At 47.9% G+C, this 144,179-nt stretch overlaps 1 protein-coding gene across 3 annotated transcripts; it reads left to right on the top strand.

The window, feature by feature from the left end:
* The first annotated feature begins 30,062 nt into the window (after positions 1–30,062).
* LOC138480721 (zinc finger protein 729-like) lies at positions 30,063–109,480 on the top strand. Of its 3 annotated transcripts, XM_069612427.1 has the most exons (3): positions 30,063–30,195; positions 96,390–96,449; positions 101,250–109,480. In XM_069612427.1, exon 3 carries the CDS (start codon positions 102,829–102,831, stop codon positions 105,472–105,474), a length of 2,646 nt encoding a protein of 881 aa, XP_069468528.1. In that variant the 5' UTR covers positions 30,063–30,195; positions 96,390–96,449; positions 101,250–102,828; the 3' UTR covers positions 105,475–109,480. The 3 variants fall into 3 exon arrangements, 2 of the variants coding, with proteins under 2 accessions (XP_069468528.1, XP_069468527.1); XR_011274120.1 differs by lacking the exons at positions 96,390–96,449; positions 101,250–109,480 and adding an exon at positions 44,837–46,906; XM_069612426.1 differs by lacking the exon at positions 96,390–96,449.
* Positions 109,481–144,179: the final 34,699 nt, after the last annotated feature.

Genomic DNA, 144,179 nt, shown 5'->3' with positions numbered 1-144,179 from the left:
ATCGCCAACAAGATGGCCGCCGAGCTATCCTGAGGCTCGGGTTCCGGCTGCACTGGACGGGAGGGCTGTTCATCCTCGTCGTCCTCATCCTCCTCGATTACGTCCAGGGGATCCTCCTCACGGGATCGAACCTTCTCGAAGCGAGCTTCGAGGTTTTTCACGACCTCAGTCAGTTCCTCCTCCGAGGCTGATTCCGAGCTCGAGATGTCCACCGTGCCCCCCCCTTTTTTGTCACGGGGGTCTTGACAACGGGTTGAAAAAAGGATTCCCTCCTTGACGGCAGGGAAACTCTAGTTCCGGAGGTGGCCTCCGTCGGCGGGGTCTCTGCCGGCACGGCCAGAGTCGCCGCAATCGCCTCGATAGAGGCCTTAGCTTGGTGGGTAGGGGCCTTGACCGCCCTAGGCGCGACTGGGGCCTTCTCCTTGGGGGGGACGGTCAACGCCTCGAACCCCCTCATCCGAGCTCGGACGGGGCTTCTCCCGAAGCTTACCCGGAGCATCAGACTTTCTCTTCCCCGAACCAGAACGCTGACTCGTGGTTGACGGTACCGGGGAGGAAGCGCCCTGCTTGGCGACCAAAGAGCCCGACCTTTCGGCGCTCCCGGAGCTCGCGGACTTGCGGTGCTTGGCCTGGTGTTGGGCCCCCGTCGCCGGGGCGCCCGCACAGGACTTAGAAGCCCGCTCGGACCCTTTCTTCTTCTCTCCAGCCTTCTCCAACCAGCTGGCAAGGCGGGATCGACGGTCTTTCATGGTCCGCTCCGACATGTTCTTACAGAACTCACAGTCCTTCTCTACATGCGTCTTATCCCTGTGGAGGCAGTAGAGGCACCTTGAATGTTCGTCTTCTTTAAAGACATTTTGCAACCCGCATCCAGGGCAGTTCCGAAACAGCTTCGATCCGGGCAAAGAACCCTTGTCCTGGGCCATGTCCAAGTAGGCCACAAGTCTTCTGGAATGTTCCAAGAAGTAGATTCGATGAAGTCTTCACCCTTGAGGGGCGTAGAAGTTCCGAAACGGATCCCCGTTAACGGAAGAATGAAACGGTGGAGCTTGAGGCTCGAACCGGAAAAAATGAGACAAGTCTCTTGAAAAAGCGCGAAAAAGTAGCTAAAAAGCTCGAGAGCTATGCACGAGGACTCCCAACACAAGAACGTGCGGTAAAAATCTGAGGATGGCTGCCAGAGGCGGGGCTTAGGGAGAGGGCAGTCATTGGCTGTGGTCAGTATGACACAGAGATCAGTGATTAGTTATTACTACGAAAGACATATCAGAAACGAAACTGATACTGGTTTTTTCTTTACCGAGGATTCCCAGCCTGACGACAGGGAATATTCATGAGCATGTGAATCCATGCCAGACCCCATGCTGGAGAAGTAACTTGTTCCTTCTCCAGCATGGGGTCTGCCATGGTTTCACATGCTCATGAATACAAGAATACATAGCAGTACACACATGCACAACCACGGGAGGTGGCAAGGCTCAACATTAAGCATTTCAACAACTCAACATTAAGCATCTCTTACCTCTTCACCAGGCTCACCTTCAAGCGAACAGGTTGCGCAATCCCGGTCGACGCAGTAGATTCTCGTGAAGGTGTGCCTCGACCTCCACGTAGCAGCCCTGCAGATGTACAGCAGGGGCACACCAGACGGGAAAGCCGTGGTAGCAGCGATCGCTCTGGTTGAATGGGCTCTCGGACGGCCGCGCAACGGTCGGTTTGCCAACTGGTGACAGTGCATGATGCAGCCAGAGAGCCATCTGGAAATGGAAGCCTTCAAGAGGGCCTTCCCTTGGTTCACAGGGCCAAAGTTCACAAACAGCTGTGACGTCTTCCAAAGACTCTTCGTGCGGTCCACGTAGAACTTCAGCGCTCTAGACAGATCCAGCGAGTGCAAAGTCCTCTCAGCCGGCGACGAAGGCGACGGGAATAAAACAGGTAACACCAAGGGCTCGTTGAGATGGAAGTCTGACGGCACCTTGGGCATGAAGGAGGGGTGCGTCCTCAGCACTACCCTAGTCTCGTGGAATGTCAGATATGGAGGTTTACAGGAGAGGGCCTGGATCTCTCCCACTCGTCGTACGGAGGTGATGGCCACAAGAAACGCTGTCTTCCACGATAGGAACTTCAACGGTGCCGAATGCAAAGGCTCGAACGGCAGACCCATGAGCCTGGTCAGCACCACGTTGAATTTCCACACCGGGGTCAGAGCCTTCACCGGCCGGAACAAGCGGAACAGTCCTTTCATGAACTCCTTCACCAGGCGATGAGACCACAGCGACGACAACCCCAGAGTTCTGGTGTAGCGGGAGATCGCCGCTAGATGGATTTTGATGGAGGCACGAGCCAGCCCTGCCTTGGCCAGCGACAGCAAGTACGGCAGCACTTGAGGGGCCATAATCCGCAGAGGGTTGATCTTCTGTGCACGGCACCAGACAGAGAACCTCTTCCATTTATGTCCATAGCACGTAAGAGTCGAGGACGCCGTGGCCTTTGCAAGCACCTCCTTGCAGTCCGCCGGGATATCGTACCCTCAGAACTCTAGTGCTGCAGGAGACAGGCCTGCAGGTTCAGCGATACTGGGTCGTGATGTCGAATGGCGCATCCTTCCCTGGCGAGAAGATCCGCATCCGTCGGCAGTTTGACTGGGGGGGGGGGGGACGCTGACATGTCCAGAAGGTCCGGGAACCAAATCTGCATCGGCCACGCCGGTGCGACGAGGGTCATCCTGCACCAGGACCGTCTGAATTGACTGATGAATCGCAGCAGCAACGGCAATGGTGGGAACGCATACAGGAACAGGCCGTCCCAGGGAAATGAGAAGGCATCGCCCATGCTCCCCGGCCGGGGAAACCTGCTGGCGAACATCTGGCACTTGGTGTTCGTCGCCTTCGCAAATAGATCGATCTGGGGACCATCGTCGGAATAGGAGATCCACTTGATCCTGCCGAAGCTCCCACTCGTGGCACGAGCGCAGCTCCCTGCTGAGTGAGTCGGCGATGGTGTTCTTTATTCCTGCCAGATGGAAGGGTACCAGGAACATCCCTTGGGCAACGGTCCAGTGCCACAGATCCTGCGCTTCCTTGGATAGGGTCGGGGATCTGGTGCCCCCCTGCTTCCTGATGTAGAACATCATGGTGGTGTTGTCGGTGAAGACCCTTACCACTTTGCCCTTGGGGGACGGAAGGAACGACCTGAGGGCCCAGAACACGGCTCGGAGCTCCAGGATGGTGATGTATAGTGACCTCTCCTCCGGGAGCCAAAGGCATCTCTGGTGTGCGCTCCCCATCCTTATAGGGAGGCGTCCGTCGTCACAGTTTCCTGATGTGCCGGGGTCTAGAAGTTCATGCCCGCTGCTAGATGCGCGCAGTTGCCCCACCACCGGATCGCTTGGAGGAAAGTCTCATTGAGGGAGATCCTGTCTTCGAAGCTGCCCGCCGCTTGCATCCAACGGGCGTCGAGGAACTCCTGCAGTGGCCGCATCCGCAACTTGCACAGACGCACGTGGTAGATGCACAACGACATCATGCCGAACAGGGACTTGATGGACCTCACCCTGGCCACTTCCATGGTCAACAGTCGTTGTACCTTGCCCATGATGGCTTTCGTCCTCTCCTCCGACGGTGAAGCCAACCGTGCCACTGTGTCGAGTCTGGCTCCCAGGAACAGGGCGTCTTGCGACGGTACCAAGTGGGACTTTGCAAAGTTGATCGAGAATCCCAGTTCTGTGAGCAGGCGGACGGTCTTCGCTGTGTGATCGAGTTCTCTTGACTTTGCTCGGATGAGCCAATCGTCCAGATAGAGGTATACGTGGATCCCCTGCAGCCGCGCCGCCACCGGTCAGGCACTTAGTGAAGACCCTTGGCGCCGACTTCAACCCGAAGGGCAGGGCCTTGAACTGGTAGTGCCGCACTTAAGAACTTTCGATGTCCTTTTCGTATGGGGATGTGGAAGTAAGCATCCTCCAAGTCCAGCGATGACAGGAAGTCGCCTTCCTCCAATTGTCCCAGCACGTGCTGAAGGATGACCATCCAGAACTTCTGGGACTTGATGTATTTGTTGAGGCGGCGCAGGTCTAGGAAGGGCCGCCAGCCGCCGGTCTTCTTTCAGACAAGGAAGTACCGCGAGTATACTCCGGAGCCCCGGAGCCTCTTTGGGAAGAGTTCTATTGCGCCCTTTCTCAGCATTACTCGTACCTCCAGAAGCAGCTGTGGCACATGGTTTTCCTTCTTGGCCACAGGTGGGAAACGGGGACACTTTCTTTGGAACTCCAGGGAGTGCCTGTTGGCCAGCACCCAACGGTCGGTGGAGATGGACTCCCACACGCTGATGAATTTCGCCAGCCGGCCTCTCACCGGGGTGCTCGGGTGGGGGCCCGGCATCACGGCCGGTTCAGTCTTGTTTCGCCGAGGCCTTGCCACCTTTGCCTCCTTGGCGACGACGACGGTCCTCCTGTCTTGTTGCGGCATCTGTAGGCTTCCTGCGAGGAGGAGTGGGCTGCCTGGCGGTACGACGAGGCATTGCCGCCGAATCCTTTGGAGGCACCTCGAGACTTGCCACCGGAGGTCCGAAAGGACTGCCGTCGCTGATGGAGAGAACCCAGGGCCCGTGCCGTCTCGGAGTCCACCTTGATGGCCTGCAGCGACTCGTCCACTGCCTTACCGAACAGGTTGTTCCCGTCGAAAGGCATGTCCAGTATCCTGGTCTGCACGTCCTGACGGAAATCAGTGGCCCTGAGCCAACCGCACCAGTGATGGCCAACGCTGTTGTCCATCTGGCGAAAGCCGGTGTCAGCGATGTCTGTGGCCACCGTGATGGCGTGGTCCGATGCCACCTGCACCCTCCTGCAGGATTTCAAGGGCTTCTGCCCTCTTGTCATCTGGGAGGAAGTCCAGGATGGGAGCGATCTTGAACCACAGCTCCCTGATCGCGAGGGCGTTGGCTGCCTTGATGGTCGTCGCTGCCGACGAGATGACCCCTCGTCTCATGGCATCCAGCTTCTTCCCCTTGGCGTCCGGCGGGGAAGTGGAAGTTGATGCCGTCGCCCGTGCCGATTTCTTCTTGGCCTCGAATACACGCTGATTTCTTCCGCAGCTTGTATATTTCTGGCCGGTCTGATTTTTGATTCTGTTTTTCGCCCAAATGTTCCCCACTCATTTGTCGCTCCAGAGGGATGGTTTTCCCCTCAGGGTTTACAAGAATAGCAGGCTATTTTACAGGATGTTTGTCGGCGGTTGCGAGAGCTCGGAGACTCACGTCTTCATCACTCTGCTGCTAGCCACGCCCTTCCAACACTAGCACGCAGTTTAGTCTTCACACCAGGTAGACAGAGTAATGACAAGCTAGCCCAAAGACGCTGCAATCCCTTTAGTGAGCCCAATGAGTTGCTTGTTCCCCTGGGCATAGAGTAAGAGCCCAGGAGTGTGTGAGGGCCAGGAGGTGAGAACCTGACCTCAGCCAGAAGAAACAGAACACAAACAAAGCAACAGCATTAACAGTGACATTCAATCAGTGGAAGAACTAATTGTATATCACTTACAATGCCAATTATCCTAAAAGGGGATTTTAACATAGCATGGGACCCCTCTAAGGACAGAACCAAAATAGCACAGGGGGCACAAGGGAAACCCTGGCCTTGGTAGACGCGTGGAGGGCGTTTGAAGGGATACCAGGAGGGGTACACCTTCTACTGGCATGCTCACCACAAGCACTCGAGGATAGATTATGTGTGGCTCTCCAGAAGTCTGCTGGGCCACACTACAGGGATCTCGGTCGAGACTATCATGCACTCAGATCACGCACCCATAACCCCAAACCTGAAAAGAAACCGACGACCTGCTGCCAAATCGGTCGAACAACTGTATCAAGCAAATTATCCGCCCCTCCTAGAAAGGATCAGAACGAAAATTATGGGGGCCCCTACCCATAACACTGCTATGTCAAATAAATGTTATAAAAATGGTCATCCTACCCCAACTGTTATACTACTTCTGAGCCCTCCCTATCCAGGTACCGCCCGCCCTATTCAGGTCTCTGCAAAAAAATGACGAGTAGATTCCTATGGAACAATAGAGTACCGAGAGTGGCTGCTAGAGTCATGGAAATGCCTACTTGTAAAGGCAGGTTGGGGGAAACGGACCTTAAAGTCTACTATCTGGCAGCCCAGATGAGAGTTATCCGGGATCGGCAGAATGAAGATAGGGGAAAGAGATGGAGGCCAATGGACCGATCAGTAGCAGGGGAAAACTTGGAAGAGATACTATGGAAACCCAAACCAGATAAACCACCCCGAATGTACTGTAGCAAGATTCTGGCTCTAGTGGGCGACACGTAGGATGAAGCAATGAAGAGGGGACACATCACCCCTCACCCATCACCGTTCACGCCGTTATTGGACAATCCACAATTGACCCCGGGACACAAAACCGCTGCATTCACCAAATGGCAGCAGGGGGGGATGCCAAAAGATCAGAGATATGTTTGCGCGGAACCAGGTCAAACAATTCGACCAATATATGGCAGACTTCGAACTGGGGGAGAGGGAGAGATTTCGCTATGCACAACTAAGGCACTGGTTATTCCAACCCTCCATGAAACAAGCAGGGACATGCTAGCTAACGCCCTTTGAAAAATACCTGAATATAGATCCCGGCGACAGGCGGGTGGTCACCTCCATCTACGTGCACCTAAAAGTGGTTGAAGATCCCCCTCCGAGGCCAATAGAAAAGAGCGAATGGTCGAAACTATGGGTGAGCATTCCCAAGCTCACGAGATCCCTCCAAATTCGGGAAATCTGGGTAAAACTGCTTTTCCATTGGCACCCAACGCCCTAAAGACTCCACAAAATTGACCTGGGGGAATCGAAATTCTGTTGGAGGGAATGTGGAAGGGAGGGAACGTGGCGCCACATAGGTGGGACTGCCCCAAAATAGAGAGATATTGTGAGAGCATACAAGAGGGTTCTGCACAGACTGGTCAAGGTTATTGGAGTTCCTACAGGAAGGATCGAGGGGTGCTTGGTGTCCAAGGAACATGCGCCTCTTGGGTATAGCAGGATAGCCTCTGATCGAGCTACTACAGGGGAGGTGCCCCGAGGACTGAACAGAAGCACGCAGTGCAGCACTGACTCATGACACCAAGGATAACGAAGCCCGGAGATGGCACTTTAGCACTATGGACTACCGTCAAACCAAAGGGGGTGAGGGGGCGTACACATTTACGGTTGAATGTCCATTTTGGGATGCCCAGGCCCTGTCATTGGAATCAGTGGTTTCCTGTTAGGAAACAAGATGGCCCCGGTGGCCTCTTGCTTTCTATCGCCTGTTACCTTACTTTTCCCAAAGTCACAGGAAGCCCCGACTCTGTCCCTTCTCCCCGACTGGCTGTTGGGTGGAAGTTCCATATATGGTATTGTGGGGGAAGTCCAGGCCAGACTGGCTGGAGCCTTCCCAATCACTGTATGTTGTGGGTACGCCCTTGGGGTGGGACCTAGGTGAATGGAGTGTGTGACGAATACGCACTCTGTGTTATGGGTGTCTAGTATCTGGCGTTTGACACAATGGCTGAGACAGCCCTGCCAAAACTGGTATGGATGCAGTGTGTAGTGCTGAATGGCATGGTACTTGGCCGAATCCACATTCTGTGTTGTGAGTGTCTGGATGGAGAAGAATGGCCTGAATGCACTGTGCGCCTGATTGGCTGCCTGACTGTCCTTCTGAGTGATTGGTTGCCTGAGTGTGACCCAGCAGAATGAATGGGAGATCAACAGTATATCTGGGGGCCTTTCACTACTAGAAATCGCTCAGAAGCTGAAGTAGAAACTGACATCGAAACTGACGCAGTTCAGAAGCTGAAGTTGAAACCGATGCTTACCTTTGAAGCCCACTGGAAGAAGAACTGCTGCTGCTGTCCTTCGCTAATCTGAAAGCTGCTGTGCCTTCAAGGAACTGATCCAAGAGAGGGCCTGGCTAGGAGATCTCTTCCCGAGCTACAAGGGGCCATTGTGCACAAGCCGATCTTTGCCAAAGCTCCCTGGTAGACAGACCTACGAAAGGCTGCCGACCGGAGAAGGGGACTGCCGAGGAGATCAAAGAGAAACACCGGACAGCCATCCGCCGTCGCCGACCTGAGCCACAGAGCTCCCTTTGCCTAAGAACATTTGATCCAAGGACTGGGACTAGAAATTGGTATGCTTCAGTCTGGTCTTCTGGGTGTATTGCTGTCCATGTAGAGATCTTTCTTGTATGGCCGTCGGTGTGGTTGCTGTGGTAAAATCATTGGACTTGCTTTTTTGGTGTGGTTTTGCATACTGCATCAGTAATGCTTAGAACGTCAATCTCTGCGGTTCACTATCCTGTTCAGGAAAGCATGGTAGCCTACTAACCCTTGATTTGCCAGCTTCTTCAGACTGTTGAATGCCCTTTGCCCTAGTGGGCTCATATTGTTGGATCTGTCCACAATATATGAGCTGGTTGGAAAATTGGCAAAGTTCTTTGCTTCAACTGGCTGCTTTTTTGTTCTGGATTTCTATTCACCGGGTGTACGCTGATTATGCCCTAAATTTTGTTGAAGCACTTATGGAGCAACAGGTGTTTCTTCAGGGAGTGTGCAAAGCGGTCTCCTATGTTACCCAGGATTTACTCTGCATCGCAAACTTTGTGTGGTGTACTGACTGTTGGATTATGATCAGATGACGGATGGGCCAATTTATAGTTTTGTTCCCTGCCCCACTCTTCAGAGGGTTGCCCTTCATCATGCTGGATGCTTGTGGGCAGGGGCTGGGGGGGGCTTGCAATTTGTAAGCAAATGACAGATCATTGACCAGTGCTTGTCTGCAGGACTTTGAATGTTAAGCTACATCCTTTTTGCGTGCCTTATTGCAATTTATCCAGCATTCTGCTTTGCAGGTAGTGAATAATGCATACGTGGTACCTCCAGCATTTGCTTTAAAATTGTGATTTTTCCCTTTTATAGTCTGTGTGTGTCTGTGTGTGTGTGAAGCTCAGATTCCTATTAAGGATGCAGGTGCTATCTTATACCTGTTGCTCATTCCTGGTCTGATTGGAATCAGGGGTGTTGGCGGAGGTCCTGGCCCACGCGCCACAATCCGATCAGGCATTCCCCTTCAGAAAGATGTCCTTTCGTGGCTAAAAAGTTCTGTGAGAAGCCCCAGGCCAAAGCCCAGATGAACAAGAAATTGGACAGCCGCTTTAGGCTACTGGATGGGGAACCAGTCCTCCTGGCCTCCCACCCTCAACCACACTCTTCAGTTGTGGCGGCAGCCTCTTTGTATTCCAAGCCATCCTCGTTGTCGTCCACAGCAGGGGCCGCCTCTACCTGTCTATCCAAGGAGGACAGGGCCCTCGAGTCTATTCGGCAGGAGATGTTGTTATCTCAACGCTGGGCTGCACTTGCGACAGGCCAACGCTGATACCCTTCTAGCCACGGTGAACTAGAAGCTGTGGCGAGAGATCGGGGGAGTTCCTGCCCAACATACACCCGGAGAGACAGGCCTCTATTAAAGCCAGGCTGACAGAGACCTGCGCAGTTGCGCAGGACCTCATGGGGTCTTTGGTCTCGCACATCGACACAGCCAGTAGATGCCTCTGCCTGGGGGTCTAGAGGAGGTGGACGGCGTAGATGCTTGCCACAAGGTTCTCCTTAGATGTAAAGGAGAGGAGTCTAGACCTTCAGTTCGAAGGGACGGACCTCTTTCATTCGACCACCGATGACAAGCTGACAGTAAAGAAGACCTCAACGCAAACTGCCAAGTCCCTGGCCATCCTGACCAAACCTGGGCAGAAGTCCTTCCCTCAAACCCAGGGCAGGTCCGACTTCAAACCCTGCTCCTTCAGCAGCTTGAAGGGGTTCAGGGACCATGATACGCTGCAGCCTGACTGATCCCCCAGCGACCACAGGAGGAAGCAGCAGAGGACTTTGCACCACTTTTTCCGCTCCTCCTCCTCCGTTCCTACCTCGGACGCCAAGAAGCAATAACGTGACGGTCAGGTAACACAGCTCGCTGGTGGGGGCCGGCTGGCTCTCTTCGCAGCTGCACTGGCTTCTGTCTTCCTCTTCTTTTTCCTCTACCCTCTTCTCCTCTGCTTCAGAGAGGGTCCCCGGCACTGTTGCGGGAGATTCTTCTTCTTTTGGACATGCAGGTGTTGGAGCCGGTTCCTCAGTCAGATATGGGCTCCGACCTCTACTACAGGATTTTTGCATTACCCAAGAACAACCAGGCTTGTTTGAGGGTAGTGTAAGGAACTCATGGTGTCAACAGTAAAGACAGACAAGTGCTCACAGTTCAAGGGTGTTTATTAAACTGTATGCAGGTTGGAAAAACATCTAATCTAAACCTAAATCTACAATGGGAGTAAGCGTCGACCATCAAATGAAAATAGGCAGTCCTAATGGCGTTGTGTCAAATAAAAAGGGCCTGGGCGGCGCTGTTGCGCTCGGTGAAGATGACCACCTAAGTGAAGGCTCTGTGCTGGGAGGCATTATTCTTGTGGAAATCAGCGTTGGTGCACCGTAGTCTACCGAGGGGACATCAACAGATTACTCCCATGCACCCTGTCTAATTATCAGCCGGGTCTGGAGACGAGAGCCGGCTCCGTTACGGAGCTTTGGGCGGCTGTTGGTGGACTGGGAGTCGGCATCGGCCTGATCCGACTGACGCTTCCGTGGGAGTGTCTGCTAGGGCCGGGCATCTGCGGCCTGCTGTGGGGGAGGCGCTCTGTGCCCGCCTGATTGGATTCCCCAGCACTGATCAAGCCGGATCCTCTGCGCCCAGGGGTGGGGGGGTGTATAGAGCTTCCCTAGGGGCTGCTACGGTTGCAGCGACATCGAACCCCGACCCTTGGAACCTGCGGCTTCTGGTGTGCAGCGTGGACTGCTGCCGCACTCGACCCTTCTGGCGCTGAGCGGGTCTGCTCTGCCGCTGCTCCGGGCCGGGGTGTGCTGGTGGGGGGGCGCCTGCCACAGCCTTCCTAACATCTACACACTTGGTGGGGTGCCCCCCCCCTCCTGCGGCCCTGGACGGGTGGAGCCCGGAGCCCACGACACAGACGGTGAGTCCCTGGGGGCGGGTGGGCCTGGATCTGGCAACCACAGCTGAGGCTTCGTTTTCCCTGAGCTGGCCCCCCCCCACCTGGGGACACTGCGAGCCTCGCTGCGGCCTGTCCTGCCCCTGCCGGGGGTGCTGCTGTGCGGCGGGGGTGCTCATTCACTCCCCCACAATCTGTGTTTCTCCCGCAGCTGCACAGGAGTTCGAGCTCCACGAGCCGCCAACTTGGGCCATAGGGGGCACAACTGAATGGTCATTGGCCTCTGGGTGCGCTGATGGTGGGCGGCCCTATACTTACTCAACATTGAAGATCACACCCTGCTCAGGCGCTGATCAAGCCTCAACAACCCCATCCCAGTTCATGCTGCTGCGACAGTGAAGGCTCCCATCCCTCTGCAATAGCCCAGAAATAGGTGGCTCTGATAGAGCTTGTTGATAGAGGGCTCTGGATCCCTGGGCTTCTCCACCCTCGCCCACCTGCAGAATTCCTGCCTTGCGAACCTCAACAGGGGGGGCCACTCGGATGCAGTGTGTGTGGAGTCTGGCCAGGTTGCACAAAGCTTAAACTATCTACACCACCCACTCGCCCTACAACCCGGTGTTACGCTCACCTGGCTCCAACAGAGGCGTCGATCTGGACTGGACTGCTGTGACCTCCACCAATTTGACGCGTAGGGCCGAGATGACGGACTGGACTGGCCCATTTAGCTTTGTTTGCTTGGCCCGTAGGAATATTCTTCTGCAAATGGAGAAAGGGAATTAAACACCCGTGGAGTGGAGCGTAAATCCCCCCACCCCGCTGTTCTCCCCACTGATCACCTTGGATGTCCCCTCTTATAGTCTCGCCTGATGATTTAAAAAGATGAGCTCTCCATCCTGCATTGAGCGCAGGGGCGCGTAGATAACCAGTTATTTCACTGGCTCGAAGGAATTGGTGAATTCCAGGACAATATTGATTCCGATATTCCTAGCAAGACGCCGTAAGTATGTAGTTCGTAAGAGTTCAAATGCCTGACTTTCACTCTTGTCCGATTCCTTGCAGGTTGCAGCTTGACCCTACTGAAGAGTTCCTCGTGGCAACCGGTAATGTTCTGGTAAGGATTTGTATTATCCAACACAGTTCGAAAAAATTGTGTCCATATGTAACCTGTTGCTTTCTCCCTTATTCAGGCGCTGAGAGAAAGTATGAAGTCTCGGGGAATAATGCCTCCGGCAGTAAAATCAGGTAAGTCTTTTGTGGTGAGGAGGGTTTCCCTTGTTAGTCCCTTGTTTCACCTTGCTGTCCTTTTGTTTCCCCTTAGGGGCCGGGGTTCGGCTAGGATGCAGTGGAAGCTGCGCCGACCTGTGAAGAAGAATAATACCCGCGGTGGTAAAATAAGGGGTAAGTCTATAGGGGGTATTCCTCTGTGTATTCCCTTGGCTCACCTTGCTGTTCTTGTCTTCTCCTTAGGTGCCGGAGTGCGGCGGGAACATGCAGGAGGATGCGGTGAAATGTGAAGATGCAGCGAAGGCCGGTGAGTTCAGCGCGGCACTGCAGCAGGCGAGGCAGCGCGCATAAAACAACTTCTTTCTTCCAGCTCGAAGGCGCGATGGATCGGGAATTCAGGTAAGGATCAAAGGTATTGCTCTTGTTCTAACCTTTTCTCCTTCTTTCTCCCTTTTTCTAGGAGCTCCAAACTCCAGGCGGGCGTGGCAGAAGACTGGATGCAGACTTGCAGGCACGGTGAGCGTTACGCTGCTGGATGCAGAATAACACGAAGCGTGTGCTGTTCTTCGAACGTGGTTTAAATAGCCTCCAAAGTAGTCCCAGGTAAGTATTCCTCCTCAGCCCCACCCGAGTAAAAAATAGTCCCTAGGTAAAATCGTCCCTTCCAAGCCTCGTTTGGCTTGGAGCTCAGGCAGCATGGTCTGCATCAGGTAAGTTTGCAGCATGGTCTGCATCAGGTAAGTTTTAATCTATGAGCCTGGCGCCTATGGCGCCAGGACTGACTCCATATGAGCCTGGCGCCATAGGCGCCAGGACTGCACCCAAATAGCCCCTAGCGGGGGTTGTTGGGCTTGCTTGGGGGTAACTTGATGCCTGCTTCCGGGGTTGCTGGACATGGTCTGAGTCCCCGGGGGTAGGCATCATGACACCCGGGGAACGGTCGCTGGTGTGGCCGAGCCACGCATACTGAGAGCTCCCACCGACCAGCAACTGTGATGCTCTAACTGAGCTCCAGAAAGTCCTCTTCACCCTAGCCACCCAGCGACCCCTTTCCCACCTCGATCACCTGACGTCTCACAGTTGCTTACTGGGCAACCTCCCTGATACGCCAGAGACCACAAACTCCTTGGACCATAGCGCTCCCTTGTCTACTGAGGTCCCCAGGATCTGCGCTCTAACTTGGAACATCACTGGTTGGTTCCGCCTGGGCATTCCTGTCACCGGGCTCCCTGTGCATCTACATACTTGCCAACTGGCCTGGCGACTCGGGCCGCCGACCATGCCCGTCGCTGTATACTCTGGACACCCACAAGCTAATAAGGGGTCAAGCTCCTTCAGACCAACTGCGACCGGCTAGGCCCTATTCAGTCACCCTCACTCACCCTTGCGATCACTCTCTCCACATACTGGTCTCCCAAGTCTGCAGACTCTCCCCCAGTCCACATCATGACTAAGGGCGCAGGGAAAAAACAGAGCTCCATCAACATGTTTACTAAAACACTGTCTAAACAGGCAGAGGAGGCACCGGAGCCGGAACCCACCACTTCAACTCCTCCAGACTCCATAGAATCACAGAAAATGCTGGAATACGTTTGCGAAGGGTTCACCACTTTGCACTCCAAACTGGATGACATGAATGGCTCCATATCCTCGATCACAGCGCACATTGAAAAAACCGACAACCGAGTTGCTGAAATTGAAACGAGGGTGGGCGCTACGGAGGACGACTTGGGCTCTCTCTGGGCGTAAGTCTCCTCATTATCTAGACGCGTGCTGGAGGTAGCCAAAAAAAATGAGGACCTCGAATCGCGCTCTAGACGCAATCACCTCCGCATAATTGGGGTCCCCGAGGACGGCATCAAGGAACCCATGGAAGACTACGTAGAGCGCACTCTACTCACACTTCTTGATTCTCCCGGGCTCTCGACACAGTTCGCAATTGAAAGAGCCCATCAAGCTTTATCAGCAAAACCCAGACCTGGCGCGCTCCCGTGCATCATCATAGCCAGGATGCTTAACTTTCGGGATCGTGACGCCTTCCTTAGGGTAGCGAGTGCCAAATGGGATCTTTTCTTGGGGTCCTCTAGGATCCACTTATACCCAGACTTCTCAGTGGCGGTTCAACAGGAACGCAAAACCTTCCTGGCAGTCAAGAAGAGGCTGCGTGACCTGGAGGTTAAATATTCCATGCTGTATCCCACCAAGCTACGAAATGAACACTATAACCAGGTTTTCTTTTTCACAATCCCGGAAGAAGCCTCCAAATTCATACACAATCACTTTCCAGGTTGAAAGTTCATGGCCTCATCACTTTGTTGACTTTTAATCACCTATCGGGAGGGGCGCCCCCGTCCCATGGGCGCAGGAGATCCATCCTTCTGTCATGTGTCTACAGTTCACTCTGGCTCTACGATGTCTTGATCTCCCCGTCATTAGTAACCTCTTAAACTACATGTTAACGGTTTTTGATGCACCTCTCTATCCTTCATGAGCCCCCAGCCCAGGGTATCGCCGCCAGGCCAGCACACAGGCCCCCAGGCGTTGATGCCATTGGTTTGGATTTGGTTATGGGGTTGTCATTCCTCTGATTGGGGGAGGGATGTGGGTGGGGGTCGGTTGGGATGGGTGTTATGGTAAAAAAAGGCTTGATGTTCATGAAGAAGGCGGAGTGCTGGCCAATGCCAGGTCAGTCGCGTACTGAGAGGGGGCTCGCTCATCTAGCCCAGCCTTCAGGCCCTAGGTTATCACCTCTCCGAACTTCAAAACCTATGCAGTGCTCTTATTCCAATGGGCGACAATAATGTGATACTCATGAGTTGGAATGTGCGGGGGCTGGGGAATTATAGGAAAATGCGACAGTTACAATTGCACGCCATGAAGTGAAAATCCTTCTTTTACAAGGAACACACGCATATGCTGAACACTGTGGAAAATTCTCCAAAGGTTGGGGTCCCCAAAGATATTACAACAACTATTCTGCCCAGAGTCGGGGGGTTATGACACTGATCTATAAAAGCCTCAAATTTACTGGTAAATCTTAGCAGGTCGACCCACTGGGTAGATATGTATTGCTTCATGGTGTCCTACAAAATAAAGAACTGGTGTTATTGAACATCTATGGTCCCAATGTAGACGACCCCGAAATTTTACCTCCACTTAGCCTCCCTGATAGGCAGCTTCCCTATGGTCCCGATACTGTGGGGGCGACTTCAATACAATACTAGACGTGGACCTGGACAGATCGGGCTCCAGACCCCGCCAACTCTCAAAAGCAGCCTACACCATTCTATCATCGCTTCCCCGACTGGCTATAGTAGACGTATGGAGACTTATACCCTGACTCCCAAACATACTCCTTCTATTCCCCGGTTCACGACTCACATTCTAGGATTGACAGATGGCTGATATCAGACATGCTGATAAGAAACGTTTCACAGCAATCGATTCTCCCTAGAACTCTTTCCGACCACTCCCCGGTGACTCTCTCTCCCTCTCTGCTGGGGTCCAGACTACGATGGAACTCGGCAGTGGAAAATGAAACCACACTCCTTGCTCGATACAGCCTTTAGCTCAGAGCTAGAGACTGCCATTGAAGACTTTTTGAAAAAAACACTAATTCGGTCACTACACAATCCACCCTTTGGGAGCCATTTAAAGCCTACATCAGGGGTATCGCCATCTCCAAGGAAAGTGGTATTCTGAAAGCGATCTGAGTAGATATCCGGAAAAGTGAGTCGGCCCTCGCGTCCCTCGAGTCCCAATACGCTCTCCTTCCATCTCCTGAGATCCTCGCGTCTTTAGGTACGGAACTTGATGTGTCTCATACTCATGCGGAACGCAAGGTGAAATTCCTCGACAACCCCGAGCTCGTGAGAAAATACGGGGAGGGCGAACGGCCAAGCCGACTCTTAGCCAGACTCATCCGTCGAGAGTTTGGATCCCCCAACATCCCCGCTATCGAGAGAGCAGACGGCACTCTAGCCACACTCCCACAGGATATTAACACTGAGTTCCTGGTATTCTATGAAGCCCTTTAGTCAGAGGATGAGAGCGTCCCAACAGCGGAGATCGATGCTTACCTAGACGGCCTTCCCCTTTCAGTCCTCTCCTCTGAAACTAATAGCTCTCTCGAGAGGCCGTTTACTGCGGAGGAGCTCTCAGATGCCATCGATTCGCTGTCATCTGGTAAATCCCTGGGCTCGGACAGCCTTCCAGTAGATTTTTACAAACACTTCAAATCCCTCCCAATACCTCACTAGATGGCCCTATGGGAAGAAGCATGCGTAGTGGGTAGGCTCCCCCCTTCTCTCCGGGAAGCCATAATAACGGTTCTACTTAAACCTAGCAAGGCCCCCACCCCTGTGGCTCGTACCGTCCCCTCTCACTAATCAACTGCGATGTCAACATTTTTGCCAAATTGCTAGCCTTACGCTTGGCCCCCTTCATGTCACACATCATTCACCCCGATAAAGCAGGATTTATTCCAGGGCGCTCCACCTCTCTGAACTTGATATTATTAGTAGAATTAACCCGAACGTGCAAGCTGTAGTTGCTACACTGGACATGCAAAAAGCATTCGACTCCGTGTTCTGGAAGTACCTTTGGCGGGTCCTCGGAAAATGTAAAATTGGGCCCAGTTTTCGTTCATGGGTCGGGCTACTTTACTCAGATCCGGTGGCTAGGGTCCGTACTGAGGACAGATGCTCATCCCTATTTCGAATCGCCAGAGGTACGAAGCAGGGCTGCCCCTTTTCCCCCTTAATCTTTGCTATAGCTATGGAACCGTTCGCTGATAAGATGCGCCAGTGGCACCCTCGCAGAGGGTTACGAACAGCAGGCCAAGCGGATATCATCTCTTTATATGCAGACGATGCCCAGCTCTATATCCGGTCTCCCGCTATCAACCTTGCCCCGACACTGGAAGACGTTGTCCACTTTGGGCGTGTTTCTGGACTCAAAGTAAACTGCTCCAAATCCACCCTGTTCCCACTCACTGAATGCACACGTTCCCCTCCCGATCTTATGGGGTTCACTTGGTCCCAATCGAAATTTACTTACCTCGGTATAGAGGTGACTCGCCGTCCTGAGACATTTCTCCAGGAGAACTATCAGTAACTCACGAAACTCTCTGAAAAGGCTTCTGGCTGGGTGAGAGTTCCAATTTCCCTGGCAGGTCGAATTGGGGGGTTCTAAAGATGGTCGTACTCCAACTTTTATATAAGTTAATCAATCTGCCCCTGTTGCCGGGGAGACTGCTTTTTCCAAGCGTTGACCCGCACTATTAACACTTATCTGTGGCATTCTGGGGCAGTCCGACTAAAACTTGCAACATTGTCCACCCCCATGTAAAGCGGCGGATTCAGTGCCCCAGATTTTCTCAAATACTGGCTGGTGGCGCAGGCCCACTTCGCCTCGCACTGGTTTAACACACAGGATCCCCCTCCGCATGTTAGACTCGAGAGAATGGCAGCCAGTGGCCGAGACGTCCACTCCTTGATTCTCTCCCCATTGCCGATCATGTTAGAGTCACTAGACCCGGTTAGTTTCCAGATTTTAGAGTGGGCTAGGAATGTGCTATCAGGCACATCCTATCCATTCCACGGCGATCTACCACTGTGGAATTTCCTCCCAGGGGTCCCATACTTACCATCATCCATCATACAACGGTGGGCTGAAACAGGCTACGAGGCAATCCGGGACATCTTTGAGAGTGGTGGTTTTGTTGAGTGGTCGGATCTTCCAACCATCCTTAGACAGAAACCATCCGCGTGGCTCCAATACTCCTCCCTCCGCAGAGTTCTTAAAATCACATACCCTGACTTCCCTGCGCTACCTCCCAACGACCCAGTAGTTGCGGAGCTATGCAGCTTCAACTCCTTTAGGGGGAAGGTATCCAGACTATATGCCCTCTACAGGCCAGATAGACCCCCCCCGCGACAAACTGAAACATAAATGGGCAGAGGACTTGGGGGGGTGATGTCCGACCAACGCTGGAATCTCATGTGTGCGCGCACCCACAATGTGTCCTTTAACTCCTGATTCAAATTAATCCAGTTCAAAGTCCTGCACAGGTATCACCTCACTCCGATTCAGTTGCACCGCATGTCCAAGGACCACTCCCCCAGATGCCCCAGGTGCGGAACCGACAGCGCCACATACATACACATGATCTGGTCCTGTCCTAAACTAGCGCAGTACTGGGAGGAAATATGTACTACTATGACTGTCATTTTGGACTGCACAGTCGCTCCATCCCCTGCATTGCGTCTCTTTCATGACTTCCCGGACTTGAGTCGTGACTCCAAAAAGCTGGCGGGCCTCTGTATGTTACTCACTGTCCACTGCATCTTACTATGCTGGCTCCGCCCTGGTCCACCCTCACACTCACAATGGCTTAGGGCAGTCACCTGGGCAATTGACAAGGAAGAGGTCTGGGCTAATCAACAGCCGACGCATTCCAGGCCCAGGAACATATGGCTGAGATTCTGCTCTTATATGGCCTCCATAGCTACAGACTCTGATGGTGCATCTCTTACTTCATCTTCTTCCACCTCCACCATGGCCTGAACTTTTGATTACCCAAATTGCTCCTGTGTTGTTGCGCCCCTCTGCTCATACCCGCAAAGCAATGTACAATGTTGAAATCGGACTGTATCACTGCAATTGTCACGTCTGCCTCTGTTGGGATTCTGCCTCTTCTGTGTTGTCAAGCTAAATAAAGTTTAATAAAATAAAAAGGGCCTATACTAAGAAACCTATTGCCAAACCTCACAACTAATACAAAAAGGGTGTGGGATAGTTCTCAAGAAAAGAAAGAAGTGCAATGTGGCAGTGGGAGCCCCATTCACCCAGCCAGAGCCCACTCTGGTAGTGACAGATTCCTCCCTCTCGGGCTGGGGGGCTACCCTAGATGGCCATTTGATTCATGGCGCATGGTCCAGAATGGAGGCCCTCCTGCATATCAATCTGCTGCATCTCAAAGTGGTAGGCCTGGCTTTTCTACTCGTCATCAGGGGCGACGCGGTTCTGGTCAGGACCGACAATTCCACGACGATGTTCTACTTGAACAAGCAGGGCGTCACCCCCTCTCCCCTCCTGTGCATGGAGGCAGTGTCAATCTGGGAGGGACCCAGTTGGAGGGGACATGGATATCTGCGGTCCATCCCCCGGGGGACAACAATGTGGAAGCTGAACATCTCCGCCGCCTCGGGCTAAACACCTACGAATGGGAATTACACATCAACTGTTTGTTGCCCCTATTCCAGAAATGGAGGTTCCCAGATCTGGACTTATTTGCATCTCCTCTGAATTCCAAGTGCCCCCTCTTCGCTTCATGGGCGGGGTGGGGCCAGGGGTCTCTGGGCGACACGTTCCAACTCTGCTGGCAGTTGCTATCCGTTTCCTCCTCCATTGCTCCAGCGGACCCTCTGCACATTTTGAGCCTCAGTAGACTGCAGCCTCCTCCTAATCGCCCCCCCCCCCCTCACTGGCTGTCGAGGGCTTGGTTCTCCGACCTGCTGCAGTTGCGCCCCCAGGGGCCTGTCCATTTCCCACACCCCTGCAGGGGCTTCCTGACGCAGCAGGGCGTTGGGAGCACCCGGACCCAGCCAGCTGGCCTGCTTGGCCTGGCTCCTGATAAGCGTAGACTGCCCCACTCCCAGTTTTCGTACGACAACTGGGAAATCATCCAGGAGGCCCTCCACGTGTTCTCAGTACAAGAGTAGGTGGACCATGTTCTGCCACTGGGCTCACGACAAGGGGCTGGACCCCACTCACCTGCACCCTGGACGACATACTGGCCTTTTCTACACATCTGGCTCGCTATGGAGACCAGGTTGATACCTGTCGCACCTATTTGGTGGCCATTGGGGCCTACAAGAACTCCCCAGAGCGCATTTTTTTGGCGGCCACCCCTGTGCTTAAGGCTCACCTCAAGGGGTTGTCCAGACGGTTTCCTCTGGTTCATGGGCACACACCCGGTCTGGGACCTCAGCGTGGTTCTGGCGGCTTTACAGCGTAAATCTTTCAAGCCAATCGCCTTGGTCAACATCAGGCTGGTGACGCTCAAGGCAATACTGTTGGTAGCGCTCACTTCTGCAAGCAGAGTCGGCGAGCTGCAGGCTCTGTCGTGCAAGCCCTTCACCACCTTCCACAATGACAAGGTAATCTTGGGCACTCATCCAAACTTCTTGGCCAAGGTGGTCTCTCCGTTCCATTTGAACCAGGAAATCTGCCGGCCAGCGTTCTTTCCAAACCCGCCGTCGGTGCTGAAAGGGTATTGCATTACTTAGACTTGGAGAGCGCTGAAGATGTATCCCTCCCGGACGAGGTCTTTCCAGAAGTCATTAGCAAGGCGGCTACTTGAGCCACTTCGTCTGCTTTCTGTAAGCACTATTCCCTTGATACCAGTTCCAGGTGGGATGCAGCGTTCGGTCAGGCGGTTCTGGTGAACATTCTTGCTTCTTCTTAATCTTGAGGCAGGTTGTCACAGCACCACCCGGTTGTCTTGATCGGTGGAATCACCCACAAGGATGGAGGAAAGGGGACAGGACATATGAGTAATTCAAGTTACTCTACTTAGTGACTGGGTGTCAGGTTTCTTGGTCTTGGGCGAAGGTAGCACGTACACCTGCCTCCCCGTTGGATCTTGGTGCCTGGATTGTACACAATCTCAGTCCCCCGTGACCCGCCGCGGAAAGAGGGTTAGGGTCTGCTGGATTGGATAGGTAGGGGTGATTATGGAAACTGGATAGAGGATCAGGAAGAGGTAATGGATGGGTAAGGGGATTCAGGGAAAAGGTTTGACTTGTTGCCCCCCTACCGGGGTTCCTGAAATCGCTGATGCTCCACCCACCCACTCCTGCACACTAGCACACTATGCCCCCCAAAGCCCTGCCTAGTCTGTCCTTCTCCGGCCCTAGTAATTCTGCTTTGATACCTGGCACATTATATTTTAGGATTCTCTGGTGCGTTACTGGTACGCACTCACATTGTGCTGATTGTTTGAACTCACAACCGGCACACCTTAAACAGGTTCACTAGTACATTGCAATCATATACCCACTGGTTACATGCAATGCGTTGGTTGTTGGAACTCACAACCAACACACATTAACTAAAGAAACAAGATGGCACTTAGCTTTGTGTCGAGCAGCGGGGTACGTCAGCCATGAGCTGCGGTCCCAATGTTCAAGCCGTTTTGATCCAGCGGAGCGCCGCTACAAAGAAATCAAAAGCACGTGTGAGCTTGTGTTGCGGAACAGTATAACAGAACACTTGACAAGCTACCAAAACTGCCCACTGGCGGTCTACAGCATGCAAATGCAGTCGATTTGTGGTGCCGGTTCTCCGCCACTCATGCTACTGTGCATCGGAAGTTGCTATCAGCTGTGAGCACCTCTGTACTCCATACACTTCCCAATGCCTTTAAGAGTTACATTGCCCAAACACTGCTTGCGTTCTATTCAGTTACTCCCCGAACACAATGCTCCTCCCGAGAGCGCTGCCTTGCCCAAACGCTGCTTGCGTTCTATCCAAATAAACACTCCGGAATTAACCAATAGTCTGACTTGTTAGATAAAAGCTCTTATCTGTTGCTGAATGCAGGGCCTGTAGTATTCGCAGGCGGGGAATGGCCCTGCGGTTCGCAGCCTGCAGGAGCCCTCCGAACACATGTACTCTCTCTCTCTCTCGTGTGCTGGTATATATAATACAATGTCCCCATTTTATATAAGCCTATACTTAATCATGAGAGAGGGTAGGGGGGGGAATGTGAAAACACTTCAGCAGCAGCAGTCCCGTGGAAATGATCAATGACTCACTGGTGCCTGCAGTCTAGCACAAAAAAACCATTGTCACAAGCTAACAACACCAGGGAAAGAAACTAAAATACATGCAGACATGAAACAGGAGGAAAGGAAAACAAACACGAGCAGTAGACAAATGCAATAGGCTCCCCCAGGCCCCACTTGACTCCATAAGGAAAGCCTGAGTCAACATATGCATAGAAAGTATGAAATCCCCACAGATTGTGTTGCAGATGGCGATTCTGTGCACATGTTGAAGCAGTGCTTTCTTTCATCCCTTCGTGCGGTAGCTGCACTAACATTCTCCAGAATCTCTAAATGTGAACATAGAGCAGCCCAATGTTTACTGAGGGCTGATGCCCCTTTTCACTTAGCTGCACTGTGTTGCTCCAAACTGTTTGCCATACTGGAGTAGGGATGTAACAGTATAACGGTATACCGTTAAAGATACCGTGAACCACCTAATTGAACAATAATAACCGTCACATTGTTTATACCGTTATACCGTTCATACCATTAAGTGTACTTTTCAATCTGATTTGTAAAGGCTGCAGTAAGCAAGTGCTGCGCAGACTTGGTCTTACACTGTTGGATCTGCCGTCTGCCAAGTAGTTTCAGTTGGAGCAGTTTTTAATGCCATTCCATAAACCACACGTGCCTGACACAAAATCAATGTTAGCAATAGGAAGAATAGATACAGTGCCAAGAAGGAAAAGGGTTTACTTTGGGGTGGTGGCTTTGGGGTTTATATATTTATAATGGATAATGTTCTCTAAACATATGGCAATGGGGGATTTCCCTGGTTCTATCATTGAATTTACATATAATAAGTCACATCTGTCGGTATTCCCTGCTGCCATACCAAAGGGTAACATGTCTGTGATTTCTGAAAACCTTTTGGCCCGCAAGTAAACTAAAGGCTGTAACGTAAAGAGAGAGTGGGTGTGTGTGTGTGTGTGTGTGTGTGTGTATGCGCACAAGCGTATACTACCATCAGCATCCATTGATCTGTGGCATGCAGGTTATCAAGATGGCAACATGTTCATCTTCACCAGTAGCCAGTGGGGGGAACAAAAAGTCTAAATGACCACTTAAGAAAAGCTATTTAGTTTGCTTTGCCAGTTGTAGCAGGGCCCCTCCCCCTCTCCACACGTGTGTTTGTGTTTGGTGGAAGCAAGTAATTTCAGTGGAAAGTATGTTGAAAAGCCCAATTCTGGCCCTGGGTGTATGGTTTTGTTTGAGATGATAAATCTGTCAATTTATGACCTTTTAGAAAATATTTGTTAAGATTAGTTAACTCCACCTGCTATACCGCGATAACCATGATATACCGTCATTTGGCAAGAAGGTTATCGTACCGTCATAAAACTAATACCGTGACACCCCTATACTGGAGAGATAAAGGGATAATGTGGGTTCAATCGCAGGGTGAAAGGTAGCCATTTACAGCCTTCCCATTGATATACAGGGTCTTTTCATGAACATCTTTTTCCTAATTCTGGACGTGAGATGCTGATCAGGTAGGTGCCCCCTGACCATGCCCTCTTGTGGCCTCCAAAATCGTTTTTGCACCTGTGCTTAAAAGCACGGTGAACGCATTCGGCGCGTGGTCCCTCTCCCCTTCCCAACCCGCTTCCTGAACATCCCTCTACCCGCCTCCCTCAATGCCCCCCCGCCCTGATTGTTGCACCACGCCCTCATCAAGGACACCGCAGAGCAGCCCCCTACCCGTGCAGCCCCTTCGGCTAAGGGCCCCAAGGACAAGGGGGCTCCTACAATGGCGGCTCCAAGACATGTCTGCAGGTGTCAGCAGGGGAAGCCAATGAAGCAAGCAGTCAACAGACACCAACTAAAACTGTAATTGTGGCTTGGGTAGGGTGTATAGCAATTACTCTACTCCAGAAAGCACCCACCACTCTACCATACCTCTCGCTAAAGTACACCGCCATAGGCTTACACCATGCACATTTAGAGAAATGTATGACCTCCGACCTAAATCTACGCATGACTGGACTGTAAATGTTGTTTTGCATTACTTACGAACATAATTCCCAATGTTAGCATATACCACACTTATATGGAATTCTTAACATCAGCCTGCATCACATAGAGATAGAAAAAGTGAATGTTAGCACGTGCCACACCTAGATGGAACTTGAATGTTACCATGTGCCACACTTAGAATGGAGATCATCATCCTGCCCTACATCGAGATAACTATTGGGAAGATTAGCAAGTGCCACACTTGGACGGAATATGTAGATTAGCAAGTACTACTCTTAAACAGAACCGTGAACGTTAGCATGTTAAATTTCATATAACCCACTAACCAATATAGGCTCAAATTCTCTGCATACGTATCTTTCTAAAAAAACTCACACAACCATCTCTCGCACAAGCCGCACACACTTCACCACACTGCAACAACACATAAGCCGCACCTACAGCACACGCAGACTGACTGATACCCGCACCAAAGCTCAGCACCCGGTGTATACCGAGTTGAAGCTGCCAACAGTACACCACTCCTCTCACTATCCTAGTCCCTCCCCTCTTCACCTTACTAACGCATCCCACCTTCTCATTTGAAGATCTGCCAGAGCACCTGGGGACCAATTCCGTTGGTGACGGTGCGCTATATAAGTACCTTTAACAAAGTTTGTATCACAAAGTAGTGCCCTTTTGAGGTCACTGGGGGTCTTAAATGGCTATGATGTTAGTATAAGTGTAAATGACATAGTTTCACTTCTAAAAGCCATCGGCGATGGCCAGTTTATTATTTTATGTGAGTCTGCCAGCCCCCCTCTGAGGAAACAGTTATGTAGCATTGCTCATGTAGAGAGCCTATAATTATGTGCACGGGGAGAGGGAAGTTAAACATCACCTTGCTTACCCTCACCTGGGAAGTAGAACCCTCAACGTGACAGCATATTGATTGATTGATTGATTGATTATTTGTATAGCGCCTATACACAATGTGTTTCAAAGCGCTTCAAGGAGGGTGGGAACATGGGAGAATACAGTTACATTCAAACAGGTCCTTGAAACAGGTCAGAATGTGAAAAATAACTATCAAATCATAACAGATAGTACAAGTGCATGGAACAATAAGGGAGAGGTGAGGGGGGGAAAAAAGGAGACAAAACTAGCAGTAACATTGCTATGCCCGACGACAATTGTTGCAGTGCAAGAGTGACAAGAGGAGGGGGGGAGGAGGGGATGTAAGGGGGGGGAATGGAAAGCGGTAAGGAGAGGAACAAAACAAGTGACTATCTACAAGATAGTGCAGGGGAGGGAGTGGGAGGAGAAGACAAGAAGGGAAACAAGGAAGACACTGGCGGGGGGCAGGGGGACAAGGAGACACTCGCGGCGGCAGGGGGGACAGGGAGACACGGGGCAGTAGGTCAAGGCGACACTGGCGGGGGGCAGGAAGACACTGGCGGGGGGCAGAGGGGACAGGAAGACACTGGCGGGGGGCAGAGGGGACAGGAAGACACTGGCGGGGGGCAGAGGAGAAAGGAAGACACTGGCGGGGGCAGAGGGGAAAGGAAGACACTGGCAGGGGGCAGGGGGGACAAGGCGACACTGGCGGGGGGACAAGGAGATACTGGCGGGGGCAGGGGGGACAAGGAGACACTGGCGGGGGGCAGGGGGAACAAGGAGACACTGGCTTTGGGACAGGAAGACACTGGCAGGGGGAAGGGGGGACAGGAAGACACTGGCGGGGGGACACTGGCAGGGGGCACAGGGAGACAAGGAGACACTGGCGTTGAGACAAGGAGACACTGGCGGGAGGCAGGGGGGACAGGGAGACACTGGCAGGGGGCACAGGGAGACACTGGCAGGGGGCACAGGGAGACACTGGCAGGGTGAATGGGGGACAGGGAGACACTGGCAGGGGGAAGGGGGGACAGGGCGACACTGGCAGGGGGAAGGGGGGACAGGGCGACACTGGCAGGGGGCACAGGGAGACACTGGCAGGGGGAAGGGGGGACAGGGAGACACTGGCTGGGGGAAGGGGGTCAGGGAGACACTGGCTGGGGGAAGGGGGGACAGGGCGACACTGGCAGGGGGAAGGGGGGACAGGGAGACACTGGCAGGGGGGACAAGGAGATACTGGCGGGGGCAGGGGGGACAAGGAGACACTGGCGGGGGGCAGGGGGGACAAGGAGACACTGGCTTTGGGACAGGAAGACACTGGCAGGGGGCAGGGGGGACAGGAAGACACTGGCGGGGGGACACTGGCAGGGGGCACAGGGAGACAAGGAGACACTGGCGTTGAGACAAGGAGACACTGGCGGGAGGCAGGGGGGACAGGGAGACACTGGCAGGGGGCACAGGGAGACACTGGCAGGGGGCACAGGGAGACACTGGCAGGGGGAAGGGGGGACAGGGCGACACTGGCAGGGGGAAGGGGGGACAGGGCGACACTGGCAGGGGGAAGGGGGGGCAGGGAGACACTGGAAGGGGGACAGGGAGACACTGGCTGGGGGAAGGGGGTCAGGGAGACACTGGCAGGGAGAAAGGGGGTCAGGGAGACACTGGCAGGGAGAAAGGGGGTCAGGGAGACACTGGCAGGGGGAAGGGGGGACAGGGAGACACTGGCAGGGGGAAGGGGGGACAGGGCGACACTGGCAGGGGGAAGGGGGGACAGGGAGACACTGGCAGGGGGGACAAGGAGACACTGGCGGGGGGCAGGGGGGACAAGGAGACACTGGCGGGGGGACAAGGAGATACTGGCGGGGGCAGGGGGGACAAGGAGACACTGGCAGGGGGTAGGGGGGACAAGGAGACACTGGCGGGGGGCAGGGGGGACAAGGAGACACTGGCTTTGGGACAGGAAGACACTGGCAGGGGGCAGGGGGGACAGGAAGACACTGGCGGGGGGACACTGGCAGGGGGCACAGGGAGACAAGGAGACACTGGCGTTGAGACAAGGAGACACTGGCGGGAGGCAGGGGGGACAGGGAGACACTGGCAGGGGGCACAGGGAGACACTGGCAGGGGGCACAGGGAGACACTGGCAGGGTGAAGGGGGACAGGGAGACACTGGCAGGGGGAAGGGGGGACAGGGAGACACTGGCAGGGGGAAGGGGGGACAGGGAGACACTGGCAGGGGGAAGGGGGGACAGGGAGACACTGGCAGGGGGCACAGGGAGACACTGGCAGGGGGAAGGGGGGACAGGGAGACACTGGCAGGGGGAAGGGGGTCAGGGAGGCACTGGCAGGGGGAAGGGGGTCAGGGAGACACTGGCAGGGGGCTGGGGGGACAACAAACCAGAACGGGACTAAGGGGGTCAGGGAGACACTGGCAGGGGGAAGGGGGGACAGGGCGACACTGGCAGGGGGAAGGGGGGACAGGGAGACACTGGCAGGGGGGACAGGGAGACACTGGCAGGGGGCAGGGGGGACAAGGAGACACTGGCGGGGGGACAAGGAGATACTGGCGGGGGCAGGGGGGACAAGGAGACACTGGCGGGGGGACAGGGAGACACTGGCAGGGGGAAGGGGGGACAAGGAGACACTGGCGGGGGGCAGGGGGGACAAGGAGACACTGGCGGGGGGACAAGGAGATACTGGCGGGGGCAGGGGGGACAAGGAGACACTGGCAGGGGGTAGGGGGGACAAGGAGACACTGGCGGGGGGCAGGGGGGACAAGGAGACACTGGCTTTGGGACAGGAAGACACTGGCAGGGGGCAGGGGGGACAGGAAGACACTGGCGGGGGGACACTGGCAGGGGGCACAGGGAGACAAGGAGACACTGGCGTTGAGACAAGGAGACACTGGCGGGAGGCAGGGGGGACAGGGAGACACTGGCAGGGGGCACAGGGAGACACTGGCAGGGGGCACAGGGAGACACTGGCAGGGTGAAGGGGGACAGGGAGACACTGGCAGGGGGAAGGGGGGACAGGGAGACACTGGCAGGGGGAAGGGGGGACAGGGAGACACTGGCAGGGGGAAGGGGGGACAGGGAGACACTGGCAGGGGGCACAGGGAGACACTGGCAGGGGGAAGGGGGGACAGGGAGACACTGGCAGGGGGAAGGGGGTCAGGGAGGCACTGGCAGGGGGAAGGGGGTCAGGGAGACACTGGCAGGGGGCTGGGGGGACAACAAACCAGAACGGGACTAAGGGGGTCAGGGAGACACTGGCAGGGGGAAGGGGGGACAGGGCGACACTGGCAGGGGGAAGGGGGGACAGGGAGACACTGGCAGGGGGGACAGGGAGACACTGGCAGGGGGCAGGGGGGACAAGGAGACACTGGCGGGGGGACAAGGAGATACTGGCGGGGGCAGGGGGGACAAGGAGACACTGGCGGGGGCAGGGGGGACAAGGAGACACTGGCGGGGGGCAGGGGGGACAAGGAGACACTGGGTTTGGGACAGGAAGACACTGGCAGGGGGCAGGGGGACAGGAAGACACTGGCGGGGGGACACTGGCAGGGGGCACAGGGAGACAAGGAGACACTGGCGTTGAGACAAGGAGACACTGGCGGGAGGCAGGGGGGACAGGGAGACACTGGCAGGGGGCACAGGGAGACACTGGCAGGGGGAAGGGGGGACAGGGCGACACTGGCAGGGGGAAGGGGGGACAGGGCGACACTGGCAGGGGGGAGGGGGGACAGGGAGACACTGGCTGGGGGAAGGGGGTCAGGGAGACACTGGCAGGGGGAAGGGGGGACAGGGAGACACTGGCAGGGGGACAAGGCGACACTGGCAGGGGGCTGGGGGGGACAACAAACCAGAACGGGACTAAGGGGGTCAGGGAGACACTGGCAGGGGGAAGGGGGGACAGGGAGACACTGGCAGGGGGAAGGGGGGACAGGGCGACACTGGCAGGGGGGACAAGGAGACACTGGCGGGGGGCAGGGGGGACAAGGAGACACTGGCGGGGGGACAAGGAGATACTGGCGGGGGCAGGGGGGACAAGGAGACACTGGCGGGGGCAGGGGGGACAAGGAGACACTGGCGGGGGGCAGGGGGGACAAGGAGACACTGGCGGGGGGCAGGGGGGACAAGGAGACACTGGCTTTGGGACAGGAAGACACTGGCAGGGGGCAGGGGGGACAGGAAGACACTGGCGGGGGGACACTGGCAGGGGGCACAGGGAGACAAGGAGACACTGGCGTTGAGACAAGGAGACACTGGCGGGAGGCAGGGGGGACAGGGAGACACTGGCAGGGGGCACAGGGAGACACTGGCAGGGGGCAGGGGGACAGGGAGACACTGGCAGGGGGGACAGGGCGACACTGGCAGGGGGAAGGGGGGACAGGGAGACACTGGCTGGGGGAAGGGGGTCAGGGAGACACTGGCAGGGGGAAGGGGGTCAGGGAGACACTGGCAGGGGGAAGGGGGGACAGGGAGACACTGGCAGGGGGACAAGGCGACACTGGCAGGGGGGACAACAAACCAGAACAGGACTAAGGGGGTCAGGGAGACACTGGAAGGGGGGACAGGGAGACACTGGCAGGGGGAAGGGGGGACAGGGAGACACTGGCAGGGGGAAGGGGGGACAGGGAGACACTGGCAGGGGGACAAGGCGACACTGGCAGGGGGCTGGGGGGACAACAAACCAGAACGGGACTCGAGTTTAAAAGCACCCGAATGCTCTGCATAACCACTCCCCCACCCTCAGGTGCTCCTTTTCCTACCTGTCAGCTGAAGGGGAAAAGGGAGGGGATCAAACGGCATCGCCTCTGCAGAGTGTAAACATAGGCGGTGAACCAGCTTCCTCCGGCTATCTGCCAGTTCGCTTCCCCTCGGATTTGCCTCCCTCTCACTCTGCATCTCCCTGGGAGGGAGGGAGATCTCTTAACAGGCCCGTGTAACGTCGGAAAAGGGGCTATCAATGCGCTATCTTGGGCGAAATTGCCCGTCGAAAAATGCTTTCCTGCAAGTCGTTACTGCGCATGCTCACCAACACAGCGCATGCGCAGTAGCACCCTAAGCATTTTTCGACGGCTGAGCAGATTTCGACGTTACACCGGCCGGGGAGGAGAGCTTCCCGTCCTCCCCCTGCCAGCCTGTGTGCCCTGTAGCTGCCTGCTGCGGGGGCTGGCCGCCCTGTGCCTGCTCCTGCTCCTCTAGGGGCCGGCTGTTCTCCCCGCAGAGACTCGCCAGGTGAGTGCCCCCACACCCACCCCCGCACTGCAGCCTCAGGGCCGGCCACGCGCTGGCACGCCCCGCACTGCAGAAACGCGCTCGTGCAGGTGGCTTCGGAATTATGAAGACGCGGGGGACGCGCTGGGGGTAGTTATCTAAGGCGCCTAATACCCGGGGTCACTTTCTATGCACAAGAGCCGGATTCCCCAACTTGTGCTGCTATGCGCTGTCTGTCTTCCAAGACAAGCACGTTGCCCCTGAGCTGTCCGCTCGGTTCATTCTCGGGTGGATAACTCAGGGGCAAAGGGCTCGCCTTGGAAGCAAGGCGACATGGAGCACCACGGGTCTGCGCTTAGAAACCTCCCGGTATTAAGTGCGTTATAAATAACCTTATATCACTCTCCCCATTTGCCCCCAGGGGCTTGTCCCACCCCTACTAAAAGGGTTTTTTTTTTCTTCAAGTGCCTCCCTCCTCTCCCCCCAGGTACAACCTTTTATAATGCAGGGCATATAGTATTATTGTATTGCATTTGAGTTTTTTTTAGAGAGCCCAGACCTGGCTAGGAAGCAACACAACGCTTGAAGTGTGGCTGGGGAAACCAATGAGGAAAGCCAGAGGGCGTTAGAATATGTTTAGTTTATTTGCTTATATAGCGCGCTCAACCCGGAAGTATCTAGGCGCTTAACTGGGTGGACAACAGTCATGGCATTTAGGTTACATGAACAGGCAGTGTTCTACCATATATACAGATGTGTACTGATTTTTAATTTACAAGATTGGCTGTTCAGTTAACAATTGTCGGAAGAAAAAAAGTCAAAAGCACTTGAATGTGTACAATGTGGAAAATATGAGGAGAGTATAATCATTGGGGATCTGTGAGAAGATCCAGAATTTTACTTTGCATTGGAAGGCCAGAAAGAATGGCTCATCTTTTAGAGTAGGGGGCAGAGCATTCCAGGTCTTGGCTGCCAACACTAGGAAGCTGGAGCCACCTGAGTTTTGTAGCTTAAACTTGGGATGTTGAGGCGGTGAGTGTGAATAGTTCTGGTTGGTCTAGTGGAGATTTTTTGGGAGAATTTCAGCCAGGTATTTGGGGGCTGTGTTGGACAGGAATTTGTGTGTGATCATAAGTGTTCTGAAGGTAATTCTGTCTTGTATGGGGAGCCATTTTATGTTGAATCTGGCTTGTGAGATATGGTTAGACCATGGTATGTTTAGTGCCACTCTGAGGGCGCTATTTTGCAATACTTTGAGTTTGTTAAAGATTTTGTTAGGCGGTGCCTTAAAGGGTATTAAAATAGTCCAGTTTGGAGAGTATAAGCGCTCTAGCCAACGTGATACAGCTGGTGGAAGATAAGAAGGGTCTGCATGTGTTTATTAACTTAGACCTATAGGCCATTGAAGACGATGTTGCATTTACTTGTCTGGAGGGGGTGGAATCGAGGTAGACTCCCAAGTGTTTGAGCATCCTTGGGCACTGCAATATTTCCGTCAATATTAAATGAGAAGTATTGAGGGTCTAGCTTGTTAAGGCGTTGCAGAACCTCAGGTTTGTCATCATTGAGACAAAGACCGTGCTTGGCCATCCAATCTTGAATTTTGCTGTATATTTCGTTCAAGCAGGTGGAATCGTTCTCATAGGATCCTGAGAGAGTGATGAGAATTTGCGTATCGTCGGTGTAATTTTTTTTATAGGGGATGTCCATGTCATTTAAATGGTTAAATAAAAACTTTGTAAAGACGTTCTACAATTTTGGGGTTACGATTTGAGCCTTGAGGGACTCCACATGTAATTGGAGAGGGAGCTGCTGCTGCCGACGCTGAAAAGACCCTCATGGATCTATCGGAGAGGACTGATTGGATCCATTCGGCTGCTTTAGGTGACAATGAGGCTGAAGTGATTAGGTGGTTGTTGGAATACTGTGGTCCACTAAAATCAAAAGCAGCTGACAAATGTGGGTGGGATGTGAAGAGACACGCAAGAAGCATAGGTGGGGGCTAGCAGTACATCAATCTACACATTATAAAGCATTTTTGCTTAATTAAAAAAGATAACAATTCCTAACTCCACTTATTAAGCAACCATGTCCGGATGTATGTATGTATGCACTTTAGAAAAAGGGTGAACCTACATAGGACAACCCCCACGTGTGGTCCTACAGATCTAGCAATGGTTAACCAATGGCCAGATTATTATGGGACTAAAAGGACTTTTGAAAGTGTATTTGAACCAGAGTGCATCTTTTTGGAAAAGAGGGGCCATGGGCATACAACAGGGGCTGGCGAGAGTCCGGGTGTTTGAGCCAATTTTTTGACAAAGGGCATTTGTCTATCTGTAGCATTTAACTTTGGTATTGCAAGGGCCATTCCACTGCTAGCTTTGCCAGGGTTTCTGAGTTGGCTTTGGAATGGTTTCATATCTTTTCTGAAACTTAGATTTCATGTGGTGAAACTAGAAAATGTCTTTCTGCGCTAAACTGGAAGGTGACTTACCACACCCACGAGTTCATGGCATTACTCAAGCCACACAAAACAAACCAATGCAACGCCATTCCATCACATCATCACTCGCCAAAAGGATTACTGAATCGAGCACTCTCTTGGCTGTGTACACAGACCTGCCTTCCTTCCATACCAAATGCAGCACCCATGGCAAAAACATTCAAGTGACCCAACTCCCTAGCGCTGTAGAAGGTCACTCACTAATCTGCTCTACTCAGTCCACATGTGACTCACTAGCCACCAGTCCTGACCATTCCAAAATGCCTTTCAGACCCCATCTGTAACTCAGCCGATCCCGAAAGACGCCGTCACTGGTAATCCTTGACGTCACCATCGACCTAAAAGAACCTGGCGGCCCCAATTATGCCCCATGACGGGCCCATAATCTAAAGAACAAATCCAGCTCTACAACAACTCGCTCCAGTTGCCCCACCAACAAACAATTTACACCACATGGGACATAACATACAGATCATTGCCCCCTCTGCAACCCTACGATGTACCTACTACACTGTACAATACTTTAATCTGTAACACAGCACACAAGACCCACATCTCCATCCTTCCACCCACACACTCCAGGTGAGCTCTTTTGATAGCAACTCTTCTCGACCACCCCTTTTTTACCTTCAATCAGAAGACTCTACTTGCTACTCATCTCCACAGTCTCATTTCCCTCTCATCAACCCCGCACTGCACCGTACATACTCCAATACGTAACACAGCGCGCGCCAGACACACATCCTCGCCCTGTTCTTTTCTTTTGGACCCCACATCACCCAGGTCAAAACATACACTTCATACAGTATCCAGCTAAAAATGTGCACAGATGTTTATTTTTAACCGTGTGTACGGTAACATCATTGTGGGGCCCTAGAACATGTGTAGCCGTCCTAATGGGCACTGACTTCATTATTCTTATTTGAAACTGAAAGCCTTCATGTATAAATGGTGACAAGATTGTTTTACATTACTCTTTGTACATTAAACTACTATTAGTTCTATGTATGTGTACCTGATTTTTCCTGGGGGTGTTTCATCTGCACGCTCACTTAAAGTGCCCTAATTCTGGCATTAACACCTACCATAAACATTCGAAATGTTTCACAAAGAAAACGGGAATGCAGAGAGATGATGTGAATGAACCAAAAACCTACGCTGTGGTGAAGGGGAGAAGCAGGGATTTGAATTCGGGTTTCATTGTTTCACAGTTCCCTTCTAAACCACATTACCTCTATATTGCTGTGATGGTAAACCTAATAGTCTTCTTTGGGATCACGCGTATTGATAGTGAATTTTATTTTCTAATTTGGAGAGTGCGATTATGGTTAAATTAAAATCAAAGCGTAGATTGTGTATATATGAATGTATTTAATGAATTTGTATAGTGCAAAACTAGTGGGGAAGCAATAGAGTACCGGACATATCGAAACACCCAGTAGGTACAAGCAAGGGTGCGGGGCAGAAGAGCTGTGATGGTTTGGGGAGGCAGAAGCTTAAGAGGCGGACAGTTAGGTCCACTCAAACAATCAGTGATTGGTGAGATTTGAATTGAAGAGTAAGGTCCTCTGCTCATTCCTGAAGTGTAAGGTGCAGAGACAGTCTTATTTGTTTTCATGCTTGCTTCAGAGACCGACTGCATATCAAGAAAAGGCCTGTGCCCTGTTTCTTTTCTCTTGCAGTTCTTTGCTTCTAGTCTGCCAATGTTGTGTTTATTTGGTGATGTGCTGCACTCCATAGACGGTAGGGTTCTCAGTCAGCTAGAGTGGTATTTGTGACTGCTTTGCCTGGGATGCAGGGTGTCGGGAACAGTATGTCTGCTGGAAGGCAAAGTCAGTGCAGCTTCTTGAGCATGAAGGTGACTGGTCATATTTTTCTAGTCCTGAGATGAGGTGTTTAACAGTGTGAAGATTGACCTGGCCACTGTGGCATCAGACTCCTATGAAAAGGGTGCTGCCACCTTCCAGATGGTAGATGACCAGGGCTCGGGGGCAACTGTTCTGAAACTAGTGACAGGGATGAAAGGTTTGAATTTGTAAAGGAACGCAAGCTAGTACCATGCTGCTTGGGGTCTTGTGTGCTTTGAATGAAGTCAGTTAGTTGAAAAGTATTATTTTGTACTGAGTGAGAGTTGAGAGATGATAATTAAGATATTGGCGCCCACATGGATCTGGTGTGTACTTATGATGAAGTCCTCACAAAGATGGCTAGTGATTATGGAGATGTTTTAAGTAATTTACAGATAGTGTGTGATAATTATGATGTTCACATACCATATAGATGGTGTGTGATTATGATTAAGTCCTCAAGAGATGATGTGTATTAATAATAAAGTCTTTGCTCTTAGGTGGTGAGCTGATTTGCTTTGGAGGTAAAAGCAGAATCCATATTCTGCTCAAGAATCAATGCGCAGAGTCCTTTAGGTACTCAAAATGCTTAAAAAGCCAGAATTCTGCTCGAAGGCATTTGGATCCAGTAAAAGTACAAAGAGGGAATTTCCCCCTCCCAACTGGAAACCTCTGTATATCTTCACCAACCAGCTATGTGCATCTGCCTCAGTCTTCCTGCCAGCACCGCCGCCCTCACTTGTGTACAGGGGCTGTGCTTACTTTATATACTGTTGGGCCATCCCTATTCCACACCTACAATCCCCAAACACGGTCCAGGACTGAAGTTTTCGAAACAAAATGTATAGGACAAAAGAGTCCTCCGCTACTAGGCATTGTGCCAGAAAATGTGTTTTAGCTGACGGCACCTTTCTTGTGTAAATATTGGCCAAGGACATCATTCAGCACTAGGAATTTTACCAACACGTGTCGGTGAACCACATAATTCTGTGTAAAACTACAGAAAGGACTGCATATTGTGTGAACATTGGCCTTATTCCAGATAAAGGCTACATGGCTGTGAATGGCATTGTTTACACAATAAGAGTTCAATGTACCTGGCTCAAGGCTGTTGGTGCGCAGCCCGGGCTATTGGAAAAAACTCTACTGTACTTCATCGCAACATGCAAAAGCAAATCTTGTGTCATGCATTTCACTGAACATGAAAGTGTTTTCATTACACTGTGCATTTAGCAAGAAGGTCTGGTATGCAGCTCAGACCACATGCCATTCTAAGCATGGCTAATATGGGCAGACCTGGGGGAATACATGTCAATATCAGAAGGTGTTGTTCGGAGGAAAGCGGTTGAAGAAACGGTGGTGGTGCATAGGTTCACACCTCCCGCTACCACTGGCATATCACCTTTTGAAATGCTAAGAGGCAGGAAACGACCAGGATATGCCCATTTTGGTTTGGTAAAGTTGGTTGGAGAGCGATTATAAACCTGGACATGGTGTGAGAGAAAATCAAAGGGAGGCGAGTAAGTAACAAGCAACTATTTGATAACTGCAAGGCAGTCAAAAGAAGAGGGGCGAGTTGGTGCCTGCAAAGCTTTCAGTAGGAATGAAGGGGGCTGTTCAGTAAGTGGTAAAGTGTGTTCATGTTTCGGCCAAGACAAGTGATGGGAGTGTATAGAACTTGAACAAAGAGAGCAGAAACTTGTGTGGAGTTTTCAGGGAAAATGATAAAAGGAAGGCCGAGGGATGCAAGGATGGTGAGCTTTTAATGGAAAAACCTAGGGGCGATGCTACACATCAACATTTTTAAGTGAGTATATACATTGAGTCAAGGTTGTTCACTGGCTCTATATGCCACACTTGTATTATATATGATATATGGGACAATCTGTGTAAATAGTTGTATTTGGCATCATTTAGCTGTAAATAGTTGCAATAACCTGTAACATGTTCTATTATGTCAGCACAGTAAAATTGGATTTGAATAAATAGTGTTGCTCCATGTATAAAGAAGGGAGGTGTGTAGCATTCTCGTACGCCACACTTTTAAACTCTTGTGTATAGGCGTGTACAAATATCATGTGTCACTACATTCTAGAATGTGGAAGAAGAGTCGTTTGAGGGATAACAGAAGAGACAAAGCTGTGAGTGGGTGGGGTATGAGTTATGAGGAATAAACATACCTTCTTGAATTATGATTGATCAATTGTTTACGTATGTTGTGGAGAGTGTAAAATTGTGCTGCCCTAACAGTTTATGTATACTTTACCACATGATTTTTGTGCGGATGGGCCACTAATCACTTTAACCCAAAACAGGCCCCCCACAACTCACGTTTGTGCACAAAGCAGTTTATTGTACAATCGGCTAGTAGGGACTGGATGATTCTATACAGTCAAACTAATGAGTCTCCCTGTTCCACACAAGTTGACACATACATTTTTAGCAACAGTGAAAACACTCCCATATATTTTATTACAAACCACCACCCACACGTGATTGGTCAAAACCTATGCAAAAGAAATCCGATCTTTCTTTCTCCAATTCCCACATTCTCATTGGTCACAATTATCTTAACTGCCATCTTCAGCTTGTATGAACAGCACATCCCCTTTAGGACTTGTCAGTGGTAGGTCATGTTACACATCACATACAAACATAATTCATTACAAGTCCCATCTGGACCTTCCAACCCCGGCCGTAATTGCACATGGTTTGCAAGAGTACTTCAGACAATATGGCAAGGGAAAGAATAAATGGGTTCCCTTTTGAACTGGCGATAACCATCTCACCCACCCCAACTTGTTGGCGTCCTCGCAACACTCTAATCTAAACGACTACTAATTCAACACCCATGAAGAATCGGTCAACTCTGGCCTCATCCCAGGTTTATTGCTGGTCAAAAGCAAAATGGCCGTATCCCTCTGAACAATAAAAAACAAACTCCCATGTACAAAAGATTGCCACAATACTGCAAGCCATTAAAAAAAAACCTGGTTGGCCTGTTGGCTGATCATCTGCTTAATGGCACAATTTCTCATTACCTTTCCTTTGGCCTCCAAACCCTGACTGCAGAGTTTCACCATTTATGAAAAGAGCACACTGCACTGCATGCATGTTTAATAACTACAATGTCTTCTTCACAGTGGGTTCTTCGTGAGAAATCCCCTTCCTCGCATGTGCATTATGAAGCTCCTCGCTGCCCAGCTTCTAGGCGCTTCGTGGCACACCATATAGATTGTATTTATACATCCCTGCTCAACATCGGACTCCCATTCACCTTTGTCTCCAACTCCTACCACTTCACAGGATACTTCCACAGGCACGTAGGGTGCTAACTCCTGTTCTCCCTGCTTGAATCCTGTACCCATGGCAATATTTCCGTCCTACAGGTCCACATTGACCTCTTTGATAACCGATTTATCAACCCTAGCAACAACGTGTCCATGACTCTACCTGCCTTCCTCTACATCCTTTTCCTGTTTATTCCCTTCTTCCCGATCTTCACTTCTCTGCTGTCGTAATAGCACTACCTCTTCTTCCGCTAGCCGTTTCTGCTTCTGTGTCTCTGCCATTCGCAGCCTATCCTCTCTATCTTAGCCGTAAAAGGCAGTCTCCCCTTTTGCACTCATTCTCAACAGTTCCATCTACTCTTGTAGCTGCTGGCCTCGCTCCACTCGTTCTTCCACCTTGAATCTCTCTGCTAACCTGGCAGTTCGGGGAGTTATTCCTCGTCTGCTCTCTGTTCCCAACTTTCCACAGCCCTAACCATTGAAGGAGTTATCCATCCACTTTACCCAATATCCCATTTTCTAGGAATCGTAGATGATCGTGACGTTACCTGTGGTTGTCTTGCAACCAATGGAGTGGCCACTGGAGAAAATGAGGTTCGAACTCTGGGTCAGTATGCCCTTCTGTGGGCGATAGGATATCACCCATTTGGAGGCGGTGCAATTTTATTTATTTTTCAGCCCTTCCTCTTTGATCTTTATTGTGGTTCTTTCCACTTTTGTCACACATCCTCCATAGCGCTAAGATGCGGCACACAATTTCCACCCATGCTTCCTTTTTTCCCCTTACAGGTTTCTCAACCAATCGTTCAAAATACATGCCGGCCAGTATCTCGGATGTCTCCTTCACTCAAGAATAGAAGGACGGCATTGTTTTCCACTACAACACCGCTGCTCTCGCTCTCTTCATTACTAGTATGGTATTCTTGACTACAATACCGTCTTTTCATGACTACAGGAAGATTCCCTTCACTGCTTCTACTACCCAAAAAAAGCAAGGCGAGGGCTCAGTCCGTACAGTCAATACAAAAAGAAGGTTGCCAAGGGTATATTTCAAGAAGGTATCTACTGGTGGACTTGCCATAAGGTGCCATCTCACCCCTGTGTGATGGCTCCAGACAAACTGAAGGGTATCTGGACAAACCTCACAATAGGCGTGCTGGTGGGGATGCCACCTCACACCTCTAAAATTATAAACTAGGTAAAAATATATACTAAATTTTTGCAACATAAAACAGTTTGCTCACTCTTTGAAAGCATTCACCCTTTCAATCCCCATCACCTCGGCTAACTTCACACACGCACTCAGATTCTACCCTTACCAAACCCCCAGTTCCTCCTTTCTTTACCCACCCCAAAAGTACACTTGTGTGAACCTGAAGTGCTGCGCAGTGGTGCTTCTTCAATTCACCCTGCACAGCTGGACCTGGTACCAGACCTCTGGGGATCAGACTGGCCTCTAACCAATATGGCGCCTGTAAACCTCTTTTCACAGTGCATGGAGGACTGGCTCTGCAGAGAAGTGTCACAGCCGAGTTGTGCAGACAGAAAAACCCCAAAGTCTCAGCCTGGGGCCCACCCAGTGACGCTAAATGTGTAGATGAGCCTTTAATCACCTTAAGCAGGCCCACTACTTTAGAAGTGAGTGCAAGTTTATTGTATAATTGGCCGGGAGGGGCTAGATGATTCGATGGTCAAACTAACCTGAGTCTCCCAGAACCACACAAGTTGACAAATTATATACATTTTTCCAACAGTTAAAACACTTGCATGCATTTTATTACAAGCCCTTGTCACATGAGTTATGTAGTGATGTTGTCGAATAGAAAATAATTATTTGAATTTTAAATGCAAAAAGTCTAAAAAAAAATATACTTTAAAAATGATCTATATGTGGCTGGGGATTGGAATAGTAGTTTTTGGGGTTGAAGGAAGTATTAAAAAAAACAAACAATTCGTTTTTTAGATTGTTAAAATTTCATTAGTTATTTTTTCATTCAACAAGATCATGTGTATAGCACACCCCCTTTTTAGGATTTGCCCATGGTAGGTCATGACATTGTGGTAAAAATGCAAGTTCAATGCGGTGAAGAGGCATGAACTTGTCAGCTGCGGGATTAGCCCACTAAATGGAGGGGGCTCTGTTGATAGTTGCACAGCCCCACCTATGTACTGAACTGACCCGAGCAAATCGAGTTCTAGATAAAGTAGTGTAGCTTGAATTTTAGGTAAGTATGTAAGGCTTAGCATTAGACACAGGCACTGTGAATCACATTATATTAATCTGCCAAGCAGCCATAGAAGCTAGCTACACATTGCAAACTACACGGTCCCAGGATCATGTTGTAAGGGATCAGCAGCCTTTGATACTTTTGAGGTCAGGAAGCGAGGCTCATGGGTGCCGGGGAAGGCATTGATTGCATAAGCATTTTATAATTCAGCATATTAGTTTATGAAACTGATCTAATGACAGTTTCAAATTGCCTCTTAACACATCTCAGCCTGGGAAGTGGCCCGAAGAGTTCCTAAGATGCAACATTGCGCCAGTAATTTGTCAACAGCTCAAGACTCTAGTGGTACCATGATCAATTGTGCTCCCGTGAGAAACTGATGGAGATGACCGACGGCAGATGAATAAAGATCCGCTAGTCATCTCAAATGTTTGTGTTTTGGCACTATGATGTGTGGGTTGGACTGTGACACACCAATCATTTAAAGATAATATATGCCCTTCTATTGTGGAATTCTATGGCTTCGCCAATCTGCTTCACATAGAAGACTATCCTAATGTTGCAATATGTGTTGATGCTAATTAATTTGTGTTATAAAAGCTTTGGTTCTTGTGGCTTATCTTTGACAGTGCTTTTCAGGCAGTTCTGTTCTGCGTTATGTTTGCATTTCTGTATCTGAGCCCAGAAAAAATTGCGTTACTTCTTGCCTGGTGTTTTTTTACTGGTGAGTTCTGAGGTGACCTGTGGTACATTTTGGTGGCCATTACGGGGATTCAGCTTTCTCAACAAGACATGGGGATTCCAGCCTTACTCCTGTAGGAGTGCTGGACAACAATTGCCGACCAGTCCTAAGAGCTAATTTCCGAGGAGGCTGTGCAGATGCCCAGTTCACGAAGGTCTGCTTGGTTGGAACCCTCCCTACTTTTGGAAGGGGGTACTGGCCTTTAAAGGGAAAACTCTGAGGTTGAGAAGACTCGAGAAGCTCTGAAGAAGATACCCTAGTGTACCCGTGCATGAATGTGCAGGCAGAGTGAGAGATTATTTTAATGGTGTGTAGGACGCACCCTCATGAGATGGAGGGCGATTGACCGTAGTAGTCGTAGGTTTTAGGTCCTCTCACCCGATTGGTAGTGAGTGGGCGGTGGAACATATGCATTGGAGCAGAGGGTTGCGTAATAAAGTGGCAGACCTTGTTATGAGAGTTGCATGTAGTGCATGCAATTGGTATAGTTGCCTCACTTTTATTTTGTATGGGTTGAAGGGTATTGACGATTGTGAAGAAAAAGAGAAAAGGCATATGCATTGGTGTTTTGTCAAAGCAGTAGGTAGTTCATTTTGATAAGTTCTAGTTAGTGTCTGTTCAGTTTAATGTGGCTGTGGAAATTGCAGAAGGGCCAGAGCCAAATTAAAATTTAAATATTGGAGGAGCTGTGTAGCATGGTTGAAAGAAGGGAGGAGCAGCCGAACCCCAGGCACATTAACATAGGGCATAATTAAGGTGGCAGGCCTGTGGAGAAGACCCTGTGTATACTAACAAACTAATAATACTGGCCTTTGGAGACAGCCATTTTGTGTAAACCGTGTGAGAGGGCGGGCCTGAGGAGAAGGCCAGTGTGAATGAACTAGGGTGAACAAATTCAATGGTGAGGGCATACTGTACATGAACGTATTCGATTTACCATGGAAGTAGGCTTGCCCAAATTGGACTTTTTGGATGTCGAGTTAGAACTAACAGAAGGCAACTTGTATCTTTCACAAACCAACCAATGTGAACAATTCATTAAACATTGGCTACCGAGAATGCCAAAATGGCTCAGAAATATATCAAGAGGGGGTACCCAGAGAAAGTAGTTGACACAGCAAAGATCAAAGCAAGTAATTTGAGCAAGAAGATCTTCTCACACCAAAGATCAAGACAAAAGAAACGCCATTTTTGGATGTTCTGAAGTACTCCAATCAAAGTCACCATGTGACGAGACTTATTAAGTAAAACTGGAGACTCGTCCAATTGGCTCTCCAGCTGCAGACATTGTTCCCTAAACCTCATTGCGTACAAAAGAGGGTGTAATTTCAGGGACCACCTTGTGAGAGCAGAGAAACTCTGAGTAGAAAGACAACTGACTCTGCAAAAGAAAAAGACTGACTTTCCATAGTAATTGCAACATCATGACAGGCAGCACCGTAAGATACCCACAGAGCGACTCAATTCTATGGACTTCGTTATCCATGTGGGATTTTCTATGTATGTCAGACTACAAGGAAAGCCAAGGAGATATGGAACGAGCATAAAAACAACATAAGGACTAAAAATATGCGTTCCCTATTTGCTAGACACTTTACGGAGAAAAGACATACAGTTGCCCTATTAAAAATGATTATATTGGAACTGGTACAGAGATCACAAAGGTGAAGAAACATGGGAAAGAAATTAGACCAGAAAGAGCTATTCTGGATAGAGAAACTTACCAGCCTAACCCCCCGGTAGGGAATGAAAGAAGACTTCTATCTGGGGGCCTTTCTGTGATTGGTCTGAACAACCGTACTGCATGAGAGAGGGTGTACCCTCAAATACGTGGACCGACCAGTAAATATTAAGTGTGAAATGTACACATCAGCAAATGCCATTTGTTATCAAAAAATGTTCCTTTATTAAACTACATTTGATATGGTACATCTTTGAGTATGTGAGCAAAACAAAATAATGTCTGATGTGGATTTTGTACATCATATTGCATTAAACTGCATCTGTAAATAAAACCGATGTAAGTAAGTGTAAGAACTTTGGATAACACACATAGTCTGATGCATACAGTGGGATGAGAATGCGGTTCTGTAAAAATGTGGTTTTGAGATCAGATACAATAGACTGGAAGCCAGACCTTTTCATTAATACCACTCCTGGAGATGTTCTTGCTCTCTTTTACTCTCTTTTTGCTAGTGGTGGTTTTTAGACCTTCAGAGTTGGTCCTAGAATCGGGAAACCACGGACACCCATCTGGTGCACGCAAGAAATAATGGGTCTAATTGTGATTCCAATATACGATTGGTTAAGGTTATCACCCATTCGCCAGATATATAAGAATAGCATCTTGCAGCAAGACATTACACCTATATCTGCATAGGGGAATATGATAATTGGGTGTTTACATTCAGGAAACGCTATGCGCATCCTGTGCCGGTGGGTACGCGTGGCATTGTCATTCTGCTGCGTGATGATGTCACTGGTTAAATAAGCGGGAATCATGAAACAAGCAATATTTCATTGCAGAGCAACGCAGGGAGGGAGAGGACATCAGTAGAAGCAGAGGAGAGATAATAACCTAGGAATTATTGTGTAGATAGTAGATACACATATGGACCCATAAGACTAAGGGTGTTTTGTTTAACCAACCGGTTGGATTTATCAACTAGGTGTTTAATCCTTCAATTCTGTTCCAGAGAGTCTAGATTGGCGAAGTGCTTCCCAAGATGGGATACGGACAAATTGAAGGTAATATAATAAATGTTAATTGGCTGGTTATCATTGCAGTTCGAATAGTATGCACTAGAAATGGTTTCAAATAATTTTCCATCCATGTGAGAGACGTTTACTTCGCGAGTTGAAAATCGGAAGTCTAATAGGAACTAATGGATTGGACATCCTCCTGTTGAGGTTAGAATAACCGTGGTTTTGAGAATTAGAAAGAATAGGCAGCAGTGGGACTGCTAAATTTCCTGATCTATCAGGATGCCTTAGCATCCTGCAGAATAGAGTACACAAAGCTTGGATTGTTTTTTTTACCAGGTGAATATTAAAGAAAAGAAATCATGATTGACGTCTTTATGTAAATGCAGAGCATAGTCTAATACGGATTGTTAATGTAAATATGTATATTCTCTCTTTTTTTGAAGTTCTGAAAAGCAGTGTGAACTTTGACGTATGGACATTAAGAAAATAATGAATAGCCCCTGAAGAAGGGAAGGAATTTCCCGAAACGCGTAGGGCATGGCATTTTTGTACTGTGGGTTCATTGAATTATTTGTTTGAAACATCTTGTGCTGTTAAAATATGTGTTGAAAATATATTTTGTACAAAAACTACAAATAAATTTCACTGATCTAAATACCCAAAACTGTTGATAAGTTCCATTCCATCGTGACGCTGGAGAAGGGCAGGTTATATTATCGGGAAACATCTGGTACGGTTTAATGTTGCGCGTGGGAAGGCAGAGCAAGCGGCATAAGTTGCATCTGCTCCCTCATCCCACACGTAATAAGGGTACCCAAACTTTTCCTGCCTCAGGCTGTATCATATGAGGAAGCAGGATGCCTAATGCTCCTATACCTTGGTAAAACTAGGGATCTCTTCCAAGGAACGAGTGTCTGTCCAGTGGATGGATGAAGGGGAAGAGGTGTACACAGATAATTACATACAAATTTACAGGATGGCAAAAAACAGAGAAACCAAAAAAGATGATTATAGAATACATAACAGAAGACTTTAAAAGGGGGGGGGCAGATAAGTTAACACAAACGACTGCAGTGCGTAGACAGAGGGGCACAGCATTGCCTGGTGTCATACAAGACCATTAATGATGATAAATGGAGCAGTGTGGTATGGTGGCCAGTGGGGGTGGGGAGAATAATGCAATGTCGTGCTGAAGATTTGGTGGGATTTGAACACAACGCAGTGTCAAAAATAAATAGCTGCATGGCAGTGTGGGGGAAATATGTGCATGCATTGACTTGGATTAGTGGAACTCCTCTACCAGTTGACATCAAGAGCTTTACACGATTCCCTTTGTGTTTCAGGTCAAGTGGGTCCATCCATTTGGGAACTAACAATGGCTATGCCAAGGTGATGTGTGCCACTGACTCGGGGGACAGCTGCCATTATGGACCTGTGGTGGACATGTGGATCGAAGACCTATGCCCAGGTTCCACCTAACTGGAGTGGGGTCTGTGATCGTTACACTGCACATCCCTGCCTTGGTGGTGCCCCTGAAACAGCAGTGCCATGGGACTTGATTGTATGTTTATTGTGCTCTTGTACACAAGTGTTTCAAAGCGCACTAAAGCAGCAGTTAATCGAGCTAAGGAAAAGGCGGTGGAGCAAACATTATTAAGCAGGAAGAGGAGAACTAATAATTACTGGTCCAAAAAAAGCGCAGAAAATTTGGCTGCTATTCCTGATGAATTTCAACTATTTTCCAAGGCTGCCACTTTCTTTACTGCTTCCAGGTGTGCAAGCTGCAGCCAATGCTAAGTGGCTTCAGCTAACAATATACAAGTTGCTGCATCTGGCCAATTCAACAGCAAAAGGCCTAAATGCAGTAAAGGAAGCATTGAGAGCACTATGCTCAGTGGTTTTCCAAAATGGGTATGTACTGGACCTTCTTACTGCTAGAGAAGGAGGAGGTCCGTGTGCAACAAGTTCGGGAGTAGTTGCTGCACGGTGGTGCCCGATGGAGAAACCTCAAATGAAACATTGAAAGCAGCTATCTCTGAAATAGAGACACTCCACGAAAGGAGGACAAGTGAAGTTAGTGGGTGCAGCCGAATAACTGGCTGAACATAATTTTTACGTGGGTGCCCACCTGGCTTTCTGCAGTATTTAGAGTGACTGTCCCCGTGTTTTAATAAAAAGAGGAAAATTCATGCTGCCCCCGATTGTTGACAGGGTAAATGTTAAACAAGAACATACTAACCAAGGATGAGGACATTGATAGTGAATTTAACTGAGTAACAGCACAACCCACTGATGTGGAAAACTGCTGCCTACTGGATTTCATGTGATAGGGATGGGGTTGTATCATCAGAGGGTCCATTGGGAAGTTGGAAGGAGGATGGAGGCGATATGACTAGACTGAAAAGAGTAGGATCCCAAAAGAGACAGTACCAGAATGAGGGGAGGAAAATAATTAGTTATTGATGGATCAATAAAAGGGGGGAATAATGTGGTAAACTTGTTCAGTACAACCTATGAGCTGCAGGATTAGCCCACTAAATGGAGGGGGGCTTTGTTGATAGCTGCACTGTTCTACCTATGTATTAAGCTGACCCCAGCAAATTAAATAACCTATAGGTAGTAGCTGGAGTTATAGGTAAGTATGTAAGGCTTAGCATTAGACCCAGGCATTGTAAACAGGCCTTGCTGCTTGCTTTCATTAGAAATGAATTCGCATTTTATTCTGCCAGGCAGCCATAGAAGCTATCTACAAATTGCAAACAACATGTCCCAGGAGCATGTTGTAAGGGATGAGTGGCATTTGATACTTTCGAGGTCAGGAAGCGAAGCTCATGGGTGGCGCGGAAGGCAGTGAATGCATAAGCATTTTATTATTCGGCATGTTAGTTTATGAAACTGGTCTTCTGACGGTTTCAAATTGCCTCTTAACACATCACTGCCTGGGAAGTGGTCTGAAGAGTTCCTAAGAGGCAACATTACTCTGGTAACTTATCAACAGCTCAAGGCTCTTGTGGTGTCATGATCGATTGTGCTACCAAGAGAAACGGACGGAGATGACCGTCGGCAGATGAATAAAGATCCGCTGGTCATCTCAAATGTTTCAATGTTTTGGCACTTTGATTTGGGAATTGAGGGTTGGACTGTGATGTCACAGGGTGGGCCCAAGGGTGGTGTGGTAAGGTCACAGAACCCCATAATTTAAAGATAATGTATGCCCTGCTATAGGGGAATTATACCATAAGCTTCTCATAGAGGACTATTCCAATGTTGCAATATGTGTTGATGCTAATTGGTTTGTGCTATTATATAAGTTTCGGTTCTTGGGGTGTATCTTTGACAGCGCTTTTCATGTAGTTCTGTTTGAATTTCACTTTCCGAGCTGTATCTGAGCCCAGAATAAATTGTTGCTTCTTGCCTGGTGTACAATCCAGCAGTTCAACATCATCACCCAGTTCTACATTCACTAACAAACCTAATTCATTACAAGTCCCAGCTGGCCTGAGGCCTCCTAACTCTGGACGTAATTGCACATGGTTTGCAAGAGTGCTTCAGACAATGTGGGGAGGGGACAAATAAACAAGTTCCCTTTGAACTGACGATGACCATTTCACCCGCCGGTGTCCTCGGAAACATGCTAATCTAAATGATTGCCAATTCAAAAAGCAGGGCCTCTGGTCACATTCTGAGAAAACAGTTGAAACCCATGAAGTATTGGGCAACTTTGGCCTCAGGCGTCCCTTCACCCAGGTTTATTGCTGGTCAAAAGCAAAATGGCCCGGATCCCCCTGAACAATAAATAACAAACTAAGATTGAAACCTCCTTCCACGAGACTGCCAAGCCATGAAAACCCTGGGCCAGCCTGTTAGCTGACCATCTGCTCATTACCTTTCCTTCAGCCTCCAAATCCTGCTGAACCAGTTTTCCCAGTCACTCGGAATTCACCTTGCAACCCCTGATTGCAGAGTTTAACCAATTTATGAAAAGAGCACACAGCATATAGATCTGTAAATTCCCCATCTATGTATATCAGTGCATGCATGTTTAATAACTATCGTGGCTTCTTCACAGTGGGTTCTTCATGACAAATCCCCCTTCCTCGCATGCGCATTATGAAGCTCCTCGTTGCCCAGTTTATAGGTGCTTTGTGGCACACCATACCCAGATTGTATTTATATTTCATTGGTGATTTTTTTTTTACATTATCATATTGTGCATGTGATATGATAGTTTATGTGTATAGTGCCAATACACAATGTGTTTCATGGCGCTTCAAGGCAAGGGAGGGAACATGAACGATAGGAATGTGAAATGTACTATCGTACTCGGCCTGGTGACATTTCAGGTAGTGCAATAGCTAAGACACAGATAAGGGAGGGAGGAGGTGAGTGGGAAGGGAACAGACAGGCGTCTAATGTATTAGGCCTGACGATGTTTCTGAAAGAGCCGCAGGATTAAAAGAGGAGTGGGTGTGGGGGGAGGAGATTGAAGGAGAGGAACAAAACAAGCGACTATCGTACTAGGCCTGATGACATTTCAGATAGTGCTGGAGAGGAAGAGAAACGAGAGGGGGGCTGGGAGAAAAACCATGTAGCTATCATACTATGTCTGAGGACAATTCTGATAAAGTGCATAGAGTAAAGAAAGGAAAGGGGGAGAGGCGCGGGGGGGGAAAAGGAAGAATGGGAGAAGGAAGAGGAGAGAACAGAGCGAGCATTGAGAAAGAGTGGAGAGACTAGTGCAGTTGCAGAGTCAGTGATAACACATAATGTTGCAGGGGACCGCAAATGCAAGACGGGATTCAGGATGAAAATGGCACAGCATGATACACGAGTCAAAAGGGTCACAAAGTCAAAACCAAACATTTGCAACAACACGGTGATGGGTTAGCAATAGTGTATCAAGAAAAAACTCCTACAGTGGTATGATGTGGGGGGAGGGGCGCAGAGGGAGAGGGCTAAAAGGGATGGGAAGGCGGGATAGACAGGAGTAATTCAAGGCAGGTAACCCAAGCAAACAAGAAGGGGGACGAGTGGTGGGGGCGGGCTTGGGAATGTCACACAACATCACAGCATGCTTACCTGCTGTCTGAGCAGGGGTTCGGGCCCTGGATCCTCCTGGTCCGACCAGGAATTGCCCTTCACTTCGGACGCCCCGGAGAGAGACGCCCTTGATCTAAGAGTTGAGAAAAGGAAGGAAGAGGCAGGCTAAAAAGCTGGGCGGGCCTTGCTAAGTGGGGCAATTCTTAAATGTATCAACTTCAACACAAAGTAACACAAATCCCAATATCATTAACTATGCTGGATACATATAAAATTGCAACACTGCATCAACTTTGCCTCTCCACCAGTTACAAATATGGTGCACGCAACGTGAACATCTTTCTCAATGGGACTTTTCCTGACCCCCACTCATAACCCCCCCCCCCCTTACAATTGTTCATGTGGATAAGGTCACCCTTCCGCAATGGATGCAGCCTAAAAGCAATTGGAGTTCTCCAACAGATGTTGGTTCCCTCTAATTCAATTCTCTCTCCTCCCGTGAGGATTAGTTCCCCTGAAGGGCAGAGGGACCTAGTGGCACACCAACCCATCTGCTTGCCATTTGCAGTGAGGATGAGTGGCCGTGGGTTATCCCAGAAGCGGATCATTGTCTTTGATCCACCAGCTATGGTTTCTGCTGAAATGCCCCCTATTGTAAATAAATGCACTTGTAGTGGAGGAGGCCTATTGGGGTAGCTTGGACCTTCGTCAAGAGGATTCAACAGATCCTCCATAACCCACTGTAAGTACTGTGAGGAGGAAAGGTGGTGTAATGTGGCTTTGGGGTGCATTTGTGAGGGGGCGCCTTGATAGTGTAAGTCTGTGAAGAGGAAGAGTAGGAGTGTAAGTAACTGCGATTACTGGTAAGTGATCCAACCATTCCTTCTGTACGATTGCCCATGGCCGCATGATGCAGCTCCACGGCGCTGGGGGTGTGTTGTGGGCATGCTCGCAGCACCACAGGTTCCTTTGCGCCGTTGGTATCTGCGCAGCATCTGAATCCGCGCCCCTCGCAATGCGTTTGCGCTGCACAGTACTAGCACTGGGTGCAAACACTTAGGCCCTGGGACTAGAAACATGGTTTTAAGTCTGGTGTTTGGACTTGGCCAACTTCTGTAATGGCAGAGAAATACCCGTCTCACCGACCAATATCCCTGCTGCAGCATTTATTTCTGCTGCTATGGAAACATATGCAGACGGGCCAGTCATTAAATTATAAACCTAAATGTCACTTCTGCCTTATTTTTCCATTCACTTTGTTAAAACGTTGCCAACGTCCAAAACGTGGTAAGGTGGCTGTCCATGTGCCTGACGTTTGTTTTTATTGCATACAACTTTAAACTGATGCTTCAAAATTAAGAGTACAAACATCCTACAACGTCAGAGGAATATTTATTAATGATTCCTGTAAATAAAAGAAAGCACTGAAAAAAACAAAACGCATCCAATCCGTGTGGTCTGTATGCAAACATCCAAGCATATGACCGCGGCCCATCACTGCGAAGACCCTGTGAAACCAGCCCTACTGTGACAAGACCATACAGACCATGAAGAATACAAACCCACGACTACACACTCAACCCGAGTGGATGGGGCAATGAGGCGGTATCCAAAAATCACCGCTGATGGATACAAATCTATCAGCAAGAAGAAGAAGCTCCAACTCCTGCTGGGCGGTGTTGTCAACAATTAACATTTGTAAAAGCACTGCTCACTGGAAATAGGGAGGGGGGAGCAGAGGGCCCTCCAAGTGCCTGCCCGTAGATGTTGGGGGAGGGGAAGAGACTCCGACCTCCAAAATGTCATCTACCATCTTCCTTTTGTGCCTAAAAACAGAACCTCTGTGCACCACAAAGGTTACAATGGTCGTGCATTCTTCCCAAAGCTGTTTACAAAGGCAGAGGAACCAGCCCTGCTTCCTCTGATGAGCTGCTTAGATTTTCTTGTAATGCTGCAGCACGTGTAGTAATCAATCGGAACTAAACGCTTTCTAATAACATTTGGAAGTTTGCCAGGAATGAGGACACTTTTTTTTAATTCATTGCAGAATGGTGGCAGTTTATAATCTGCCAATCATGCACCCATAATCCTCATTACTCCTAAACGTAATCTTCCTCTTCACAGTACTTACACTTCCTCTTCACAGTACTTACACCATGGAGGAGCGCCCTCACAGTCATGCACATACTGCCTAACCTCTGGGTTTTCCCTGGAGACTAGGGTGGGAAACTTTTTGATATCCTTTTGCGGGATACTTAGTTTAGTTTATTATTTATAATGCGCCGAAAAGCCCAAGGGTAACAAGGCGCAGCAGATACAAGAATTTGCAAGACTTAGTTACAGACAGTAATATATATACAAGTATGAGCACAGTAATAATAGCAATAAGCAGTAAATATAAACATATGTACAGTTAGCAGTTGTGTATCCAGAGTGACCGAGTGAGGTGGGGGCCAAGAGGTCCTAGATGCTGGCTGTCTTCAACCAAGACTTCAACTTTGAGCGAAAGTTTTGGTAGGGTAGGTCCATTCTAAGAGTGGGTGGTAGGGAGTTCCATAGCTTGGCCGCTTTCACTGGGAAGCTATTGCCGCCTATAGTTGAGCGTTTGTAAGAAGGGACGGACAGGCAGTCTCTGTATGCTATCCTCGTCGGTCTCATGGATGTTAGTCTGTGAAATCTGTTGATCAGATAGGTAGGGGCTGCATTGTTAAGGGACTTATGGGCTAGTGAGGCAGTTTTTAAGGAGATTTTGTCTAAGATGGGGATCCAGTTTTGTTGTTTGCTATATGTTGTAATGTGGTCTTTTCTTGGGATGCCCAAGGCCGCTCTAAGTGCGGTGTTCTGGAGAGTTTGTAGCTTGCCAGTGACGGCTTTAGATGACCCAAGATAGAGGGCGTTACAGTAATCCAAGCGGGAGAGTATAAGGGCTCTGGCCAGGGTCAGACAACTATTCTCGGATAAAAAAGGTTTGGCTGTCCGGATCAGTTTGCAAGTATAGGACGTGGAGGAGGCTAGTGAGTTCACTTGCCTGCTAAAATTGAAATTAGAATCCAAGTAAAAGCCCAGTGTTTTGACTTCGTGTCCAACCCTGATGGTATTACCATCAATTATAAATGATGAGTATGCCGGGCTCAGATTCTTTAGGCTAGCTTTGGTACCCAGTGTGATGAGTTCCGTTTTATCATCATTCAGGCATAGACCGTGAGTGGCCATCCATGCCTGGATGATGATGTAGACCCTATTCACCAAGGCCAAATCCTTTGCATAATCTCCAGAAAGCGGAAGGAGGATCTGGGTATCATCTGCATAGTTAGTGTAGGTGATACCGAGATGATCCAGATCATCGAAAAGGGGCTTGGTGAATATGTTCTACAGTGTCAGGGAGACACAGGAACCCTGAGGCACACCGCAGGTGATGGGTATAGGGTCTGCCGCGTCTGTCGGCGAGAAAACCCTCATGGTTCTGCCATCAAGGAAGGATCTAATCCAAGTAATAGCCTCGGGGGAAAAATGGGCAGCCGAGTGGAGGTGGGTGCAGAGGACAGCGTGGTCGACCAAGTCGAATGCTGCGGATAGGTCAAGGAGGAGGAGTAAAGCTGCTTGACCATTGTCTTTGAGGAGATCAATCTGTGTTTTAAGGTCGATGAGAGCTGTTTCGGTCCCATGTTGGGGTCGGAAGCCTGATTGTCTGGCTCCTAGCAAGTGGTGATCCTCCAGGTGCTTCTGTATTTGTACATAGGCGACCTTATCCAGAATTTTCAGAAGAAATGGTACCGTTGTTATAGGCCTATAGTTAGTCGGTATTGCTGGGTCAAGGGTATTTTTTTTTAGTAGGGGTAGTACCCAGGATTGTTTTAAATTAGTTGGGATGGAGCCGGTGGAGAAGGAAGCATTGATTAATTTAGTGATAAATGGGGAAAGGTCACGGGCAGCATCTTTTATGAGCTGTGCTGGGCATAGGTCTCCCTGGCAATTATAAGGCTTTAATGACATGATGATTTTTTCCACTTCAGGTATGGTCACTTTGGTGAAGTTAAATCGTAAATGTTCAATTGTGGACCGCTTCTCAGGTGGCTTAGGCAGGGCAGGATTGTTCAAGGAGGCTTTTTTACAGGATATTTTATTTTGTAGCGTGGCGATTTTATTAGCTAGGGCATGTTGGATGTCGGTACACCAGTTCTTATCTTTTATACAGGTGTCTGGGTGCTATGGGGGTTTCTACTTCTTTTAGAATCGAGAATAGTTCCTTTGTGTTTGAACTGGCTTGGGAGATGCGGGAGTCAAAGGAGGTGCGTTTAGCAAGGAAGATTTATTTTTTGTACAGGGCCGCTAGTTTAGTGAATTTAAGTTTGTTGGCTGCTGATGGGTCTTTTTTCCAGATAGATTCGCAGTGTCTTTTTTGTTGTCTTAAATTTTTGAGGAGAGGTGTGTACCGATTGTTAAGGTGGGTTTTGGACTTGCTTGGCCTGAGTTTGATAGGGGCAATTAAGTCCAGGGAGGAGGACATGATTTTATTATATTCCTCAACCAAGGTTTCAGGGTCCAGGTTGTCATGGAGTGCGTTCAGTGTGGGAAGTAGGTTGGGGATAAGTCTCTCCACTGTAATACTCTTTTTGTTTCTGGTAAGAGTAGGGGGTGCCCTGCAAGGTAATATGGGTGGAGGTCTATTGGTGGACAATACAAATGATACCAGGTGGTGGTCAGTCCAGGCTAAGGGTGAGATGTTAGTAACATTGGCTAGGCAATTATAGTCGGCTATCCAGTCTAGAATTCTGCCCTTGTCATGGGTTGGTTTTAGGCTTCTTTGAGTAAATCCTAATTCAGTGAGGGTGTTCAATGTGGTGATGGCGGCTTGGTCTTCAGGGTCATTAAAGCCCATATTGAAGTCTCCGAGGGTGAGCATTTGTGTGGTGTTTTTTAAATTGGTGGATAGGATAGTGTTAAGATCCTCATTGAAGGTGCCTAGAGGACCTGGGGGGCGATAGATCAAATGGACATTGAGGGTTTGATTATTTGTGATGGGGATTTTAGCTGAGAGTAGTTCGCAAGATGGGGCATTAGTGGGGGTAGCTAATCTTATTGGAAGGCTGCATTTATGAATGATGGCAACACCGCCTCCTCTGGAATTGGGTCGGTCTTGTCTCAAGATGGTGTAATTCTCTGGGATAGCTAACATCAACATAGGTCCTGCTGCCGGGTGGAGCCAGGTCTCTGTGATGGCAAGGAGGTCCAGATCTTCATTGATCAGTAGGTCTGCGATTTCAGTTGCGTGGGCTACTAGTGATCTAGCGTTGATTAAAGCTCCCTTAATATGGGGGCTCACTAGAGGTGCAGTAGGGGCCGACAGTTTCTGAGGGGGTTTAGTGTTTTTCTGGATGATGGGAGAGGTAAGGTCTTTAGTGGGGTAGCTCAGAGATCTTTTGGGTCTATAGTTAAGGCTAGTGATGGTGGATTTGGATCTTTTATTAGTAGGCATGGAGCGGGCGAGAGGCTCGTGAATTTTGGCTAGTCTAGCTCTGAGTTTTATGTTCCTGACTGCAGTGGGGCACGGGAGGCTGATCATAGTTGCTAGAGGAGCCTCAGTTGTTGTGGGCAGTAGATTGCTTGAGGAGCTTACATTAGGTGAGGTCGTGTACATGGCGGTAGGGGGTTGGGGTGGCGTGTTGGATAGTGTAATGGTAATTAAGAAGAATATGGGGCTGGCGAGATAGTTGCTGAGCAGGGGAGGCATACTGGTTAGTGGCAGGAGTGCGTGAGAGGGACCTTAGGCACAGCACAATATTGAATGTCTGACAGTGATCTTAGGCACAACACAATTCTAGAATGGTCTGAAAGCGACCTTAAGGCACAACACAATTTAAATGGTCTGAAAGCATCATTAAGGCACAACACAATTTAAATGGACTGAAAGCGACCTTAAAGGCACAACACAATTTAAATGGTCTGAAAGCATCATTAAGGCACAACACAATTTAAATGGACTGAAAGCGACCTTAAAGGCACAACACAATTTAAATGGTCTGAAAGCGACCTTAAGGCACAACGCAATTTAAGTGGTCTGAAAGCGACCTTAAGGCACAACACAATTTAAGTGGTCTGAAAGCGACCTTAAGGCACAACACAATTTAAATGGTCTGAAAGCGACCTTAAGGCACAACACAATTTAAATGGTCTGAAAGCGACCTTAAGGCACAACACAATTTAAATGGTCTGAAAGCGACCTTAAGGCACAACGCAATTTAAGTGGTCTGAAAGCGACCTTAAGGCACAACACAATTTAAGTGGTCTGAAAGCGACCTTAAAGGCACAACACAATTTAAATGGTCTGAAAGCGACCTTAAGGCACAACGCAATTTAACTGGTCTGAAAGCGACCTTAAGGCACAACACAATTTAAGTGGTCTGAAAGCGACCTTAAGGCACAACACAATATTGAATGTCTAACAGTGATCTTAAGGCGCAACACAATTTTAGAATTGTCAGAGAGTGACCCTAAGGGCACAACATGCTAGTATGCACAAGGCTATAACTGGGATTGGGCGGCAGACAGATTGCCATGTACATGGCCACAACTAAATTCAGATCAGTGCGGACAGCACAGGCAGCATAGTTAAACTTGTGTACGTGTGACAGTATCTGGAATGGCCAGCCAGGCAGGCTGTGGTGTGGAGATGAGTTAGTGCAGGCGTCACAGTGGCTTACTGGTGCAGTAAACTGTATTACAGAGTTACCTTGGTGGCCAAGTGTAGGAGAAGCAGGGGTTCTGGCAGACGGCAGAGTAGGCAGGTAACAGGCATGGAAACAGGAGATGGCCTTGGTAGCTGTGGGCCTTGGGTGAGGTGGGCCGGCTTCGCCTGCCGGCGCCCAATAGGAGGACAAGTAGGCTGGGGCAGCCAATCAGGAGGCTTGCTCGAGCCTCAATAGGCAATTCAGGAACATAGTAGGAAACGGACGGCCATTTTGAAGCTGTGCAGTGCCTCATGTGCTTCAATGGCGATTTCTTATAAAGGATAGCCAAATGGCTGTAAGCAGGCAGTGGATTTCCCTGGCTTTGTTTGGGCAATTATTCGCTTCTGCTGCTCAGGCGGATGCAGAATATTAAAATAAAAATACGGTCGATGCGGCGCTATGGAGCGGCGCTTACCAGAATTTGGCCAGTGGGCTGGAGGGCTTGTTGCAGGATGCCCGCTGCTCCTGCAGGTCGGGATCCGGTCCTAGGAGCTCCAGCTCCTGTGATGTGTTGCAGGGCACGAGTCCAGGCTGACAAGGCGGTGATGACATCATAGCGTCAATCACGTTTGACCCGCCCCATTTGCAATTTAAATTTGTGAATGGTTCTTAACACCTGGCTTAATTGCAATGCAAATGGTTTGTCCTTGGGAGGTGATGGTCACGTTTTTTAACTGCAAACATGACCATCACGACCCCAGGAACAAACCATTAACATTGGAATGAAGACAGGTGTCGGAGCGTTAGCAGCTCAACCTGCAGGCTCAAAAGGAGCTGAGGCCGTGGAGCCGCCTAGAGAAAGAAAGCAGAAGGTAGCAGCGCCTTGTTGTGTAGACGGCCACTTCAGTTTGCAGAGTGGCTGTGCGGGACGCAGGTTGTCCCGGCTTGCTGTCTCCCGAGAGTCGCACTCTAGGGAACAAAGCAAGTCGGGACAACCTGCGTCCCGCACAGCCACTCTGCAAACTGCAGGACAGAGTCCCGAATTACGGGGCAATCCTGCAAAATACGGGACAGTTCGCCACCCTACTGGAGACTCTGGGTTTTTAGACATTTCTCTGGGTCTTCGGGGTAGATCCTTGAGTCTCTAGGATTTTGATGCAGTTTCCGGGTCCCGTCCATTCCTACATCCAATTGGCTGCTGCCTGTAGGAAATCAGGTGGATGTGTGGGCGGGACCCAGAAACGGCGCAAATGTTCCTTCCTGTGCACTATATGAGCCTGTTGTTGGCGGGCAGCTTTTTCTCGTTTCTTTTTTTTTATCCTTGCAGGAGCAGGACTGCACTGTAAGTGGATTTGTCTCTGCGGCAGTGACTGTGTAACGTGTACAGCAAATTGGCAAAAAGAATGCAGACTGAAGTAAAATAAACGTAGAATGCTGCTTTCAATCCTGTGTCGTTAATGACACCGGATTGAAATCAGAATTACCGTGTTTATTTTGCTTAAGGCAAACTGGCCGAAAAGAATGCAAACTTATGTTTTAGTCGCTCTAACTTGAAGGGCGACTAGGGTGACCAGATTTCCAAAACCAAAAACCGGGACGACCAACAACATAAGAGGGACTACCCCATCGCAGCCCACCTATTACCGCCCCTCCCAAAACAGAACCCCACATTCGCCACACAATCATATTTCCAGCACTTCTCCTTTCTATAAACTGAATATGGTCTCATTTATGCAGATTTCTCTGTGAATCTTGGCATGTTGATTCAAAACACACATTTGCTCTAATTTGCTATTGCATGGCTTGCTGTACAATCTTTTCCAAGCCAGCCTCTGTGGCACAGTCAGTATGTGTCGTGACTTGTACCTGAAAGGTTCGAGCCAATCCTCAACTTCAAAATTCAGAAATGTTGTCAAAAATATTTACAATTTTAATTACCGTTCACCCAAACATGCAAACCCCGGACAGGGTGTCTAAAATGAAAAATCTCCCGGAACCCCGGGACGGAGGGTGATTTCCCGAGACTGTTCTGCGAAAACCGGGACGTCTGGGTGACTAAAACAAGGTAAACTGGCCAAAAAGAATGAAAGCTGAAGCAAAATAAACGTGGTAATACTGCATTAATGACACCGGATTGAAAGCAGTGTCATGTGCACTGTGACTCTTGCAGCCACCCCACATGTTATGTGGGTGGCTCTCAGCAGCTCAGGCCTTAGAGCTGTGAAAGGAACTGCGGGCTAGCGAAGGGGGCGGATACAGCGAGTCACGTGGGTTCGGGGTTTCGGCAGTGGCCTGTTATGTTGTAGAGAAACAAAGGCGTGTTCCAATACCTCAGTGTCTGTGTAGTCCATGGCCCTGTCAGGGCCAGCTGAAGTGTGGCGTTGCGAGAGAGGCCCTTGCTCCATCAGCTGGAGGGTCCATACAAGAAGTATTCCTATTGTTTCAGCTTTCATTCTTTTTGGCCAATTTGCCAGGGCTCAAGTTTAGGGCACACGCGGGTGGATTTTATGGAAGGTGAATGCCCTTCGTCCTACGCAATTTGGGTGATTATGAAAAGCCAATTTAATGAAATGTGCATATACAACAGAGTTTACCTTTTTGACAGGTGGGTGGGGCTGTGTGCAAATGGGCAGAGTTTTGTGTGGCTGTGGGCAGGGCATACATCTCAGGGTTTTTGTTTTTCAAATGTAGGCAGGAATGGTCCTGCACCTTTAATCCACAATACTCCTAAACGTAATCTTCCTCTTCACAGTACTTGCACCATGGAGCATCGCCCTGACAGTAATGCACCGTGATCATTACTCCTACAGCTACTCCTCACAGTGATTACACCATGGAGGAGAGCCCTGACAATCATGCACCTGTAATCCACATTACTCCCACACCTACTCTTCCTCTTCACAGTACTTGCACCATGAAGGAGTGACCGTCATGCACTGTAATCATTACTCCAACAGCTACTCCTCCTCACAGTAATTACACCATGGATGAGCGCCCTGCCAATCATGCACCTGTAATCCTTGTTACTCCCACACATATTCTCCTCAGACGATAACATATGAAGGAGTTCCTTGGCAATCTTGCATCCTATTCCACATTACTCTTAATCTTCTTCCTCACAGTTTTTACACCATGAAGGAGCCCATGGCAATAATGCACCTGTAATCCGCATTACTCCCCCACCTACGTTTCCTCCTCAGAGTACTTACACCATGAAGGAGCACCCTGATAATCGATTATTTATTTAGCACACGTAACCCGAAGGCGCTAAGACCAGCAGAGAAGTCGTCACCAGAATTCATTAAAAAAGGGAAGTCTTAAAGGCACAGGCAGCGAGGTCCAAAGCTTAGCACCCACAACAGAAAAAGCACAGCCCGACTTGAGACAGACACATCCTCGGGACCACAATGACAGCACAGCACCCTGGCTCGGAACATAGGGCTGGAATTTCTGCTGTAGATATTTGGCACCAAGTTCATAAAAGGCTCGGTGAACCAGGCATAAAGATTTAAATTCTACTCCCTTTTCAATGGGGAGCCAGTGAAGCTGGAGGAATGTGAGCAGAGAAAGGAATATGGGAGATCACACAAGCTGCCGAGTTCTGGAGCAGCTGAAGTCGCAAGCGGTAGAGTGGCCGTGCTAGGTAGAGCGAATTACAATGATCTACTCCACTCAACACGAGAGGCAACCACAGGCGCCTGTAGCCCTGGAGGAATAAAAGGAAGAACCGTTCGTAGTACTTTGTATTTAAAGTGCCTAGCCTGACAGACAGCTGCCACCTGAGCATCAAGAGAGAGTAACGCACAAAGTTGACACCCAGGTCCCTTACTACAAGAACAGGGGAAAGAAGTGCAGTAAGAGCGATAGGTCAGAAATTGGAAGTCCACAGGGAGGCAGCAGAAGGGCGTCCTACCACCAAGACCTCCCTCTTGTCACCGTTCAGCCTCTGCCAATTATCACTCATCCACTGCTTACAGGCAATCTCTCAGCTGAGACGCAGCCTCCTGTTGGTCAGTACGGCGTATCATCGGCATACAAGTAGCAGCAGAGGCTGTGGGGATGGACGAGTATAGGCTGAATATAACCATGGGAGAAGACAAGTGGGACAGAACGGAAAGAAGAAAGAGGGAGACTGAGTACGTCCAGTGAGAAAGAACTGCAACCAGGCCAACACCTTGCTCAATACCCCAGCCTCCTCCAATTGAGCAACCAGGATGGAGTGGTTGACAGTGTTGAAGGCAGCTGACAGATCTAGAAGAATCAGTGCCCCAACCCTTGTCAGAGAGGTGTGCAAGATCATCTACCATGGAGACCCACTCAGTCTCAGTGTTTCAGCCCGGGCGGAAGCCTGACTGGAAGGGATTAAAAAAAAAAAACAGATCTCTCAAATGATCATGCACCCATCATCCACATTACTCCTACGTCTACTCTTTTCCTTTACAGTACTTACAATATGAAGGCACTCTGTGACTATCATCTCATCCATCTCTCTCTTCCCAGTACTTTTCATATGAGGCTCCTGCCCTGCATGACAGGAACTCCCAGTATCACAGATCCAATCCCCTTCTGTTTTCCTGTCTCCATTTCAAGAAATTAGTCCTAACTACTTTTTTCCAATTTTCTCAGTTCCCGCTGGAGTGGCAATCTGTCCCCCTGCTCTATCTTGCTTTGTGCCTTTTTTCGGTGCAGGTGGCTGGATGCAGAGACTATGGGGGCACAATAACATGCACTGCTATTGTGTTTGCACTCAGAGATCCTGCTTCTGCAACACCAGAGATATGTTAGGTGCCCCCCTGCCTTGGAAGACGCCCATGCACCAGCAGTAGACCAAAGACTGGGGAGGATGCTCCTCAGTGACTGTGGCAGGAAATGCCAGTCATTTAAGGTAATGGTTTTAGGGGATGTGATTAACCTAGCCAGCTGTACTTCTCCAGCAACTGGGTGTACTGTGCCAGGGGCTGGAGAATCTGCACGCATCTGAAGAATTACACTCCCTTTTAATGGAAGGGCCACAGATTCTGTTCACGGTCCTGGGAGAGGGGCTGCTTGTGACACTGCACAGCAGGGCCCATTCTTATACGAGCTTCGGGAGGCCTGTGAAGCCACACACATCTGGTCTCCCTTCTTCAGAGATGCCATTCCCCCATAATATCTTTTTGATACTATTTAGGGCTTAGATCACGTAGTGTTAATATTGCAATTGACTCTCGGCTCCCTTTAATGTCACCTGATCATCTGGCACCTTCTCTGCCCGCTGTTTCTCTGGGTTTGCCTCGGCTGGATGGACCTCTGACACAATGGGACTGCCTGTGCATGAGTGGATTATGGATGCGACTGCCTGAGCATGAGTTGGTTCTGGCTGGGTCTGCCTGAGCATGAGTTGGTTCTGGCTGGGAACTTTCTGATGAAGGAGATTGTGGATGAGCTTGCTACTCACCTGCTCCATGATCTGAACTTATGGGATGTTAGGGTGACTTCTAACCGTGAGGGTGCCCATGATGCCTACAACCACTATGTTCCAGCCCCTAACTCAGGCTTACCTGCCCTCAGCTCTCCAGATAAGGTGTGTATCTGGCCTTTTTACGCACTGAATTTGTATGAATATGGCACCTTTTTCTTTTCCTATTTGTATCCATTACGAGGCTATTCCTGGCAGCACCCCCACAAATCATGAAGTTCACTGCTGACGACCAACTGGGTTGAGTCCTGATCTGTTTATTTAACACTTTCCTGTGTTGGTTATTTCATCTAGCAAATACCTTTTAGAGTCTGTAAAGTGTAACACTTGCAAATAGTGTGCGATTTTCACTTTGTTCAGATGCTTTGATTTTCTGTGTTAAAATGTTATTTAAGATTTTTGCATCACTAATGTGCATTGCAATTTCATTCTTCACAAGCTTTTTGATAAGTTACGGCCAAGACAAAAGAAATAGAGCAGTGAAATACCCTGTCCTTCACAAATTGCCAGACAGCGAGCAACTCTCGATGTACTCCACAGCTCACAAAAGAGTATAATAGCTTGCTAACAGCCCATGATCTCCCAATTGCAGCACACTGAAATTATGTCAATAAAGTAATTCCAATGCCGAGTTGTATTTAATTGCCGTCCACTACTCTCACTCCTTTACTGACACAGAGCGTATTTACAAGAGTGGCTTAAAGCCTCTAAGCCTGCAGTAGCCCCCATTAATCAAATGTTTAATAGTCTCGTGGTTGGCACAGTTTCGACTTCAGTTGTGATTTCAAAGAGCAGAGTGGTGTCAATGGTGGTGCAAAGTTTCACTATACCTTTTTATAAGCTTCACTCACAGTGGTAAAATATGTATTTGCCGCGATTGCCGAGCATGTAATTGCAAAGGGGAATCAGATACAGCAGTCATATATTCGAGGTGGAAGAAGTATAGTATACCAGTTTACTGCCGGTCGTCTGCTGGAGTCTGGTCTCACCCCTGCGAACAACTATGCGAACGCTCTGCGTTCTGAATAGGTTTATGTAGGTAAGCTCCTTCTGCATCCACAATACACCAATGGTGGAAAGACTCCAGCAACCTTCTCCCGCTCTGCTGAGACTGCTCTCACCTCCGCGAACAACTCCACCAACATAAGAACAGTTGTCCTGGGTGATGTATCAATCAATTCTGCCAAAAGTGAATTCTGGCTTTGACAGTGGAATGGGGAGTAGCATCACAGACGGACATCTTAAATCATCTTCCCCCTTTTAAGCCAGAAGGTCTTTGGGCCACAGATCAACTAACTGGTCGAACAAGCTAGGTAAGATCCCAAGCCTAAACATGTCCACTCAAGGCTCCCTACAGATACCAGGCAAGATCAACATTTCATACTTGCCAGGTTTCATGATATATAAGGGTGAAGCCCATCATATCCAAAGCTACTCCACTACTGCTACTGGCACAACACCTCGCATCTCCAGGCGCCATGGCTGCCTCCAAATCCTTACCGACTCCGTCCTGGTGAATGGAGCTATTACCGCCCCATTCCAAGGTTTGCGGGGGCGGTAATTCCCCATTCACCAGGGCCCTTCCCCATTCCCATTTGAGCCGCCATAGGGCTCAATGGGAATGGGGAAGGCGCTAATAACGGTACCGCAAATTGCGGTACCGTTATTAGCGCCAAAGCCCCTTTGCGGGTCCCGTCCTTAACGCCTTGTAAAACCACCTGGTAAAACCAGGCGTTAAGGGAGGACCCGCGAAGGGAACTCGTAGTAGGGCGGTAAGGGATTACCAGCACCAGTGCCCTTACCGGTGCTGGTAATCCCTTACCGCCCACCTCGTAATAAGGCCCTATGTCTTAAGTGTTTTTGTGATCAGGTTGATCAGTAACAGGTTTGGAACCCCTGCATTGATCTTTTGTCTTCCAGTAACGATACCCTGCTCCTAGACCTCATGTCAAGGAGTTTGGATTCTTGAGAAATAGGCACAGATGCCCTCTGTGCTTGCTGGTCCCAGTTTTTCCCATTTCCTTGCCTGCATTCGTACTGATTCAGAGTCCTGTTGAGGGTCAAGAGAGGCTGGACTTGCCCGATCCTGGAGACCACTGTCTGGCCTCAGAAGCCTTTGTTTAAATTCATGCTCATCTCTCCAGAATGTCTCCCCCCCCCTCCTCTGTCCTCATGTGTTTGTATACTGTGACGAATCCTGGAATGACTCTCCCCAAGGGAGAGCCCTTCCTTGTAAGGCTAGGGTGGTGCAGCCGCTAAACAATAGTCCCCCTAGGCGTGATAACATGCAGGAGGACCTTCCAGAAGATAATTCGCCTCTTGGGGATGAGGCCATACATTCCCACAACCCTGATCTCAGTGTTAACCCCATCACACAGCCCCTACACACACACCACTGGACACTACTTCCCGCACCCAAAATACTTCTCCTTCCCGCACCAAAATACTTTTACTTGTAGCCAGGGAAAGTGTATTCAAAATAGGGTCTTGAGCAAACAGGGTCACACTTTTCATCAAAGTACTGAGAAAAACAAGCCCCGAAGAAATATGAAGATCACTTCATTAACAAAGAAAGACTGGGATCCCAATCAATTGACACACAGAAAAGACTATCTTACTAGCCTGGGGAGGACCCAGCTTGTAAATATAAAAAGAGACTTAAAGAAGCCTGGGAGTTAAAAACCGGCAGAGAAGGTTTGTGGAGAGAGCGGATCAGCAAGACTCTGAAAACTGGCAGAGGGTCGAGAGAGTCCTTTTCAGGCTGGACAGGAGCAGACCTGAGAGCAAGCGGGGGGCGAGAAGACTATGGCCTGACCTCGCTGAGGTTGACTGTTCGGTCTGATAACAGCGCTTACACTGTTGGTTGCAGGGGTCTGTGATGCCCCAGCGGAACACTAGAGACTTCAGAGGGAAGTCAAGAAAGCAGAAGCCACACACCTCAGCCATACGAGTAGCTGAGAGCAACAGGAGTAATCTCACGCGTCACAATGGTTAGTGAAGAAATACCAAGACTGACATTATCAGTGAGAAGTGCATCGGGAGTAATCTTCCTCTTTGCAGTGGTTGTCCTAAGACCACTGACCCGAATAAAGTTGGTTTTTGCATCTGAGGAGAGCTTCCTTGTTGCAGTGGTAGTCCCAAGACCACTGACTTCATGGAAAGTGACTGGTATATCTGAGGCGGCTCCTCGTCACAGTAGTAGTCCCAAGATCACTGCCCTAAGGAAAGTGATTGGTGCATCCGAGGAGATCTTCCTCGTCGCAGTGGTAGTCCCAATACCATTGGCCCATGAGACTGAACTAGGAGAAGGGAGACATTCTCCTGGCCCCAGGAGTAAAGAGCCAGTTAAGGAACTAGGATACTTTTTGAAAGAACTGTGTTGCAAACTGTTTGCTCATGGAAAAAGGTGGAACTTGACCAGGAGAAGGGAGGCATTCTCCTGGCCCCAACATTGTCGATAAACTGTCACCCAGAGACCGAACCGGGAGAAGGAAGGCATTCTCCTTGTCTCAAGAGGAAACTCCTAACCGGTGAAACCTTAATACCTTTTTTTTGTTGTTGATACTAGGAGGAAGGAGCCATCTTCCTAGATACGTTTTCCTTTTGTAGTAGTGACAAGGGTCAGGACGGGAGTTTGGACAGAGAACTAGTTTTAGGTTTGGACATTTTGACGATTTACGCCCCTATTGTTTCTTAATAGGGACATCCCTATGGAGTTAGGGAAAGTAAGACATGTTCACACTTATTATTCAGTTCTTGTTACATGCAGCACGCCCAGGGGCCTCAGTCCGAACATATAATAACAGACCATACAAGCGCGAAGCACAGTTCAGGGGGTTGCCATGGTCTAGAACCAAAAAGCCACCTTTTAAGAGACGGCCTAGTCCTTGGAATTAAAGAAGTAGGTCTTTATAGCCTTCTTAAAGTTAGTAAGACATGGAATATTTCTTATGCTGGGCGGAAGAGAATTCCAAAGACCTCGTACCCAGGCATCAACACAACTTGAATTGGGGCATGTTTAGTTTGTTGGGTCCGTTGGAGCGAAGAAGATGCATAGCCGGGGCCGTGTGCAACCGCTGCAGTAGGTAATCGGGCGCTCTCTGCGTAAGACACTTCTATAAGAGAAAGGATACTAATAAAGCACTGGTTTAAATATGTCACCTGTGTCCGTCTTCTGCTTCTGACGTTGTGTTACACTACCCTCCCGAGACCAACTCTGTCCCTATTGTGCTTGCCGGCCTGGCTTCTGACGGGGAGGTCTAGTAAGGGTGGGCCTCCTGTTTCCATGCTTGGCGCTGGCTGTGCAGGGCTGCTGGTGTCTGTCCACTCTCAAAGCATATGCCAAGCTCAGGGGGCCATTGGCTCCTAGTGTTTCAGATGAGTTTGATCCTATGTGGTTGTTAGATGCTCTTCACAAGGACTTTGTTAGCAGTAGAAAGTGCCTTTATGGCCACCATGGGTGTCCATTGCCCCTGTGGAGGATCTGCTGGGTCGCCATCTTGAAGAGGTACAGATCACCCGTCCTAGGGTTCCTACCCCTTCCCTACCTGAGGACCTATCCTAAGGGCCCTTTGCAGACCCTGCTTTGAGCCGCCTTGTCCTACAAATGCCAGTTGCTGGTAGCTATGGCATCTGCCCGTTAGAAGTTGGGGGTACTGGTTACCTCGGAACATAAACTGCGATTTGTTCCACAGGGGCAAATCCTACCTCGCCCTCTTTTTGTGGCAAGGTCATTTCTGATTATCATCTCCATGATGATCCGGTCCTCCCCACTCTTAGCAAATTCTCTGGTGAGGTTTGCACATACTTGCACCACTTTAGAATGACACCCCTTCCCTGCCCATCCCATGCAGCGTCACAAGCCCCATCCCTAAAGAAAGAGAGGAAACTGCAGAGGACATCCCTCACAACAGTAGACCCAACAGGAAAGGAGTACAAAAAAGCCATACACAACCAATAGAAACTTATGCAGTCAGGTCAACAGGCCTACATCAGACAGCCTAAGGCTTCTAGTCTTGGACAGTCCAAATTCAGACCCTCCCATCCCCCCCACCCCTGAGAAGCAACCCTGGATAAGCTCCCAACTCCTAAGGAGCACTGAAGAAGACTGCCTGTTCCACAAAATACGATACAAGACGAGCACACATGCCTTCAGCAGTTGGAAAGCAGAACAACGATATGCTCCTTTTATGGCTATCGCCCCTAGAGGCCTGAGGAGGTCCAGGGGAACCTCAAATTACCAATTAAAAACAAGTAACTCAGTAACTGTGTGCAACAGAACATTAAATCAGTCCATGTTTACGAAAGGGGTTGGCAACTGCAAGGGTCCTTCCTCATCCGTGTCTGAAGCGTGTTCCCCAATGAGCTCTGGTGTAATTGACATGTATTGCTTACTCCAGTAGCCTGCTCTTTTGCAGGTCTAGGGACATCTATATCTAGGTCAGGTCCGATAGCACAGCGGGTAGAACGCTTGCTTTGATATCTGTGCAGAGCCTGTTGACACAAGTTTGAATCGTGGCAGAGTGAAGCTCAGCCTTTCCTTCTGAGGTCGATAAATGAGCACCACACACCGTGGGTAATAATAAGCAGCGCTCCGATAAACATCAGGTACACCAAAAGTAGGCACTGGCAAGTGTGAGGCACCCCAAAATATGGCACCATGATACGAAAGCCAATTACTTTACACAGGTCAAATGGTACTCATTATAGTGGCATTGAAGCAACATTGTTTGCACTGAAGGATGTAGTCGGACTGCATCTGGTGAGCCACATTTGCACCCACTGAATCCTCAAGGAGGAATCCTAGAATGACACATTGGGGTAGTAGTCAATGAGCCACTAGGGCTCCACTCTTGGTCAATTCACAATTGCAAGCACTTGACATCTCTGGTGAGGTGAAGGCGCCATGACTGACCGGAATAATGCATAATTGCTAGTTAAGGGAAAACTGTTGCTGGTAAAAGCGACAGGAGTACTGATGCAGAGGATGGTCCCCATGGACAATGTCTCAATCACTGAACATAGCCAGACCCTGGTCCAGTTATGAACTCATTTGCATGTGGACTCTGAGGAGCCAGGAATGAGACGCGTACACAGAGGACTCCCGTTTGTGGTTACAAACATTTTTATTTTGTAACTTTTATTTATTGGCAGAAGTTTAGAGAAAGCACAATCAGGTAGGTATGTTTTCTGTACAGAAAGACCCGCTTTACATCACACACAAAACAGTGCACATCTGGATGTCTCACAAGTATGCAGTGTTCATATTCATAATATGGCATAGGTTAATTCAATGCTCAATCACCGTTCAATGACCCCAGATCAGTCTCGGACTGGTTAATAAGGTAACTGCGAAATTCACTTCATACATTTCTCGGGCGAGTATTTGTTGGGAGGGAGTTTATGTATTCCTCTTCACATGTCTGGGTCCAGGTGAGTGCAATCAGCCACATTTTAAAGGTTGGGGGAGAGGAACGTTTCCAGCATTGAAGAATACACCTTTTTGCCACCAGACAGCTTATATTCACAAAAGTAGACCTTTTCTTAACACTAGGATTCTCCCATAGCCCAAACAGTGCCCCAGTCGGTTCAGGGCCCACCGCAGTGTGTACAATCTCGGTTAGAGCCTGTAAGATCTCACCCCAGTATTCGTGCAGCTTGTTGCAACCCAGAACATGTGTATGTGGTCAGCGGTTGTGGCCCGGCACCTTGGACACGTATGTATCAAATTGCGACTGATCTTGCTGAGTTTATAGGGAGTATAGTACAGGCTGTTCAATAGTTTGTATTGGATGCACCGGAACCTTAAGATAAGAGAAACCTTGTTTGTGTGGCAACACAGTTTTCTCCACATATCATCCGTGATCTCGATGTCTAACTCGGATGCCCATTCATTGCGTGCCTTAGGGGGTGGGTCCGGGCTTTTAGTTAATAGCATCTTATACAATGAGGAGACCACACCTCGGGCACCACCTGAGTTGGCTATGTAATGTATTTCAGGTGTATCAGGTGGTTCGTCAGGGCAGCACGGCCACATGCTTCGGACAGAGGCACGGAGTCTATAGTATTGTAACCACTTTAGTGCTGTCCCGGAATATCCGGGCCGCCTCGTTTGCGGGGTGATGAATTTCCCCTCCGCGAATAGGTCAGTTAGCACATGATATCCCAGTGTTTGCCAGTGTTGCGACAGTTGTTTATCGTGTGTGGGATCTAGCCCCGGATATCCCCAGATAGGAAGCCATTAAAGTACGGACGTGGTTCTGAGAGTGGGCGCAGTAGGCAATGCCAAGCTAGTAGAGTGGCTGTAGTGGGATCGAGTGGAGAGTCATCTCGGTAAGTTTGTTGTAGAATCAGTGTCTTTAGATTAATTCCGCCCGCTGCGAGTCTTTCCAGCTTAAACATGTGGGAATGCAGGGGTTTCAGAGTACCAATGTGAGGCATATTGCTGCTGCTAACCAGTATAGTTTCAGGTTAGGGGTGGTGAGGCCCCCCTCTATCGTATGGTAGTCATGTGTATCCATTTTTTACGAACTGCACCGGCATGCCACAGGAATTGTGCACACATTTTGTATTCTGTCAAAGTATTGCTTTCCTGGCCATACCGGGACGTTCGCAAATATGTAGAGGAGTTTAGGGACCAGGATCATTTTACCAGTGATAGTTTACCGGCAAGCGTGAGTGGGAGGGATGCCACTTCACTAGTTTGGATTCAATATGTTGTTCAGTTGTTTCATAGTTATCAGTAAGCAATGTTGCTTTGGTCCCAGACACCTGGACCCCGAGATATCGAAATCCACCCGAAGACCATCGGAGGGGGTATTGTCAGGCTCGATCTTTCAAGATCTCAGCGGAAGCTACTGAACCCCCGTAGTTCCCCAGAAATGTAACCCTCTAAACTGAACAGCATACAGCTAAGTTGGGTACACTTCCGAGGGAAAAGGGGAAATGGGATAAAATAACAAGGATACCAGGTCTCTTACTTCGGCGTCTCTAGCTGTAAGAAGAAAGAAAAGAAAAACATAATTTTTTCAACTAACCTTATTTATATTGATGAAAGACTTCACAACATCCGTATATAATTAATTTAGAAGACCATACCTGGCTTTCCTCAACTGAATGCCCTGAGGAATTCTCTACTTATCGTCTGATAACTGGGAAGAAGACTCAACCTTTTTTTTTCTTGATGAGTTCTTTTGACCAATGTCTTCAGTTCAGCAAAGAGTTAAATAAACAGGGTTGTTCTGAGTTTCTTAATCGAGATGCTTAAAATCCTGCATAAAGAACTTTGCTTGCTTTTCTTCTTATAATGTTTTCTTTCTATTATAAATCTCAAATTCCTTCAATCTGTTCAACTCTTCTCTGACTAATCCGTTCTGTTTACAGGCGTAAGCACAGAGTTAGTTCCAGATTTTGGAACTTCCGCGCATGACTAATTATATTTTTGTTTCAGACACTGTACCCCCGCAATTGTTAGCTGCGCTACGCGCATGCGCACTAAAATACATCTGCGCATGTGCAGTTAACGTGTTATCTCAGTATTACATGCGCGAGAGTTAGTCAAAAAGCTGCTTTCCTATGTAAGTAGATTTATTGCCTTGTACCTCGCGCAACAAATGATCCTCTCCTTGCTCTCTGGAGACGAAGGGCTGACACGCGCTAAAGTCACTCCCTATGTGGTTCCATCAACATTTGCGCAGTTGAGGGAATAAATCTACGTGAAGCTCTGCCACGAAGTCTAGTTTTTTTCCCCAAAAGAAGTGAGAACTCTGAATAAAGGTCGGCGGCCGCCTTAACCCTCGCAATCGGAAGTCTCTCTCTCCCATTCTGAATCACACCAACTGCAACCGAGGATACGAGCGTTTGCCTAGCTGCAGAGTTTAACTCAAATCTGAGAACGATTTTACGCTGCAGCTTACAGTTTTATCTTCCAAATAAGTCATTTAACTAAACTTAGCAACTATATGTCATCCAAGCAACCAAAAATATATTTTAACTTTTTCTGTATTCATTCTCAGTAAGTTTCTAAATAAACAGATGGGATCACTTCACTTATTTTCTCCAGATGATCTCAGGAAATGATTCCTTTACTCCTGACTTCTTCCTGCTCCTCCAAAAGTACAAGATAGACCAATTTGGCCCAGTTTCTAATTAAATTAGACAGGAACTCATGACTTAGGATCTCTCTGCTGGGCTGCTGACAATGAAAGGCAGTTTAGAATGTTCATTGTCTGCCTTTCATTCACTCCCATCCAGTTAGAAAGCTTGTTGAGAACCTGGCTGAGAACCTCCATCTTGGCTAGGGAAGCTCTCCACACTCGGTACAACACAGTTAAGACCAAACCAATCTCAATAGTAACCACTCACTCCAGCTCTCTCCTGCAACACCCACTTAACCAGGAAGGCAGAACCTGACAGGTATTCACATGTGGGTTGCTGTGTCGCCGCAGTGAGTGGGAAAATCTCAGACTTACTGTAGTTGATCGTGAATCCGGAGTAGGTGCCTATTTGGATCACATCCCTCAGTATGGGGTCTGGGTTTGTGGATGGGTTCCTGATATACATCAGCACGTCATCCGCATATATTGATATTATTTCAGGGCTATCCTGCAGGCAAATTCCGATACGGGCGTGTTTTGCTCAATATAGTCCGACATTGGCTCGCTAACCAGTGCCAAAAGAATGGGGGAAAACGGGCAACCCTGCCGGGTGCCCATGTGCAATGCGAAGGCTGCCGAGGTCTGGGAGTTGACCAATCCTCTAGCTGTAGGATTTGTGTACTGTAATTTAATGTATTTAACCATATCTGCTCCCACCCCCATGCTTCTCAGGACTTCCCACATATATTGCCATGAGACCATGTCAAAGGCCTTCTGGGCATCCAACTTTACGGCTATAGCATCTGCACTTTGGCCAATTCTGGACATTATATCGAACAGCCTTCTAATATTCAGAGCCGTCGAGCGCCCAGGGACAAATCCTCCCTGATCCTCGTGTACTAAGTGGGGCATAATTGGGAGAAATCTATTAGCTATGGTTTTGGCAGATATTTTCGTATTTCAGTTCATTAGTTACAGGGGTCTGTATTAACCGCACTCGGTGCTAGGTTTGCCGGGTTTCAGGAGGACTGTTATCGTTGCTTCCCTTGGGGAGGGGCGTGGGACAGCCTCATGAAGCGATTTCATTCCAGACCTCCAGCAGCCTTGGCGCCAACACTGCTACATATTCCTGATAGAATTCAGAGGTGAGGCCGTCTGGGGCAGGGGCCTTAACTTTCAGTAGCTCGGTTATGGCCTTGACTATCTCATCCAGTGTGATCGGGCTGTCGAGTTGGTCTCTGGTCGAGTGGGAGATGGTGGTCATAGGAATTTGTTCAAGTAGCTCTCGTATATCGTGCAAGTCATGTGGATGTGCAGCTGTGTACAGATCAGTATAGAATCTGGCGAATACCTCAAGTATTTGATGGTCTGACTATTGCATAACAACCTGCCCATCAGTAATAGAATCAATTTGGGATCGGCCACCTTCCACCCTGACCAGCCTGGCAAGTGTTCTACCCAGCCTCTCACCTTCTCCATATTTCTTTGCCACCCGTGGGCGTGAGAAGTAGCGTATTTCCCGCATGGCATGTGATTCAAAAACCACCAATTCTTCCCTTATCTGTGCAAGTTTAGCAGAGGTAGATGCTGTAGTGCCTTCCTGCTGAATGCCTTTAAGTTATTCTTCAGAAAGTTTAAGATTGTTCCTAATTACCTTTAGTATTCCCGCCTCCCTTGATATGGCCATGCCTCTTATGTATCCTTGAAGGCCTCCCATCGCACCCCAAATTTCGTGTTGTGTGGTGCATTGTTTTCAAAGAAGGTCACAATGTATGATTGTATTTTGGCCGTGAACACTATATCCATGAGGGGCTCAAATTTAAAGTGCCAGGCATTGCAGGCGGGAGGTGTCCATCCCATCTCTAAGGACAGCGTGACTGGGGCATGGTCCGATAATGTGCGTGTAAGTATGTCTGCATTTTCCACTTTGCCCAGTAAATCGCCTGATATTAAGAACAGATCAATCCGAGAGGAACTGTCGTGTACTGACGAGTAGTATATGTACTTCCGTTCCTGGCCATTGAGGGCCCTCCAAGCGTCTCATAAGCCTAATGATGACATGTGTAAGCGTAGTTTCCGGGCAGCCTGTGATAGGGTCCTTGGTGCAGTGCCCGTTCTGTCTAAGTCAGTATCCATAATCATGTTCATATCCCCACCCCATATGATTTGGACCCCTATATATCCCATGAGTATGGAGACCACTGTGTCAAAGAACTCTGGGGTGTTGACATTAGGTGCATATGTGTTCACAACTAAGTATTCCCCGTTCGCTATGATAGAGTGAAATATGATGCATCTACCTTCCGGGTCAATATAGCTCTTCTTTAGTGTGAATTTAATCGACTTATGAATTAGTATCATCACTCCCCTGGCTTGTGTCGAGTAAGTAGTGTAAAATCTATCAGTCCCAAGGAAGGTGCCAGGATAGTCGTTAAGTGTTTTGTGGCATGTGTCTCCTGCAAAAGGAGTATTTTAACACTGTGTCTCTGGGTATATGCAATAATCCTACGGGCCTTTGTGAAATTACCAATCCCTCGGCTATTCCATGACATTATCTTTGTCGCCATGTCTACTATTCAAGGCGTATCCCAGATGGTCCGTCTGCGTATGTATGATGATACATCTGTTGAGCCTTCGTGTAATTCACCTGATGTGTACAATGCATTACCACCTTCGCCATTTTTGATTATACACCACTCTCCCCCCGATGTCCCCCTCTCACTGCCCTGCCCCAACAAGCAGTGTAGAACCCCCTCCATACGGTTCCTTTCTTAGTATGCCTGCCCCAACTCGGCCCACCCATTCTTTGGGTCCAACCGGGACCAATACACCAAGGAACCTTGGAAACCTTTGCAGCTGCAGAGGGACGCACTGCTGTCACACAAACAGCAATTTAGGATCTGTCGCATGACTCCACATATTATTGCATATAGTGGTCGGCTAACTTTCACATGTGCCACTATCAACTCGCGAACAATAGGATAACAGAACTCAATTGTGAAACATTTCAGTTTAGGCATCCACCCGGCTCGGTTGTTGTCCATCACATCGTCCGCAGGGATGTGTAGTGGGATTTGGGCCTCAATACATTTTACTGCTTCATCTGGGACAGTAAAAAAGTAGAGTTTAGCCATAAACGTAAATTTAAGGCGAGCAGGGAATAAAATAGCATATTGGATATTTCGCTCCTTAAGCATTTTCTTCACTCCAAGAAATTGGCGCATCTCCTGCTGCACGCCCATTGAGAAGTCCGGGAACATTCTTATAGTTTGGGACCCCAGTCTGAGTTCCTTCTTTTCCCTCGCCAAGCGGAGCACCTAGTCTCTGTCATGATAACTCGAAACCTTTGCAATTATGGGCCTTGGAAAATCTCCCGGCTTAGGGCGCAGAGCCAATACATGATGAGCTCGTTCAATGAGGAAAAAGGGAGAGAGGTCAGGGTTTCCCGGTATGTCTTTTAGAAGGTTCTCAACAGCTAGTTTGGGCAGTCCTGTAAGTGCGTCCTCGGGCACGCCTACAATTCTGATATTGTCTCTGCGTGAGCGTGACTCCAACTCGTCACACTTGGTCTTGACGGACTTCATGTCACGAGTGAGTGAGGCTACTGTGACCTGGAGTACCTGTATCCCATCCTCATTAGCGCCAATCCTGGTTTTGGCCTCATTTATTCTAGTACCAGCATGATCCAGTTGCTTTTTAAGTGATGCAACATTTGCGTTCATATCATCTAGTTTTTCATGAAAGGACGCACAGTTTTTGCCCTTGGATTCCATCATGCTTGCGTGGTCGGGGGCAAGTGCAGTAGCAGGCCTAGAGGTGTCATTGTGGGACATTGAAGATTGCCCCTGCTCAGGTCTGAGCGTCGTCTTTGTGTATTTATCCATGGCACCGGTCTTGTTGGCACACCAGGCCCTATTGGGCATTCTCTGGGTGGGCAACTGTCTTTGCAATTCAGCAGGTCTAAGTTAGGTCCAGATGGCCCAGAAGAGTATGGAGGTAGCATCCTGTTCTTGGCCGGAGGGATGCCCCTAGTAAAGGCAACGTGAGAAGTTCAGGGCCGCAGGGTGGGGCTTTGCACAGCGCACCGCGGATGATTCCTATGCATGCTAGAAGGTCGCAGAGTGCGCCAGTCGCAGGGCCGGGCTAGTAGGGCTTTTCCATGGACCTCCACCAGGCCTCGTGGCATGCTCCAGAGACTCCCGGGGGTTGATGATCAGAAGCGTGGGGGCTTTAGGTGTAGTGGCGGCCGGAGCGCCCCCCTGCACACCGGAAGAATGGCACACCCCTCCATTCCACAGCAGTCAGCCTCAACAGCCGGTATAGGTGGCAGTCCAGGACCAGATCCCCAACAGCGCCGGGAACCCCGGAGGCCGTGAGGCATCTGATATCGCTTACTAGTCAGCATGCAGCAAATTACTGTTGCCACCAGGAATGACCACTGTGTCTGCAGGCCCAAAAGAGCAGGGGGGAGGGGAGTCCTGGAAATGTATATATTAAGGTGTGATATTGTGCTCACAGCGCACACCGGCCGGGCGACGGGGCGCCTCAGAAAAAAGCCGAACCATATTGGCACTTACTTGGAGACAATGCAGGCATCCATGTTCGTTGGATAATCAGTCTATCCTCTAGGTTAGCATGGGCCCGGGGGCCGGGCAAGCAGCAGTCAGATGAGCCCCAGTTCAAGTGTTCCAAAGTACACAAAGGAGACAAGCAGGTCCAGCCCCCAGGCCACGTCGCTGAGTTCTTAGAATGGTACTATGGGCACATAGCCTCTATGGTGTCTCGGATGCAGACCGCACCCATGCAGTATGGCAATGGAGCCCTTGACCAGAGGACGAGGGCCACTGGCCACAGCCGCGAACAGCATCAGAGCCTCGGCCCCCCAGCGGGCGCTGGGCTCTCACACAGCCCGCCGTATATGTCGGACACACTCTGGTCTGCCGCGGGCAGGTGAAAGAGAGGGCGCGGGTCGGGACCCACGGCAGGTCGCTGCTGGTTGCCACCGGCGCAGCCTCCAGAGTCGCTGACTAAGCTAGCGCGGGCAACTGCCTCCGGCCCGCCTCTCCCGCCTCAGCAGTTCCACACTGCGCTGCAGCCCCAGATAGGCTCTGCGCTTCCAAAGCGGGGCGTGGGGGTTTAAGAACCAGTGGACACCCCCGGACCTCAGCCGAGCCAGGGCAGCTGGATGGGCACCGCAGGCAGCCACTCCAGAGGAGCCCGGAGTTGCCATAGCAGTCACGTGTCTTCAGGGCAGCAGCAGGCCACCATGTCCTGACGCATTCCGCCTCGCGGGCTGTGTGGCACTCGCTCTCCCCGTCAGAACGTGCAATCCGCCCAGGATTTGGCTCGATTTGGCTCGATGATTCACCCCACTTGATGATGATGATTCCAGTGAGTGCAATTTTGTTGTCAGGAGTTCTATTCAACCGCCACTTCAAACTGATTAATGTCGGCTAAGCGTGGAGCCGATTCACCAGGCAGCCATTCCTTAGGCTGCTCAACAGCGCCTGCCCTAGGCCTCACTGTCCCTAATCTAGGAGGTATTTCCCTACCTCAACCAAATCCGTTGTGCAAATGTCCAGAGCGAAAATGTCCTGTGCCTGAAATCCTGTCCTCGCCCTCTCACACTAAAAATAACAGCGCCTCTAATTTTGCTTCTATTTTGTGAACTGCTGCTGATTGGGAAAGCCGTGACCAGTGATGACTGTGTGGCAATTGAAACTGTTTGAACTGCTTCTTTCTCACTACAAAAGGTAGATGAGATGCTGAAGCAATGCGCCTCTATTGTTACATCTATTTTGTGAACTTCTGCTGATTGGACTACTGTGAACAGCGGTGACTGCGGGGCAATTGAAGCCCTTAGAACCGATTCGTTCTCAGTACAAAAGGCAGACGCTGAAGTTGTACGCCTGTATCGCATTAGTGACGTGTGCAAACCGCATCGCTGTCACGCCTTGAGGCGTTATGGCGGACTGGTGAAGGAAATCAGTGTAAAAAAAACACTTGGGAGGCAGTGGTAATCATGATAGACACTGAGGCAAGTGATGAGGCACTCCTATGTCCTCTGGAATCGATGGAGGGGTCAAGGGATCACAATATTGTGTCCACAGAAGACCTACAAAACTGTTAAAAAGGAAGAGGCTGATAAGAACTGCAATAAGATTACCAATAAAAGAGGCAGCCTGTGCAGAACTAATGGCTGAGCTCAAGGCATCGGTGCCATGCCTGGAAACTAAGACTATTGGACAAATAGTTGCAACAATACACCCAGAGTTGGTCGGGAAGAAACTGTGTTACATGGAGGGGGCCCTGGAGCGGTCCCTCTGTCCGAGTGGACATTGTCTATTTGATTATAATGAGCGGAGTGTGGTGAACATGAACAATGTTGGTGGGGATGCATTGGAAGTAACCTCTACACAAGATGGCCACTACAATAATGGGAGACCAAACAGGGTCACCTGGGAGAGTGATAGCTAATGCTGTTGGCTTACACGCCTCCCAGGAGTTGTCCATATGGCTTACTTTATTGCCTGCTGCCACTGCTTGCATGATTGATCACTGTAGCAGCATTGAGGGGAATGTAGTAACTGAGGGAAGCCGTTGGTCCATTATATCTTAGTGGTGCTAGAACTATTAATATCCCTGTTAGTAATGAAAGCTGCTCCTCAATGGTGATGTTTGGAATATTTGAAAATCTACTCTCCACTCTGGTGGAAAAAGTGTGACAAAATGTCTTTTAAAGTTAACACATCAAGCTGATCTATTGAAGGGTTTTAGGCAACGTTGTGAGCGAATTGAAAGTAAATGTGATTACTATTGTCTGATAAGTAAATGTAATACTCTAAGGACATTAACACTAAATGAGTACTCAGGGAAAAGGTAATGGAGAAATTGATCAGAGAGGTGATAATATCAACAGAAATGTTATCCTAAAGATTGTGTGAGAACTCAAGATAGTGAGGTAATGGAAATGAGAAGAATTGCTACTTGCATAAAACTAAGAAGGGGATTAGAAAGGCAGCTATCCATGCGAACACCAAGAAGAACACAATTTAGATGACTAATTATCCAGCTGGGTAACTGGCACACAAATATTGAAAATATGATGGACAGTTACCACTGGAAGAAAACACAGCCTCTGGTACACCATACATAAGATGGATGTCTAGAATGGGCTCACTTGTCTAATGCTAAACATAGAATAGGTAGTGTGACTGATATTTCCCTCATTATTGAAGAGGATGGCAGTTTTGACATTGTGGGTTGCACAATAGAAATTCATGCCAATGTAGAAGCTATTAAAGGTAGAAGGAAACCTATTAAGGAAAGGTGTCAGAGAGCAAAGCTACAGACAACATCACAATTCTATGTCAAGACCGGAGGCTCCCATTATGCTTCTATTTCTTTTATTTAATTATTTAAAGAAAGCTCAGCAGCAGATATTTTCTTTAGTGCATAGAAAATATGTAACCATAAACACAAACAGGAAACATTAACAAATGTCCTTTAAAAGTCCTGAAAAACACATAAAACTTCCTTTCCCGGAGGCCTGTGGAGAAGTTCAACGTGATGTCACCAACATGTGACTGAATGCTCCAATGAGTGAGTACATCCCTCCATAAACAGTCCAGAATATGATGACGCTTCCTCTTTCTTTGCTGCTCACAGCAAGAGATCAGTGCATCATATCCTAGATCTATTTTTTCTATTATATGTGATAGTTTCATGGTTTAATATGTTATATTTTATATTTATGCTTGTATTTGCGCAGCGTTCGCCGCGCGTTAGTTAAAAGGTTAATTTCCCTTTGTTTTTCTTATCGGACGCACTACGCGTCCGGCGAGCGTGACTAGATTTCTCTCCAACGCCAGCTGCTTCCTGCTGGCGTCGGAGTACTGCGCGAGTCTTTTCTTTCATAAGCCGTATTCCTGAAATTTCACGGACCCTCGCGGGTGTTTTCCGCTTCACTTCCCGAGGCGGCTTGCATTGCCGAGCTTCGGGAAGCAACAGCTGCAGGTCCGTGTGACCGCGGTTCCACCCGCGGTCATCAGAGAGACCACGTGCAGTAACAGGTCCCCTTTTCAGCTTTCTGGTGCTCGCGAGCGCATTTCCGTTGTAATTCACAACAGATTTTGCGATTGCGGGCGCCAGAGGCTTATTACTGACAGCATTTCAATTTCAAAGCTATTAAAAAAAAGAGGGAGAAAGCTGAAAGCTGATTTGCCCTATTGGCTTGGGCTCTACAGACTCCCCATTACAATACTGTGGGTTTGGGAGAAGGCAATCAGTGCCCACAGATAAAAAAAATCATTAAAAAAAAGAAGAAAATATATGTACATATATTTGAATAATTATAGTTGAATCAACAAAAAAAAGAGAGACAGGGAGAATAGAAAGGTGCAGATTCAACATGGCAGCTCAGTACTTACCTCATGAGGGCCAAGATTGGTCAGAATATGAGGATACTTTAGGTAAGAGTCAAGGCTCCACCTATAACCCTATCCCATCTAATGTCAGTTCCATTGAACGAAGAAACTCGATGTTATGCTCCCGCATAATCGCCATCGCCCCGTCAATGTGCTGCCCTACCCTAAATGCAAGGTCAGCCCGCCTTGGGGCTTGAACTCACCGCACCTCCTCCCTCAGTATCCGGCAAATCCCACAACCACTCATCCCCGCTCTTGCAAAGGCGAGCAGTGAAATTGCCGATACCCATGCACACATCACGTGCAATTCGCTTTCAGCAGACAGCCCCTCACCAACCACAAGCTCGCCGAACGGGCGAGTGCTCTCAAGGCCACACACAATGCCTGCTAAGGCACCGTTCACCCCGGCCGTACCTCCCAATGTCACACGCCACAGGTCCAAATCTGGACATGCTCCTTTCATTCCGCCTCCTCAGAGCATTATCAGCCATGACTGCAACCCATGCTCCATGATGCCAGACACACGGTGTGCCATGCCTAACACTGCCTCAAATGTGACTGCACCTTGTGCCAATGCTACCTTAAACATGATTGCACCATGTACCAATGCTGCCTTAAATGTGATTGCACCCTGCACTACTACTGCCTTAAATATGATTGCACCCTGTGCCAATGCTGCCCTAAATGTGATTGCACCCTGCACTACTACTGCCTTAAATATGATTGTACCTTGTGCCAATGCTGCCATAAATGTGTGCTACTCCTGTAGCTACTACTGCATTAAATGTGACTGCACTGCCCATCCCCACAAATACCTTGGACACACGGGACACAACTGTCCCTCCACTGCTATGTGCCCTAATCAACTCCCGGTCCCTACCGGCACACGCCTTGGATGTGCACAACCTCATAGTCAATAACAAATTAGACATCCTCTTCATTTGTGAAACCTGGCTAAACAAAGCATCAGGCCCTGCCCTATCCCTCGCCATTCCCGAGGGATTCTCCATCTTTAGACAGGATCGTACATCCAACAGAGGTGGTGGAGTTGCTGCAATCGCAAGGGAGACACTCTCAATCAGGAGAGTCCAGGCGGACCTGGGCTCAAGCTCTGATTACCTTCTACTTAAGCTCAAAGCTCAATCTATCACCTAACTGCACTATTGCCTTCCACATTGTCTATCGCCCTCCAGGGCCCAGCTCAGACTTCCATGATGCCCTAATCCATTCACTGTCTGACAATGTTAAGAAAACTTCTAAAGTCATCCTCTTAGGAGACCTCAACATCGGCCTAAACGACCCCAGTGACCACAACGCCACTGCCTTACACAAGGCCCTCTCCACTTTAGGGTTCTCCCAGGCAATCACTGCCCCCACCCACACCAAAGGCCGCACGTTAGACTGGGTCTCCCACCACAACTGCTTACTAAATATCAAAGAGATCGCTCCCATTCAGTGGTCCGACCACCACAGCATTATATTTGACATCAACACCTCTAAAGGACCCCCCATGCCGAGTGCTCCTCTTCCTGCTGCACTCTCAAGAAGCTCTAAATTGCTCACCAGGGAAAATCTCACTCCTTACCTTCTGGTGCCTGCACTGCTCCCCCCCTTCAGCAATGACCGCACTATTCTTGCCACTGATTTTAAAAAGAGCATCATTCTAGCCGTAGACACGGTAGCCCCACTCACCCTTAAAAAAGCTAAGAAAGTCAAACATACAACCGCCTGGTTTACCCAGGAGCTCCTACAGTTGCGATCAAAGACGTGAGCTGCTCATACTTCTTGGAAGAACAACCCCAAAAATTCCACTAAAGCTGCTTTCAAGGCACTGTCCAATGAATATAAGACAGCTATTATCAAGGCCAAAGCCCTATCCTTTAACACAAGGATAGCCAATGCCAAATCCGCCACCAAAGACATTTTTGCCATTTTCAGAGAGCTTGAAACCCCCACCTCCCCTCCTCCCACCCTTGTTAAAGACGAGGCTTGGTGCAACAAAATTCATTCGGCCATGCTCGAGAAACTGGACACCTTGCACTCCAAAATCCTGGCCCACCAAAGGGCTCTTATCGATATCATAGCCAACAACCGGAGCCCACCCTCACCAACCACCGACACCAACCAACCCCCTCTTTTTGAATTCAAGGACTTGACTGAGTCTGAAGTCATTGCCCTCCTCTTGTCTATCAAACCATCTTACTGCAAAGGGGATGCCTGCCCTGCGCAGGTCATCAAGGACTGTGCAATCCCCCTTGCGCCTTTATCACCACTTTCATCAACGCATCCTTCCAGTCTGGCCACGTCCCAGCTGGACTCAAAGAAGCGTGGGTCCGACCACTCCTCAACAAACCCACCCTAGACCCATCGGTCCCAGGGAATTACAGACCTATCACCACTGTCCCATTCCTACTAAAAATTTTGGACAAAGCAGCTTACCTGCAAGTGCAACAGTTCCTGGAGGACAACCACCTCCTTGGGCTTCGGCAATCCGGCTTCCGGCCGCGACATGGCACCGAAACGGCCCTCCTTGACCTTAAAAATCAGATGGACGATCTTAGATATGCAGGCAAACCAGCACTACTTCTCCTTTTGGACCTATCTGCTGCCTTTGACCTTGTTGATCACAAGACCCTATGCCACCATCTAGTCACTGCAGCTAATTTCTCCCCCAGGGCCTGTAAATGGATAACCTCCTTTCTGCAAGAAAGAGCAATGAAGGTTTTCTCCGACACAGCCTCTGCCAATCCCAGCATCATTCAATGCAGCGTCCCACAGGATTTCTGCATTGCCCCCACCCTCTACAATCTCTTCACGAGGCCCCTCTTCAAAATTCTGGACACCCTGGGCATCTCATACACCAACTATGCTGATGACAATCAGGTGTTCATCCCCCTCTCGGGTGATTACACGTCTGACCTTAACACCCTCAACTCCATCTACTCCACTATCCAATCTTGGATGGCAGAAAACTGGCTATGCCTCAATACTGAGAAAACCGAACTTCTGCTTATTGGATCCCCGTCCACCATGGGCAGGCTGGACAAGCAATACAGCTCCTTCACCGTTGACAACATCCCCATCCTAGTCTCTCATACAGTCAAAACCCTTGGTGTTTACCTGGATCCGAACCTGACTATGGACAGGCAGGTCAATGCCATAGCTTCCGCCGCAGCCTACCACTCCAAACTGCTTAATGCCGTGAGGCCATATCTCTCCCAACAGAACTGCCTTACGATCGCCAGGGCAATAATCGGCTCAAGGCTTGACTATTGCAATGCCCTAATCATAGGAACTTCAGCGAAAAACCTTGCTAAACTACAACTCGTTCAGAACAATACCCATAGGGCTGCCACCGGCACTTCACGCAGGGACCATATCTCAGGTCTCAGAAAACAAGTCCACTGGCTCCCAGTCAAGGAAAGAATCATATTCAAAACCCTTGCCCTGACGCACAAATGCTTCCATGACATGGCCCCACCTTACCTTGTCTGAAGGATCGCCAAACCCTGCGCCATCAGGCCAGCCAGAATAGCATATGCCAACATGATTACTGTTCCAAAAACCAACAAAGCACGTGCTGGTGGCACAAGCTTCCCCACCATGGCTGCCACCCACTGGAACGCCTTACCACCATACCTTAGGCTAATTGAATCCCATGGTGCCTTTCGCAAGGCCATCAAAACCAAGCTCTTCGTGTAAACCTGCATGCGTCATGTGCACATCCCCAACAATCTGTATGTTTACTGCTAATGTATGTACCAATGTGTTCTGTAACATGTAACTTCAAGAATACTTGATGGGCGGCTTTTGTAACCCTTAAATATGCCTTCTTACGATCTGCTTTAAGCGCCTCAATGCCCTCGAGCTGTAGTGCGCTCTACAAATATAAAAAATAAATAAATAAATATAGATGAAGTGTCAATGGCTAACAGCCTTGAAAAGGTGCTGGGTTCCACAGTGGAGACCAGCATCAAGAAAGCTGTGACAGAAATGCTCCTGCCTCTCCAGCAGCGCCTGGATAATATGGAGGAGTACCTACAAGAGAACTCCCTCCCAAGAAAAAAGACTCAAAAGAGAAAGCACCTTTCAGATGGGGGATGTATACCGGCTCGCCAGAGTAAAGACTCTACGACCCCCAGACCCCCCCCTCCCCCGAGCCAGCCAGAACCAGCCAGTGCTGTCCTTTCAGACACCTTCTCCAGGCTGAAAAAGGCCTTTTTGAATAGGAGGGAACCCCCTTCGGCAGATGAACCCTCTTACCCTGAGGAAGAAAACAGGGGTGCCAGACCCTCAAGCCCGGAGGGATATCGACAGGGCTTTAATCAAGAAGAAGATTACTTTAATAGTCAATCTTCTGTCTCCTCAGACGAAGACACACACACAGTAGGGTCACGACCCTCAACCTCAGGGATTGCGGCAGCCCCCATCCCTAAGAAGTCAGCCAAGGACCCCCCCCCCTCTAAGGGGATGTTTACTCCAGAAGATTTGGTGCATCCAAGTTCTTCAGACTGGGAACCGTCTTCAAGGACGACAGATTACATTAAGGACAGGCTACGCAAGCCATTGGACAAAGAAGTCCGAGCAAGACTCAAATCAGAATGACCACGCCCACGGATCCCAGAAAAAGTAGCCCTGACACCGGAGCTAGACTCCAAAATGATTACTTTCTTGGGAATGAATGTCAAAGATCCACGAAAAGGTATAGATCGTGCCTGGAGGGCGTGCCAAGACAGGGTGCTAGACGTCATGGGTCCACTGGCAAAGATGATGGACTTGGCTGAAGCAGCCATAGAAACAGGTGAACCCATCGACCCAATAATACTTTAGGGCTCGGCTCAAAGAGCCATTTGTTTGCTGGGAAACACCAGCTATGCCATATCAGCTGAGCGCCGCAAGGGTATACTCTACAAAATCGATGCCAAGCTCAGTGAGTTAGCAGATACTGAATCCGGGGCTGCTGCCCAAGGTATGCTCTTCGGCGACTCCTTCGTGAAGGAAATGTCTAAATTCATTGGCACCTTCACTGCACTTGAGAAAGGGCAATCATCCATCAAAAGAGTTTTTTCTTCAAAAATGTTCACCAAGGCCGGACGAGGCAGAGGTCGCTTCTCCAGCCGTTACTCTTTTGACAGAAGACCTCAACAATCCAGGGATCAACATGCCTGGCAAGACCGCACAGATACCTTCTTCCCTTTGACAGGACTAGGAAGAGGTCACGGTTGGAGGAGAGCCGCCCGATACCCAGCACAACAACAAACCACAGGTCAGTCTACCTATCGCAGCACCAGCATCGCAAACGCCTATAGGAGGGAGGCTAGCTCCTTTTGCGCATGCTTGGGATTCCTTATCAGGGGATGCATGGGTCAGAGTCACAGTTCGCGGCATGCACCTAGATTTCTTCGCACAACCCTTTCAAATAAGTCATCTCATTCCCATTACAATGTCCAAAGAGGACGAGCCAGCCTTGGACAAGGAGATTCGCAATTTAGCAATGAAACGAGTAATCCGCCCCTGCACAAGCCAAGGCGGTTTCTTCAGCCCAATTTTTCTGGTGCGCAGGAAGCAGAAAGTGCGTCCAGTGATAAACCTGAAGGCTCTCAACGATTTCATTGTCTACCGTCATTTCAAAATGGAGGGTATTTACATGCTCAGAGACCTCCTGAGACCCAACGACTGGCTTATGCGTTTGGATCTGAAAGATGCGTACCTGGCGGTGCCCATACATCAGGACCATGCAAGCTATCTGAGATTCTCCTGGAATCTTCAAGACTGGGAATTCACAAGCCTTCCATTCGGTCTCTCTTCAGCTCCTTGGGCTTTTTCCAAGCTCCTAAGATCGGTAGTATCACATTTAAGAGAACAAGGTGTTCGGCTGATAATATATTTGAACAATATTATCTTCATGGCACAGTCTCGAGCTGGTAGAACAACAGACTAGGCTGGCCATAGACCTACTACACAGTCTTGGATTTCTCATAAATTGGGAAAAGTCAATCCTTCACCCATCCAGAAACCTAGAGTTTCTAGGTGTTGTAGTAGACACCGAATTGGCTCAACTCCGTCTCCCAACAGCCAAAATTCATTCCACCAAACGGGAGATCCGCAGACTCCTATAGAGGGACGAGATCTCTCTTCGAGACCTCGCAAGGGTAATAGGACTTCTCTCCTCCTCTATCCAAGCTATTTTTCCCGGACCTCTACACTACTGAGAGTTACAAAGGCTGAAGGGACAGCACTTATGACACAGTCTTTCTTACTCGCAGCGACTGACTCTATCACCAGAAGCAAGAACGGAACTCAACTGGTGGCTTACCCACATGGAGGCCTGGGACGGCCGAGCAATCTTTGGATCTGCCTCAGACATAGTGATAGAGTCAGACGCCAGCCATTCCGGCTGGGGAGCGAGATGCGGTCCAATAGCCACAGGAGGAACATGGTCACCTCAGGAACTCGAGATGCATATCAACTGCCTGGAGCTCCTAGCGGGTTCCTTAGCAGTACGCTCCTTCGCCAAAGACAGAGTGAGCTGTTGTATTTTACTGCAAATGGACAACGTTTCTGCAGTAAGATACATCAATCATCTGGGTGGCACCAAATCTCGCCCTCTAGCGGAATTAGCCAAAGATTTTTGGCATTTCTGTCTAGAACACCGGATTTCGGTCACGGCAGAATATCTACCAGGCCTTACGAATGTGGTGGCAGACTGGTACTCCCGGAACACAACCGATTACAGCGACTGGAGGCTCGACAGAGAAGTCTTCCTCTGCATTCAGCAAGTTTGGGGTCCCATGTCCAAGGACCTGTTTGCCTCACGTCTGAACACTCAACTACCAGTGTTCTTCAGCTGGAATCCAGATCCAGCAGCGACAGCATTGGACCGAAGGGTTACACTATGCCTTTCCCCCCTTCAACATGATTGCGAGGACCCTGGCGAAGGCCCGTCAGGAGCAAACAGAATTGGTTGTTATAGCCCCGGTTTGGACCTCTCAGACCTGGTATCCAGTTCTTCTGGAACTTTCTTCGTATTTTCCAATCCTTCTACCCCGATTTCCAGATCTTCTGCTAGATCCAGCGGGGCATCGTCACCCCCTACTCCTCCATGGATCTCTGGTACTAGTGGCCTGGAGGATTTCAGGTCAAGGTGGAGAGTTCCAGGCATGTCTCACATGGCAGTCAGCCTCATTGAAGAGAGTTGGGCCCGAGCCACTCTCAAAAGATACTCTAACTCATGGAATGCCTGGAGAAACTGGTGTCAAGACAACGGCCTGGAACGTTATCCAGTTTCGGCACCTATAAAATAAATTCTGAACTTCCTAGCATCTTTAGTGGAAAGAGGTCTAGCCTACAGGACTGTTAACGCATACCTCTCTGCTATCTCAGCAGGCGATGACCCTATAGAAGTGATCCCAGCAGGAGAACACCACCTAGTTTGTAGACTGCTCAAGGGCACCAGAATTACAGTCCCGCCTCCGTCCCGTTACAATAATCTGTGGGACGTTAATAAAGTACTGAACCTTTTTCTATCCTGGCCAGATAACGAGGAACTATCCTGCACTGCCTTATCTGGCAAGCTCACTACACTGCTCTGCCTCGTCTCCTGCAGGAGAGTTTCTGATGTCAGAGCCGTAGACCTTGCAGGCAGAACCTTCTCCCCCGATGGCATATTATTCCACATACATAGGAGGACGAAGTGCAACTCAAGAGTGATTTCTTAACCCGCTTTCAGAGACCATCCCAAGCTCTGCTTAGTCAGATGCTTGAAGGCTTACGAAAAGGTTACGGCTCTTCTCAGAACCTCGCCTGATGGGCAACTTTTGAGCCTTGCGCAAGCCCCATAAATCAGTTTCCGCTCCAACACTAGCACGCTATGTGCGGTGGACCTTAGCCCAAGCAGGAATAGATACCTCGCACTTCGGAGCCCACTCCGTGAGAGGAGCTATGGCTTCCAAGGCTTTCCAAGTCGGGATCCGACTGGATGGCATCATGAAAATGGCAGACTGGGCAAGTCAATCTGTGTTTTTAAGCAATTCTACCTGAAACCGGTAGAACAGCCGGCATCCATCGTGGTAAGTAAGCTTTAAACGAGCATAATGGGAGCCTCCGTTCTTGACATAGAATAAAGATTTTCCATAATGGCTTACTAGAAAGTCTTAATTCTATTAAAGACATGGAGGCAAGCATTATCTCACCCGGCGAGAAATTTAAATGTATCACTCTGGATGATTATACATACATTGCAAAATGGTTACATAATTCTGAATGCAGTATTATTTCTTAAAATAACAATGTATTTCTTTCCCACCCCTCTAAGGGAACTTGGGTTGTGATATACATGAACTAACTGCAATTTTTTCTATCTCTCTCTTGACAGCGTCAACGGACAGGTCCGCCTAATACACGGCACATTTTTCTTCTATGAGATGACTTCAGTTCCATATTTTCTATTGGACAAGTTCGCAGCCTCGAAAGAGGAAGTGTCATATTCTGGACTGTTTATGGAGGGATGTACTCACTCATTGGAGGATTCAGTCACATGTTGGTGACATCACGTTGAACTTCTCCAAAGGCCTCCTGGGAAAGGAAGTTTTATGTGTTTTTCAGGACTTTTAAGGACATTTGTTAATGTTTCCTGTTTGTGTTTATGGTTACATATTTTCTATGCACTAAAGAAAATATTTGCTGCTGAGCTTTCTTTAAATAATTAAATAAAAGAAAGAGAAGCATAATGCTCGTCTCCGTGTCTTTAATAGAATTAAGACTTTCTAGTAAGCCATTATGGAACATCTTTATTGGTGCTTACAATATATGTTGAGATTCAAGGAATCAGGTAAGAGCTGGTAATGTTCATTTGGTGATGAGAAGTAAAGTTGATAATCGAGCATATATGAATACACCTAAAAATAGTAATGAGGCAATAGTACAAATGAAAAAACGATCAAAAAATAAAGTGGAGATTAAATATTATCTGACTTGGAAGGGCTGTTTCAGACTGCAGACTTTGCAGATGTCGCTACTTCAGGGTTTGAAATTGAGATTCTATGAGCAGGTGCTAAATCCAGCTCCTGAGAGTCGGGCATCACCCAGTAGGTAGGAGCTACCACAGGGGAACCAGGAGCTACCAGAGATGCTCCTTTAACTTTTTGTTCTTTTGCATGATCTATTGTGCTTAAATGTGTGTTAGATGTTTTTAATTCTTTATTAACGTTCTCAAATACTCAAAAGTTAATGTCATATTTACATGTTTGGAAGGCACCAGTCGGCCCAAGGAGCCAAAAGTAGCTCCTGGCAGCTGTTGGTTCCACGCTAACCAGGCTGTATTATGCTAGAAACAGGAGATACATAGCTCCCAGCTCCCCTCAACTTTAAACCCTGCTACACAAATATATGCTTCTTCTCAAACTCTTCCCTATGTGGTATCTAATGAAATAAAGACTGAAAAGTTATTCCAAAAGTCAACAGTATGGAAAAGTAGAGCGCTTTAAGTCTATAGTTTATTTGGATATCCGTGATTTGACAGAGTGCTAACATTTTCGAATTCTAAAACGGCTCCTCAAATCATCATCGCCCGATCCACCCACCCCCCTACTTTCCTGTTGGCAGTACACCACGTTGTGTCCTGCCCATTCCCACACCAGTTAACCCCTCTGCAAAACCGGTTCACTTCAGTTATGTGGAAGGGAACAGGCGCTGCATTGTCCTTTTTCTTTTTTCTTTTTTTCATTAAACTTTGTCCCCTGCATTCCTTGTCATGGAAGCGGGGGACACCCCTGCAACCCCGCTCCCCTCATTATGGGCCTTCGGTTATTTTTCTGATGCCGAATTTGGCATTTTTCTCAATTAGTTTCTTTTCTCTTTCTTTTCTACTGAGCCGTTTGATACTAATGAGGAATGTTACATTTATCGAACAAGGTTCCTCGCGTTAACCCACGGGGTAATTTCATTCTGTTGTATTCGTAACGATGATCTACATCTTATGGACATCCGGGAACAAGTTGATTATGCAACCTCCTACATTCACTTTACAACACACATCATTGATTATATTATGATGTACAATGCGTCCTTATTAAAGCTGGGATATGAATGTATGGCCATGGCCATGGAGGTGGAGGATCTGCCAGTAATGGGTGTAATATTGGACATGACAACATTATAGTGGTGCAGTGCGTGCAGGGGGGAAGGTTTTTTGCTCTAATGAAGAAACATGTGGAAGTAAATTGGGTAATGAGCATTTGACCAATGCTGCGTTTCCGCTACCACCTGAAAACAAAAGACAGAATGCTCGTGTCACATTGCGACAGAAACCTTTCCCTCACTCCAGTCCTAACTAGCATCTTTTTTGTTATCATGGAACACCAGGCAACACAAACATCTGTTGGCACAAGGTGGCTTGATGGGGGCTATAGACATCTTTAGTATTATCGCTTTACAGGAGATATGGTTGGTAACATCGCTAGCAGTAGACTGGTCTACATTTATTTAATAAAAGGCTATACAGGGCAACAGGGGAAGACCTAAGGGGCTCCTTGCAATAGGGGCTAAACAACCATTACAACTGACTGAAGTTAAGACTAACGCTAACTATTTACTGGTGGGAAAAATAACATCAGTTAATAAAGAAGTACACAGGCAATATAGGCATGAGCTCTTGATTGTCACGGTATACGATCCTCTAACTGCAAGAGAGCCTGATGATGATATTAGAGAGCTGGAACTTTTCTTAAACTCGAATGAGGGAATCAGAACGGTAAGCGTATGTGGTAACCTTAATGGTAGGATTTCTAGATTGTTTTCCCAATGATCTTGAGATTTTGCAGATGACTAACCCCTGTCCCTTTCTTTTTCCCTGTCATATCTTCAAGACCTTTGTTATGGTGGCATCCGGTTTCAAGAGGTGTTCGGACTCTGGGCCAAAGATGTCCATCACGGATCCACACCGAGTATCCCTCTGGTGTCTTGGGCTGGACCATAAGGTAGATGATTTTGGCTCGTGCCAGTTGATGACCATGAAGGCCTTGAAGGAGAGGAAGATGAAGCTCGCCCTAGGTAGGCCTTGGTCCAAATCCCTTCCACTACCCTGAAAATGAGGTCATGGGAGTTAGAGAAGCACGAGGGATATTTCCCATCCAAGGGCTAGAAAAGCACAGTAAACTTACTAAGCGCTCTAGATCGAGAAGTAAGTCTCGACACTCATCCTCTCATAAGAGATCTAGGAAGCAACGTCATCCATCCCGATAGTTTTCCTCTGACTCCTCGCCCAATAGGAAATGGGTACGTTTTCCCAGTACTTTGGCGTCAATAGGAGGAATTTTGTATAAACATGTTAGAGGTGTTCACGAAGATGGCTCCATCCACCCCTTCGAGTCAACCGAACAAGTCTTCCAACCCTATCGTGCCACCTGACGAGGCCTACAGGGCATTGTTAAAATCTACTACTCACAAGCCTTGGAGCCCGGAGAGTAAGTCATCTAAGCTTTCTCAAGAAGTGTCAAGGGATTCTACCCCTCGAGAGAAGACAAAGCCACAACCTTCCTCTTCTGCTCTGTTGAGGGAATCGCCAAGTTCCTCGAAGGTTAAATACATCGACTTCAAAGCCATTGACCCCTTATCAGAAAAGGACTTTTTCAGGTCGATGAGCTCTATTTTTGAAGAGGAGGAGGTGGAAGGAGAAAGAAGCCCTCTGTTTGGTTTGGAGTATGGGACTCCAGATGAGTAAATCTCTGAGGAGTCAAGAATGAAAGACCTGATGGACACCTTGAAGGATGCCAGTGGTCTTGATACTTTGCCAGAGGTGGAGTTTGCTACGCCGGATGTGACTGAGCATGCCGATGCCCCATATAGATCTGTTGTGGGCAAAGTAATATGATATGATTGGTTATTTATAATGCGCTTAATACCCGGAGGTTTCTAAGCGCGGACCCGGGGATCGAACTGTTGCTCCATGTCGTCTTGCTTCCAAGGCGAGCACGTTGCCCATGAGCTATAGAGTTTTTAGGCTGGAGTAGGACCTGTGGCAGAATATGAGAAAGATGATCTTGCAGATATCTTTGATAAAGGTCTGCTAAAGGATCCAGTACTACCTTTTTCATATGGCACTGAAAAACAGACTCTTAGAAAATTGGAGAAAGCCGGACGCTACACCAGCAGTAAATAAGGACTTGACAAGGAAGTACAGACCTTCACTTGTAGACCCAGATTTTCTGTCTAAACATCTGATTCTAGAAGCTCTGGTTGTTCAGGTGACCACTTCCCCTTTAAAGGGAGCTGCCTTTCCCACAATTCCTCCAGATAGGGATGACCAGACATTTTACACCCTGGAGAAAAGTGTTTTGGCAGGTAGTCTGGCACGTAAGGCTATTCATGCTGCATGTGCACTGGCCAAGTTTTCTTACTCTTTGGGAGGTTTTGGCAATGGCCGCAGAAGACATTATGGAGGTTGAAGAAAAGGATCGCTTTCTCCAATATTGTGCAGCATGGCAAATATGCTATGTGCCAGTCAGATCTAGACTTATCTGATTGTATGAGTCGCACTATGGCAGCAAGCGCTGTAACCAGAAAGTTTGCATGGCTACGCAGGTCAGGATTTGCCCAGGACATTCAGGCGAGGCTGTTGGATATGCCTTTCAATGGCTCACAGCTGTTCGTCTCTAAGGCCGATGTAAGTTTGGAGAAGCTGCCTGCTTTCCAAGCAGCTGAAATGTAACTGGGAGCTGTGATTCAGAAACCACATCAAACGTATTCAACATCTCAGAATTGGAGAGTTGGTTCCTTTTGATTTTATTCATCGATTGGACGGATAAGGGGCAATTCTCTCTAAGAGGCCGGAGGAGAATGTTGCGTGGGGATGGGTGGGTAAAGCTACCCCTGCAACCTCTACCTCTTTGCCATATCACCAAAACCTATTTGAGGCCTTAGCCCACAGGACTGTGGCAGGAGGCAGACTGACACAGCATTTGGAAGAATGGTGAATCATTACTTCAGATGCTTGGGCACTGCAATCTGTATCCCATGGTTACTGTCTCCCATTCCTAAAAAGGCTTCCCAACTGTCTACCGAGCAGTCAATCCTTGAAGGATCCAGATCTGTTCCTCTTACAGGAGATTATCACCCTGCTCGAGAAAGATGCAATAGAGTCGGTACCTGTAGTAGAGTTGAACCAAGGATGGTACTCCTCTTACTTCCTAATTCCCCAAAAGGTTGGAGGACTGTGACCCATCTTGGACCTGAGAGGCTTGAACACGTTCCTCAGGAGGGACAAGATCAAGATGGCCACTCTTTTGCAGATCCTCCAGGCCCTTCGGCTCAAGGATTGGATGGGGTCACTAGATATTCAGGATGCTTATGTGCCTATACATCCAAAACACAGTACATACCTGAGTTTTGCCATTGGCAGTTCTCACTATCAATTTCGAGTTCTCCCTTTCGGGCTCACCTCCACTCGAAGGTCTGAAGAGGAAGTGTCAAGTGTCATCCATACTCCAGCCGCCCCCTTTGTAGTACCCGGTACTTTCACGCCAAAGTATGTAACGTATGATGAACAGATAAACCAGTAGAGAGCAGCACATGGGCTTTGCCCAGTGCCTATTAGAGTAACAGCACCTATTGAAGTACCGACCTAAGAAAACCTGGACAGTAAGATACCCATTGAGAAACCCATATCTGCAGTCAAGACAAAATGATGGTTGTCAGAATGGAATACCCGAAGAAGCCAAGAAGATAATAAAGGATGACAAATGGTAATGTCATAAGACATCGGACGGACACACACATAGATTATATAAGACCAGAGAATGCTGATGGAAAACAAAATCAAAAAAAGATACTATGGATAAATGACTTATTGAACCCAAGATGAACAAACGTATGCCATATGCACAATGAAGATATTCAGTTAGTTTAAGCATGTACAGATGCAAGAAACTGCAAGAAGCAAAGAAATTGTTAAGCTTGCTTATGCTTAATAGTAAATAGTTTAGGGCAAGCGCCAACATATACATATATATACCTCGAAAGCACTTTATACATGAGTATAATTCCACTACGCACATGAGCAGAATCAAACAAAGGTTACTAAAGGTCTCGAGAGGAGTGTGTTGCGGCAAACAAATCGAGAATTAAGACAGAGCGAAACTCAGCTGAAGGTAACCATGCCAAGAAGCCAAGTTCGTATTTGGTTGGAAAAGGCCGACAGTGGATACAATAAAAGAGAAAATAACAGAGTATCCTGTTCAGAAAGGTCAAGATAAGCCATAGATGGTAGAAGACTGGCAGAATTAAAATCAAGTATACGAAAATACATGACGAAGAGGTCGATTTCACGTTGTCCTAGTCACGTCACATGGCAGGCTGGAAGAGTGAGACTTTCACACCTATGCATGGATCTCTGCCATGCCCATACTCCTTAAAAGTTATCAGACCAAGAAGCAGACTCGAGGCCAAACTAAAAGCAGTAATTGACACATGGCCACTGAGGTGATGATTGATTCTAACATAATGGGAAGGAAGCTGGGGTGCAGACTAAACTCCCTGCACCTGGCTGGTCTTTCTGCATGCTGCTAGACGTAAGTGGAAAAGTATGAGTGGGGTTGATGCCAACCCAATCATAGTGGATCCCTTGAATGGTCTAAATTTTCAGGAAACATGTCAGACCTACTTCAGGTTCCAAGCAGGGTTGCACAGGATCTCCTGTGGTAGGCCTGCGAGGACAACATTCTGAAGCAAGAACCTTTTTGGCAACCAGGACCGGAGATAGCAGTAGTGACGGACGCCTACCTCACGGGGTGGGGAGCCACGCCAACAATCTGACAATCCGCGGGTATTGTTCTCCATCTGAGTCCAAACTACACATCAATCTTTTAGAGCTGAGGGCAATCAGACTTGCGCTGCAGGATTTTCTGCCCTCTACAGGGAAATAATGTCCTGATAATGACGGACAACACAGTGGCCATGTACTACCTCATCAAGAGAGGTGTGCAGAGAGGCAATGCAGCTCTGGTACTGGGCAATTCAAGAAGGAATCTCCCTATCAGCAGCTCACCTAGCCAGAGAAGAGAACACGGCGGCAGACGCCCTGAGCAGGCAGAGTAGTCTCCCATGAGTGCAAACATGCTCAGGAAGTCCTTCAAGAGATCTTCACCCCTTGAATAACCCCTCAAGTGAATCTGTTTGCGACCAGTGTCAACCGGAAGTGCAAACTGTACTGCTCCAGGGAATTTCCTCCAAGAAGAGCTCTAGGAGATGCGTTCATGGTGAACTGGGAGTTTCCACTTTTGTATGCGTTTCCTCCAGTCCCCGTCATTCCTCACCTGATCAGGAAGTTGAGAAAGTTTGGGAAGCTCATGATCCTAGTTGCCCCGGGTTGGGCCAGGCGGACCTGGTACCCGGACCTTCTGGACATTTCCATCTGCCTGCCAATACGTCTTCCAGAAGAGAGGACCTTCTCTCACGAGAGGAGGGTCAGAGTCTCCATCCAGAGGTCAAGACTCTCAGCCTTCACGCATGGTTTCTGAGAAGCTGAGATAAAAGGATTGGGACCTCCCAGATGATGTAATGGAGATTTTGCTTTTGGCCAGAAGGCCAGCAACAAAGTCCATGTACCATTGCTGTTGGAACAAATTCTGCAGCTGGTGCAAGGGCAAGAATGTAGACCCTTTACTATGCAAGACACCAGAGGTGTTATCTTTCCTACGATAGCTAGCCAATCTGGGGCTCCAGGTTGAAACAATTAAAGGCTATTTTTCGGCGCTATCCATCTTTAAGAGCTCGTAGGGGGAATCTTCATATTTTAAGATCCCATTGTTAACCCAATTTCTGAAGGGACTCGCCACTGTGTGACCCCCCGCCCCATCTCCTTTCCAGGTTGGGACCTTAATCTGGTATTAAATTCTATTGTTAGCATTAACTTCAGGCCATAAAGTGAGTGAATTGCAGGCACTATCAAAGCCACCCTTTACTATTTTCCACAAGGATAAGGTTGTTCTGAGGGTTAAGCCTTCTTTTTTGCCTAAATTCTTTTCAGATTTTCATGTTGGACAGAAATTTGTATTGCCCACTTTTTATCCTCCACCTCATCCTGGCAAAGAGGAGGAGAGATTACACAGATTGGATCCACGTAGAGCTTTAAGCTTCTATATTTCTAGATTATCCAAACTTCGTATAGATGATGAGCTTTTTAAAGGCTATAAAGCTCACAAACTGAGTTAGGCTGTGACAAAGCAGACCTTATCCAGATGGATCATTCAGGCAATTTCAGAATGTTACAGGCTGGCAGGCAAGGATCCTCCAGAAGGATTAAGGGCTCATTCCACCAGGGGCATGGCTACCTTTATGGCTCTGCAAAGGGGTGCCCCGATCAAAAACATTTGTGAGGCAGCTGCTTGGTCTACTGTACACACGTTCACAAAGCATTGCTGCCTTGAGTCTTCCATCGGACTGGGTGGAAGCTTTGGGAAGGCCGTCCTCCATTCGGTTCATGGAAACAATTCATAGCTAAATTTGTACTCCCTCCACCGAAACAGACACTGCCTTGGGAGTCTATCAAAGATGAAGAATACGTGGGAGGACACAATCCATTCGAAGAAAAAGTTACTTAACCCTGGTAACGTTCTTTCGACTGGATGTACCTCCCACATATTCCTCGTCACCCGCTAAGCCTACCACACAGTAGAATTTCTCATGCTATTACAGCTTTCGCTCCTTCAAAGCTTAGTACGGTCAAACCTGTGGTTATGCGGGTAGTTTCTACTGTAAGAAATAACAGAACTGAAGCCAACGGGCGCTGCCCGTGCTATGTTTATACCTTCCATGACATCACCCTCAAGACGGAGGCCCTCGAGGGACAACAAGTTGATTGCATCGACGCACAGCACCCTCTGCCGAATTTATTTTCTGAAGCGGCTGAAGCTGGATATCGAATATCAAAGATGAGGAATACGTGGGAGGAACATCCAGATGAAAGAACGTTACCAGGGGTAAGTAACTTTTTCTTCTGGATGTTGCTGTAATAGGATAGCTAGCAGTTGTTCTATGTCCTCCTCTGAGGGACCTTCACCATTCTCAGAGAAAATCACAACTGCAGGGAAAGTGGCCTGGTCTCTGCCTCTGGTTTTCCTCTGCAGTGATTATTCGCTGGTGGTACAGGTTCAATTTAAGAGTTCCTCTGTTTGCAAAATCTCGGTCTCTCAGGGTTTCCTCTTTTGTTCTCTTCAAGTGTGACCTTCCTGCTTCAACCTTATCCCCCTCACACATCTGTCCATTGGGTCCTGGATTTTAGAGGTGTGGTCTCTAGTTCTTCTTTATGTCTGGTACGGGCACCTGACTCTCTCTCTGCTCCATAGCTGCCAATTTAGCCCCCTCGTACCAGGTTTTCCTGGGTCTCAGCTGCGACGTCCAGTGGGTACACCAGTTCCTTCTCACCCTCCTCCCAGGTTTTTATATCTGCCTTCAAGCCTTCTGGGAAACCTTCAGAGTCTTAAGCTCTGGCCCAGGGCTGACTTCTCCCTGGTGGTGGCCATTAGTTTCCAGAGACATGTCCTCTATTCTTTCTGGAGCTGAATGGTTTGGGAGATTGTTCTACCATGAGGACCTGGTTATTACTGGGGTGGTTTGGGTGACCTATCACAGTGAATCGTTCGTATAGTAGTCTTGTATGGTTTTGGTGTGCAGGGAGAAATTACCCAATGCAGACGCTGGGTAGGTGCACTTGGAGATCTGTCTCCACCATCACGTTCTCGTTAGCTGAGATGCAGTAGATATGTGCATGCATCACCTCATTAGCGCTTTCCCATGGGGACCATCGCCATGGTATGATGACCTGCTCGGAGTATAGACCACCATTCCTACGACTCAGGTTTTTGGTGGTAGTTTGCAGTTGATGTAACCCCTACATTGATGTCTACATTAATCCCATGTCTGACACCACATGTCATCAATGGCAAAGAAACCACTTCAAGTCTGAGGCAGAGCAAGTATTTTATTAGCACAGTGGACAATCAATGGCACTAAAAAGTGTTACAGATACGAGAGAGACAGCCCCCCCTGCCCCCAGACCTAGCGCCACTACCCGAACCCCTTCTCCCGCCAGTGCCTGTGATTGAACAATTGGCTTGTTCTTGTCTTGAACAAGTTAATCATTGCTCAAAAGAGCCATCTGTTTACCCTGTGCCAGTGTACTAGCCTTACCACCCAATTTCTCTTTTTCTCTGAAGTACTCCAGCTCTGGCAGTGGAGAGAGAACATTGGGATCTGTTTGGATTTACAAGCAGAGGGTGAGTGTGAGGCCTGTATGCGTATAGTTCTGCCCACCTCCCTAGTGGCTATCAACTGATGTCTCCTCCTGATATTGTGTATCAGTTACATATTGTTTTAAATGTGCTTGTATTAGTACCACTAAAATTGCATTGTGAAACCTAGGCCTTTTCTCCCCCTTTAGGATTCTCAAACTTAGGTGTGTCTTCTCTCCTGTCTTAGAATGTGGATTTTCTGAGCTCTCATCCTGAGTGCCGTCGTCTTGTCACATAGCTCTACTCACTTGCCTCTCGTTGTGTTGTCTGTCTACCCTTGGGTCCCCCCCCCCTCCTCTCCCACCTACTCTATGGTGCTCTCTGTCTCCCCTATCTTTTCAAACTGCTTCTCTATTGACTATCCTGCTCTCCTCACTAAGTCTGGTAGGAAGAAGTTTAAAAAGGACATCCTGGTCTCCAACCCAGACCTCCCTATTGCCGACACCTACACCAGTGCCTTCTCCAAGGAAACTCACCAACATCCTCTTTGTCGTTCCTTCACCAGACCTATGGACTCCTCATACGGTCTCTGTGCTCTCTCCTCTTCACCCATTAATGGTGCCACCCGTTGGAACGCCCTCCTGGCCTCCATCCATTCCTCTAAGGTCATCATTAATGTCTACTCTAATGGGACCGTCTTGGTCCAAGGCCCTCAGGCCAACCTTCATCTCTTTGATAGACGTGTCCTGCGCCTCATCAACTTCCTTTCTTCTCCTGCTGTCCCCTCCTGCCTTTCCCTGACTACCACGCCTCCCCCTTCTGCCTCCTCCTTGGCTACCTTGCCTCCTCCTTCCCTCTCTGCCCCCTCTCGGGCTTCCGCTGCACCTCCAAAGGGCGTACCTATGACATGTACCCCTCCCCGGAAGTCCTTCAAGGGTGGCAACCTTCTCCATATTGCCACTCTAAACTCTCACTCTGCTGTCAAACACGCCTCTGAAATCTTCTGCCTTCTGGAAGAACTTGACCTTGATGTCCTCGGTCTCACCGAGACATGTTTCACTGCCGGCTCTGTCACTAGCTTTGACACTATCCTTCGTGACGGCTCCAAGATCCTCTCTGTGCCCAGGTCCAACAGCTCGGGTGGTGGTGTAGCGCTGATCTTCCCCGAGTGGATCCCTGCCACTGTTACTCCTACGCAGGCCTACTCCTTGTTTGAATGCGTCGTCTGTAGGCTCTCTCTCTCTCTCCCCTAGCCACTCCCTTACTCTGGCTATTATTAATCAGCCACCTGGTCATATTTCGTCCTTCCTCTCTGAGTGGGCGGACCTCTCCTCCTCACTCCTGGCCTCTACCACTCAATTCCTCTTTCTGGGAGACTTCAACATCCACCTGGATGCCTCCTGTCCTCCCTCTGGACTCTTTCGCGACCTCTGCGACTCTCACTCACTATTCTCCCCTCTGGCCCTACTCACTCTGCAGGGCACACTCTTGATGTTCTGATCTCATCAGACCTTCCCCTCTCTGTCCCTCTCTCCACTCCTCTCTCCTGGTGGAGTGATAACTTTCTCCTATCCTCCCACCTCACCCTCCCTACCACTCAGGCCAAGCCACCTCCATCACTGCCACCCACCTTCTCGGTGATCCGACCCATGAAGCGCGTGTCAGTTGAGGCTTTTGCTGCCACCTTCTCACCACCTCACCCCCCCATTGACTGACTCCCACCCTGACACAGCCCTCCCCACGCTCCATTTTTCTATATCTGATACCCTTGATATCCTTGCCCCTGTCATGAGAATCCGCCTGAAGACCAAAGCCAAGTGTAACTCCTGGTATGACTCAGACCTCGTCACCCTAAAACGCAGGTGCAGGGTGGCTGAGAGGAAATGGCGTGCTTCATGTTCATCCGCTGACAAACTGGCCTACCGCCTGCTGCAAAGGCAATACCGGCTCTCCGTCCTCACCAAGAAGAGAGCTCATATCCAAGCCTGCGTCTCTGCAGCATCTAACAACTCGGCTGAACTCTTTAAAATCTGCAAGGAACTGGCCAATCCTGCCTCAGTCTCTACCTCTACTGTCCCTTCCCATGCCCTTTGCACGGCACTGGCTTCCGGACTTCATTTCTAAAACTCAGGACATCCTGTCCTCACTCTCCTCCTATCGCCTCCTTCCCTCTATTTCCTGCTCTTCCTCTGACCCTTCTACAGCCACTCCCTCCTTCTCTGCCTTTCCCCTTTTCTCTGCAGACAAGGTTTCTAGACAAGTCCGATCTATGACAGTCTCGTCGAAACAAGTTCACCCTTGTCCCTCCAAAACTATCAAGGACCACATCGACTGCCTGGCTCCTGCCCTGGCTGATTTCTGCAATCACTCCTTCGCCACTGGAGTCTTCCCATCCCCCCTGAAGCACTCCCTTGTGCACCCTCTTCTTAAGAAACCCTCTGCTGACCCGTCCTACCCGGCTAACTATCGCCCAATCTCCATCACTCCCTTTCTGGGCAAGCTCCTGGAGAAACTGGCCATCTCCCAGCTTAATCACCACACTGAATCTGTTGGTTGTCTTCATGGCCATCAGTCTGGCTTCAGAGCAGCCAGAAGCATGGAAACTGCTCTCCTGAACATCCGTGAAGACCAGTTCTCCAACTTTGACTCCAACACCCCGTGCGTCCTCATCTTGCTTGATCTCTCTTCTGCCTTTGACACTGTCAACCATGCCATCCTGTTCCACCGTCTCCGTGATAACCTGGGTATCACTGGTCAGGCTCTGGCATGGCTGACTTCTTTCCTCTCCGACTGACCCTCCCAGGTCCAACTTGGGTCCTTCCTCTCCGATATCTTTTTCTTCACCTGTGGTGTCCCCCAAGGGTCTAACATCTCTCCCTGGCTGTTCAACCAATACCTGGCACTCCTTGCCCACCGCATCGCTGCACTTTGCCCCAACTTTCAGTGCTATGCGGATGAAACCCAGCTCATTTTCAGGCTACCCTCGGCCCCCTCCTCTCCTTCCCTCATCTCTGACTGTCTCTGCCATCCATGAGTGGTGTGCCGCCAATGACCTCTGCCTTAATGCCAGTAAGACTGAGATTCTACTCATACCCGCTTCCTCCTTCCCTGCAGCTCTCTGGCCTGCTTCACTTGGCCCTCTTCCCGCTCCCACCTACAAGGCAAAAAACCTCGGAGTCATCTCCGACTCCACACTCTCCTTCTCTCCTCAGAGGTATCCTTCCTTTCCTCTCTTTCCCCCAGAAGCTCACTGTCTCCAGAGCCCTGGTTCTCTCTAGGCTGGACTATTGTAACAGCCTCTATCTAAATCTGCCTGCCTCTACTCTCCGCCCTCTGCAACTTATCCAGAACAGGACTGCGAGACTTGTACTTGGCATCAAGCCCAGGGATCGTATCTCTCCAGGACTGAAATCTCTTCACTGGCTCCCAGTGGCTACGAGGATTAAGTTCAAAACCCTCTGCATTGTCCACAAGGCCTTCTGGGGCCTGGGGCCGCAATACCTTCAACTCTCTCTTCCTAAATATCTTCCTTCTCGAGCTCTTCGCTCATCCGCATCCAACTCCCTCAGGGTCAGTCGCTTCTCCAAGCAACAAGTTGGTGGTAGATCTTTCTCTTCGGCATGGGCCTCCCTCTGCAATAGCCTTCCTGTCTCCCTGAAACTTGAGGAGAACCATCTCCGGTTTCGGAAGCACCTCAAAACCTTCCTCTTTGCCTCTGCTTTCTCTCCCGCTCTCCCCTGCTAATTTCTTGGCAGAAACGGCACTGGCACCTGGCCACCCTTTCTGATTCTCAGGCCCAGGCCCTGCAAGTTGCCCACCTGCTCTGCCTCCCTGGCAACCCCTGCACCTTGGGACTGTTTTCTGTATCCCTACAGACCCCTACTGGCACTTATGTCTGCACTTACCTTGCACTTGCCACCAGTGGCCGGTTTTATTTATCTTATTTATTCTACTATCCCATGTACTGCACTTTCACCTCTCCTTTCCCCACACACTTTTCCCTTTCCCCCTCCCTATGCACTTGCACGATCTGAATGATACCTGGCCTAGTAGGATCGTTTTCGGTCTTCACATTTATTCCTCCTCATTTGCCTCGTCACGCCTTGAAACACTTGTGTATAGGCGCATTATAAATGCCATATCATATCATGAATTATTTCATGTTTGCAGTTCTGTCAATCTTGTTCGTTTTTATTATTTTGTAGTTGAGATGGAACTGTTTTACTGTGGTATTGTTTCTCTAGTTACTATTTATAGTTCTGCTACACTGATCTATCATGAACCCCATATCTTTAGGAGTTGCTGTAATAACTCCTCAGACTTTTCTTTGTTTGATGTTTTTAGTATTGGGATTAGCCACTCCCTCTCTTGCCTGTACAATATAAAACACCAATCCTTTCTGAACTCTGTATGGCCCTGAAAGATACTGGGTTCTGCTCAGGTTATGAGACCCTTTTCCTCTGTGGACCTAGTCCTGGTTGCCCAAGGCCTGGGCACAAGAAACCAATCTCCAGACAAGCCAAGATCTATAAGACCAATATGGTAGTGATTTGACTCAGTATAAAATCCTTGTCGCTTAACCTAACATAATTCTCCCACAGCAACAAGGTTATGAGAGATTGCATGTAATATGTGCTTGTGCTGTTGCCATGTAATCGCTTTTATGGCGAGGAGAGGAGCCTTGTTGCTACTAATGAGCCTTGTGGTCGATGTCATCCTATATTTTAATTGTATAACATTACCTAGAAGCTAAATATGCATTTATGGTTTTCCACGTAATAATTATGCATTGTATTTCTTGCTCATAAAACACTAATTCCATGACTCTTCTTTTCAATCCAACAGGAAGCCTAACCACAGTAATGGAACATTTTTGAATGGAGTCCTTTGTAGGAATAGATCTGAACATTTTCCCATGATGCCTAATGTTTCAAACTGCAGAGAATAATTCCCAATTATCCACCTTTTGGAAAGCATATTGTTGTCAGAAAATCTTAGGAGTCAAATAACCTTTTGTACACAGTGGAACATGTTAACTGTCTAATGAATAGGAACTCATTTACCACCATAGGGAATGACAATTTTAAGATCTGCACAGTTAACCCTAACAGTGAGATATACCACCTGCATATGCTGAATTTCTGTGGATGCAATCCAAAGGCCAAAGAACTACCAAGGAGTGTAAAAGCCACAGAAGAGGACTTGTAAATGTAGAAATGACCACATAAGGATTCACAAGCCTATCTGACAGAACTTTGCATGGTGGAAAACCTTGTAGAAACTCATCCCCAAATGTTGGCAAGTTGAAGCCAATCGTACCCTGTGCCCAGCATAACTAGCTATCCACAACGTTCTCTCGCCCTGGCTGACGTGGTTGCTGAAGTTCTTTGTAAATGTTGACAACGGCACAGCAGCACCTCCCAGAGTAGCATCTGAAGACACTGAGCTGCACTTAGGAAGGCTAAAAGGGAAGTATGTGATCATGCAGAGTGTTGTGCTGGCATGACCTGCCATCTTAATAATGTACATTCAAGTCTTTACTGTTATGCCCTAGTGCTGCACTAGCCTGTTGAGCGGCTGTATATGAGTACCGACTATATGAAAGTATCTTTTGTAAAGAGAAAGTGAATACAACTTTCAAAAATGTATTTAGGAGCTATTGGCTAATAAGATGGCTCCACAGGTTATACACTGTTGACATGTGTGCATGCTTCAGGACACAGGTTAGAATCCAGGCAAGGCCAACTCAGTCTCTCAGCATTAAGTCAAAACTAACTTCACATGGGTAATGTTAATTATGTATATAAGTGTTCTATGCCCAGTGTTTTAGTGAAATAATATATATGAATAACACATTATAATTAATACCCCAAGAAGAGAATATATGAACTCCAGTTGTGGAAGGATGTTGTTAGATTGAGATAGCTTATCAAGCTGAATGTCCACTCAATGGTGTAGACTGTCTACATGTTCTGAATGTGGCAAAGGATTTTGTAACACGCAGGAAACCGCACACATAGAGAACTTAAATGCACTACAGCAAATGATAAAGATTTAATAGCGCAGGAAAAAGCAAGGTAATCCCACTGAGATAAAAAATTGCTCCAACGCAACACCATAGAAGTGACACCTGGGAGAACCCATGCAAGTGTACTGGAGGCATCAAGGGTTTTATTTTAAAACGTGATTGAGCTGTTGAAAAACCGTACAAATGGACAGAGTGCGACAAGACTTTCTTTTCAAATAGAAAGCTGAGGCTACATCAGCCAACACACATTAGTGTGAAACACTATACATTCACTCAGTGCGGCAATACTTCCCTTACAAATTCACAGCTAATGTACATTAGAACGCTCATACTGGCGGAAGACCCTTTAAAGCTGTGGGGTGTGAAAAGACATTCATTACAAATAAACAGCTTATCATGAATCGCAGAATGCAAACGTGCGAGAGACCATACAAATGTACAGTGTGTGACAAGGCTTTCATTAGAAAGGTACACCTGAAGCTACATCATGCAGTACACACTGGCGTGAAACCATTTAAATGTACAGAGTGTGACAAGGCTTTCATTACAAAGAGAGATTTGATGTTACATCAGGCAATTCACACTGGCGTCAAACCATTTAAATGTACAGAGTGTTGCAAGGCTTTCATTAGAAACAGAGATCTGATGCTACATCAGGCAGTACACACTGGCGTTAAACCTTTTAAATGTACTGCGTGTGACAGGAATTTCTCTACAAAGGGACGTCTGAAGCTCCATCAGGCAGTACACACTGGAGTGAAACCATATAAATGTACAGAGTGTGGCAAGGCTTTCACTAGAAAGACAATCCTAATGCAGCATCAGGCAGTACACACTGGCGTGAAACCATATAAATGTACAGAGTGTGACAAGGCTTTCACTAGAATGACATACCTGATGCTGCATCAGGCAGTACACACTGGAGTGAAACCATATGAATGTACAGAGTGTGACAAGGCTTTCATTACAAAGAGAGATCTGATGAAACATCAGGCAGTACACATTGGCGTAGAACCATTTAAATGTACTGATTGTGACAAGGCTTTTATGTTAAAGGTACGCTTGAAGCTCCATCAGGCAGTACACACTGGTGTGAAACCATATAAATGTACAGAGTGTGACATGGCTTTCATTTTAAAGGGAAGCTTGAAGCGCCATCAGGCAGTACATACTGGTGTGAAACCATATAAATGTACAGAGTGTGACAAGGCTTTCATTACGAAGAGTCAGCTGATACTACATCAGGCAGTACACACTGGAGTTAAACCATATAAATGCACTGAGTGTGAAAAGGCTTTCACTCGAAAGATAAGCCTAATGCACCATTGGGCAGTACACACTGGAGTGAAACCATATGAATGTACCGAGTGTGCCAAGGCTTTCATTACAAAGCAACAGCTGAAGCTACACCAGGCAGTACACACTGGCATGAAACCATTTAAATGTACCCAGTGTGAAAAGACGTTCATTACAAAGATAGTCCTAATGCAGCATCGAACCGTACACACTGGAATGAAACCATATAAATGTACAGAGTGTGACAAGGCTTTCACTACAAAGCCAAGCCTAATGCACCATCAGGCAGTACACACTGGAATGAGACCATATGAATGTACAGAGTGTGACAAGGCTTTCATTACAAAGAGAGAGCTAATGCTGCATCAGGCAGTACACACTGGAGTGAAACCATATAAATGTACAGAGTGTGACAAGGCTTTCATTAAGAAGACAAGCCTAATGCACCATCGGGCAGTACATACTGAAGTAGAACCATATAAATGTACAATGTGTGACAAGGCTTTCATTACAAGGAGAGACCTAATTCTACATCACGCAGTACACACTGGAATGAAACCTTATAAATGTACAGAGTGTGACAAGGATTTCATTAAAAAGACAAGCCTAATGCACCATCGGGCAGTACACACAGGAGTGAAACCATATAAATGTACACTGTGTGACAAGTCTTTCATTACAAAGAGCGAGCTAAAGCTACATGAGGCAATACACACTGGAATGAAACCATATAAATGTACTGAGTGTGACAAGGCTTTCACTAGAAAGAGAAGCCTAATGCAGCATTGGGCAGTACACACTGGAATTAAATCATATAAATGTACAGAGTGTGACAAGGATTTCTCTAGAAAGAAATACCTGATGCAACATCAGGCAGTACACACTAGGGTGAAACCATATAAATGTACAATGTGTGACAAGTCTTTCATTACAAAGAGAGAGCTGATGCTACATCAGGCAGTACACACTGGAATTAAACCATATAAATGTACTGAGTGTGACAAGGCTTTCACTAGAAAGACAAGCTTAATGCAGCATTGGGCAGTACACACTGGATTAAAACCATTTGAATGTACAGAGTGTGACAAGGCTTTCATTACAAAGAGAGTGCTGATGCTACATCAGGCAGTACACACTGGAGTGAAACCATATAAATGTACAGAGTGTGACAAGGCTTTCCTTACAAAGAGTCAGCTGATGCTACATCAGGCAGTACACACTGGCATTAAACCATTTAAATGTACTGAGTGTGATAAGGCTTTCAGTACAAAGGTATGCCTGAAGCACCACCAGGCAGTACACACTGGAGTGAAACCGTATAAATGTACAGAGTGTGTCAAGGCTTTCATTGCAAAGGGAGACCTGATGCGACATGAAGCAGTACACACTGGCGTGAAACCATTTAAATGTACAGAGTGTGCTAAGGCTTTCATTAGAAAGCGCGAGCTGATGCTACATCAGGCAGTCCACACAGGCTTGAAACCATTTAAATGCACAGAGTGTGAGAAGACTTTCATTACAAAGAGAGAGCTGATGCTACATCAGGCAGTACACACTGGTATGAAACCATTTATATGTACTGCGTGCAACAAGGATTTCCCTACAAATGGACGCCTGAAACTCCATCAGGCAGTACACACTGGAGTGAAACCATATAAATGTGCAGAGTGTGACAAAGCTTTTACTAGAAAGACACTTTTAATACTCCATCAGGCAGGGCACACTGCAGGGAGTGAAACAATATAAAGGTACAAAGTGTGACAAGGCTTTCACTAGAAAGATACAAGTAATCACCATCTGGCAGTACACACTGGAGTGAAACCATATAAATACTCAGTGTGACAAGGTTTTCATTACAATGAGTCAACTGAAGCTACATCAGAAAGCACACACTGGTGTGAAACCCTATGTATGTACAGAGTGTGACAAGGCTTTTGTTACAAATGCAGGTCTTATCAGCCATTAGAGAATTCACACTGGTGAGAAACCATATATATGTACAGAGTGTGACAAGGCTTTTAATACAAAGACACACATGATGCAACATCAGGCAGTACACACTGGAGTAAAACCACATAAATGTACAGAATGCGATCAGACATATAAAAGGAAAGCTGATGCTATATCAGGCGGTACACACTGCCGCGAGACTATATATGCGGACGACACACAAATAGTCTACAAATTATAAAACACACAAGAAGGAAACACGGCATTGGAGATCTGCCTCCAAGAACCCTACGCCTGGATGACCTCAAACAACCTCAAACTCAACCCAGAACAACTGAAAAAATGACCATATCCAAAAGCAGAGAGAACAACCACTACATCCCATGGCCAACAGAACTTCGTACACCACCTGCCCCATCGACGATAGTAAAGAACCTGGGAGTCTTGATGGACAGCGAACTAACGCTCAAGCTACAAGTAAATGCCATAATCAAGAAATGTTTCTTAACTTCTGAGCGCAATTAAAAGAATCCTACCATACCTCTCTTTCGCCCACAAAACGCTCACCATCAATGCGCTCATGTCCAGAGTAGACTACGCCAACAGCCTATGCCTAGGAATGCCGGAACGACTACTAAAAAGACTACAACGCTTTCAAAACACAGCATCCAGACTCTTGCTGAAAATACCACCAAGAGAACACATTACACCAGCGCTGAAAATGCTACACTGGCTACCAATAAAACAGCAAATACAGTTCAAAGCAATGTGCATAACGCAAAGAGCAAACCACGGCAAGGAGGTCATAAAAAAGAAAATGAATGTCTACCACCCCACAAGACCAAACAGATCAAGCAACATCTGCCTCGAACCAAAACCATACAACAAAAGAAAATTCAGAGGATCATCCTTCGCCCACTTAGCACCAAAAACCTGGCATGAGCTACCAAAAAAGATACGCAACAAAGGAGATCACCTTCAATTCAAAAAATTACTCAAAACTTGGTTCTTTGCTCCTGAACAAGAATGAAATCACCAGGAAGCATATGAACAACTGAAAACGACAATCCCTGAAAGAAAACCCACCACCGGGCATCATATGTTACACTATCTTCCTATGAGGGCGTGGAAGGGCATCCCTTCAGCGCATACCGCCGTACCATAGAGGAAATGCAGGTAGGTCAGGACCAGTGAATAACAAGGAGGCCCTATGAGGGGGGGGAGAAGGAGGACAAAGAAGAAATAAAAATATATATAACCCCCTACTAAAAAAAACCTCAATTTCTACACATACGCTTCTCATACAGAAACCCCCACAACCACCTCTCCACACAGCAAACTGCAACAACAGACAAACAACATGTAAGTGGCACCAACAACACATGGGCACTCCCACAACCCAAAATCTGCACTCAAGCACAGCTCACTGTGAAAACCGAACTGAAGCTGCCAACCGGTCACCACAACGCTCACTCTCTTACTCCCTCTACACCTTTCTAACCATCCGCCCTTCCTCTTTCAGATCCGCCAGAGCACCTGGGGACCACTTCCGTTGGTGACGATGCGCGGTACAAGTACCTATAACATAACATATATAAATGTACAAAGAGTGACCAGGATTTCATTACAAAGAGAACTCTTGATTCTACATCATGTAGTACACACTGGAGTGAATGCATGTAAATGTACCTAGTGCAACAACACTTTGAAATCAAAAGAAGGTCTGAAGTAACACCAAATAATTAACACTCGCGATGAACCATAGAAATATACCAAGTGTATAAACAGACAGCTGATGCTACATCAGGTAGCTCACACTGACATGAAAACCCTTAAATGCTCTAAGTGTGACAATACTTTAATTACAAAACCACATCTACTACAACATTAGAGCACTCACACTGACGTGAAAGCCTATAAATGTACAGAGTGTGACAAGGCTTTCATTACAATTAACAACCTGATAAAACACCTGGGAACTCACACTGGTGAGAAACCATACATGTGTTTTATGTGTGGCAAAACTTTCAGTCATTCAGAGGGTCTGTCAGTGCATCTAAAATACCACATTGATGAGCAACGATATACATGTACCGAGTGTGTCAAGGATTTAATTGCAAAGAGGCAGCTGATCAGTCATCAAAGAACGTATACTAACTGGAAAACATATATGTGTGCAATGTGGCAAATCTTACTGCCAAAGTGTGTTATCGTTACGTCAGAAATGCTTCACTCTGTGAAACCATTTAAGTTTTCTAAAGTGCAGAAAGACTTCCAATTAAAACTGTAACTAATACAACACCATCATGGCCACAGTGGTGAGGATGAATTGGAATGTTATGATGGTGATCAGGATTACAAGAATAATATATAGGTACATCAGATAATTAATACAAGTAAGACGCAGTGTGAATGTTCTCATTGTAAAAAAGACTTTTGATAAAAATGTCTCTGATACACCTGTGTCATATAAATCTACAGAGTCATTACACTGAATGCGGTAAACCATGGTGCTATTAACACCATGGTTGCCGCCGGTACCATACCGGTACCACCATGGAGGAAAGGGGAATTACCACCCCATTCCAAGGTTGGCGGGGCGGTAATTCCCCCTTTCTCCATGGCCCTTCCCCATTCCCATTTTTGCCCCATAGGGCTCAATGGGAATGGGGAAGGAGCTAATGACGGTACCGCAAATTGCGGTACCGTAATTAGCACCAAGGTCCCTTTGCGGGTCCCAACTTTAAAAGCTGGTCTACACCAGCCGTTAAGGTTGGGTCCCGCAAAGGGACCTCGTAGTAAACCGGTAAACCCTTACCACCTACCGTGTAATGAGGGCCATTTGTCTAGGCTGTTATCTAAAAGAAGATCTGACACTACAACAAAATGCTGCCGTAGCTGAACAGTATACATTTTCTGGATGTTCCAAAGATTTCTGGCAGATGTTTGCTCTATTGCAACATCAGAAATACTGCACTGTGTTATGGCAGAAGAGGAAATAGGGCTGTTATCAGTTTAGGGATTTGAGAAAGTAAGAAGGCTGATTACTGCAGATAAAGTGGTGAGCAACAGGTAGTGTGATTTGATTGTATTGGTTCTGTCCTCTGTATATGTGGCTATTGACTGATACATTCTTAACTATGCTGGGCATGTTCTGCCACTCTACCTGCTTCTCATCGTTTTCCAAAAGCCCTCACTAGATTAATTCCTGAAAGATGTTCATGAGAGCACAAGGTTTTGAGGGTGCCCTTGAGTAGATTCATTTCTGAGCGAGGTTCATGACACCATGCGGTTCTGGGTGCCCCATGGGTGTAATGTTCCAGTATCGCCCCGAAGCGCACGCATATCTTCCTGGGTATATGTTGTAGATTTCCTGTGCTTTGACTGTTGAAAAAAATAAGAGGCAGATTCTGAAGGATTTGAACGTGGACCATAAACCAATATTCAGTGATCGAGTCCTAAATGTAGTTATTAAAAAATGTAGCAATCCAGTATGCAAAGTGCAAACAAAGATGCAACAGTATTTGTTTTTCCTTTAATGAACTCTGCGTTTGATGATTTGCGGTGTGTCCCTCTGCATTTGTGTCTCTCCTCTATCTCTTGTGCTTTTCATAACTTATTTTTGAACTGTGTTTATCCTTCTAAGTATGGGTTTTTTTCATTTTAGGCAAGGATTTAGGATGTGTATTGTATTAATTTTATTTTGCTTTCTAAATGGATTCATTTTGTTTATTCAGCTGTGTTAGCTCTTAAATAAAAGTTATAATATGGAATAAAGAAATACTACACTGGTGAAACCACATCAATTTTCTGAATCGTATAAGGGACAGCTTTTGTTACAGCCAAGAGACACAATTTCATTGTATGAAGTGCGACACAGCTTGGATTAAAACAACGTATACCACCCGTAATCACTTAAAATATACTGGGTGTACCAAGTGTTTCATCATAAAGAAACCTCTCATGATAAGGTTGAAGCACCTTACTGGTGAGAAAGCATGAGGGTGTCCTGGATGTGATCAGGCTTTGTCAAGCAAAAAACTATTCTGTAGTAGCCGCATTCAAACTATTTACTGCCCCAGTGAGTGGGGGTAGGGGGGAAATGGCTTTCTAGCCACAGTGCCAAAGTTCCACAGTTAAACAAAAAACACATAGTTTGGGCTACTGTTGCCCTCATTGCAGCAAGGCAGCCCAGTTCAACATGGCCCCTGCTGCACATGCTCAGTGTGATGGGGCAAAGTCTCAGGGGTTAGGGCTCACCCAGGAAATATATACAGCCTGGAATCATGTTCTCTCTCTAGCACTTGGATCATTCTTCCGTGCAGTTTCCATTTGAGAAGTAAAGCGGATCGTGATGGAAAATGGCATGGAGCAGGTGAGTGTTGTGAAGTGCTTGGTGTGACTGTCTGGCAAGGAAGGGAGGTATGTTGTGAAGTACTTGGCTCACTGGCACATTCTGGGACAGCAACTTTCCAGGCCGATATCCGTATCAGCAAATATTATGCAGCACATAAGGCACCTCAGGTACTTGGCACTCATCTCTGGCAGCCACTCTTCAGTGCCCTGCTGTCCAGACAGCAGTGCAGCACCTGGCACAGCACTTTTCCCTTTTGCCCTGGGTTTGATGTGCCTTCGTTTAAACCAAGCATCAGGGCGTTACTTATTTTGTTCTCTCCTGCGGTCCGCTGTGCAGGATGCCCTGGGTGATGGGACTATTTTTAGGGGCAGTGTGTCCTCTCTTTCTGCACCCCCCACTGCAGCTTATTTGTGCTTCTCTGATTGCTATTCCAGATCCGGAGCTGCACACTTGAGTCTTTCTCCGAAACCAACTTGTCACCAGTTTTATAAAGGACACTTCTTGACACTTCAGGTGTGTTTTTCCATAGGTTCCTTATTAGGAACTCACCAACTCCGACCTCCAGGCCCACATCTTTCCAACTGCCTGGGGGGAAACCCCTCACACAAACATTTACTCCTCTCATACATAGGCCTCCAGCTAAGCATCATACCAGGCCTTTTTATGCTTTCAAATCTTGCAAATATGACCACTTTTATCTTTCTGTGCATATTATTTGCGCACTATTGGAGAGCAGAGGGTAGGCGACTTGACAGAAACTAGAGCATCCTGATTGTTATCTGCTTGGATGAAGTTGCAGGCTTGTAGGGAAGCAGTCTGAAACCACAACATTTGCTCTCTTAGCTGTGTGCAACAAGCTTTTTAGAAAGACACAGCAGACTGAGATAACAAATGGGTCCTTTTCTTTAAGTTCTCCTGTGTTTTGTGTCTAGATGCTTATGGAGAGAAATATGCATGCATATTTATTTTGTTCGGGTCTTGTCAGTAATAAGATGGAAAGCCTAGTAACAATTATGAAGTATCCATTGTAACAGAAAAATTACTTTTTTAGTGAATTTGCACGGGTATTTTTCGGGGTTCTTGCGCTTTGTGCATTCATCATCAGGCTGCATCTATATGGTGTTTTCAAGCAGACGTTGATTCATTCTGGTTAGTGTGCTGCGTGTGCAAGTAGTTTCTGTGTTCTGCAGCGTGCACTGAGCAAGTCCCGAGAAGTCCCTCTTTGCCCAGAGCTTTCTGCAATTGACGAGCCTTGTGTTAGCTGAGCTACGAAACTGCTACATTGCCTATATTTGGCTTTAAATTGCTTACAATGTGAAAGCCACGCCCACTCCTCTACGTGGCTACTAAAGCACCTGAACGCTCGCACCAGTGCACGCGCACCGTGCAAGTCCCGAGAAGTCTCTCTTTGCCCGGAGCTTTCTGCAGTTGACGAGCCTTGTGTTAGCTGAGCTACGGTACTTGTCACTTATTGAAATTACATACAAGGAGACCTTTTTACTTTGTAAACATTATGTGACTCTAATCTCCTTTGTATTTTCACTCAGAAACTGCTACATTGCCTATATTTGGCTTTAAATTGCATACAACGTGCAAGCCACGCCCACTCTACGTGGCTACTAAAGCACCTGATTGCGCACACCCGCACGTGCGCACGAGCAAGTCCCGAGAAGTCCCTCTTTGCCTCTTTGCCTTGGCGCTACAGCGGCGGGGGCCCTCAGGGACTTCCTTGGTGCTCTGAAGTGCTGCAGCCCGCATGATGAGTTTAAAAACTGGCATGCCAGAGGGCTTAATACCAGAGAAACAAGTAGCCATCATCAGAGCTGCTGCCATTAATACTTGTAAATGTTTTCTGAATCACACATCTACCACAAAGTCCTTCCGAAAATCTAACTTGAAGAAACCTGATGTATAGGACTTGACGGATATACCTAAGTTTTGTAAAGAGCAGCCCATTGACAATTTATCGACAACGTTTAGAAAGAACTTTAAAATTCCGACGAGGTCAACACCGGTCCTTCCTTTGGAAGCTGATACACAAACTTCAGAATTGATAGAAAATTTACCAGATCGACGGTTGCCTAACTCCCCAATTGTTTCAAGCGGCCGTCGTGTATTGCCAGTTGATTACTCCAGACCGCATGACATTATTACAGATAATAGTCTTTTGAATAATGTACCTCTCACAGCCTTACCGGAAGAAAATGATATCTCTGCTCCAGTTAAAATTTCTGATGTTGCAATTATTGACTTAAATCTGTCTAACTCATGTTTTTCTCCACAGTTGCTGCCAGAGAATTTATCTAAATCACTTGATATGTTTTCCAGCAGTAGTATAATGAATTCTAGTGCTAATATATCATTTTGTGTACCAACGCCTCAGAGACCTATCCCCGTCCAGGTACCCAAAATTATTGCGCCTTAGTGAATGCCACACAAAGTAGCGCAAATCTGGTGGAAATCGCATTAAATACTATGCAATTAACATTGTCAATGCTACTGAAGTTATTCGACACGCTCAATAGCAAACTAAATAAACAAGCAGTTCAGATTGAAAAACTTCTCTCATGGCAAAATGAAATCATGCCTAAGTTATGGTGCAAATGTACATCCTGCCCTAATCTTGAGAAAGCTCCCATACCAACTATTGCCTCTGTTGGAGCTGAAAATGAAGTATTGTCCCATGGGGCGGCTGAGGGTCCCCCTCCTGCCCGCAAAACTATTGTTCCAAATGTTCCGCAAATTGACAAAATCATTTGTATTACGGACACTAATCTCGACAGCCCATGCCTGAATACGGGTCTTAACAACAACTCCCCCGCTCATCAAAAAGGCCCAAGCTCGAACCAACTTGAGTGTGAGAGGCCCCCACAAGTTGCCTACACCATTTTCTCCAAAAATTCTAAGGGCAGTTCAAAAATGACACCTCCCTCTCAAACCAGGCAATTGAAAAGTGACTCTAAAATAATGAATAATGGCCATGCAAAGACTAAATTATTCATTAAAAGATTAAATCTTCCAGCTAAAAATACTATCTCCACGGCTCAAGCAATAGCAAAAAAATACCAACATATTGTATTGAACAAAGCAACAAGAACAGAACTGGAAACTGCAACTCCTCCTATGCCCCCCTGGACGATCTCGTGAAAGAGGCAGTAGCTCAAGGCAACACTAACAAGCGTAATGCGGATACAACCAATATTCCAACGAATAAGCCAATTCCCACGAATGGAAATCTGATTTCCCCAATGAGTATTAGAAATTTTCATCGGCAAGAAATCAGAAAAGCCGTTGACGCATACATGAGTAGTCAACCTCCAATGGCCTCCCTAACTAATGGTGCTAAAACACAAAATGCCAAAATCAAGGGAAATTCAATGATTGACCAACTCATGAAAAAAATGGGAAAAGAGATCTTATACCCAAATACTGCGAGGAGCATACCACTGCTTGCGCCCATAAAAGGGCAAAGTTTAATGAATGTAAGTTCTAATGCTCAACAAGCAGCAGATACAAACTTTCAGTTACAGAAATCCTGTAGTCAAGCAGACGGCGAAAATTTGAAGTCAGCAAGCAACAAACAGGCCTTGTTGGCAGAAGTAGTACCTGAAATTATTCATTTAATACAATCAGTGATAAACACTAAATCCACGCCTCTAAGTACTATTATTACCTCCAATTTGCCTAAAAAACTTGCAAATAAGAGTCCTCTGGAGACATGTAATAAGAAGTTCCCGGCAAATTTTTTTCTCAAGTAAACCGAGTCTGTCAGTACAATATGAACTGAAAAGACGTTCCATACTTGCTATATTTTCAGATAGTCCCTTGTTGGAAGATATTCACTCTGTTGACCTTGCCTTAGTAGAATTTCCTTCGAAAACCAACTTACAAGCAGTACGTATCTGGATGAATTCCGGAGTCATTCAAAACACCATATGGTTGGCAAAGAAGGAACTTCTAATACTGGGTTTTGTTCTCAGCACTGATTCAGTGGTTGATGGGCAGCGGCCTCGAAATCCACAATATCAAGCTAGCAAGATCTGTGCCAACATTCCCACTACACAAACGAGTTCAACAGTATTTAAACAGAGAGAATGCATGTGTGGACTAACTAAGCAGTCCAACTAACTAGTCCATCTAACAAATGAACAAAACATCTCTCTCCTTAGTTGGGATACTAGAGGTTTTACTCATTTAATAAATAATAACGACAGTTCGCTAACTCAACATAATATTCTCATGTCTGCAAGAAACATGGTTGATGTCACCTCCTATGTGGGATAATTATGATCTGTTTCTTATTCCTGCCATTAAAGCAAACTCAGGAAGATCATCAGGGTTGCTCATAGCCGTTAAAATTGAATCATGTATTATAGTACAAAACTGGGCCTCCCAGAATGAGTTCATGCAACTGGTGAAAGTCAAAATCCATAATATTACGTATGGTATGATTAATGTATACTGGAATCTGGTGGGCATATCTGATGGAAAGTTCCTAAAAGATCTGGGAGAATTATTAAATTTAATCGCGATGGACACTTCTACTTCTCAAACCATCATTGCGGGAGATCTAAACCTTAATTGTACATCTGAAAACTTCTCCAACAATAATCATAGACTGACAAAGTGGCTTTCTTTTGCAACAAACCACAATTTAGTCAAATTAAATGGAGCGTTTCCATCCGACATTCCCCCACGTCCTACATGGAGCAGAGGTGCCAACTCTTCCACAATTGATTTAATCTACGCAAACCCAAAAATGTTTCATTGTATAACTGACTTTCAAATCTTGGTAAACAATCGCAGCGATCACAATAAGTTAATTGCTCAATGGGTCAGTTCTAAGTTTAATACAACCGAGCACAAGAATCATTTACACAAATGTCTAATGGTAAATGTCAGCGGCAATCGCCTATGATGGTCAACAAAATCTTTTATCCACTTAAATGAACATTTGGTTTTCCAACATCATAAACACAACGTGGCTCCCTTTCAACAGGTGACAACCTACTAGGATATGTTGCAACATTTTCAGTGCCCAAATGACCACAAGACTGTAAAATGCTCTATAACATCACACCCCAGATTACATGTGTTTAATTTGGAAATTAAAACCAAGAAATCAGAATACAGCCGACTCAAACGTGAAGCCTTAAAAGAACCCATGCCCATGAGAGCATCCATTCTCATAAATTTAAAAACCACATACAAGAATTGGCTCAAAGCCACTCAAGCCAAAAGATATCAGAAAGATGGAGAGATTATGCTATTATCGATACAAACCAAAAGCATAGCTGGAACGTGGTCATTATTGAATCAGGTAGTACATATACCACAGGTTATTATTAACACTACTAGGTTCAGCAATTGAATGCCTCACAACTGCATCTAACTGCGTCTTTACTGTATAACTTAGGCTTACTTCGAAAGTGCCGTTGTGCACCTGTACTTGTATCCACTACCTAAGTGCAAATACTCTACATTAGAATTGAGAATGTCTGTGGCCTTGCTTTAATACTGTATTGTGCACCTTTAACGTATTATAGAACAGTGCACAAGCCCTTCATGATCAGGCTATCCCGGCTCTTGCATTAGGATTTAACCCGTCGCATTTTTGCCTTGCTCCTCAGCCAAAGTGTCGCTTCAAATGTATATTTTTTTACTGGTATAGACTCTGTTGCTTGCCTTCTTTAACAATGTATTCATGAATCTGCTTGCTTAGCTCAGCACCATTCCATGGCAATAACCCATTAACTGACCTATATTAATTGAGTACTTGCCTTACCAACTCTGCATCCCAGCACATTACCTCCACCAATCTTGATACTGTGTCACAGGCACTGGCGCATCTGCCTTTGGTCAGCACACACTGCTCAATCCTTGATGCCTAACCTCACCACCATGCTTCTCAGGACTTTCATTATCCTTTATTTTTGCATGATTGTACCTGCTGCCTTTATTGTTCTGCCACTTCTTGGGATATCACTCTCACACCTACTACATGCCCCCTCGCCATCCTTCCTCTCCTTACCTGACACATCCGGTACATATCCCTGCCCCTACTACCAGCTGCCCCCTAGCCTGGACCCCACCATGGCTTACCCTAAGGATAACCCCCTTGCACAGTGCTACAGTAGCAACGGAACCAATCAATATCTTAACAACCCTGCCCTCTGGCTAGAACACTTCGCAAAGAAACCAACTCCGAACCTACCTTGCTCCCTCCTGATTAGAAATAAGAGACTTGGTTCTAGATTCCGCCTAGCTCCCACCCATAGGTACATCTCTAAGCAATCTATTCACACACCACCCGTCTCACCTTCACATCCCAGCACGGCGAAACCTAACACAACAGCTGCCAAACCACCACAAATCAAGGGCACCCTCATTAACGCCAGATCCCTTCCTGCTCACGCCCTAGACATCGCTGACCTCATCACAACCCACGAACTTGACTTTATTGCCATATGGGAAACCTGGCTACATGCCGCCTCTGGTCCTGCCTTAGCCCTGGCCTTACCGCCAGACTACGGCATCACGAGATGCGATCGTACGACGGCCCACACCAGAGGTGGTGGTGTGGCCTTCATTCACAAAAACTCTCTTGGGCTAAGAGTGTCAACAAATTCTAAACTAGAATCAGCAAAAATACTTTCAGTCAAACTTCCACTCACGCCCAACCAAACCACCACCCTTCACCTTATCTACAGACCCCCTGGCCCGGCTCCCTCCTTTGTGGGTGATATGTCCACCCTACTCCTTGACAAAACGAAAACTAAATCGCAAAATATAATCCTAGGTGACCTCAATCTAGGACTTGGGGACCCCAAAGACTCTTCTGCATCCGATCTTGAGAACGCACTGACTGACCTAGGCTTCTCCCTGCACATCCAAGAACCTACCCACTCCAAAGGGAGAACACTTGACTGGTTAGCCAGTTCCAATTGTAACATTAATGTCCTCTCCAACACCCCCTGTCTATGGTCTGACCACCACATCATTACCTTCAACATTGAAGCAGCCCCACGCGTCCCAACCTTATTTGCTCCGGCCCTCCCCACCAGAAATAAAAGAGACATAACGAAGGAGAAACTACTCCCACTGTTACTCCCTTCGCTCAATGCCGCCACTTACTCTTGCACTGACCCCACGTCCCTGGCAGACACCTATAATCACACTATGCTCTCCGCCATCAATTCCATCGCCCCTATTAAACTTAGAAAATCCAAACCACGTGCACATCTCAACTCCTGGTTTACACCACAGTTAAGAGTGATCCGTAAAGCTAAACGCTATGCTGAAAATCGCTGGAAAAGTCATCCTTTTGACGCGCATAAAGACGGCTTCATCCTCGCCTCCATCATCTACAAAGATGCCATTATCACAGCCAAAAAGGACTCCTTTAACAACCGTATCCTCCAAGCCGACTCGAACACCAAAGAACTCTTTAAAATTTTAAAAGAACTCGAATCCCCAGCCACCCCCCCCTGACACATGCGTTAAAGACAGCAAATGGTGTGCCAATATTCAGTCTGCCCTTCTGAACAAAATCTCCATTCTGCAATCTAAAATCAAAGACAAACAAGACAGTTTGAAGATGGACAACTGTCCACCCACCTATGCAAGTACCCCCCCCTTGATTCCCCTAATATCAAACAGTTTGCCTTCTCCCCTCTCACCATTGCTGAGGTAGAAGAAATCATCACGAGAATCAAACCCTCAAACTGCCAAGGAGACCCGTGCCCTGCTGCTATCGTCAAGGACTTGGCCCACGACCTGGCCCCATTCATCACGGCCTTCATCAACTCCTCCTTTAAAACTGGGACAGTCCCTGACAACCTCAAAGACGCTTGGGTGATCCCACTGCTCAAAAAACAAACCAACTCTAGACCCTAGCATACCCACTAATTTTAGACCCATAACCACAGTCCCATTCCTGCTTAAGATTCTGGATCGCGCAGCATACCTGAAGATCCAAGACCACTTGGAATCTAATAATCTCCTTGGCTCACGCCAATCTGGATTCCGCCCTAGACATGGGACAGAAACGGCCTTGATAGATTTAAAAACCCAAATTGAGATCTTGAAAGATAATGGAAAACTAGCTATGCTTCTTCTCCTAGACCTCTCTGCAGCCTTTGATTTGGTCAATCACCAAATCCTATGCCGGCACCTCCACTCTGCTGCCCATTTCTCAGACTCCGCCTCAGCGTGGATCAAATCTTTCCTGAGCAACAGATCCATGAGGGTCTTCTCACCATCTGCAGCCGCTGACCCTGCTCCTATTCACTGTGGCGTTCCACAAGGATCTTGTGTGTCACCGACACTTTATAATGTTTTCACTAAGCCGCTCTTTGATGTGCTTGATTATCTGGGTGTCTCATATACTAACTATGCTGACGACACTCAGATACTCATTCCCATCACAGGCGACTACCTAGTTGACACTAAGGCCCTGAATGACGTTTATTTGGTCATCCAGGCCTGGATGGCCCAACATGAATTATGTCTCAATGACGACAAGACAGAGCTTGTCATCCTGGGCTCACCGCAACATCTTGGTAAGCTACATCCTTCCTACCAGGCATTCATCATAGATGGTAATACTATCAAAGTCTCCAAAGACACTAAAACATTAGGTTTCTACCTGGACGCCACCCTCTCCTTGACCCGACAAACTAATGCTGTTAGATCAGCGTCGGCATACACGTGCAAACTCATTGCAGCTTGCAGACCATTCCTGACCACCCCGAACAGTGTCCCCTTAGCTAGAACGCTCATTTTGTCCAAGATTGACTATTGTAGCGCTCTATATCTAGGGACCAGCAAAGGGAATCTAAATAAACTCCAAGTCACCCAGAACAATGCCATTAGGGTAGCCTTAAACATTCCCAGAAACCACCACATCTCCGAAACTAGATCCAACCTACACTGGCTTCCTGTCAAACAAAGAATAGCACTGAAAACACTTGCCCTCACGCACAAATGCCTAGCCAACAAGGCCCCCCCTACCTTTGCAACAGGCTCTCCTTCCACTCCTCCACCCGACCGCAAAGAACTGCTCAGCTCCATAGCCTCTCTATCCCTAGGTTCAAACTGCAAAAAGCGGGGGGTTCGAGCTTCCCTGTCCTTGCCTCCAAGCTGTGCAATACCCTCCCTGTCACCATCAGATCTGAAAACACCCTGAACACTTTCAAGCTAAAAACCAAACTTTGGCTTTTTGATCAGAACTAGGCACCTCTGCCTCTAGGCCTATCTGCTATCTCCTACTGGTAGTTGTATATAACCATGTTTGCACATTCACTTGTATATAACAATCTTGTATGTATATTTTGTATATAACCATGTTTGTTGACTACCTGTATGTATATTAACCTAAGTTGCGCCCAGATGCCCTTGGGCCTGATGGTGCGCGTTACAAATAAACAAATACAAATACAAATATTGTTCAGGCCAATAAAGTAACAGAGCAAAAATGGATTACTCACTTTTCCCAAGTATATGTCGCTCATTCAGACGCGTATTTTGACATAGAATTGAGTCACATGCATTTAGATTTAGACTTGGAAGACATTCTTTCTCCAGCATGGGGTCTGGCATGGATTCACATGCTCATGAATATTCCCCGTCGTCAGGCTGGGAATCCTCGGTAAAGAAAAAATCAGTATCAGTTTCGTTTCTGATCTGTCTTTCTTAGTAGTAACCAATCACTGATCTCTGGGTCATACTGCCCCCAGCCAATGACTGCCCTCTCCCTAAGCCCCGCCTCTGGCAGCCATCCTCAGATTTTTACTGCACGCTCAAGTGTTGGGAGTCCTCGTGTTTAGCTCTCGAGTTTTTTACTGCGTGTTCACGTTTTTTCAGGAGACTTTCTCATTTTTTCGGTTTAATCGAGCCTCAAGCTCCACCGCTTCTACTTCCGATAACGGGGACCCGTTTCGGAATTCTTCTATGCCCCTCAACGGTGAAGTTTTCGTTGAGTTTATACTTCTTGGAGGATTCCGGAAGATCTGCGGCCTACCTCAACGGACATGGCCCAGGACAAGGGAAGCTCGACGCCCGGATCCAAGCTGTTCAGGTGCTGCCCTGGATGCGGATTACAGAACGTTTTCAAGGAGGACGAGCATTCGCAATGTCTCTACTGCCTTCATGAGGACAAGACGCACGTGGAGAAAGACTGTGCGTTCTGCAAGAACCTTTCGGAACGGACCAAACAAGAACGTTGTTCCCGCCTCGCCGCCTGGCTGGAGAAGGGCACAGCAGGTGGAAAGGCGAAGAAGTCTGAGCGGGCTTCTAAGTCCTGTGAGGGCGCCCCGGCGACGGGGGCCCAACAGAAGGCCAAGCACCACGAGTCCGCGGGCACCGGGAGCGGCGAAAGTTCGGGCTCTTCGGTTGCCAAGCAGGGCGCTACTTCCCCGGCACGTTCGACCATGAGCCAGCGCTCTGGTTCGGGGAAGAGGAAGTCCGAGAACCCGGGTAGGCCACTGGAGCGGACCCGGTCGATCTCGAAGGGGGAGCGAGGCGGTTACCCTACCCCCAAGGCGAAGGCCCAGGACGCACCTAAGGTGGTGCGGGCTTTGATCCACCCGGCAAAGGCCTCTACTGAAGTGGTTGCGGCGACCCTGGCGAAGCCGGCTGAGACTACGCCTGTGGAAACGCCCTCCAGGCCCAGAGTATCCCTGCCACCGCGGAGGGATTCCTCTTTCCCGCCCATCGCTAAGACCCCCGTGAAACCCCCGGCTGAAAAAGAGGGGGGGCTGGTGGCCATTACAGACTCGGAATCAGCCTCTGAGGAGGAACTGGTGGAAACCGAGAAGGGCCTCAACGAAAGGTCCATAGGCCTCAACGAGAGGTCCTTAGGCCTCAATGAGAGGTCCTTAGGCCTCATCGAGAGGTTCATAGGCCTCAATGAGAGGTTCAAGAAGGTTCGATCCCAGGGGGCGGTCCCTGCTGATGTGATCGAAGATAGCGACGACGACGACGACGAACAGGGCCCAGTGGAGCGGCCATCCCGTCCGTCGTCCGTCGCAGCCCTTGCCCGAGCCCCAGGATAGCTCGGCAGGCATTTTGTTGGCAATCCAATCCTTATGCACCGAGATAAGGACGAGATTACCACGGAACGGACCCCGATGGAGGATCCAGAACCAGGCCCATCGGGAAGCCCTCCGAACAAGTGGAGGAGAGTCCACCCCACTCCGCCCTTCGTGCCTGCGAGACCGGTGGACTCCTCAACCCCCTCACCGGACCCTAGAGAGGATACGGCGACGGATACAGCGACGGGGACGGACGATGATGGCGGCGATGACACAGCGGACATCCCGTCGTCACCCCCCCCCCTCCGCGGGCATCTCCAGCCAACGAAATTGGCTCTTTCCACACCATGATAACCAGGGCATCCGAGCTCTTCCAGCTCTGCCCTGAAGAACAGAAAAAGTAGGGGTTTCTATACCAACGACGAGAGGCCAAGAGGAAGACAGTCCTCACGGTGCCTTTACTCGACGACATCTGGTCCTCAAGAACCCTTCCACGACACCAGCCAAGAGGGACAGGTACGAGACGAGAAGAAGTACCGTGTCCCCGATGCCGCCCCCTTGTGCCTCAGGACCCAGACCACGCCGGACTCTGTCGTCTCGGCAGCGGTTAAGAAGAAGGCTGCGGGTGCGGCGGCTTTAACTTCCACTTCCCCGCCGGACAGCGAGGGCAAGAAGTTGGACTCTATGGGACGACGAGTCATCTCGTCGGCGGCGATGACAATTAAGGCGGCCAATGCCTTAGCGATCGTGGCCCGCTACGACAGGGAGCTCTGGTTCAAGATAGCTCCCCTTCTAGACTTCCTGCCTGATGACAAAAGGGTGGAGGCCCTAGAAATTCTGCCCTGGCCAACGGACACTTGCTGGAATTCCAAAAGAAGTGCCCTCGCATTCCTCCCGTGGCCAGGAAGGAGAATCACGTCCCTCAACTACTGTTGGAGGTAAAGGCGATGCTCAAGAAAGGTGCCATCGAGCTCGTCCCCAGAGGGCTCCGGGGCTACGGAGTGTACTCAAGGTACTTCCTCGTCAAGAAGAAGAGAGGCGGTTGGCGCCCCATCCTGGACCTGCGTCGCTTAAACAAGCACATCAAGGTGCAGAAATTCAGGATGGTCACCCTCCAGCACGTGCTGGGACAGCTGGAGGAAGGCGACTTCCTATCGTCTTTGGACCTGGAGGATGCTTACTTCCACATCCCTATTCTAAAAAGACACAGGAAGTTCCTCAGGGTCGTGGTTCAGGGACGCCACTACCAATTCAGGGCCCTCCCGTTCGGATTAAAGTCGGCACCCAGGGTTTTCACCAAGTGCCTGGCACCAGTGGCGGCGCGGCTGCGTCTGCAGGGGATCCACGTTTACCCCTACCTGGACGACTGGCTAATCCGGGCAAGGACAAGGGAACTCGCCGTCGAACACACGGCGAGGACCGTCCGGTTGCACACGGAGCTGGGGTTTGCCATCAACTACCCCAAATCCCACCTGGTTCCATCGCAGATAGCACTGTTTCTGAGAGCAAAGCTCGATACAGTGGGGCAATTGGCCTCCCCTTCAGAGGAGAGGACCAAGACCATCCTGGGCAACGTGCAGTGCCTGCTACCCACGACGTGGCCAGGGTGAGGTCCATCAAGTCCTCATGCATCTATCTTGTACCCCTTTGCAGACTTCGGATACGTCCGCTGCAGGAGTTTCTCGACGCCCGCTGGCTTCAAGCGAGGGGCTGTTTCGAGGACAGGATCCCTCTCGACGAGGAGTTCCGTCGGGCGATCTTATGGTGGGGCATCCGTGCTCACCTCACGACAGGCACGGAATTTCAAATCCTGGTGTTTCTGGAGACGGTGATGACGGAACCCTCTCGCATTCCCTCCGTTGCCGTTGCTGCTCCGTCTCATCAACCAGCTCAAGAAGTCCAGGTGCAGGATGATCCTCGTTGCACCGGCGTGGCCGAGGCAGATCTGGTTCCCAGACCTTCTGGACTTGTCAACGTCCCCACCAGTCAAACTGCCGGCGGACGCGAATCTTCTCTCCAGAGAAGGAGGCGCCATTCTCCATCACGACCCACAGTCGCTGAACTTGCAGGCCTGGCACCTGCAGCACTAGAGTTTGGAGGGTACGATATCCCGGCTAATTGCAGAGAGGTTCTTGCAAAGGCCAGGGCATCATCAACTCTCAAGTGTTACAGTCATAAATGGAAGAAGTTCTCTGTCTGGTGCCGTGCACAGAAGATTAACCCTCTGCGGATTACGGCCCCTCAAGTGCTGCCGTACCTACTGTCACTGGCCAAAGCTGGACTGGCTCACGCCTCCATAAAAATACATCTGGCTGCCATCTCCCGATATACCAGGACTACGGGACGGGCGTCCTTGTGGTCTCATCGCCTGGCAAAGGAATTTATGAAGGGACTATTCCGATCATTCCCGCCGGTGAAGGCCCCTGCCCCGGCGTGGGAGCTTAATGTGGTGCTGACCAGGCTCATGGGAGCCCCATTCGAGCCTATGCATTCGGCGCCTTTGAAGTTCCTGTCATGGAAGACAGCGTTCCTCGTGGCCATCACCTCTGCACGACGAGTGGGAGAGATTCAGGCCCTATCTTGCAAGCCTCCATACTTGACTTTTCATGACACAAGGGTAGTGCTGAGGACGCACCCCTCCTTCATGCCCAAGGTGCCGTCGGACTTCCACCTCAACGAGCCCTTGGTGTTACCAGTTTTCTTCCCGTCGCCTTCGACGCCGGCCGAGAGGACTTTGCACTCGCTGGATGTAGCTAGAGCGCTGAAGTTCTACGTGGACCGCACGAAGAGTTTTCGGAAGACGTCACAATTGTTTGTGAACTTTTTGTCTGTGAATCAAGGGAAGGCTCTCTCGAAGACTTCCATTTCCAGATGGCTCTCCGGCTGCATCATGCATTGTCACCGGTTGGCAAACCGACCGCTGTCCGGTCGTCCGAGAGCCCATTCGACCAGAGCGATTGCTGCTACCACAGCGTTCCTGTCTGGTGTGCCCCTGCTGGACATCTGCAGGGCTGCTACGTGGAGGTCGACGCACACCTTCACAAGATTCTACTGCGTCGATCGGGACTCCAGGGAGGAGTCCAGGGTCGGCCAAGCAGTGCTGTGCAACCTGTTCGCTTAAGGTGAGCCTGGTGAGGAGGTAAGAGATGCTTAATGTTGAGTTGTTGTATTGCTTAATGTTGAGCCTGTTGCCACCTCTCGTGGTTGTGCATGTGTATACTGATATGCATTCTTTTATTCATGAGCATGTGAATCCATGCCAGACCCCATGCTGGAGAAGGAACAAGTTACTTACCTGTAACTGTTGTTCTCCAGCATGGGTCTGGCATGGATTCACATGCGAACCCTCCCACCTACCCCTCTGCGGATTTTCACTTGGTCATGCTGCCACTTGGCGTGCTACCAAATCTGAGGATGGCTGCCAGAGGCGGGACTTAGGGAGAGGGCAGTCATTGGCTGGGGGCAGTATGACCCAGAGATCAGTGATTGGTTACTACTAAGAAAGACAGATCAGAAACGAAACTGATGCTGATTTTTTCTTTACTGAGGATTCCCAGCTTGACGACGGCGGGGAATATTCATGAGCATGTGAATCCATGCCAGACCCATGCTGGAGAACAACAGTTACAGGTAAGTAACTTGTTCCTTTTTACATTCATAAAATCAGCAAGTCGGTAGCATGTGGCCCAGATGGTCTCTCTAGTCGTACATTCAAAAAGCACCCAGAATTATGGGACAACATACTGTTAATTTTATTCTCTCTAATCAACACTACTCAAATGTTGCCATCAACTTGGAAACACTCTATAATAGTCCCGATATATAAAAAGGGGGATCGATCTTCACCTGCTAGCTATAGACCTATAGCCTTATTAGATGCCCCGGAGAAAATCTTTACTAGAATAATTTTGCGAGACTTAAATAAATGGACATTACAAAGCCATCTTAGAGATCCTTTCCAAACGGGCTTTGTTGTTGGGTTGGGAACTAGCCCGAATTTAATTGTTCTAAATATGATGAATACTAAATATGCGGCCAAAAATCAATTGCTCTACATAGCTTACATAGACTTTCGATCGGCTTTCGATTCTATTGATCGCCTAATTATGTATCAAAAACTAATTCAGTACAATTGTCCTCTTTCAATATTGTCTTTGATAATGAGGCTTCACACCAGCACAACCATGCAAGTCAGGTTAACTTTAGCAAGCAAATTGTCTGCCATGTTTCAAACACATCGTGGATTACAACAGGGATGCATACTGGCATCATCCATATTTAATCTGTATTTATTCGATTTGGGTGTGTCTTTGCCGATCGTGCAATCAGATTCCCCAAAATTGGGGAGCCATTCGATTTGTGATTTTTTATATGCTGATGACCTCATACTCATATCACAAACCCCTGTTGTTAAATGAGCTGGATTTGTATAAAACCACCAATAATCTGATGATTAATTTACAAAAAACTCAAATCATGGTGTGAAGACCTCATGTAAAGTCCAAAGTTAGAGCGTACAACTGCTATCTACAAAAAAACAAAAAATTTTTTTACAAATAGTACATTAGTATAAATATCTGGGCATTAGTATAGCGGACACTATGTCTAATCACACCTTCGACTTGAGATGTACAGCAAGCTACAAACCTTAATATCCCAAGCTAAATTGCTGAAAGGTAAATTTGGGAACTTTACCATAACACACATTTTGCAATTTTACCAGCAAAAGGTTATTCCTAGCCTAATATATGGTTCTGAGACATTTGTCCCAAAGGACTCTTGGTGGTATCAGTTTGAGTCACGATTTTGGAAACAAATACTCTGTCTACCCAAATCTACTCCTTTACCCCTAATTCGCTTTGAATTACGATTATTATCATCGCAATCTCAAATTACATGGAGAAGACTTGCATTCCTTAGAAAATCTGTATTAGGTCTATCCTCAGATCGAATATTGGGAATCATGGCTCACCACCTTCTGGCATGTGAACACCCTTTCACTAAGCAGTGGTGCAAACATACCCTGCATGCATTAGCTGATGCTTCAATCTCTTTAGACTTGTTATTGAGCAATCCCTAACGAGCAAAACAAAAATTGTACCAACATATTGGATTGAGAATCACCAGTTCTGTCTCAAATATAAAGACTTCAATGCCAATCCTTTTAGTCACACGCATTGTCGAATCATGGCAGATTATCTCATTAAAAGTACGTCCTCACAGTTATGTAACCAATACCTAAGATTTAGGTTGAATTTATGGCCGACCAGGGAAATCATGGTGAGGAGGAAACTTATATCGCCAGATCTAAATGTTTGCCGATTTTGTGTAGACAAAACTCATAAAGAAACTATAGAACATTGTATTATGGTTTGTCCTATGTTGGCTCACATTCGAGAAATTTATTTTAAAAAGCATCTGGTGCATCCCTACGCCAACATGGATATTACTGAAACGTGGCAACATATCTTCAACAGCCCAAAATTAGCGATAAGAATCGCAATTGTACAGTTTTTGAATGGTATATTTCCTAGCATGTTGTAAGATTAAATATGTGTCATAACGAAATATATGTAAACATATTCCTTTTATTTCAATTCTCTCATGTATAATGTGATGAATTATAAGTAACTAATCATGACACCAACTGGATTTGTTTGAATAATTGTACTTTTTATCCTACTTAATCTCTTGACTTTCTATGCAATATCTGCTGTATTTTATAGAGATGTTTAATTTATGTTATGTTATTTGATTTTATTATCCAAACCAAATTTAAACAAAAATTAAAACACATTTTTTCAAGCAGTCTGTAGGAGGAGGCTTTCCAAAAATATAAAGCATTATTTCAAGCAAGGCATCTTTGCTATACAACAGTTTACTTTTTAACGTGTTCTATTCATTTTCAAGTTTATTCACGTTTTGATAGCCTGTCTTATGTGGTTTTGTACAAAAAGACAGTATCTAAACGGTCGCCGGTACAAAAGGTTCTACAAATGCTAGCAACAAAAGTTCGAACTTTTGGTGCTAGCATTGCAGGTAAGTTTAAAAAAAAAAACAAGGGTCTCCCCCGCAACACCACACTCACTATTCTGTGTGGTATAGTGAGCGGGGTGTTGCGGGGGACACCCTGCAGCACACCCGCGGAAAGAAATGAAAAAATTAGGGTTGCGGGGGTGTCCCCCGCAACACCCCGCTCACTATACTTAACACTATGCAGTCAGAAACCCCTGATGCCCCCCCGTAAAAGAAAAAAAAAAGAAAAGGACCCTGCAGCGCCAGTTCCCGATCACGGAAGTGAAAGGGAACTGGCGCCGTAGGGACCCAGAGTGAAGAGAAGGTAAGTGGGGTTTGTTTATGTTAGGGGTGTGGGTGGGGGTGTGTGGAGGGTGTGGGTAGAGGGTGTGGTGTGGGTGGGGGTGTGGGTATGTATGTATGTTCGCATGAGAAAGATGCAAACCTTTGGTAGTTCGCACCTTTCTCATGCGAACATTCTGGATCACGTGGATTCGGCTTATGCATTGTCCAGTGTGTAAAATACTCCCACCTCAAAACCTTGTCTGGGGCATGGGTGAGCATGAATCTCTAGTTTAAACATCCACCAATCTTAACTTGGAGCCAATGTGATAAATGGTGCAATAATTTAATTAATAATTTAATAAATTGGCAGCGTTAGGAGAGCCCTTGCTCAAGTTTGAGTGATTTCCATTACACCAATCACAGGTCTAACAGCCTCTTTCAGAACTTCAAGACTACAATTCAAATATTCAAACACTGCCTGTCCAACCTTTTCACGCGCTTTGACAAAACAAACAAAAATGATGGTTACATTTCTGACTGGAATAAAACTAACTGGAATAAAACTAAGCAAGATATGTCCCAGTAAAGGAAATCCAGACAGGTGTTTACCTTTATGTAGTGGTTCATGCAGTCTGCCTTCAACTTCTAAGCACTGTGATTATTATTGCCTCAGTTAACAATTTACCAACCTCCGCAGGGGGCATGGTTAACTGCCCAGCCAGCATTTGACCATCAGATTTGCTACATACAAGGGAAGCTCGGAATGCTAGTTCTCATCTTTTCCAATGCTGTGAGGGTGTTTGTGCTACTACACTGTGTGTGCACTGTGCGAAACCTGCTTTGCTGTCAGTGTGGACTGCTATCGCGTGAGAATTTCCATACGGTTAACCTTTTTGGCATTTTGCACGTGTCGCCTGGATGATGAATACTTACAACTCTCTTGCGAAGGAGACAGCTCATTTTTGCTCCCACGAAACTGCATTTACTCTCAACGTTTAAAAATAGGGGGATCACAACTCCCACCTCAACATCTTATCTGGAGCACTGCTCATACATCAACATTCCCATCTCACAGCATTCTCTCTGACCTCACACATTCCAAGCACTTCACAACAGTAAGTAAGGCCTGTTCTTTCTGCTTTCAGGCTGCCCCCCCAAACCATTACCAAAAAACCCCTATGCATGCACATAGTGTGACAATACTTTCTCTTCATTGGGACAGTGATGCTAAGCCAGAAAGATTCCACAAAGAGAAATCCACATAAAAGCCTTTATGATCAAGGCTTTATAGAGCACAGCATGAACTACCAGAGTGATCTCTTAGCTCTGTGACCAAACAAGAGAAGGGAAGCGGCAAGACCACTATTGTTTGAAGAGACACGTTATCAGCACCTGCTCTGAATGTGATCAAGCAAAAATGCTATGAACTGCCCATCCACCTTACTGGGTAATATAAATGTACAACTCACTACGCCACTGGACATTATGTTGCTATGAACTGCCTCTCCACCTTACCAGATAATATAAATGTAGAACTCACTAAGACACTGGACATTATGATGCTATGAACTGCCTCTCCGCCTTACCAGATAATATAAATGTAGAATTCACTAAGACACTGGACATTATGATGCTATGAACTGCCTCTCCGCCTTACCAGATAATATAAATGTAGAACTCACTAAGACACTGGACATTATGGTGCTAGGAACTGCCTCTCCGCCTTACCAGATAATATATATGCACAACTCACTAAGACACTGGACATTATGATGCTATGAACTGCCTCTCCGCCTTACCAGACAATATACATGTAGAACTCACTAAGACACTGGACATTATGATGCTATGAACTGCCTCTCCGCCTTACCAGATAATATAAATGTAGAACTCACTAAGACACTGGACATTATGGTGCTAGGAACTGCCTCTCCGCCTTACCAGAAAATATATATGCACAACTCACTAAGACACTGGACATTATGATGCTATGAACTGCCTCTCCGCCTTACCAGATAATATAAATGTAGAACTCACTAAGACACTGGACATTATGATGCTATGAACTGCCTCTCCGCCTTACCATATAATATAAATGTAGCACTCACTAAGACACTGGACATCATGATGCTATGAACTGCCTCTCCGCCTTACGAATCTGATAATGTCGTCTCTTCTCTCCTAGGGGAGACCTTTCGCTTGGGGCCAGGGCAGTGCGTCCACAGTACAATACCATGGCGCCAGGGCAGTACGTCCACAGTACAATAGTCCCCCTGGAGGTCCTGCACCGAGGGAGTTTCACATAGGGGAGGAACCCCCTTATGGGATTAGGGGCAACCGTGTTCAGAGGACACGGTATGCCCACGCATTAGTACACCCAAACCCTTCTCCAATATCCAGTCCTCTCCTATCACTATAGAGAAGCAGAGTGAGTGCTCTAGCTTCTCAATGAACGTGATTGGCCCAAAGCAACGCCCTTTTCGAATGCAGGAGTTTAAACATCCCACAGCTGAGATTCATAGGGAGAACGATCCTCCAAGGAGGAAACCTTTGAGCCATGAGAGGGACGAGAGCCAGCAGGAAAGAAGCCGAGAGCGGAGGAGAGAGAACATGAGCGAAGTCTCAGAAGCAAGGACTGCTTGCGTTGCTGCCGTGTGAAATCTCTGGGCATCCAGAGGACCATCAAACAATCCTGGAGAGAGAGAGGACACGCCGCCAGGGAGAAGCGGGCATCAGCAAAGCTGCTGCCGACCCTGACAATGCCCTGAACGGAGCCTATAGAGATGCAGCAACCACTCAGAAAAATGCCAGTACCTACCAGAATGTAGCAAACAGATATGCGGGATACCCAAGTGGTGCTGGACCTTCCGGGGGTGAAGGCGGAAGCTGGATTGAGAGGGTCTGAGACCCTGGGAACAAAGTATGAGTCTGGGAGTCTCAAACATGAGAAACGGAAGCAAGTCCATCTATTGTGAGTCTGGGACCCACACGTATATGAGAAACTGAACCAAAGCAAGAGTATATTACGAGTCTGGGACCTGCACCCAAAAAGAGATAGTCCACGTTGGCACTGTTGCTTGGCAGGACAGTAAACCAAGCAACTTGGGATGGCAGGAGAGAATACCAAGCCAGTGTGAATATTATACGAGTCTGCGACAAGCACCCAATCAAGAAAACCATGAAAAGATAACTGCTTGGCAGGAGAGTGAACCAAGCTATTATATTGCGAGCCTGGGACTCATCACCCAAAAGAGGGGCAGTCAATGAGAAGACATTTGTTTGGCACAGAAGAAACCAAGCCATTTGGAACACTGCAAGTCTGGGACCCGCACCAAAAATAAGTGCATATTGTGCAAACAAATCCTACACTTGGCCATAACGGGTGTGCCAAGTTGGTGGGATAAATAAGAGAAGCATAAGGAGTCTACTCTTGTGAACTGCCCATTGACATTTGGTTAAGCAAGTAAAGGCCTGAGAGGCCCCAAAAGGAAAGTGCAGGCCTGAGAGGCGCCAAAAGAGAGAGGGAACCCATAAGCAGGATTCTAGGGGAAATGGCTACTACCTCAACCTTGGAGTCCTACAGTTTTGAACATTGCTTAATTCATCCACTTGTGATCGCCCAATAGACTGGGAATGGTTCTGTTGGTTGGATCTACACAGAACACCTTATTTCAGGAAGAGATCATTCTGTCACTGTTGGTTTACGTTATAAGTCTTAGGGACAGAGGGAGGCTTTTGGACACAACAGTGACAGACTTTATAATTTGGACATTCTGACCATTTCCTTAGTTTACTTAGAGGCAGGGAAACCCCTCTCAGTTTTATGAACAGAGAGGCATTTCTCCAGCCCTTGTCCGAGCCTTACTTCTGCACCCTCACACAGGATAGAAGGCATGGCAAGTAACCCTGCAATAAGTGCAGACATCAAAGTAACAGAACCAGCAAAATAGAATTAAAATAGATTATTCAAGAATCTGAACCAAAAGGAAACTACAATCCAAAGGTGTGCATGTACTGCACAAACCTGGACAAAAGAAGCCCAGGTAGCAGGATTTGCAAAACATTTCTTTATACCTGGCATTGAAAAACAGGGAAATCAGAAACAATACATGTACTGCCAGTGTTGCAGGATCATGGACTTGCACCTGTCAGGGACCCCCTCCTGACCTGGGGTAGAAGCATAGCACAGTGTAAACCTGAGTTGGCACTGCCCCAGAGGAACTTTGAAGGAGGCCCCACTCCTTGACCCCTCTCACGTGCCATGAGTATTAATGCTGCTACTTCTTTCTACCACCCAATGACTCCTAGCACATTTTCGGGTCAGTGTTTTCTCTTTCCTATTTCAGAACCACAACTCCGACAAGGCACCTGGAGCATCTAAGAAAACCCAGACTGGAACAAGGGAAACGAAATCACGAACATGAATGTAATGGACTAAACTTCTTGCAGTTAAACAAAAGTGAGACACCAAACACCCCAAACCCAGACGGACCACAGGTGAATGATGGCGCAGCAGAAAATGAACTTGGAGTGAGGAAGACGGCAGGGAAAAAAGAGAGACACCGAAACCAAACTGAATTGGCAACAAAACTCACTAGGACTTATATATACTTGAAGGAAGCCACAGGAAAACCAAGCAGCCTCAGCGCTGCAGGCTGTGGGAGAAGGTAAAGAAGGGAGAGGGGTGAGTAGGGATGGAAGCTAAGGTAGAGGGGAGGTCGCTAAGTGGGACCCATAATGTTGCACGATTTTTGCAGTTGAGCGTGGTGGTCAGATCCATGAATCCAAAATAAATCAAACTTTTATATCCCCACATATACTTATAGAGGATTCATCTTAGATTCAGGATCAGTTTCACCATTCCCCTATATTTATAGAGGATTAATCTTATACTCAGGATGTGATCCACCATACCCATACACTTATAGAGGATTAATCTTAGATTCAGGATCTGATCCGCCGTTCCCATATATTCATAGAGGATTAATGTTAGACTCAGGATCTGATCCACCGTTCCCATATACTTATAGAGGATTCATCTCAGATTCAGGATCTGATCCACCATTCCCATATACTTATAGAGGATTCATCTCAGATTCATGATCTGATCCACCGATCCCATATACTTATAGAGGATTAGTCTTAGATTCTGGATCTGATCCACTGTTCCCCCGCAAAATCCAAATAGGAAGTCTGATCAAATGCTGTTGTTGTGAACCAAGTCCATTATCCTACCATACACCACCCTGCCAAACTATTTGGCTGTGGTATCTATAAGTGAGACGGGGCGATAGCAGCCATCATCAGCGTGTTCTCCCTTATTTAAAACTGGAATGTTATCATCTCCTTCCAGGTCTTCGGGGTAGTACTCGTACACATCACAGTACTGAATGCCAAGGTAAAGACAGGTGACAGATTTCACCTCAAATTTGATTAATTTGCAGGGCACTGAGTCAGGCCCTTAGCATTTGCCTGTTTAAATAAAGTACTTTCCACCTTGTATGCAGTAAACGCAACAGACTTTTCCTTAATTCTCCTTATTTCCTTGCTTAGCAACTCACTGTGGCTTCAATATTGTCCACCCGTCTTATTGGCTCAATGATGTCACTATGGCTGGGGGATTTGCATTATTCCTCAGACCATCACCTTACAGAAAGCTTTGGGGTTACCCGATGTAGCTACCGGCTCTAAGTTGGCCCATGAGTCTGCCATTCATTCTTTTTCCCTATCTCAATTTCCTTCTTTTAGTTATGTCTGGCATAAACTACTTTTGTTTGGTTCTGAATTGGCTGTTAAAGGGCTTTCAAGAGTAACTATTTTGCTTTCCTGCAATTCCCATCACACCAGGTCTTCTTATTAGGGTTATTCCCTGCTGTCCTACATTGAGTTCCAAAGGCATCATTGTTTTCTAATGTTAACAGCCTTAGCTTGTGAGAGCTGTCAGAGCTCAAACACATTTCGATATCTGGAAGGGTCTGATGTATGATCTCTGATGCTTTTAACTCTTGATTTACAGACTCCCAAATCACTGCCTTGTAGGTGAGAGTCTCCTCCTGATCCCAGTCTTGGCAATAATGATAATTCTATGACAAGACAGGAGGCTCGCATTATGCTATACTTTCTTTATTACTGCCATGATCACTTTTAGACTCACAACTTTTATAACTACAACATTTGTGCTTGTTTTCTCCTCCTTTAAGAAAAAGATGCAAATCTGAGGTTTAAAAGTTCCAAAACCAAATGAATTTTTTATAGTCCAACTTAAACTAAGACTCCCTTGATCCTAAAGGGTTTGGTAGTCTTGACTTCTCCTCCTGCACCACTCAGCATGTAGGTTAGTCCATAAGAACCCCCAAGCTCAGGTCCTTTCCTCTTTCTTTTTTGCTGCCTAAGGAGATAAGTACTTCACAATTCTAATGTCTCTATAGTGACTAAATTGATATTGTTTTGTGACAGAAAATAATTATAGCGCACGCGTAGGAAGCGTGAATCTCAGTACAATATGTTATTTGAATGCCAACAATAGTTTCAGCGTTTCGTTACTCGCCTGAGGACATGCGCAGAACTTGGCCGCGGATACCGCCGTATAATTCCAAGGTGAGTAAGCGATTCTAATATTGTTTGAAAGTAGAGGGGAGGAGGGACCGGCGCCACGATCGAACGCGCCCGCCTCAGGCACGCGGCCCTGCTCCCCTACGTTACACAGCCACGCCGACGAAACCAGCAGGCAGCAGGACCCAGGGGAGCAGGAGGAGCAGAATCTCCCGTCAGCCCTGAAGATCTCTCATGCTTGCACGCGCAATTTCATTGCGATCGCAGAGCGTAGAGAGATAGCAGCCTCACCAGCACCTAATACACACAAAAAATAAAATAAAAGAGGGAGATTTGGATCAAAGGAAATTTCACATAAGAATACTTTCTCAAAGAAAGACTGCGGCAACTAGAGCAGCCTAGCCTGTCAGCCTCACAGCTAAAAGACAGGTGCCCGAGCTTGTCCAACCCCCTCTGGTGACAGCCCAGAAGTTGGCCCTGCCGACACCAGGGGATGGCACAGTGTAAGAGCCCAGGGGTGACACCATCCACCTCACAAGAGTGGTCAGAAGAAGAGTGGGAGGAAGGTCCTTACCAACAAGAAACAGACCTCTCCCAGAGTTTTAAGCAGGTGCAGGGAGACTCGCTCACAAAAGCAGTCTCACAGGGAGTCCAGCCCATTACACAAAGGTTGGAAGCTTTGGAGGCTATAATTGCAGAGCAGCAAGCACAGTTTGCCAGGAAAAGAAGGGCAGAGAGCCCCGGAGAGGGACCGTCAGCCAGACACCCCACAGAAGGGGTTGAATCAAAGGAGCGTAAAGCAGCTTGGAAGAGCAAGAACTCTTTGACCCCCCCGAGCACCTTAGCAAGGGAGGATGCTGCTCCCCGAGGACCGAGCGACCCTGTCGCCAGGCTAAAAAGAGCTTTCCTGGAAAAGAAAAAGAATGCCAGGACAGACCCCCGACCACAGTGGTGAACAATTCAGGGGACAATGATGAAGGGTACATGCCAGACGATGAGGGAGGAGATGAAAATGACACATTTCAGCACAAAGAGGTGGATAACACCACGGACATGTTTGACCCACAGGCTATATCAGGCACCCGAAGTCTTCGAAGTGGGTGCCGTCGCCCAGAGTTGCAGCATACATAGCCCAGCACATAAGGAAACCGCTAGAGATGTACAGTCACGTATGCCGTCAGAGTGCCCAAGATCAGAGTTGCCGGGAAACTAGCAGACACACCTGACCTAGATCCCAAGATGGTCATTTTTGTGACGAAGATTGCACGGGATATCAGGAAAGGAGGCGACCGCGCATGGCGAGGATGCCAAGACAAGCTCCTCGACATTGCAGGTCCATTGGCTAAAATAATGTACCTTGCAGAAAAAGCAAAAGACACCAGAACCCCAGTGGACGTTCCCGCCCTTGGCAACTGGGCCAAAGAGCGGTTTACCTTCTGGGCAACGCAAACTGTGCGCTCTCGTCTGAAAGAAGAAGAGACGCTCTGTTAAAGACCGACAGTAAATTGAGCGACCTAGCCTCTTACGAAGCAGGTGAATGCGCCAAGGGCCTGTTATTTGGTGAGGTATTCGCTAAAAAGATGTCCCAGTTCGTGGGCACATATTCAGCCCAGAGCTTAATAAGAAAGATCTTTCCAGGTCGAGTTTTTTCAGGGACTGGATGCCACAGGGGTCGTGCGTTCGGTCGGTTCAATTACCATTGCAGACCCCAAGGGCCACGCACCCAATACTGGGAAGGGAAGCAACAGGATACCTTCTTCCCGTCCAGATCCAGGTTTCCCAGAGGTCATAGAGGGAGAGGATCTTATCGTCAACCCAATGCCTCAGGAGGTGAGTACCACGAGCATGAAAGTAGGAGGGAGAACCCTCCAATATCTGAGCGCATAGCAAGCATTGTCGCGCGATGCATGGGTGCTGCAAGCGGTAGCAGGGTTACGACTAGAATTTGTGGGAGATCCCATCTAGAGCACAGATCCGCACCCCATTCATATGGCATGCGAGTGTCATGATCACTGCTTCCAAGGAGCCAGGACCAGCCCAACGTCCTTGTGCTTTTAAGGAAGCCACTGCCCATCTGCAAAGAGCTAAAGCTCAATTCAAAAAGGCAGCCGATCGGCACCGTAAAGAGGCCCCTCACTACGCTGTAGGAGATCAGGTCTGGTTATCCACTAAGCACCTGCCTTTAAGAGGACCCCGCACCTTCATCCCGAGATACCTTGGACCCTACCTCATATCTGCCATAATTAATCCGGTGGCTGTCAAATTGGAATTACCTACGCATATGAAAATACATCCAGTATTCCATGTCTCCTTATTAAAACCAGTACAACCAGAAACCCGATTGACTGAACTCCCAGAACCCGTTTTGGTAGACGGAGAACTCGAATTCGAAGTAAAGAACATCCTAGACTCCAAAATCTCCAGATCTAAATTATACTATCTGGTTGATTGGAAAGGATACGGTCCCCAGGAAAGGTCTTGGGAACCCTCAGAACATGTCCACGCACCTCGTCTGGTCAAGAGATTCCATCTGAATCACCCCGACAAGCCAAAGCCCCTGGAGAAGACACGCTTAGGAGGGGCCTTGAGGGGGGGTACTGTCATGATCACTGCTTCCAAGGAGCCAGGACCAGCCCAACGTCCTTGGAAGCAGGCCCCTAACCCTAATCCTAGGCACCAGCCGGTCCCCACAGGGACCTTTTGGACCTTGTCCTGGCGCCGGTGGCACCAGGCTCATCAGAATCATCGGTCCCGGCACTGGAAGCGCCGGGCTCATCATTGGTGTGAAAGTGCTTGGGTGGACTTACCTGCGGCAGACCATGCTGCTTACTTACCAGCCTCTTAGAAGCCCTCTGTGAACAGGGACTACTTTCTTACCTGGGTGGGGAAGCTCCACTCCCTGGATACAGCACTGGAACTCTTCTGGAAGCGGGAACTCTTTTCTTACCTAGGCGGGGCCGTGGAAGAAGACGCCTCATCACTCCAAGGCTATTTAAACCACACCCGATTGATGAAACGTGCTTCGCGTTATTCTGCATCTGCAGCAGAACGCTCACCGAGTCTGTTCCAACCTTTCTTCTTTTGATCCTGAACCTGCAAGAATTATACTTACCATTCCTGTACCCGATCAACATCAGCACCTGCAAAAGACCAGAAACAACAGGTTAGCAAGACGAACTTTACACGCAGTGCTTACTCACCTGATCCATCGGCAGCGGCCGTGTCTCACGCTGCACCTTCGCCTGCAAAGACCAACAGCATTGTTATACTTACCGGCACGCTGTGCATTCCGGATTCTTCACGCTGCATCTTCACCTGCAAAGACAACAGCATTGTTACACTTACCGGCATGCGGCGAATTCCGGATTTCTTCATTCTGCATCGTCGCCTGTAAAGACAAAGAAAAAGACATTAAGCAGGTACTTACTCACGCCCATCACGCTCGTCGCAATCAAACGCCTGCGAATACTCCGGCGTCTCTTAAACACGATCTAATCTGCAAGGAAAAAGACAGTTAGAGCGCTTGCCATACTTACGAATTTCCAGGCGCTTCACTGCCACGCATTAAAAGACTATAAAGACAAAAGGTGTCCAGAAACTTACCGGTCGTGCAGACAACGACGGTAACCATCCTCTGAAGTCAAGAGGCCAATGTTTCACCAGTGAAGGAACTGGCAACGGCACCCTGCACTAGACGCAGATGGAGAGCCCAGCATTCACCTATCTAAGGTGAGCACGTTGACCTGGGAGGGGGGCTCTACAGACAAGCTGGGAAGAGAGAGAGAGAGAGAGAGATAGGGACATTCAACAACCCAGACCTTTAATCCCCATATTCTTTCACCTGCAGAAACCTCACCCTTCGAGTTCGACACACAGTGCGAAGAGGTTCGACCCCAGAAGCCAATCGAGTCCTGCACATCACTTTTCGAGTCACAGACACCTTCCTGCCAAGACCCGCGCCTCCGTGGGAATCAGGTGAGCGTTACAGCGAGGAAGCAGCGCTATTACACAGAAAACTGATCAAATTGATAGAAAAGGACGCTATAGAGCGAGACGTGCAAGGATGACCAGGGTTCCTCAGCAACATGTTCCTAGTACACAGAGGGGACAAGATACGGCCTGTCATAAATCTAAAAAGTTTGAACGAATGGCTCGTATACAATCACTTCAAGATGGAGGGTATACATCTGCTCCGAGACCTCCTTCGTACGGGAGACTGGTTAGCGCGCCTGGATCTCAAGGACGCTTACCTTACGATTCCGATAGCACAGGAGTTTCGGAGATATCTGTGCTTTCGGTGGAACAGGGAGACGTGGTGCTTCACTTGTCTTGCGTTCGGCCTAGCGTCAGCGCCTTGGGCATTTACCAAGCTGATGAAACCTGTAGCAGCAGCCATAAGAGAGAGAAGGATTCGCATGATTATTTACCTAGACAACATTCTCGTGCTAGGTCCGGACAAGGTGACACTTACTAAGAGCGTTCAGTGGATCTTCACTCTCTTGTTGTCTCTCGGATTCTTGGTAAACTTGGACAAATCCCAGTTAGTACCTGTCCAGAGTCTAGAATTTCTAGGATTCAGGATAGATAGGGTCAAAGCAACTCTTGAGGTCCCACAACACAAAGTGAGAGCGATAAAGAAAGAACTGAAGCTAGTGATAGTGAGGAAAGTTATTTCACTGCAGAGGCTCACAAGAGTAGTGGGCCTGCTCGCAGCCTCCATTCAGGCGATTTTTCCGGGCCCGCTCCACTATCGAGCACTACAGAGGCTCAAAATAAGACATCTGCAGGGAGGACTTGGTTATCACCAACTAGTGACCCTAGATCACGGCGCGCTTACAGAGCTTCACTGGTGGCTCCAGAATATGGAGGCTTGGAATGGGCGAGCGATTTTCGGGGACACCCCAGACCTCATTATAGAGTCAGATGCAAGCAGATCGGGCTGGGGAGCCCGGTGCGAAAACATAGAAACAGGAGGAAAATGGTTGGAACAGGAATTGCGCCTCAACATAAACTGTCTCGAGCTATTAACAGGTTCATTCGCAGTCCAAGCCTTTACGAAAGACAGAGTCAAGTGTTGCGTGCTGCTCAAGATGGACAACATCACTGCAGTGTGTTATATAAACAAGTTAGGTGGAACAAAGTCCAAAATGCTAGCAGAATTGGCAAAGGACTTCTGGCATTATTGCCTCCAGAATCAGATCACAGTCACGGCAGAGTACCTGCCAGGGACTCTCAATGAAGTAGCAGACTGGAACTCACGATATCTTGTAGATTCCAGTGATCGGATGCTACACCCGCAAGTGTTCAAGAAGTTGCAGGATCTCTGGGGTCCCCTAAACATAGATATGTTTGCGTCCAAACTGAACGCCCAAACTCAGACATATTTCAGTTGGAGGATAGACCCGGGTGCAGCTGGCATGTGTGCCTTCCTCCAACCATGGAGCGGAGTGCTTCACTATGCCTTCCCTCCATTTTTCATGATCACGAGAGCGTTAGCGAAGGTTCGCAGGGAACAGGCAGAACTTGTAATAGTGCTACCCATCTGGAAATCTCAGCCCCGTTTCCAGTAGCGATGGAACTTTCTACGGATTTTCCGAGGATAGTTCCTCACCAGTCGGACCTTCTACTCGGACTGACCGGACAGACGCACCCTCTAATAACGGCGGGCACATTGCGATTGATGGCCTGCAAAGTTTCAGGAGAGCGTGGGAGTTGCCAGGCATTTCGCAACTCGCTGCAGACTGCATCAGAGATTCCTGGGCACCTTCCACCATTAGGAGCTATAACGCTGCATGGAATGGTTGGGCCTGGTGGTGCGCAGAGCATAGTTTGGTCCCGTTTCTGCAGTGCAAGTACTCAACTTCTTGGCAGAAAAATTTCAAGAGGGAAGCGCTTTTAGGACGATAGGAGTGTTTCGATCAGCGATCTCAGCAGGTCATAACAAGGTTGAGAATAACGCCGTAGGCGAACACACCCACAGTCCTGTGACTGCTGAGAGGCATGAAGCTGAAAAGGCCTCCTGAACTGAAATACGCAGTATTATGGGATGTCAGAGAGGTTTCCAGACTTTTTCTTACATGGCTCACAGCTATCAGGTAAACTAGCAATGTTATTGTGTCTCACAGCATGCCGAAGAGTATCCGATGTTAAGGCACTGGAGATTGATAGGAAAATATTCTACCCAGACAGAGTGGTTTTTACTATCGCTAAACGAACAAAAACAGATTCACAAGTTATTTCGTACCCCTATTTTGTTGAGAGTAAGAAGCTGTGTGTAGCGCAATGTATCAAAGATTACAAGACCGCCACAACGCAGTTGAGACCGCGAGGAGTAACCCAGCTGCTAATAGCGCGTAGAAAGTCTTATCATGCAGTAGCAACAGCAACAATTGCTAGGTGGGTGTGAGAAGCTATGCAATGGGCAGTGATAGACTTGTCCCGGTTTGGCGCGCATTCTGCTAGGGGCGCAATGGCTTCTAGAGCCTTCTCAGCAGGGGTGTTGCTTCAGGATATAATGAAATCTGCCGATTGGTCCTCTGAGTCGACCTTTAAGACGTTTTACTTCAAGCCTGTGTCTGACATAACAAATAGAGTGGTGGCAAGCTTTGAACAAGCATAATGCAAGGCTCCTTGCTTGTCATAGAATAAAGTTTGCCCACGCTTACAGCTCAGGAAGTCTTCATTCTATTAAAGACAAGGAGGCGAGCATTATATCCCACCCACATATTGACGAAAGCTGAACTTATGTATCATGTATTGAGTGTTCAACTTTGTCTTGATACCCGCCTTGATGTATTATTCTCCGTTACTTGTAGGAGACGACCAGAAGGCAGCCTGATCGGAAGCAAGAGTGATTAATGCGAGTGCACGTCCCAGCCGTCCATGGAATCCCAGGCAGTTGCAGTTCGAGAACACAGTTTACAGTACCGTTGGTGGTCGTTGTCGGTCGACCTTAAGACTGTTCGAGTTCATTGCGAGGATTTGAAATGTAAAAGAAAGAGGAAAGGACCTGAGATTGAGGGTTCTTATGGACTAACCTGCATGCTGATTGGTGCAGGAGGAGAGGTCAAGACTACCAAACCCTTTAGGATCATGGGAGTCTTAGTTTAAGTTGGACTATAAGAAATTCTTTTGGTTTTGGAACTTTTAAACCTCAGATTTGCATCTTTTTCTTAAAGGTGGAGAAAAAAGCACAAATGTTGTAGTTTTAAAAGTTGTGATTTGAAAAGCTATCATGGCAGTAATAAAGAAAGTATAGCATAATGCTCGCCTCCTTGTCTTTAATAGAATGAAGACTTCCTGAGCTGTAAGCGAGGGCAATCTTTATTGTGCAGTATTTCTCTTGTTCAGCAGACCATTTAAATCAAGGGCTCAAGATCACTCTCGATCGTGGGTAATACCTCAAGATCAACAACCTACTTCCAAATATCCAAATCGATGATGAAGTTATCAGCTCCAGAGGGTCCAGTTAGTTTGAACTGGGTCAGACACGCTTGAATCACAGCTCATAGTGGTTCAACAGTGACATTGTAGGAATTCTGGCTGTATTGGCTCTCCAGAGCTGTGAATTCTACTCCAGGGTCCCAAGAACAAGATGGGTCCTTTTTTCTGGCTCCTGGGAGAAGCTGGCACAGACCTTCAGCGGTCCTTCAACACTGTTGAGGTCCTGGGCAGCAGTATGGCTGGCAGAGAGGTAGGTCTTGATCAAGCAGCAGATTCAGCCCAAATGATCCCTGGGGATGGTTAGGGGACAGAGCATGTCCGAAGAGGGGTCCTACACATTAATCAGTAGAATTGGTTCACCTACCAATGAGCTGTCGACGGTCAGCACTCTGACGTTCACCGGCTCATCCGTGAGCTGTCTCTCCTTGACAAGGATGGAGATACCTAAGGACTTGCAGCCGTTCCCTTCAGAGCAAAATGATGGACCATGCCTCCACACCCCATAGTTGTTTGTATGACTGGGTGGATTGATGATTTTGTAATTTTAATTGCAAATTGTACTGAATTCTTCTGCAATAGGAGATCCCAATGACATCTAAGTACAGAAAACCTAAGTCTTGTCTCCTGATATTAATTCCATCAGACAAAAGCAGAACTGGCATTCAGAAGGAGAGAGATCGGTAACCGCCTTTGGGATGTGTTATTCGAAGCTGTGAGCACTTCTGATGATAAAAGCTGCGGGAGGATTATTGCAAGGAATTCTAATGGACTAGATCTAGGTGGTTCCAAAGATCCTGAGGTCAATGTTGCTGAACGAGACTGGGTAGATCATTTTAACACGCTTTATAGGTCTGATTGCAGTACAATCTCAGAGGGTAATTACACCATAACCTCGCTCCATCTGGATAGGGGAATTTTGGAACCATTCACGGTTAGAGAGCTCAAATTGGTCATTGGATGCAGAGGTCATTGAAGGTGCTGGGGGCTGATTTGGTGCCAAATTACCTTTTCCGCTCTTATACTGAATCATGGGCTCCTTTCCTTACCAGGTGTTTAATGCAATTTTGGAAATTAATCATATCCCTCAGTGCTGGAAGACAGGCACTATAGTAGCCATTTATCAAAAAGGCAATAGGTCCTCTCTTCTGTCCTGTCATCCAGTTACCCTGCTTGACATACATCAAAGCTATGTTCTGGTCTCCTTATGAAAACATTAGAGGAATGGGCAATAGAGTCTAACATTCTGTCTGATACTGAGTTGGCTTTCAGATTTGGGATGAGGGCTTTAAACCAGTCCATCAACCTCTACCTGCTTATTGCCTTATGGGGGATCCTGTCTCTGTGGCCTATTTGGACCTGAGTTCATAATTTGAGCATGTGGACAGGAGCCTCCTTTGGCAAACTCTGCTTAAAATGAGTGTTCCTGGGCCGCTGCTACGCATGCTGGTATCTCTACATTCTGATTCAGAGGTTCTTGTCAGATTTGAAAACGTGGGGAGTGAGCTTAGTAGCAAGATCAAGGTGAACAACGGGGTGCAACAGGGATGCCGGTTCGCGCCCCTTCTTTTCAGTTTATTAATTCTCTGCCTCCTGTTCTGGAGAAGATGGAGGATGATATTCCTCAATTTGGGGAAGAAGGTGTCCTGTGTTAAGTTATGCAGATGATGCTGCCCTCTCAGCTAGAACTCCGATATCCCTACAATCCTTAGCAGAGAGCTATGTCCACTTTATGACTCTTCGTGAATATTGCTAAGTGCTCTGTTCTGTGTTTCTCTCTCAAACTTCAGCAACATCATAAGATCTTCCTTGATGGTAAAAGATGGACTAACTGTGAGAAATTTGGAGATACGTTTCAACAGACTTCACATTTGGAATACTAACTTATGCAAAAGAAGATTAAAACTGAAACCGGTCATTGCCACCTTTTTTGGTTTGTTAAGACCCTGCAACAACACTTCATTGCACGTATGTGAACAGCTACAGAGGAAAGTGGGTGGCTGTTGGTGTGAGGAGAACTTGCTTTTCACGGCTTCTGGGTGTCTCCCTAACCACCTCAAGGTATGCTACCTACGTGTACATGCGCATGCCCAGATCTCAGATTTGCTGCTACTTAAGCCTATTCTATTCTGGCAATATGTATGGTCCGGGCATGGGGAAAACCTCACTAAAATCTTGATGATAAATGTTTTCTGCAATGGGTAGATATACTGAATCCTGGGTTTGTCACAACATGACTGGTGGACACAAGTTTTTTTTTAAAAAGTCTGTATACTGCAGTTCTGATTTAATTTGTGTGCAGTAAGTGTCAAGATACACTTCAATTTATAAAGCATAGGATATTCAACATTAAAACATACATGGAAGTAGTACCTGAGTTATACAAATAAAATGACAAATATTTGAAATACCAAATTCTTTTGCGTATACATTCTCTACAGGTTCCTTGGGAAGGCAACTAGAGAACTCAGTGAGGTAATAGTCAGGTAATCAGCACAGTTGTGTGAAACCAATCCAAAGTGGTTCAACAACATAAACAAATCCCGGGAAACACAGTGGCTTAAGGCATCTTAGTGTCTATGTACATTGAGGAGGGTAGGAGAATTCAACTTCTGTGAGGCGGCCATTCCTGTCGGTAAAGATCATGGAATATTCAGTGGTGCTGTGAGAAGCCATCTATTTCATATGTAGGTAGTACAGGAGATGTGTCTTACCTAATAGGAGCCCGTTGCTTAGATAGATTTCTATCAGAAGGTAGCGCAGTTAATGCGGTAAGTATTCAGGGAGAGACCAATGTGGAGTACTCACTGTGGATACAA

This window comes from Ambystoma mexicanum, chromosome 5p, assembly GCF_040938575.1.
Source record: "Ambystoma mexicanum isolate Mex_15411 chromosome 5p, UKY_AmexF1_1, whole genome shotgun sequence".
Taxonomy (NCBI): Eukaryota; Metazoa; Chordata; class Amphibia; order Caudata; family Ambystomatidae; genus Ambystoma; species Ambystoma mexicanum.
Note: the sequence above shows the minus strand (reverse complement) of the source record. Positions and strands in the feature narration are given on the sequence as shown.

Bases quoted from the DNA above. Each gene is read 5' to 3' on its own strand.
- LOC138480721 (XM_069612426.1), top strand. From the start codon at position 102,829: ATGAATCGCAGAATGCAAACGTGCGAGAGACCATACAAATGTACAGTG.